General features: G+C 41.2%; 3 protein-coding genes across 3 annotated transcripts; 1 reads left to right on the plus strand and 2 right to left on the minus strand.

Moving 5' to 3' along the window:
• Positions 1–43,537: 43,537 nt before the first annotated feature.
• Positions 43,538–47,440, minus strand: SPMIP10 (sperm microtubule inner protein 10). The gene is made up of 3 exons (XM_014859498.3): positions 47,208–47,440; positions 46,549–46,657; positions 43,538–43,878 (listed from the first exon to the last, which is right to left on the minus strand). The coding sequence occupies exons 1-3, from the start codon at positions 47,291–47,293 to the stop codon at positions 43,669–43,671; spliced, it is 405 nt and encodes a 134-aa protein (XP_014714984.1). The 5' UTR covers positions 47,294–47,440; the 3' UTR covers positions 43,538–43,668.
• Positions 47,441–48,984: 1,544 nt separating this feature from the next.
• PHAX (phosphorylated adaptor for RNA export) lies at positions 48,985–65,509 on the minus strand. The gene is made up of 5 exons (XM_044780637.2): positions 65,355–65,509; positions 63,005–63,618; positions 60,669–60,789; positions 58,607–58,690; positions 48,985–50,248 (listed from the first exon to the last, which is right to left on the minus strand). The coding sequence occupies exons 1-5, from the start codon at positions 65,448–65,450 to the stop codon at positions 49,979–49,981; spliced, it is 1,185 nt and encodes a 394-aa protein (XP_044636572.1). The 5' UTR covers positions 65,451–65,509; the 3' UTR covers positions 48,985–49,978.
• A 5,604-nt stretch (positions 65,510–71,113) lies between these two features.
• ALDH7A1 (aldehyde dehydrogenase 7 family member A1) lies at positions 71,114–111,265 on the plus strand. The gene is made up of 18 exons (XM_014859537.3): positions 71,114–71,373; positions 72,666–72,719; positions 73,551–73,616; positions 79,902–79,982; positions 80,558–80,681; positions 83,903–84,035; positions 85,757–85,801; positions 89,196–89,273; positions 91,090–91,187; positions 95,573–95,614; positions 98,110–98,204; positions 100,380–100,464; positions 101,637–101,743; positions 103,470–103,586; positions 104,666–104,763; positions 104,970–105,043; positions 108,245–108,320; positions 109,661–111,265. Exons 1-18 carry the CDS (start codon positions 71,182–71,184, stop codon positions 109,713–109,715), a joined length of 1,620 nt encoding a protein of 539 aa, XP_014715023.2. The 5' UTR covers positions 71,114–71,181; the 3' UTR covers positions 109,716–111,265.
• Positions 111,266–112,158: the final 893 nt, after the last annotated feature.

A 112,158-nucleotide genomic window follows, 5' to 3' on the forward strand; every position in this document is an offset into this window, starting at 1 on the left:
GAATGTTGCAGTGAAGACTCAGATATCAGATGGGTACTTGGACCAGGTGAATTCATATTTGCAAACTTGAGATTTATTACTGGATGCTTCTGAATCAAGGAACAAGCAAAATCCCAAACTTCAAGGGAACCCTCAATTCCATGATTCTCCATCTGTCTTGTTCTTAAAGACTGAGTTTGATCTTCAGCCTTCCCAGAGATTCCAAGAACAATCAAATATCTTTCCAAAATTTTCTTCCCTTAAGTTACTCAGCTTCTGTTTGGTATGTTTGAAGCAAGAATTTTGACTAGTGCAAGATGAATAGCTTCTTGACCTGATCTTAAAAGTGTATATCTCAAACTAAAAGCCAATATTGTATTTAACGGTGAAACACCAGAACCATTCCCATTAATGCCAGCAATAAGACAAGGTCATCTCTAACATCATCTACCATAGGAGTCTCTAGATTTTTTTAGGGAGAGGGTGGCAGGGAACAACTTTGATTTCACCAAAATCTGTGAACACAAGTGTAGGCGAGGGAAGCTGAGCGGCCAGTAGGATGCCTGAATCAAGTCAAGGAGAGATTACCACAAACCAGACCAAGGAGCTGCAGCAGGAGAACTTGATAGTGTCTTAACATATTTTAAAAGGCTTAACAAATGTTCATACCCTTGTCTCAGCGGTTTACTTCTGGGGATTCGGCCTAAGAAAATAATCAGGGCCGACGACAAAGACTTGTGTGTAAAGGGAAGAAAATTTGCACCTGGACACAACAGACAATAAGCAGTCACTTGGGGCCAGTCTGGTGGTGCATCAGTTAAGTGCACACGTTCCACTTTGGCGGCCTGGGGTTCGCCAGTTCGGATCGCAGGTGGGGACATGGCACCGCCTGGCAAGCCATGTTATGGTAGGCATCCCACATATAAAGTAGAGGAAGATGGGCACGGATGTTAGCTCAGGGCCAGTCTTCCTCAGCAAAAACAAGAGGAGGAGTGGCAGCGGATGTTAGCTCAGGGCTAATCTTCCTCAAAAAATAAAAAAACAAGCAGTCTCTCTTTTAGGTGGAAACTGATTTCTTTTTCTTCTCCTTCTCCGTCCCCTTCTCGCCCTTCTTCCTTCTTATACTTTCGTGTCCTCCACCTTCCTCCTCCTCCTCTCCCTTCTCCTCCTCCTCCTTCTTATTCTTCTCCTCTTTCCTCTTCCTCCTCTCTCTCTCTTTAATTTTGTCATAGCCTAATATGCCTTTTAGTCATAAGACAGAAGATCCTGGCTACTCTGAATGCGATAGGTTGAAAAAAAGTAAGATAAGTTCTTCTGAATATCAAATGGGAAATTTTCAGGTTTGACTTTAGAGCGCCAAGTGGAGGGGCCCTTGAACTAAGAATCAAGAGAAGATTTTGGGGAAAAGTCTCAGGACGAGGAGATGGGCCTTAGTACCCTGGAAGCTACTGAGAGCTTTGGGCAAGAAATGAAAAGTAAGAGGTTCTCTGTGGCTGAGAATGGTTAGTGAACTGGAGGGCCAGCAATGTCTGATCAGCTCGAATTTGTTTATTTTTTGCAAGTAATTAAACTCTAGTTTCGCTAGAATTTCGGTTAAAATCTATAAAACAAAAATATAAGATGGTGGTGTCTTGAGATTGTGTTCATGGGGAGCAAACAGGAGCACATAGAGATGAGCTAGAAATGACCTGAGAATGTGAGCAGAGCGGAGTCAGGACTGAGATGACGGGAAACCTCCAGGAGAATTTAAATACCACCTCTCATCCAGGAGTTCTCACAACTACTGGGAGGGCACTGGGCATCCTGCATTTTTGTGGGATCAAGACACAGTTATTTTCCTTGTATAGGGAAAAAAAGGGTAATCCAGAGGCAAGGGAATTTGGGGACATTCTGATTACATATGTGCAAGATTAGGGCAGCATTGTTTATACCTAGACACATCTACCTTCAGAACAACATGAAACTCTAGATATCAATTAGAATTCTCAAATTTACTGTCTACCCCAGCTTGAGGAGGCAGGAAGAGCTGGTCCAGCCCCAGTTCTGGGCCTCTCATGGCCCATCCACTTTCTCTTCCCACTCCCAGCTCTACTCCGGCCATGAGGGGGCTTGTGTGCACCCGTGGGAACACTTGTCCTCATATCTATGGTCCATCCACATTCTTGCCCACCCCTCGGGACTAGGAGCAAGCAAACGAATGGTGTAGTCCATTCTTGGGATAATGGACCAGGAAAGGGGCCCAGTCAGGTCTCAAAAATGAAGTCCTCAAGGCAGTTTGGGCAGAGAATTCCAGAGTACCCAGAGCACACTTGAAGGAGGAACTGCGACAGGTATGACAGGTCTGGTTCAAGTGCTGGCTCAAATCCAAAAGAGCTTTCAAAGATGATCTTAAGCTTGGTTTACCCTGTGATTTCAGCAATCTTGTTATGGTACAAGGGTATTTGAGGACAGGTATACTGAAGATAAGTATGAGGAAAAAACACAATCATAAAGATGTTAATAAAGAGAAAGGAGATAACTAGATAGCAGAGAAGACTACCCCCTAAATTACTAATGTAGGTGTTTAGCATAAAGCCTTCTGTTCAGATAGTCCCATGTCACACCTGGGAATCTTAGGATTCCCAACACCACCGACCTTCTCGAGAGGCATCTGATCTATAGTCGGAATTTACTTAATTCTATTTTCTAAACCTTGTTTTTATAAGGATAATTTCATTTAATTATCACAACTGCTCAGTGAGGTAGATGCCAATCTAATCTGTAATGCAAGGATGAGGAAGCAGAGGCTTCGAGAAGTAATGTGACTGGGATGTGAACCCGGGCAGACCAGCTCCAGAACCCTCCCTCCTGACACTAAACGGCAATTTCCCAATTGGCTAGTAAATCCAGAATAAACCTGAAAACTAGTCACTGGGTCAAAGTGGCTCCTGTTCTCCTAACTTGGTTTGGTAATGTGATGTGGGAACCCTAGTCCTTTTTACTGGCAACCTTTGTGGAGATGCATCGTCTTTCCACGTTTCCCGATTCTCTCTCTCCTGGCAGCCGGTGTAGAGGAAAGAGATTAAGCCTCGAGGATATGTAGACCAGAACTCAGCTTGCACTCTGGGAACTGGCTGCACGACTGAGTCTAAGGGCTGTCCAACTGGGGGCCAGGCCCTGTGACTGACCAGAGTGAGTATTGCTCCTCTTTGCTCTTTGAAACACCTTGCAGAACTGAGAAGGGTGTGTGTTCGTGACACACAGCTTCAGCCATGTTTCTTTGGACATGAGGTGCAATAGCGTGTGCTGGGAACAGAGATGAGTAGAGAATCTCTTTGGTTATCCAGGTTTCGGCTGGGAGACCAGGCCTCCTCTCTCTGGCTACGGCAATGGCAGCGTGGAAGTTCCCTCTGCTCTGGAGCAACTGTCTTTCGATGTGGACGCCCCTAAGGTGCGAGTGAGGGGGTGGAGAGTGGGCATCTGAGTTTTGGCTCCAGCAGTGAGACACAAGCAAGGAGGACTCCCCTTGAAATGAAGGAGCACCTTGGGAGACTCCTAAACATGTTGGGGTGGGGATGCCAGGGGAGAGAAATTGAACTTGCTGATAATCCGAGGATATATGCAAGTGGGAGGCATTGCCTGCACCCCAAGTTATCATGTGGGATACCTCAGTTACATTTTGAAGAGAAGTGAACATTTATACTGTTGCTCTAAAGTCCTGGGATCTTCACTTTGGACATTGGAGAGGACTTTACAGATTGTCTTATTAACGACGCACTCGATATTTAAATCTCCTTGCCGAGAGTTGTACAGCCTATTTCAACACATCTTTTTCCTTTTTCTTTTTTTTTTTGAGGAAGTTTAGCCCTGAGCTAACTACTGCCAACCCTCCTCTTTTTGGTGAGGAAGACTGGCCCTCGGCTATCATCCGTGCCCATCTTCCTCTACTTTATACATGGGACGCCTGCCACAGCAGGGCTTGCCAAGTGGTGCCATGTCCGCACCCGGGATCCGAACCTGCGAACCCCGGGCTGCTGAGAAGTGGAATGTGAGAACTTAACCGCTGCGCCACCCGGCCGGCCCTCTACACATCTTGAGACTGGGATTCACTGTTTTCCAAAGCACCTCCTTCTATGTTTGGAAACATTAATAAAATGATATTTTGAAAATTAAGCCTAAATTTGTCTCTGTGTAATGTTCACTCTTTGGTCTAGGTTCTATACCCTGAAGCAATATGGGCTAAATCTAATCCATCTTCCACAAAATACCCTTCAAAAATTTAAAGGCAAGGGGCCAGCCTGGTGGAGTAGTGGTTAAGTTCATGCTCTCCGCTTTGGCAGCCCCGGTTCACGGGTTTGGATCCCGAGCTCGGACCTACACACAGCTCATCAGGCCATGCTGTGGCAGCATCCCACATATAAAGTGGAGGAAGACTGGCACAGATGTTAGCATAGGGACAATCTTCCTCCAGCAAAAAGAGGAAGCTTAGCAACAGATGTTAGCTCAGAGCCAATCTTCCTCATCAAAAAAATAATAAAATAAAAAATGTAAAGGCAGCTTGCCAGCCTGAGACATCTCTTTTCAAAGCTAAACATGCTCAGGTTTGGTTGTGCAAACTGCTCCTTGTGTAACATATGGCCCTTCACGCTCCTGATTTCTCTCTATGAGTACTTTGCAGTTGTCGCTTTTCTTTTTAAGACACAACATCCATGAATTGAATGTCACACTTCTGGAGTAGAGAGAGGGAGCAATTGTCATCTATGTTTTTCTATTAATGCAGACCAAGATCATAGTGGCTTTTTTTTTTTTTGGTGGAAGCCACAAAATGGGTGTATCCTGATATAACTGTTGGTCACATTCCCTAAGTCATTTTCACATGAGCTGTTGCCAAACTCTGCTTTTGCTTTGCTCAAGGCAGCTGCTGTGCTCTTGTGAGACTCAAACGCCCTGAGGGGTAAGTTCTAGCAACAGAAGGAGTAGTCCATGCAACATTATTAAATCTGTGTCTCCAGATTCAAGACCATCTAATGTTTGCAGTCACAAGTGGTATCTTTTCATAAAAGAATGATAAAATATCTTTTAAAATCCCAGAGCGGGTACCAGATTCTCCAATGTTTTAGCAATTATGCTTTGCTCTGCAAATGTAGAAACAGTGTCAGGGTTATACATAGGTTTTGGTTTTCACATAAAATTTAAGTTCAATTTAGAAATATCTTTATTATTTCACTTCTGAAAACAATGGGTTCTTGGGCAAATGTAGTCGAGTATTTGTATTAAGCTTAAAGACTAATTTTTGAAAGACAAAGGGAAATAGCTACTTTTATCCACACAAAGTCTAATTCTTAAAATAAAAAATTATAATTCACTTTTTAATCTTTAAGGGTTTGAAAAAAGATTAAAATGAACGTGTTAGCAATGTTTAGGAAAACTTATAGGATTTTTCAAAGCACTCCATTGCTGCCAAATTTAGCTTGGATAAGTACTTAAAAATCTCAGTAATCAATGTTCCACAAGCAGAGTGTCAGTGCTAAACTTACAGGGCTCGGTACTGCCAGCACTTGCGTATCTGTCTATCATAGGAAGTGGAATGTGCCAAGTTTTTACAAGTATGCGAGTTTCTAGGGTTTTTAAAAACATATTTGGGTCATTTAAAAATCTTACAAATAATTCAGCTCAAGCTGGTTTATTAGTTCAAAACAAATTACTTCATGCTTCATCATTCTCTGGAATTCTATGTATTTTAAATCACATTTGGCCTCGAGCTGATTGTAACCTTATCTAACACGTAATGCTGTAAAGGGAAGGGTCCGGAATAATTTTTGGCAAATGTTGGTGTTTATAGACTTGAAATACTTCATTTTTCTAAAAGTAAAGAAAGGCAATGGGTTTCATTTGAAAACTCATTGAAAAAAATACTGCATAGGGGCTGGCCCGGTGGCGTAGTGGTTAAGTTCACACGCTTCACTTCGGTGGCCCAGGGTTCGCAGGTTCAGATCCCAGGTGCGGGCCTACACGCAGCTGATCCAGCCATGCTGAAGCAGTATCCCACATACAAAATAGTGGAGGTTGGCATAGATGTTAGCTCAGCGACAGTCTTCCTCACCAAAAAAAAGCAAAAACAAAACCAAAAACTGAACAATAGAACACAACTATTGATACTAACATAGTCACTCTGCAAAAGACAGCTGTCTTACTCATCAGCATGCAGATGGACAGGGTCATCCAGGACGGGCTGATCCTCTCCACTTTACCCAGAGTCCAGGGTTTGGGGTAGAATTTCTGGAGGTGGAGATTGCAGAGTTAGGTGATGTTCCTTCAAATATGAACTAAGAAGTAAATGCAGGCCCCCTCCATCCTTCTCAGTCCTAAGTTCTGCCTCCTCCTAACGGCCTAACCCAGTCGTGAATGCAATGAAAGGTGTGTTTCCACACTACCCCACTCAGTAGGAGATGGCTCCTGGCTTTTATCAGGTCCAGTCTTGCTCAGATGATGACTATCAAGCCACAGAAAGGTCAGCTGAGCACATGGAGCCTCTGTTGGGAAAGGGGCTTGTCATTCCTGAGCAGTGTGTGGTATGCTGACTGCTCCGGGTGTTGGAGGGGGAGGGAGAGTGACCAGACGAGGATAATTAACGCGGCAGCACAGCAGAGCAGTGAACCATCCTCTCTTGCTTGGAGACTGGATGGCCTCTGAGAGCTGACCTGCCAGTGACGCTCGGCCTCCTTATTCAGGCTGAACACTGACGCCTGTCTCCGCCCACTTCTTCCTGTGTGGTCTCTCCGCCCTTTCTCTCCTTTCCTCCAGTGGAATCTTAATCTGGTCAGAAGGTCAGAAGGAGTGGGTGGGGAGATGGGGCGGGGAACTCTGAATGTGTATCTGAATTTTTCAGTCTTCACCTAGATTAGTGGTTTTATAACTTCAATGTGCCAATAATGGAACCCATCACGTAAAGCAAAGAATGACTCATATCTAGCTCACTGGAGAGGCCCTCAAGGTGCAAATGAAGAATTTCAGCAAGTGCAGGGTGGGCGGGCAGGGCTGGACATTATACATTATTTATCCTTTGAAGTTTACAACCAAATGACTTCAGAGAGAATGGCAACAGATAACCTGTAATTCGTAACAAACTAAAATATTTATATGAGTAGTTCCTCTGGCCTCTATACATAAATAAGACGAGAGGAAACCAATAAAAATGAAAATAACGCTTAATTTAACTATGTGCAATCCTTGGGAAAATTAATGTTGGCTAAGTGTTATTAATACTTTTCACTATCGATTTTTAATTTCTGTTTAGTGGAATGAAATTGTTCTTTTCAAGAGTCGTCAATGGGCCCATGTTGCCAACTGTAATAATCGCTTTTATCCTGTTTTTCTTGGTGGCATTCAACACACTTAACCATACATTCTTACTTGATTTTTACCAAAAATTTATGCACACAGTGTAAAAAGTCAAGTAATTCTGTAAGGTTTATTATTAAAAAAAAAGAATGCCAATTGTTCCCCACCCCCCAACCTGTCACCCCACTTCCATTTCCCATTTTCAAGAGCAGTGCTTTTAACTATTTTTGCTTATTCTTTTGATACTTACCTCCATGTCGCTAAATAATATAATTCCACTGCTTGAATTTCCAATTTTAGGCATTATCTATTGATTTCACACTATAGGAGATGAGGAATTAAAACGAACTCTGTCTGTCTCTTCCTCTCTCTCTCTCTCTGTCTCTCTCTGTCTCTCTCTCTCTCACACACACACACACACACACACACACAGAGGCATATTTCTCATCCCTTTGTCTCTGAATAGAGTTAGATTGTAAGAGTGCTTAGATAAATACTCAGTATTGCATTATTATGACCATGTGAACGTGATTCTCCACTGAGGCAGGCAGTATTCTTGAATGTTCTCCCTTTCCTCATAGCATTCCTCTCTGCCCTACCTCTCTCCACTACCCTAGATTTAAATAATCACTTTTTTCCCTATTTGCTTAATTTTCTCTGAATAGCATTTCTTACCAGTTCAACTTATCTTAATCCATTTGGGTTGCAATAACAAAATACCACAGACTAGGTGGCTCATAAACCACAGAAATTTCTCTCTCACAGTTTTGGAGGCTGGAAGTCAGATCAGGGTGCCAACGCGGTCGGGTGAGTGCCTTCTTCCTGACTGCAGACTTCTCGTTGCATCCTCTCGTAGCCAGCTGAAGGGGCCGAGGGCCTCTGTGCGGTCTCTTTTATAATGGCACTAATCATATTCATGAGGGCTCCCCCCTTACGATCTAAGCACCTCTCAAATGCCCCACCTACTAACACCATCGCCCTTATGGGTTAGGATTTCAACATATGAATTTTGGAGGAACACAAACATTCAGACCATAGCAAACCCCAAACTTTACCCCAGTTTTGAAATTCTCTTCTCAAGAAGGTCAGATCCATGAGGTATTCAGTCAGTTCCTTCTTTGTGAAGAAACCCCTCCTGGAGCTTCCCAGTGAGCTCTGGCCAGGATACGTGGCCCTCCAGGCGTGCTGAGTAGCTCTTGCTCTGCAATCCTCTTTCATCATCTTTCTGGAGAATCCCTTTTTTTTTTTTTTTTTTTTTGAGGAAGATTAGCCCTGAGCTAACATCTGCCCCCAATCTTCCTCTTTTTGCTGAGGAAGACTGGCCCTGAGCTCACATCTGTGCCCATCTTCCTCTACTTTCTATGTGGGACGCCTACCACAGCACGGCTTGCCAAGCCGTGCCATGTTCGCAGCCGGGGTCCGAACCAACGAACCCTGGGCCGCTGAAACGGAACAGGTGCACTTAACTGCACGCCACAGGGCTGGCCTCTGGAGAATCCTTGTGTCTCTCTATTGTGTTGGATCCTTGGTTTCTCAGAATATACACAATATCTTCCTCTATCTTGGTTTACTCCCTTATGGAAGGCCACTTCCTCTGGCAGCCTCCTGAGAAAGGTACGTGAGTGGTTCATCTTTTTTATTCCTCTGTGTTGGTCCATTGTGTGACTATGTCACAGTTGGTTCTTTCATTTTGTTGTTGCTAGGCTTTTGGATTGTTTCCAGTTTGGGGCTATTACAAGTAGTGCCGCCATGAAAATTCTAGTTCACGTCTTCTGGTGATGTATGTAAGAAGTTTTGCTGGGTGTATACTTAGGAGTGAAATTTCTGATGTAGGAGATTAATATGCTCAGATTTAATAGATATTGCCGAAAAATTTTCCAAAGTTGTTGAACTGAGTTACACTCTCACCAGGAATGTTCAAGAATCCCAGTTCCTCTATGGCCTTGTCAACCCTTGGTTTCCTTTCTTGTTAATATTAGCCATTTTTGTGGGTATCTAACTATGATTTAATTTTCATTTCCCTGACTACTAATAAAGTCAGACATCTTTTCAAATGCTTATTGGCTATTTGGATATCCTTTTTTGAGGAGTTACTGTTTAAATCATGTCCCTATTTTTCTGTTAGGATTGTCTGTCTTTTTCTTACTAATTTGTAAGAGTTATTATATATTCCAGATACAAGTCCTCTATCAGCTAGATGTACAATGAACATCTTCTCTCCTTCTGTGAATTGCTTTCATCATCTCTTAATAGTATCTTTTGATGAATAGGAGCTTTAGGAATTAATAGTCTATTTTATAAGTTTTTCTTTTGTGGTTAGTGTATTTTATGTCCTGTTTCAGAGATCTTTCTCTCTTCCAACATCAAGAACATATTCTCCTATGTTTTCTTTTTTTTTTTTTTTTTTGAGGAAGATCAGCCCTGAGCTAACATCTGCTGGCAATCCTCCTCTTTTTGCTGAGGAAGACTGGCCCTGAGTTAACATCCGTGCCCATCTTCCTCTATGTTCTATGTGGGACACCTACCACAGCATGGCCATGCCAAAAGGTGCCATGTCTGCACCTGGGATCGGAAACAGAGAACCCTGGGCCGTGGAAGCAGAACACGCGAACTTAACCGCTGTGCCACCGGGCCGGCCCCCTCCTTTCTTATTAATCTCTCCTACATCTATACTGAAAGGATGTCTCTTTTTTCATTCATAATGTTGTTTATTTGTGTTTTCCTTCTTTTTTCTCTTTATCTATCCTGCAGAGGGTAGCAAATTTTTGCTCTTTTCAAATAATCGTCTTTGAGATTTAATTTTTTAATTTAAAAATTTATTATTTTTTAAAATATGGAGTTAGAATTTATATGTGTTACAGACAGAGATTGTGGGTTTTTTTGGACAGTTTTTGAGTTTTATTTTGTGGCTTAGCACATATAAAAATCTTTAAAATGTTCCGTATGTGCTTGAGAAGAATTTGTCTGGTTTTATGCCCGTTAGATCAGGCTTATTAATTGTGTTACTTAAACCTTTTATACTCCTGCTGAATTTTTCTGCTTTTAGGGTCACTTACTGAGAAAGGTGTATTAAAATCTCTTTCTCAGATGGGTGGATTATCCCGTTTTCCCTCATAGTGCTAATGAATTTCGCTGTATGTATTTGGTGCAACCTTAATAAGTGTATAAAAGTTTAGAACTTGTACGTTTTCTACCTGAATTGAGCCATTTATTAATATGCAGTGATCCTTTTTAAGCCTAGTAATGCGTTTTTCCTTGTAGTCTTTTCTATCTGATATTATTATAGCCCCGTCAGTTTTACGTATTATTTATAATATTTTTCCATGTTTGAAAGTTATAGAAATTTAAATTACGTTTTTCATTAGGAAAAAAAAATCTATTTTCTTTTCTTTTTGGTTTCCAACAGTTTTCTTGAGATATAATTTACATACTATAACGGTCACCCACTTAAAGTATACAATTCAGCGGTTTTCACAGAGCGGTGCCACCATCACCACAATGGAATTTTGGAACATTTCTGTCACTCAGAAAAGACCAAATCCATTAGCAGTCACTCCTTATTTCCCTCTCCCCCACAGCTCCTGGTAACCACTATTTTACTTTCTTTCTCTGAATTTGGCTATTCTAGGTATCTCATGTTAGGAGAATCATACAGTATTTGTCCTTTTGTGTCTGTCTTATTTCACTCAGCATAATGTTTTCACACTTCATCTAGGTTGTAGCACGTACCAGTACTTCATTCCTTTTCAATAATGAATGGTATTTTATTGTCTGGATATACCACATTTTGTTTATCCATTCATCCATTGATGAACATTTGAGTTATTTCCACTTTTTAGCTATTAGGAATAATGCTGCTATGAACATTCATGTACAAGTTTTTGTGTGAACATATATTTTCCACACCTACAATTCCCTTGAGTAGGTGCCTAGGAGTAGAATTGCTGGGTCATATAGGAAGTCTATGTTTAACATTTTGAGGAACTTAAAGGCTGTTTTCTAAAGTGGTTGCATCATTTTGCAGTCCCACCAGCAAGGTTTGAGGGTTTTAATTCTCCACATCTTCAACAACACCCATTATTATGTCTTTTTGATTATAGCTATTCAGGAGTGTATTAGTTCAACTTGCCAAACAAAATACCATAGACCGAATGGCTGCAATAACAGAAAATCTCTCTTAGATCTAGAAGCTGGGCAGTCCAAGCCCAAGATACTAGCGCATTTGTTTCCTGGGAGACTCTCTTCCTGACTTGCAGGCGGCACCATCACTCTGTGTGCTCACATGACCTCTTCTGTGTGTGTGCAGAGAGGGAGCGGTCTGGTCTCTCTTCCTCTTCTTATAAAGACATTAATCCTATCAGATCAGGGCCCTGGCCTTATGACCTCATTTAATCTTAATTACTTCCATAAAGCTTCTATCTCGAAATATAGTCACACAGGAGGTTAGGGTTTCAACACACAAATTTGAGGGGATCATAAACATTCAGTCCATAACATAGGGGCTATAAAGTAGTATCTTATTATGTGTTTCACTTGCATTTCCCTAATACTAATGCTATTGGGCATCTTTTCATGTATTTATTAGCCATTCATGTCTTCTTTGGGGAAATGTCTATTCAAATCCTTTTTCCATTTTGTTGTTGTTGAGGAAGATTCACCCTAAGCCAACATCTGTTGCTAATCTTCCTCTTTTTGCTTGAGGAATATTTGCCCTGAGCTAACATCTGTGCCAGTCTTCCTCGATTTTGCATGTGGGTCACCGCCACAGCATGGCTGATGAGTGGTGTAGGTCTGCGCCTGGGATCGAAACCTGCAAATCCCAGGCCACCAACACAGAGCATGCAAACTTAACCACTGCGCCACCAGGCTGGCCCCAAGTATTTTTGTCTTTTAATGATTGAAATGTAAGAGTCTTTTATATACTCTGGATACAATTCCTTTATTTCATATATAATTTGCAAAATCATATGTTTTCTAAAGTAACCATTTTTTATTATAAAGGTCACAAAAACACAAACTTCTCCAAATATCAGAATTATTGGAAAAGCAAAGAAAACAAGTTACATCAGGCAAGAATTCGAAAATTATAAAAACAGAAAATATAAAAGAAAATGACACAAAAAAGACCAAATATGTCTCTCACATCAAAAAATGAAATGTGCTTATTTATCTTTTAGAAATAAACAGATTTTCAGAGTAGGTCACAAAGTAAAAACCCAAATTCTATAGCATGTAAAAGAAACACACTTAAAAATTGACTCCCAAAGGTTGAAAATAAAAGGAAGGACAAAAGTAAACCAGACAAGTGCAAATAAAAAAAAAGCGAGAGTTGCAATCTTAATATCAAGCAAAAGGAATTTATAGGAAAAAAAGCATGAAATGAGACTAAATAAGCCTACTTATAATATTAAATGATACGGTTTACATTGATGATATAATAGTTACAAATATATATGCACTTAAAGCATGGTAGCAATATTCGAAGAGCAGAAATAACAGGAGATACAAGAGGAAGTAGATGTTAGCAGTAATATTTACTAGATAGAAGTAGTAATGTCTCCTATATTAGAAGACTTTAATTTGCATCTCTGGGTCTAGAACAGATCAAATAAATTTTTTAAAAGGATGTGAAGATAGAGACAACAGAAATCACATAATAAGGTAGAGCTGGACAATATATCACATTTCATTGAATGGAAGATGCAGTCAATCGTAAAACATATCTTTTTTTAAGTAGCACTGAGAAAATAAATGCTATCAGTTAACCTATGACACAATGTCTTAATTATAACCCTGCAAAGTACATGAAGAAGTCTCACTATCCTCTGGTTGTTATTAAATTTATTTCATCTATTTTGAGGGATTTGGCAATTTCTCCTAAATTCAGTTGCTTTGTTTGGTGTACAACAGGTATCCTCTTGAGCATATCTCAGGAAGAAAACATCACACAGATTCATCTGCTCATAGTTATTGTCCTTTATTGTTTTAAGGTTCTCTAAAGTCTTTGGTTGTTTTTTGCAAGAAACTGTGGAATTATAGTAGCTCTTCCATCAACAATATTTGCCTTACTAATATCAAATTTACACCTTTCTGTTTTATTTTCCAAGCCTTTCTGTGTATCCAATAACTTTTAGTTTCAATGCCAAAACATACTGTAATCTTTTCAACCACATTTAAAACGGTAACGAAAGCCAACATGTATAGAACCAGCAATGTAAACACAACAGAGTTGAAGTGTCGATGATATAAACAGCTGTGGCCAAGGTTGTGCGTGTGCCAGCAAAAACAACCGCTCTGTGAATGCCATCTGGCCAAAAGTAATTATAAGAAGCCAGAATCGAAAAATGAATCTCAATCAGGGATTTTAAAATGTAAGAGAAAGAAAATAGTGGCTTAGATTTAATGAAACATGGTATATTGTGTTCCCTTAAAATAGATAACACACCTTCATTTCAAGTGCCCATTGAAAACTGACCATATGTTGGTCAAGAAAAAACCCTGAATATCAGCCACGTTCTTTAATCACACTACACTGAAACTAGACTCTCTAATGTTCTCACAGAATAAAGGCCCTTCTACCCAAATATGTAAAGAAAACAAATCCTCTTACATAACTCTTGGATCAAGAGGGATGTACTAAAACACTAGGCAGCCATAACGTGTAAAGATGGGCGTGCACCCGAATTAGAGTACACCAGAGTTCTCGAATTGTTCAGGAGGAGAACAAAAGCATCCGTTTTTGGCTTTGTCAAATAATATATGAATATTTAAATTTTAGGGATTACCTGTGAGAAAAATAAATCGCATGTATGCTTTCTAAATCAGTAGAAGGGAAAGGAACAATAAGAACCAATGTGAAGGAACTTACCCTCTCTGTTTTCTTCTAGGAGTTTTATGGTTTCAGGTCTTATATTCATGTCTTTAATCCATTTTGAGTTGATTTTTGTGTGTGGTGTAAGATAGGAGTCCAGCTTCATTCTTTTGCTTGTGGCTGTCCAGTTTTCCCAACATCACTTACTGAAGAGACTGTCTTTCCCCATTATATATTCTTGGCTCCTTTGTCATCAATTAACTGACCATATAGGTGTGGGTTTATTTTTGGGCTTTCTGTTCTGTCAGAGTGGATTAAGTCCCTCCCTAAGGGCCTCATTTTAACCTACTCACCTCTGTAAAGGCCATGTTTCCAAATACAGTCACATTCTGAGAGACTAGGGGTCGGAGTTTCAACATGTGAACTTTGAGGGGACACAACTCAGCCCATAACACAATTTATTATAAAATATTATGTAATTTTTCAATATTTCAATGCATGAACCATAGGGCATGGCTACGTTATCACAGTGCCTCTCAAACTTTAGTTGTAGATGTGAATGCTCTGGCAATCTTGTCAAAAATGCAGATCCTGATTCGGTAGTCCTGGAGGGGCAGAGATTCGGCAGTTCTGATAAGCTCACAGAGGGGCGTTTGAGCAGTAGTGAAGCACTGAAACATATGAGGTGCTTGGATCCTTGCAACTCCTTGTAATCGACAGGATTGGATTGAAGAGAAGTAAGAGGATTGGAGATATTTCATGCAAGAAAAACAGCAAGATGAAATATGAACAAATGTGATTCATATTTGTAGATGATAAGAGAAAGAAATTTAAATGAAGTTAGGATAATGTGCCAAGACATACTGTCTTAGTGGAGAAAATGAGGTATAATACTCCTGCAAATGCATAAGTTGGTAATGTTAATAGACCCCATCAAGACAGTCAGAGTTCCAAAACTACAGATTTACAAAACACTTTTTCATGCCACTGCATAATTTCAACACTGTACAAGTGGCACATTGGGATGCCTGCCATGTGTCATCAGTAATAACAAATGCAATGTTTTTAAAAAGGAAATTATTCAATCAGTACTAATAGCTCCCTTTCCAGTTTATTTACATACATATTTTTTAGACTTATAATCATACATCACATAAGAAGGAAGCTGCGAGTTAGTAAATTATTCAAAGTCTATGTCTTTAATCCATTTGTGTTTCCTTCTCCATACCACCTTCTCCGAAACTACAGGGGTTTCTTGTAACTTCTTATAAAAGCAACAAACTCTTCATTGTTAAAGTCTACCAAATTACCACTGACTTATATTTACAGTGGGTGTATTCTGGTGGAACACTGGAAAATTGTGCAAAATGAAGATAATTCTTTGCTGTGTGAGACATTTCCACACACTGCAGGTGGTTTAACATTCCTGGTCCCCATGCATTAAATGCTAGTGTAGCATCCTCCAGTCATTATGAGGGATACAAAGATCCCTACAAATTTCCAAAACACACTTTAGGATGGGGATTTATCCCTTTTGACCATCACTGTATAGATTCATCAACTAGACTAGACTAAACTTTACACCTTGAAGATTTAACGCAACTTCCAAATGTCTGACTTAAACCAGACATTTAATATACCAAAGCAGCAAATGCTTCATAATTGTCTTGTCTGGTAATCCAAAAGTTTCATGCGGAAAGTTCAGGCCCTAGAAAAATCTGAAATATTCCCTTGGCATCTATCACTAAAAACCTCATGTAGCTGGATAGTCGGTGAGTTCTGGAAGGTCTTCTCTTACTAACTGGAAATACAGGAACAACAGCTTCTGTTCTTGTAACCTGTTTTACCCAGCATGGGCCTCTTCCACTCTCTGTTTTAAGCACAATATACCTGAAGACACTTTGTTTAAATCCACTCCTTCCGCAGGATTTTGTAGCATTTCTTATGGAAGACAGGACCATGTTTCGTATCCTAATTTTCAAGCTTAATTACCCTATCCTGAATGAGGTAACTTCAGGGGACCATCTGTTCAGAGAATGACAGGATGAACACTTCAGAGAAAATATATGAAAAGGGTAATTAATGTGGTAAGCTAAACAAGGAGACAAACAAGAACATAGCTGGTTAATTTGGAAGGTCTCATCAGACACTTCTTTTAGCACAGCATCTGTATAAAATTATGTGATCTGTGTATCAGACCCTATAATTTGCAAAGCTACAGACTTGCCAACAAATTGGTAGACTCTGGCTTATTTTTCCATGACAGTGAATTTGACGTTGAGAGCAAAGTTTAGATGGATTAATAGCACCAATAAATTAACTCTTGATAGCCTTAGTAAATTATGAAAAAAAATATTCTGACAGTGAGTTCCTAGATTCATAAGATGGTTTTGTTTTTTCGCTGGGAAAGATTCACCCTGTTGCCAATCTTCCTCTCTCTTTTTCTTTTCCTCTCCCCAAAGCCCCAGTACACATCTGCATGTTCCAGTCACAAGTCCTTCCGGTTCTTCCAGGTGATCTGCCACCACAGCAAGGCCACTGACAGACGAGCAGTGTGGTTCCATGCCCGGGAGCTGAACTCCAGCTGCCGGAGCTGAGCACGCCAAACCCCAAACACAGGCCATGAGGGCTGGCTCAAGATGCTCTTTTAATGTAAGCTACAGCCATGTATTTTTGTAATGTCTGTCACCATCACACCTCAGTTTACTCCAAACATTAAAGCAAAGGGGTTGCATTTTAATTGTTTGCTACAACTGATTCTAAGACACCTATCTGTGTACTGTGATACGCAGAATAAAATCTGGAGGACTAGACCACGAAATATTGACTGTGGTTGTCTCCGGAAGCTGGGATTATATGTAATCTTCATTTTGTTATTTACATTTTTCTGGATGCTTTTTCTTTTTTTTTCCCTAAATTTTTTTCAGTAAGTAGCTTTCACTTTTATAATCGAAGCAAATAAAGCTATTTTTTAAAATATAATGCATTACTAGCAGAATGTTAACCATAGCTTGTTGTTTAAACATCTCTTACTGCGTGGAAATAAATACTACCCATAACAAGCAGTATGCAGAAAATAATGCATCGAGAAAATTAAAACCACAAGCTGTGCCAAGCACTACCTGGGAAAATGAAAGCTTTTAATGTTGGGCAGATAAAATATCTGGCAACAAAAGCCATAATGGAGTCCATAAACAAACATTTTACTATTAAGCATTAAGTTTAAAGCTAATTTCCTTTTCTTTCAGAAAAGTTTGAGTCATGAGAGCACTTTAAATCTGTTTAAAAACCTTCTTAAACTCTGGTTAGAATATTTTTTAGGTAAGGTCCATAGACTGAATGTCTGTGTCCCCCTCAAATTCAGATGTTAAGTGTACATCACCCAAGGTGGAGGGTATGTGGAGGTGGGCCTTTGGGAGGTGGTTAGGTCCTGAGGGTGGAGCCGTCATGAATGACATTACTGCCCTTATAAAAGAGACCCCAGAGAGCTCCTTGCTCCTTCTCCGGTGTGAGGACACAGTGAAAAGACCACAAGTCTGATCTGAACCGGGAAGCGGGCCCTCGCAGACGCCAATCTGCCAGCACCTTGATCTTGGCCTTCCCAGCCTCCAGAACTGTGAGAAATTTCTCACGTTTGTAAACCAGCCAGTCTACAGTAGTCTGTTACAGCAGCCCAAACAGACTACAACAACAAGGGTTTTTCTCTTAAGATTCGTTTCTGAGGAGTTCTTTTCTCGGGAGTTTTAAAAGTTGTGGGTTGTGGTGATGGCCAGTGACCTGAGATCGCTGGGTCTCCATGGGTGTCGGAGTCAGGTGGGTCCACTCTCTAACTTTCACATGTGGGCAAACTTTCCTAAATACACACGCATTATCCAGCAGCTGTTCACAAAGTGTGACCCTGAGGGTTCCTGAGACCTTTAGGGGAGGGTCCATGAGGTCAAATGATCTGCATAGTAATAAGACGTTATTTGCCTTTTTCATTCTCATTTTTACACTAGCGTACAATGGAGTTCTCTGAGGGCTACGTGACAGGTGACACCGCAGTAGAGTGAGTGCAGAAGCAGATCTGAGACTCTGGTGCCCTCAGTTAAAGATGACATTAAAGAGATGTACAAATTCGGTCACTCTTCTCATGAAATTGTTTTTCATTTTGGGAAATATAGTTATTTTCTTAAAAACGTCATGTTAACATGTGAGTTTCTTAATTAATTAATTTTTCATTTTGGTTTTAGTCTCTAATATAATAAATATCAATAGATAGAATCCACATAAATGAAAACTCTTTTGAGGTCCTCAATAATTTTTAAGAATGAAAAGGGTTCCAAAGACCCAAATGCCTGAGAGGCACCATTCAATAGTATAATTAATCTGAACTCTGAAAGCACAGAAAGCTTAATATAGGAGCATAATTATTTTTAGAAATGAACTTCAAGTAAGGTTTTGTTTTATTCATGGAAGAAACAGAAATGTATAGAATGAGCATACATTCCTGCAGCCTCAACTTGCCCAAATTAATTAATAAATTAATAAACTAATTTAGTGGGACAAGTTGATATGCCAGTACATGGGACTCTACTGATTAAAAAATATATGATGTGGCTTCTCTCTGACAAGTACTGGAAAACACTAGAATTCCTTTTGTCTTATTTTTCATAGCTACAATTCTTAGCCTAGACTGTCATCTCTGAAAGTCTCGGGTGTAGAAAATTGCATTGGTAGGATGTCAGGTTATGGAGCAACACAGCCAGTGATGCGTGAGCAATTAGAGGCCTGATCTAATTAGAGGCCTGATTGACCCCACCAATTATATCAAGCCAAAGGAGAATTATCGTTTGAATGGGTGTGGGTTTTCTTTTTTTTAATGATACAATTTAAGGAGGTGACAGAGTTAATATACGTCTTTAGATACGTGAATTTTTGACATTTTCATTATGGAAAATTTCAAATATAACAAAATTAGCTAGTGCAGCAGTTTAAGCCCCATGTGTCTGTCCTCAACTTCAACAATTAGCAACATTTTACCAATATTGTTTCATCTATCCCATCACTCCTCTGCCCCTCTTTTTAGCCACAGTATTTAAAACAGATCAGAGACATATTATTTCACCGATAAATAATTCGACATGAATTGGTAACAAAGACTTTTGAAATCGTATTTAATAAAATGGTCAATAATTTCTTGGTGTAATCTAACACTCAGTCCATGCGCAAATTTCCCTGTCTCAAAACTATTCATTTTCTCTGGTCTTTTTCTTTCTTTTTTTTTTTTGAGGAAGATTAGCCCTGAGCTAACTGCTACCAATCTCCCTCTTTTTGCTGAGGAAGACTGGCCCTGAGCTAACATCTGTGCCCATCTTCCTCTACTTTTTATGTGGGACGCCTACCACAGCATGGCATGCCAAGTGGTACCATGTCCACACTTGAGATCCGAACCGGTGAACCCCAGGCCACCAAAGTGGAACGTGTGCACTTAACTGCTGTGCCACCGGGCTGGCCCCTGGTCTTTTTCCTCTTTTCCTCAGGATGCAAATAAGTTCCACTGATTGTCTTTGTCTCTTAAATCTCTCTTAATCTCATTTGTTTACTGAAGAAGCTAGGTTGAATATGAACATTTTAATTTCATAATCAAGAAAAGAGGCACAAGGAAAAGATAAGAATGCCAAACATTTTAAAATTTAATGGATTCAAATTAGATGTAACCAAGAATCTCTAGCTAAAATTAGACAGGGAGATAAAATATGACATTTTTCATTTGAAATAGAGTACTAAATTGCTTTCTCAAGTCACAATTACTTTGCTTACTTCTCTTTTCCCTTCTGTCACCTGAAGGAAAATAGGGACATTAAAAGAACGTAAGGAGGGGCTGGCCTGGTGACCAAGTGGTTAAGTTCATGTGCTCCGCTTGGGCGGCCCGGGGTTTCACCGGTTTGAATCCTGGGCGCGGACATGGCACCGCTCATCAAGCCATGCTGAGGCGGCGTCCCACATACCACAACTAGAAGGACCCACAACTAAAATATATAACTATGTACCAGGGTGCTTTGGGGAGAAAAAAGGAAAAATAAAATAAAATCTTTAAAAAAAAAAAGAACGTAAGGACTCTGCTGGATGAGACGGGGGCACCAGGAGGTCAAACAGCAATGTCAGAGTAGGCTATCAAAAAAGAGTGCTCCCAGCCTCCAAAGACACATTCAGATGGGGGCTTTGGTCCAAGTCTCTTAAAATTTCAGAGTAGCGTACTAGCTCCTTGCCCGCCCCACCCAAAATATTATATTTAGTCATTTTGGAATAGATTCTAAGGTATTCCGCCTTGATCCCCTCTTTAGGGCTCAGGAAACCATAGCTGCTTTTGGGAACTTTGGTGGGAATGGCATTAGCTCCTGGGAGCTGTCTCCCCCAAGATTACGTCCCTCCCAGAGGGCAGCCCCAGGCCAACGACTGGCTGAGGCAGGGATACAAAGTCCTGGTTTCCTGGCCTCATCTGGGACGATGCTGAAGGACCATCCCAGTTCCGGAGCTCACCACAGGACTGTAGGACAGGCTGAGGCTCAGCTGCATCTACATCATGGGTCAATGTCTCCCTCTACCCACGCTGCCTTCTTCACTCCCTTGCAGGTGCATCTCCTAAGAGCCCTCCCCAGTAAACCGTCTGCACTCCTTTTTGTCTCAGTGTCTGTTTCCAGCAAACTCGATCTAAAACAGCTGATTTCAAAAGTAAGTTTCTTCCCATCCTTATTCTCCAGCCACCCATTTACTTTCCAGAGGCAATCATATTTATCAGTTTGCCACATATGCTCGCAGAGATGGTCCATGCAGGTATAAACATACGTGCATGTATTCTGTCCATCTCTTGTGTTTTTTTTTAAACATGATAGCTTACTACACAAATCATTCTTCACTTGGCTTTTTTCTTTTAATAACATATTTATCTCTTAATAATATGTTTTGCAAAGCTGTCATTATTTTTAATGGATGTTTACAATGGATATACCACAATTTATTTAACCATTACTCTATTATGATTGTATATGTAAGTTGTGTCCAATCTTTTTTTAGTACATACCATGCTGTAATACATAACCTTGTGTGTGTGTGAGTTTTCAGAAATGTGTAACTACATCTCCAGAACACACAGCTAGAAGTCAAATTGTTTGGTCAGAGGGTATGCATTTAAAATATTGATAGATGTTGCTAAATTGCAAATTGATGTATGAGAATGCTTATTTCTCTTTACTCTAGCCAATGTCCTGAGTTATTAACCTTTTTGATCTTGATCAATCTGATAGGGAGGGAATTATCTAATTATAGCTTTAACTTGCTATTATGAATGACGTTGAGTGTCTTGTGTTTAAAAGGCATTCAGAGTGCATTTTTTTCCCATGAACTATCAGTACATGTTCATTGTTTATTTTTTCATTGGGTTGTTGTATCTTATCTATTTGTAGGAGCTCTTTATATATTAGGAAATCTAGTATTTTAATATGAGCTACAAATATTTTTTTCACAATTTGTCATTTGTATTTAGACTTTGCTTTTGGTAGTTTTTGTCATGCTAATTTCTAGAATGTAGTTTAGTTTATCAACCATACTTGGTTTCTAAGATTTGTCTTATAAGAACACTAGGAGAAAAAGACTTTTAGATAAAATCCAGGGTATACTAGAAAAGAATATTTTAATGAGAATTTTGGATGAAACCAGGACTATCAAATTATCGCTGGTAACAATAAAAATCTTAATCTTCCCCCGATCCCACCCACTAAAACTTGCTGCTCCCATCGTCTACCCCATCTCGGTAAGTGCCAACTTTATTCTTCTGCTTGCTCGAGGATAACCTTGGAATGGTCCTTGGCTCTCTCTTTCTCTCACATCCCACATTCAATCCATCAGCAGTTCTTATCAGCTCTACTTTTTAAATATCTCTAGAATCTGACCTCTTTGCATAACCTTCACCACCAGCCTGGTCCAAGTCATCATTGCAGATTATCATAGAAGCTTCAGAATGGTTTCCCTGCTTCTACCCTGGCCTACACAGTTTACTCTCAAGCAGTCAGAGAGATCTTTTAAAAATATAACACAGATCATTGAACGCTCTGCTCAGTGCCCTGCAGAGTCTCCCTATCTGGTTCAGGGAAAAAGTCAAAGTCCTCACAATGGCTTATTGTCCACTGAGACCCTCCCGCCTCATCTCCTACCGTACACTGGCTGGCTCATCCTGCTCTCCTTGCTACTTATTAGTAGAAGATCAAAAGTTCCTGGCTCAGGGCTGTTGCGTGTCTTTTGCCTATCTTTAGAATGCTCTTCCCTCAGTAGCCACAAGTTCATTCCCTTGCCACTGCCAGTATTTTCCTCAAATGGCACTTTCTCAGTGGGACGCCCTGTGATGACCCTTTGAAAATTTCACCCCCATCTCAACCACTTCTGGTACTCCCTGTCCTCCTTGCCACTCTACTTTTCTCTGCAGCTCACATCCCATATGGCATTCTATCTGTCTCTTATTTATTTGTTTAATGTCTTCCTCCCGTACCCCTGCCCCATGAGGGCAAGGATTTATTCCTGGAATGTTCACTTTTGTATCCCTAGCCCAGTGCCTGTCGCATAACTATGATGGAATGGATCTTGAATTGTACCCAAGGGAATTTATTTTCTAATTCAGTTCCACAAAAGTGTACTGAAAACTAGCTATATGAATGGCTCTGCACTTGGACCAGTGGAGGTTGCAAAGAAAAATCAAAACCAGACCCTATTCACGTGGAAAAAGTTTCAAAGGAGAATCAAGGCATAGTATGAAAAAAGGCACAGACGTAAGAAAGCTTCAGCTTTTCCAGATACTTGTATTAGAGTTAGATGTGTGAAATAGGTACTAGGAAATTAATGTTGGAAAATGTAAATTTGAGCTTAGTTTTAAGAGATGTGAGGGCAAGCTTACACTTAATTATGTATGCACTGAGACGAAATGAGCAGAAATTAATATGATGGGAAATGGATTTTAAATGCTTAGTCTACTAGCATGTTGAAGTTGCACTGGGGCTGGAAAGGCAGTTTAGAGTTGAGTGCTGCAGTGTCAGTGGAGGAGCCTGAAGATGGGGACGGTGGCCTTAGAAAGAATTGATATGCAAAACGTTGAATAACATAAATTGGCAAGTGCTTGGTTCGTAAAAGGGAAAAGAGAGGGGGCAGATGGTACTGAGATTTTAAGTCGAGGTGATCCTCAATAGCATGCTGCGGACGCCTTGTGGAACCAGGTCTCAGATCCTTCAACTTGTCCTCTGGTGGTTTGATGTATTTGTATGAAAGGAGATTTTGAGATTATTCCATAGATCCTCAGCAGAGAAAACCAGCAACGCCTTAGCTCTCGGTGCTTAAGCAAAGAGCTGGTCTCTTTATGCAGGAATATAAGGAATAAACAGCCCAACATCGGGGAGCCGGGGCTGTGAGGAGGCGAAAGGAGCCCGATGCTTGGTAAAAAGGCTGAGGAGATTATCTGCCTTTTCTGTCCCTTGAAATGCTTTACAGGATGTCATTGCTAGAATTTGCTGAAGCCCCAGAATTTGACAAAGGTTTTCATGGCTGTTCAGGAAGGCATAATCCAACAGCCTAAACTGAATCCAGCAGCTCCTCCAACCTCTGAGGATTGCTCATCAGCCCAATGAAAATATGCGTATTATACAATGGGTGAGACAAAGGCAGCACAGAAAAAGGACAGAGAGAGCCCAGACACTTTCCAGTTCCTTCCATATTACACTCAGCCTAGGTTTCTCACGCAAATATTGAGATCAAATGCCTGGGCCAGTATAGAAAAAGAAAGTCTATGTGATTCAGAGACATAGAATTTCAGACTTATTTATCAGAGAAACAGATTTGTCTGTAGTAGCTTGTGGAATTTTTTCTTTAATAATTTTGTGCCTTCTAAACGACTCTCTTTAGGTTTGTTAATTTTTAAAAGATAATTACTGAAACCAGTAAACAAAGTTTTATTGGAACATAACCATGCCTATTGACTTATACAGGAAATGAAACTTTAATCAGCCTATAGCTTAATGTTGTATTCATTCTCAGTGTGGGCTGTGTGTCACTGACATGGTCATGGCCAGGTGCCCTGGAGCATTTCTTGGCATTGCAAACACAGCCATTTCCCACTGGACTCACTTGGCACCATTTCCCACTCCTCTGAAACAAATCATCCTCGATTACGGCCTTAATTGAATGGAGTATTTGTGCTGTTTGAGACAACTTGACTACGTCTAGAGCCAAAAGCAACAAACCTAGTGTCTTTGACTCTTCTCCAAATTTTGAAGTCCAATAATAAAAGATACCCTGTGATTAAAGGGTTTGTTATAGGTTAAGTTTAGTGCAACATTTAAGGCACTGAAGTTCTGTGCTCCCATTTCTCCCAGTCTATAAAGACCTGTTGCTGTACATTTTTTTTCTTTTTTTTTAAATGGGAACTTAATTTTATTTTTTTTGAGGAAGATTAGCCCTGAGCTAACATCTGCTGCCAATCCTCCTCTTTTTTCTGAGGAAGACTGGCCTTGAGCTCACATCCATGCACATCTTCCTCAGGTGACCTTTATATGTGGGACGCCTACCACAGCATGGCTTGCCAAGGGGTGCCATGTCTGCACCCGGGATCCAAACTGGCGAACCCTGGGCTGCGGAAGCAGAACACGCAAACCTAACCGCTACACCACCGGGCCGGACTCTGTACATTTCTTGAAGAGATTTTATTTTAATATAACACAGAGAGTCACTAAATACAAGAGCAAAAAAGGACCTTAGAGGCCATGTTGTCCTCTCTCACATTGCATTTCATTTGTGTTTTACGGTTGATGAAACTGAAACTCAGAAAGGTAAAGCTATACTTTACTAGAGTCTATAACAGGCTGGTGGAGGAAGCAGAACTGGGATCCACTTCTTCTAATCCAGTGGTTTTGAACTCTGCTATGTTTACTATAGGATAATAAAGTGACTCTATGTAACAATGCAAACTTCAAGTACAATAACTCGTAAATAATTCAGTCATTTTTCAGAGGAAATGTACCAGAGAATCTGTGTCAGAAGGGACCTTCAGAAGCATCCAGTTCAACTTCCTAGTATGTCAAGAATCCCATGAGAGTTCACAGATAGAGAGTATACTAGTTACGGTAATGTCAGCTGCTGTAACAAAACAACCCACAAACTTCAGCGACTAAACACTATTACAGTTTATTTCTCACTCATTTAACAGTACAAGTGTTCCTGATTGGTAGCAGTCTTCCCCATGGTGACCCAGGAACCCAGGCTCCTTTTATCTAGTGGACTACCTTCCCGGATTTCCACGTCCTCTGCATGCAGGAGAAGGACGGGGAAAGAACAAGTAGAGAAGGCTTCTTAATCTTGGTCTGGAGAGAATACACCTCACCCCTCCCAAACTCTATTGGTGAGAACTATTTACATGGTCCCATTTAGTTGCAAGAGGGGCTGGGAAATGCAGTCTGTGGCTGGACAGTTGCCTCTGTACTCTGTGGAAGGAGAACTACAAATGTTTAGTGAACCCTCCCAGAAGCAAGGGCGCTGGGCCTATACTCCTGCATCAGTCAGTCAGTCACTGACCCCAGCCTATCCCTGGGGTGGGAAGTGCCTTAGCCTCCCAGTTGTCTGTGACTTAGGTACCTCCCTTCAGCCAAATGTAAACCTCTGGGTAAGAGCACAGGTGTGAGCCATTAGCAGCCAGCTCTGGCACACCAGCCTTTAAAGGGGATTTAGGAAGACACTAATATCACCTGCTACAGTCTATCCTTTGTACCGCTCAGAGCCAACTGTTTCTCACGTTAATGTGACTTCATCTGATTGCAGGTCCTCCAGGATTCTGCCTGGTGCAATTTCTGGGTTGTTATACGAGGAAGATTACTAGAACAAACTCCAACCTTGATTGTCGCAGATGGTCCTCAGGTTATGATAAATACAGTCATGTCCAGGATGATCAGTCGTTGCTCTTTCCAGCATGAAGGGAATCTGATATAATCATTTTGCCACCAAGTAGCTGTTGGTTCTCTCAAGGGGTTGCATTGTGAGGAGGACTCAGCGTTGCTCTTCGTTACTGGTGTTTGGATGGGCAGCAGTAGCAGTACCTAGATCAGCTTTGAGGAGAGGAAAGCCACACTATTGAACTCATGCATAACTCCCATTGCTGCCACCAAGGCTATTCTGTTCATAAGCCAACTGTGCAAGGGCTGGTGTGGCTGAGGATAGGAGCTAGTTGGCATCTGCTGGGTGACTCTTCCTGTCCCTTGGTTGGTTGTGCCTGATCTGCAGTAGCTATCCTCTGGTGGACATTAACCAGTGCTTCTTGCCCACTCCTATGGATCTATGCACATGCGTCTTCTCCAGACCTACTTCTTCATGATTTTCTAGTCTTGCTCTTTCCCAGCCAGGCCATTTGCCACTGCCCATGAATCTGTGTATCACTTTGTCTGAGGGCCGTTTTCTCTCCACAAAGAGTAGATAACCAGGAGCACCATCTGAAGCTCTACCCACCAGGAGAATTTTCCTCTATCACCATTTTTCAGCCCAAGTGGGCTGGAGTAAGCAGCAATCTATTTTCAACCTATGTTAACACACCAAGATGAGGATTTTTCCTTCTCCATCAGCTGATCTTAGGGAAACTTCTAGAAGCTATAGATATGAGCTGAAGGGAAAGTGTTGATGTAAGAGTGGCAGCAGATATGTCATCCTGAACTACTTGTTTGTGCAGCTTAGTTACGCTTTTAGGCCCTGCTTGAGCTCAGTTTCAGATGTACTGTTTCCACCTTGTGATGGAATGCTGCTGGTGAACCCAATCCTATGACTTGGTAGGTCTGACCAAACCCAGCTCCTGGTGGGCAGCTCTAGTATCATAATCACTTGATGTGTCATAATCAGATGGTCACTTCTAGGTCTCAATAGTGTGTCAGAAGCTGTTTTTTGAATGGTGTATCGTTCTCTGCTGCAGGTGGCATGGCCTTGCCCAAGAACTCTAGGAGTCCGCCCTACAACTCTCATATTTGGGCTTCCCAAGTATTTCACACAGCATCTTTATTTACCACAGATACATCTAGTATGCTAGAATCTTTTGGGTCACATGGCCTAAGTGGCAGTGTTCCTATACTGCAACCTGGATTCACCACAGAGCCCTTTTCTGCTCTGAGTTCCACTTAAACTGGTAACCTTCCTCATCCCCCAATAAACAGGTCAGAGCCGTCCCCAAATGTGATAAATACTGTCTCCAAAATACCTACCATGCTCTGTGCTTCTTTTCTCAGTGGTAGGAGGCACAAGGTGCAATAACTTGTGCTTTACCAGAAAGGAGATGTCCTGGTATGCCCCAGAACCCTGTGCCTCTAAAAATGTCACCAATGTGGTAGGCTCCTTCATCATTTTAGGATTTACCTTCCACCTTCTGAAGTGCATGTTTCTTACCAGAATCCCAGAGCATTTGCCATTTCCTTCTTATCAGGTTTGATTAACATCATGGTATCAATATTGCTGACCAATATGAGATTCTGTGGGATGTCCATATGATCCAGATCCCCTCAGACTACATTATGACAGAGAGTAGCAGAGTTAAAGCAGCCCTGGGGAGAAGCCGTGAATGTATACTATTATCCATTCTTTGTGAATGCAAGCTGTTTCTGATTCACTTTTCTGATAGGTATAGAAAAGAATCTATTTGCCAGTTACAGCTGCACACCAGATACCAAAGACTATGCTAATCTGTTCTAGTAAAGATACCAAAGTCAGTCAAGCAGCTTCAATTGGGGCTACTGTTTGGCTGAGTTTCTGGTAGTCCTTGTCATCTGCCATAATTCATTTGGTTTTTGTAGAGATTGAGCTATTGAATTAAATGGAGATATGTGGAAACTATTGTCTCTGAATCCCTTAAGTCCTTGAGGATGGTACTAATGTCTACCATTCCACGTAGGATACAATATTGTTTTCACATTAGTGCCATTTATTTGTTTTTATTTTTAACTTTTTATTTTAAAGCAACTGCAGACTCACAAGAAATTGCAAAAATAGCACAAGTTGTCCTGTGTACCAAGCTGCCCCTTGTTTTCCCCATACATGTTAAATGCCAGAGCCATTGCACCATTTAACGCAGGCTCTTCTACCTATATTTCGTCCCAGTTCACTGCAGGTAAAAATCTTAGCAACCGAACCACTACAGCAAGTCAAGGACTAATCAGTTCACCCACCACCAATGACCAGGTTCCCATTGCCATCTAGTGGATGAGTTATCCAATGCCAACATCTAGATCTAGTCAGCTTCCTAGGACCACTTCTGTCACCAGCTGTCTTAGGTCATGTTCTCTGTGAGCAGAGCCTGAGGAGGGAATTCCTGCTTAAGTGATCTTGAGGATAAACCTATCAGGGAGTGAAAAAAGTAGGAGCGAGCAGGGGAGGAAGTTCAGCCAAGATGGCTTTAGAAGAAGTCTAGTCTCAGCCTGATCCCATGGGAAGCCCTGAATTGTGAATGGCACCGCAGAAGTTGTCCCACCCAGAGGTGAGGAGGCAGCTACATCCTTCATCACTTAGTCTCTGTCCAGGGCCCTCCCTTGGGTGGAGGACATGACTTTCAGCCATTATCTCCAGGACCAGTGCCAGGTGAGGAGGCTCCTGTCAGCTAAGGGCAATGTTCCATAAAAGGACAAAGGCCTGAGCCGTGAGCAGCCAACACCCACAGCATCTGGGGATGAATATGCAGCCCGTTAAGGGGAACGTGGGCAGGGCTGCCAGCAGCATCTGCTATACCTCCCTGGGGAGAAGATATTCATTTAAAAAACTGAATGATGAGAAGGAGGCAGCCATGTGAAAATCTCGGAAAGAGCATTCCAGGTAGTTTTGAAATGGGGACTCACTTAGCATGTTTGAAGTGCAGAAAGAAGGCCAATGTGAGTGGAATGTGGCGAAGGAGGCGGGGAAGGGAGACACTGTGCTTGGGAATCTGACAGAGCAGCATGACATCCCCAGTAGCTGGCTTTTACTCTGACTACCGCTTCCTCGTGGCCCTTTATATCCTTAAAGCACGGTGATAAAGTTATTTGTTTTCTAAATAAATAATTCACTCTGAAATTACTTCTTTTTAATTATTGGAGAAACAAGCTATAGTGTTAATTTGATTTGCACTGAGAAATTTGAGTTAGTGACACAATGAGAAATGTTATTCCTGCTTTTGTTAAAAATAAATCATGGCTATGATTTATTACAACAGAAGGACATGGAACAAAATCAACAAAGGGAAAAGGCAGATGGGGTGAAGTCCAGGGGACAGCCGGCTGAGTTCCCCAGAGTCCTCTCCAGCGGAGTCACACAGGACATGCTTAATTCCCCCAAGCAATGAGTTGCGACAACACCCACGCATCAGCTCATAGCTCATTATGAACATATCAGATCTTAGATATGAATGTATCAGATCTTAGATATCATAGCTATCATGGATTTTTATAAGGTAACGAGAAACAGGTCCAATCTTGACCTTGAGTGCCTTATCTAATTCGGCTGTATTTAAATGAACTATCTTTGAAAGGGAAAACAGATTAGTCACCTAAATGGCTTTCTTAAAATACCTCACCACAAAAGAAAGTTCTGCGCCGCTTGCTATTTCCTACACCACACATTGATTCCCACCCCCGCCCCCCCGCAACTGTTTTACCATCTTTCTAGCAGAAAGTGTTTTATAACTTTCCTTGAAGGTTAAAATGGCTCTCCCTAATAGTGCCTCACTGACCTCATTTATAAATCTAACTACCGAGTGGAAGTACCACCACGAATCAAGGATAGGTCGATCCTGCCTCCATGCGCTCAGGCCTCTCCTGTGCACTTCATTCACACCAATAGAAATTGTCATGAGAGCCCCCTATTCTCCATTCACGTAGCTTTGGAGAATCTGGGGATTCTCACCTGGATTGGTTTCTAAACAATTGTTCCTATCTCTTAATCTTCAGTCTATCCTTTGAACTATTGCCAGGTTTATTTTTCTCAAACCCTGTTCTGATCATTAACATAACCTTCCATAGTAATTTATTTCAATTATTCGTTTTGGAGATTCAAAGTCCTCCGCAAGCTGGATCCCTTTTCCTGCCCATGATTACCTTCTTTTATTCCCCACAGAAAACTGCTCTGCCCGGGATATTCTCACCATACTGTATGCACTGTTTTTCTTCCTTCCTCATTGCCTCTGTGCTTTCCCCACATGTAGAAAGTCCTCTCTAGTTCTCACCTCCTCACGTCTTACCCATCATTCAAATCCTGCATCCTCCTGGGATTGGCCCTGACTCCTTTGACTCTCTAAGACTTATCTCTTCTCTGAAAGGTAACACCCGTCCAGGACTGGTCATCCAGTAATCACTTAGAATAAAATGCATGTGCAATTGCTTAAGAAAAGGACAATGCAACCATGATCTTTGTCTTCCAAAGCCACTATAACAATGAACCTTGCCGTACTTGCAAAGAATTCTTTTAATTCTCCAGAAAGAGCAAAGGATGAACAAGTTTATTATCCTGACAAAAGAAAGAACAGAGTTGTCAGGACTGATTGCTAGGGGAATTAAGCATGTCCTGTGTGAATCCGCTGGGAGAGACTCTGGGAAACTCTCCCTGCTGTCTCCTGGACTTCACCCCATCTGCCTTTTCCGTTTGTCGATTTTGTTCTGTGTCCTTTTGTTGCAATAAATCATAGCCATGACCATGACTATATGCTGAGTCTTGTGAGTCCTCCTAGTAAATTATTGAAACTGGAGGTGGTCTTGAGGCCTCTCCAACACACAAGCCAAATGGCCTTCAGTGGCAAATAGATAAGCAAATTGTGGTACATCCAAACAATGAAAGACTACTCAGCAATCAAAAGGAATGAACTACTGATAATAAACTGGGTGGATCTCAAAGGCACTATAATTAGTGAGAAAAGGCAATCTCAAAGAGTTGCATACTGTATGATTCCATTGATACGACATTCATGAAGTGACAAAATTATAGTGATGGGAAACTCATCAGTCGTAGTTGGGGAAAAGATGTGACTATCAAGGGGTGACGTGAGGGAGCTTCTCTTGATTACGAAACAGTTCTGCATGCTGATAGTGGTACTGGTTAGTTGAATCTATACTTGTGATAAAATTTCATAGAATGATATGCCAAAAAAAAAAGAAATCCAAAAGACAACAGTGCATGTAAAAACTAGTGAAATCCAACTAAATTCTTTACCTCTGTACCTGAATTAATACTGTTTTACCAAAATCAATTTCCTGGTTTCGACACTTCACTATGGTTATGTAAGATATCGTCAGTGGGGGAAGCTTGGTAGAGAATACATGGGAGGTCTCTGTACTATTTTTACAACTTCTCATGAGTCTTAAATTATTTCAAAATATAAAGGTATTAAAAGAAATGTGTGTGTGTTTGTGTGTGCGTGTGTACATGCGAGGGGAGAAAGAAAGAGAGAGAAAATTAAAACATTCCAGTAGATTCCTAGTCTACTTATACTGAGCAGAGGACAATGCATTTTTCTCTTTCTGGTGATCTTCAGGAAAAACACTGATTTCAAAGTCTCTGCCAATTCTTCATGCTGCTGATGGGAAAAATTAGGTATAAATCGCTATTTTGTATTGTTTTGTTAAGTAAAGCACCTTAAAGAATTTTCTTGGTGGTGCAAAAGACTAGAGAGCCTAAGTTACTTTCTCTATTGTGGGCAGGAGTCATGTATGATATTATTTTTGCATTTAGAAAAATGTTTGTCTCCCTTAATTTGGATTTAAACTGCATCATCTCTGAGAATTATGGCTTGTCTGTCCTTGGGGCGCGCATTTGCGTGCGTGATTTGCCCGAAACTTGCCCACAGGGGACAAGAAGCACATAGAGAGAAGAAAGAGACCCATTTTCTCCTCACACTGTCAGAGAGCAGAGAGGGCTCTCTTTTGTTTACTATTTGACTGTCTTTTGTCCATCTTAAAAATCGAATTGCTAATGAAGGGTTAAATATATGCCACCCCAAAATACGCTGCTTTGGCATAAGAATTATTTTAAGATGAAGGCAATTGAGAAGAAGCAGATATACGGAAAGCACTCTGCCCTCCCACTATTTGCCTGAAAGCAGGATATAAATTTATAAAGGTGGGGTCCACCCTGTGGCGTAGTGGTTGAGTTCAGTGCGCTCCACTTCGGCAGCCTGCGTTTGGTTCCACTCATCAGTGGCCATGTGGCAGTAGCCCACATACAAAATAGAGGAAGATTGGCATGGATGTTAGTTCAGGGCGAATCTTCCTCAGCAAAAAAAATAAACAATTGTGAAGGTGTCCTCCACTCTACCAGGAAGGACAAAAGTCAATCACCAGGGACAACTCTAGACCCTTATCAGCCCAGAGACAGCACCAGAGGAACCTACATAATAAACTGTGCTAAAACTAGCCCTTATCTGCCATTAGTTTCTCCATATATTTGCCTTCCCACAATTTGCCGCCCCTAGAAGCTCAAAGTCCTTTCATTTATCTTGCCAGTTCTCTACAAAATTATTGTTCTTTTGTTAAGATCTACATAAGCCTAAGTGCTAACTACCATTTTGAGTTACTCGTCACTGGGTACTCCCACTTGTACGCATGATGTGCGTGTTAACAAACTTCTGTTTGCTTTTCTCTTATTAATTCGTCTTTTGTCAGTCTAGTTTACAGGGCCCCATAAGGAGAACCTAGGAGAGTAAATGAAAAACGTTAAAAATCTCCTCCCCTCCGCTCATCTTTTTCTTATTGGTTTGAAAGAGTTCTTTGTGTATTTTGAATGGAAGTCTCTGGATTTACATGTTTCGTGTATCTTCCACCAGCCTGTGGCTCTCTCCTTTTCCACTCTCTTAATGGAAACTTACGATGAAAGTTAATAAGATTAATTTTAATGAAGTCCAAAATTTCAATCTTTTCTTTCTTCTTAGTGCTTTTATACTTAGTTTAAGCAGTCTTTGCCTACCTCAAGTCCTTTATATCAAAGCTGTCTCTATTTGCCCCAGAATATTCTCTCTACAACTAGCCTTTGGTCCAGCCCTGAAGACTCAGCACTCTGCATTTGGGGGTGGAGAGTGGTTTTTCTCGCACAGTTTCTAGTCCATTCTGTTTTCAAAGATAGGTCTGAAAGCTTTCAGGAAGGCATTGTAATCATGATAATTAACACGCTGTGCAGCACTAACGTCCATCCATCAGGATGTACGCTGAGGGTGAACAGTCTGAAATAGTGAAACAGCAACAGCGCGAACGCTGTTTGTGAAATGAAAACCGTTTAGCTGCGATCCAAAAGTCTCCAAATGTGTATCAGCTCTGTGGGCTGTGGCTCTGATGACTTTTGGACAAACTACAATGTTTAAGGACATGCTGTCTGCGGTAGGCTTCTCACATAGCAGCACTTCTTACATAAATGTAGGGCCACTCCGAGTGCCGGCCTCACAGGAACCTCACCTGGAAGCTTATTAAAAAGGCAAATTCTTGGCCCCCATCCTGGACCTAATGAATCAGAATCTGTGGAGGTGGGGCCCGTAAATCAGTGTTTTAATAAAATTTCCAGGTGATTCTGATGTACACTGAATTTTGAGAACTACTGCAGACCAAAATTTCTTTTGTTTTTTTTAAAGATTGGCACCTGAGCTAACATCTGTTGCCAATCTTCTTTTTTTTTCCCCCTTCTTCTTCTTCTTCCCAAAGCCCCCTGTGCATAGTTGTATGTTCTAGTTGTGAGGGCCTCTGGTTGCACTGTGTGGGACGCTGCCTCAGCGTGGCCTGATGAGTCGTGCCATGTCCGCGCCCAGGATCTGAACCAGCGAAACGCTGGGCCACTGAAGAAGAGCGTGCAAACTTAACCACTCGGCCATGGGGCCGGCCCCAGAACAAAATTTCCAATTGAAATAAACAGGAAACTTAATATTAGTCCCTCAAATTAAGCATCTGGCACCCAGCATACTCTCAATAAATTATGATGAGCAAGAATATGAGTGCACGAATGAAGTTGGGAGCACGAATAGACGCCAACCACACCTGGTCCTACTGCCATTCATGTATATTCAGATGCCAACATGTGTCCCATGTCCTCCAGTCATTAAAGTTTAAAGTGAAGGTCTGTGAAAAAAAAGCAAGTTCACTTTCACATAGTCGACCCAATATTTAAAAATGATCCACAGATGTAAAGTGTGATAATTGGTTGGACTGTTACAAGGTCTTTGTGAGAAGACTGCTGTTTCCTGAAATAAAGAATTTACATTTATATTACAGGGGTCCAGTCCTCAGGTCAAAGCTCCTTGTTTTTTTATTTTGTTTTCTTGTTGTTTGAGTTAAAATTTTCTCCAATGTAAAAATGGCCTTCTTTTCCCTCTGGTTAAGAAGTCCAGAGTCCATTGTTAACCCAGACAAATCATTTACAATGAAGTTCCATCTTTATAACGGAGACATTGACACAATATTAACTTCTGGCAATGCTGGAGGCAAACTTACATCACTCTTCTAAGATTGCTTCCCTGGAAGGTAAAATAGTGCTCAGCAACAGTTCGTTCAGAAGATAATGGTGCATAAACATGTACAATTTTATCACGATTAATTCATTATCTTTGAAATTATGCCGTCAGACCATCCAATAGCAAAACGCTCCAAGGGCACCCAGTAAACAGGTGGAATTAGAGATACAGAATATTCCCTTCCTACAGGTTGTTATGGGAATCTAAGGAAGATGGACTGTGAATCTGTTAACTTTTGGTCCCACAATTAACATAAAATTTTATAGTTTGGAATTTAGTGGATAATGAAATGGAGAAAGCCAGAATACTAATATTTCCCCCAAACCAGCAAAATAAAACACACTACATCAAAGCACATAGCACACTTGAAATACTTGTGTGGGTGGGTTGAGGGTTGGGGGTTTGGAGTGAGGTGTGGTGCAAAGCGCCCTGAGGGTCCCAGCTAAGCTTCCCAGCTCCTCCTTCTGTCTTTCACTTCAGCCGTTCATTAGACACTCATGGCAGGTCTGCTCAGCGCAGAGCACCGAAGTAAAAGCCAGGGAAAAGAGCAGGAGGATTATGGCATGGTCTTGGTCCTTCAGAAGATTTGTACAGGCAGAATCATGATATCAAGTGCCATCAAAGCCCAGAGAAAGGAGGATTATTTCCAACATGAGAGAGATAAGTGTGAAAGCTCCATGGACAAAACACAGCTGAGCCAGTCTTTGAACGGCTAGAAGGTTGGCATATGGTTATATCAGACAGGTTGGAAAAATCAAGAAGGCTAAATGTGGGACCAAGCGCAGGCTATGGGCAGCGAATTTGGGAGGAAATGACTACAGAGAAAGGAATGGGAGCCCAAGGACGTGGGGTGGCGATGGCACGTGTGTCATGGGCAGTACTACAACCATTTGTGCATCCTTTCACTGTCCAGTATGCCAGACACTGTGCTAACGAACACTGATTGGGCGTGGGTGGCAATGGTCCTTTTTTTTTTTCTCAAGATTGGCACCTGAGCTAACATCTGTTGCCAATCTTGTTTGTTTCTTCTTCTTCTCCCCAAAGCCCACAGTCCATAGTTGTATATTCTAGTTGTGAGTCCCTCTGGTTGTGACAGTGGTCCTTACATAACAGTATACTCTGGGGGTTTGGATCATTAATGGTTTTTTGTGTCTGTGGTAAAATACACGCAACATAAAATTTACCGTTTTAACCCTTTTTAAGTGTATAGTTCAGCGGCATAAGTACATTCACACTGCTTTGCAACCATCACACCATCCATTTCCAGAACTTTTCAATGATTTTGGAGCAGGAGGGTGAAGGGATCACAGGTGACTTTAGCAAGATTATTCTAGGGGCCGGCCCAGTGGCGCAGCGGTAAAGTGCGCACGTTCTGCTTCCGCAGCCCGGGGTTCACCGGTTGGGATCCCAGGTGCGGACATGGCACCGCTTGGCGTGCCATGCTGTGGTAGGCATCCCACGTATAAAGTAGAGGAAGATGGGCATGGATCTTAACTCAGGGCCAGCCTTTCTCAGCAAAAAGAGGAGGATTGGCAGCAGTTAGCTCAGGGCTAATCTTCCTCAAAAAAAAAAAAAAAAAGATTATTCTAGTAGCACTATGCAGGATTGCCTGAGCTGTCCCCACATTTTCATGGGAAAGGTGAGAGAGGAGGCGGGGAACAAATTAGGAGATTATTGTAAGAAACTTGGCCAACGAGGAGAGTAGCTCCTCAGGGAGAAGGAAAGAAGGGAAAGCTATGGATGCCACCATCCACCTACAAGGAACAGAGGAGATGGAGTTGCTTTGGTGGGGAGAGGGGAGGGGAGCAGAAGGAGTCTAAAGTGATTTCTAAGACCCAGAGAACTGAGAACAGGAGATGCTGTTAGGTGATTGTATTTGTCAATATTAGGTGACTTTTAGGAATAGGTAAGTCAGGACAAAAGAATAGGTCTGAAAAGAAGAAAAGAGTAGGGAAAATGAGGAGATCATCTGAGGAATTTGAGACTTTGGTGAGACAATGATTTGAAACATGTAGCTTGGGCCAGCCGGGTGACACAGTGGTTAAGTTTGCACGTTCTGCTTCGGGGCTGGCCAGTTCAGATCCCTGGGACAGACATGGCACAACTTGGCAAGCCATGCTGCGGTAGGCGTCTCACATATAAAGTGGAGGAAGATGGGCACGGATGTTAGTTCAGGGCCAGTCTTCCTCAGAAAAAAGAGGAGGATTGGCAGTTGATATTAGTTCAGGGCTAATCTTCCTCAAAAAAAAAAAGAAAAAAGAAACATGTAGCTTGGAGTAAAAATTCCAGCCTAGCCCATAAAAGAGATTAGAGATGTGGATTTTTTGGTTTTCTGTTAGTGGTGGTATTTGAAGCCAAGATGGTGGATGCAAAATATTCCTCTTCCCATTTTGGGAGGACTTACCGTTTTCTGCATTCACTATATTCTTCCTCTTGGAAAAAACTACTTTATGACTAAGTCAGCCATGGTATGGCTATAACCTAACTCACAACCCAATCCATTTGCCTATCTACAGACCTAATAATAGGTACATTGTATTTAGTGTCATGCTAAGCACTTTACATATTAGCTAATACACTATTTGCAAGAACTGTGTGCATTAGCTATCAGTAGCCCCATTTTCCAGATGAGAAACTGAGGGGGAGGCATATGGTGTATGTAGCTTACTTGAAGCCACACAGTAAGTAGTGGAGTCAGAATTTGAATCCAGGTCGGTCCAGCTTCAAAGTCCTTGTTCTCTGAAGCATTTTACTGATGGTTATTAATTTGTCCCTAGAAAAGATATGTTTTCCTGTTTAAATGTGTTCTCCCTTGTTTTCTCTTCTCCTACTTTCAAATTTTTATGCATCAGATAAAATTCCTCTGTGGTTCAGTAAAGCACTGGGTACCAATGAGGGTAGTCTAAGAGTTTAAGCTCCCTTTGTTGATAAAATACTCTATTTGAAAATTTCTTACAGAAGCACTGAAGAGTTTTTACCTCTAACGTCTATTATGTTACAATATCTTTAATAAGTAAAGACAGTTTTCCCATAATAAAAAAGAGCAAACAAACAAAACGTTTTACAAAAAAAAAAAAAAACAGAGCAAAAGCTTTGTTTTCCTGGAGTGATGCAACAGAGACCTCTTCTGGTTGAGAACCAGAAGTCTTAGGCAGAGAACCAACTTGGAAAGATTTGGGCTGGAGGGAACTAGTAAAGGAGGAAATCGAAAAGGAAATAGGTTCCACAGAAGAGTTGACATTTGCATTGGATTCAGCACTCTGACAAGCAGAACAGAGAGAGGAGTCTATTCCATTTCTGGGAAGCAGTGTGTGCAAGAGCAGAAGTGTTCCTTCTTTTCTGATGATAAAATAAATGCTTGCTGTAGATAATTTGTAAAGATACAAGGACATAAATAGGAATCCTTCAGAACTCCACTGTCCAGAAATAATACTGTGAACATTTTGATGCACTGGCTTCCTGCATTGTTTTATGGTCATATGCATTCTTTTTTTCCACAAAACTAGGTAAATCCTGACTCTTTTCATTCAGTGTTCTAGCACATGTATTTTTCCACATTTTTTTTTCCTCCCCAAAGTCCCACTGCATGATTGTATATCCTAGTTGTAAGTCATTCTAGTTCTTCTATGTGAGCTGCTGCCACAGCATGGCAACTGATGGACGGGTGGCGTGGTTCCGTGACTGGGAAGCGAACCTGGGCTGCCAAAGCTGTAAGCAGTGAACTTTAATTACTAGACCATCAGGGCTGCCTCTCCACGTTCTTAAAAGAAGAAAAAGATGTTTTCTGATAGCCAAGCTTCTATGGGTAAACCATGTGAAAGCCAGAGAGTTTTCAATGAATACTTTCATATGGTCCCCATGTTGCCAGGCCCCCTGTTAACGCATTGAGATTTACACAGCTTGGTCAGTGAAGTGCTAGCTACTTTCCAGCTACTGCTCACCTTCTCTGCCAGACTCCCCTCTGTGGGGTACACCTATATAGCTACTCTTGGTGGCCCCTCAGCCTGCCAGGAAGCTAATTAGTAATGGTCAATTATGATCACCAATATTCTCAGTATATGAAAAATACATCCATTGGCCTTTTTGGCCTTGGACATCCCAGAGATATCACAATCACTAGGACTAACCCACCTGGGTTAAGATGCAGCGTTGTATTCAGCTCTCTTGCAAGGAAATAGACAGCTTCAAAACAACCCATGTGAGGGAGGGGGGCTCTGAAAGGTGCAGGCCAAATGTACACAGTAATTAGAGTCTGCATTTAGGAGCATGAAGTTAGATGAGGAACAATCTGAAAGAGGATCATTTACTGGGAAGTAACTTGGGGGTCACAGAAACTTGGGGAAAATTAAGTAGGACAGAATAATTGGTATGGTAGGGTGATAAGACTATCACTGAGCCAGACCTCACAGAAGGGTGAATGGGTTGGCACCACTGGATGTGAACAGTATATTCAGAGGTTTTCATGAGGCAAGAACCGAGCACTGTGCACTGTTCACTTTGACAATTCTGTTCAAGACTTTTTTCAGTTTATTCCTAGAGATGCATAAAGATCCTGCTTAAATCAGCTCCTGCAGCTCAAGGCAGCCCTTCCTGGAGGGCTTCGCCTCTTCAGGATGTCCTGCAGCATTCCCATTCCTCCTCCCTGCGAAGTTGGGCCCGAGGTGTCGCCTGGGATTCTAATTCTAGGTGGGTGGTATAAACACAAGGAAGTGTCTCAAATTTTAACTTTAAGACCTTCCTAAAAACGATCCCATTATCAGCCAAATTTGTGTTTGTTTCCAATGAAAGAGGAAAAATAACAAAGAAATACTTAATAGGCACAGAGTCTAGTCAATGCTTACTCTTGAGAATTGGTTAATTAGCTCAGGTCTGTTTTGGAGGTAAGGTAGTATTAGGGGATTAGAGGAAGTAAAAGTCTTCTACTTGTCCTAAATAGCTTTTAGAAATTCAGAACCACCTGCTTTTTGTTTATTAAATTAGATGTATGAAGTAACTCCTTTGTGGGGCACTCCCAGCTATTTCTCAAGTCTGTACTGAATTAGGGGGTACAATGACATGATTATATAAATCATATTTCACTGTTTTTCTCCCTCACATACCTTTACTAGTACTCATTAGATCACGAGATAGAATGATTCTAGTATCTCTTTTAATTCTTCTGACTGGGGTTTATGTTTTCTAGAGATCTTTGATCTAAAAGACCACAGGATTCCTTAGAACTACTTTTAAAAGCAAAAGGCAGGAGTTCCATTTCCAGCATGACAATGTGAAGAGCTCTGCAGATCGGCTCCCCAGTAAAATTAGTGAAAATTATAAAAAGATATTCATTTCAAGTCTCTGGAAATGGTCCTGGGTGCATACAGCAAATGAATAAATATTTGAGAAAATCTACTAAAGCTCAGTGAACAGTGAGGGGTTTGAGCCAGGACCTGCTGCTTCCCTCTCCCCTCCCAGGTCAATGGAAATGGAAACTTTACTCCAGATGGGTGCAGGCAGGGTTCCTCTCCCCAAAGCCTCCAGTTGGAGAGCCATCTTCCCAGGGGGGCAGGACATCAACATTTCTCATCCTTCCCCCAGCTACCTGTTTCTGAAGCTAAATTCCAGAGATGTGTGGTTAAGAGGTGGAGGATCTCTTCTGCCAGCCCCAGTTTGTGGGATGGAAGCTCTACCTTGGGCAAAGAGTCACTGAGAATACTGGGGCCCCAGTTGCCCTTGCCCCAGATCATAGTGGTGGTTCCACGCTGGGAGAGGCAGGCTGAGAAGACCTGAGGCTACTCTTCTCCTCCTCCACTGAGTGCTCAGTTCCTAGAGTGGGGATGTCACTTGGAAAGAAGTGTGCGTTGTTTCACTCACAGTTCCAGAGCCACGGCTTAGAGATTTTGCCTGGGAAGAAAAGCAGGCCATAAAACAGATAGACCCTAATTTCTTCCCAGAGGAACTGACTTCATTTGCAACTATGTATGGAGAAGTTCAAGCCTAACGTTACTCTCAAAAACAAAGGAGGTTGTGGTGAAAGTCAACTGGGATGAGACTGGTAGACTCTCTGGAGATATAAGGTCAAGTGTAGGTTATCTAGTTTACCTGAACCAGGGAAAGGACAGCTCAGAGGAACCTTCCTGAGGCCAGAACAAATCACAGTGACACTGGGGACTATCCCTTCAAAAGAGCTGAAATTTGATGGGATTGGTCTTTGGAGAAATTCATTCCCTAGGGCATTGTTGAAACCAATAGAGCAATCAGTCCTCAATCAGTAGAGCTTAACAGCTGAGTGTGGTCAGGGTAGGAGACAAAGAGAGCCCTGTCCAAACTACCGTCATCAGTGGGTGACTGTAGGCACACTCAGGGCTAAGGCTTCACATTCAGGAGAGTGGCGGGAAGGGGAAAAGGAGAAGAGAGATTTGTCTTCACTAAAATAATCCAGCCAGTCTCTAAACAAATAACCAAGCAAATAGAAACACCCCCCCAGGGGGTGGGAAGAGAGACCAGTATCCAGAGTTGCTACAATATATTTTCCAAAATATCCAATTTCCAACAAAAAATTTATGAGACATGCAAAGAAACAGGAAGCTATGACCCAGACACAAGAAAAAAGCTGGCAACAGAAACTGCCAGATGTTAGTTTTAACAGACAAGGCCTTCAAAATAGCCATTACAAATACATTCAAAGAACTACAGGAAATGACGGTTAAAGAAGTAAGGTAAGGTAAGATGACAACATTGTATCGAATAGAGAATATTAATAAAGAGATAGAAATGATAAAAAAGGAAATTCTGGAGTTGAAAAGTACAATAACTGAAATGGAAAATTCACTAGTGGCCTCAACAGTATATATTGAAACTGGCAGAAGAAAAAACTATTTGAAGAAAAAAGCATTTAAAGAAAGATCAGTAGGCGTTATGGCAGACATAAATCCAACTATATCAAAAACAACGTTAAATATAAATTGATGAAACAATCCAATCAAAAGGCAGAGATTATCAAGCTAGATGAAAAAGCAAGGTCCCATGATATACTCTCTACAGGAGACTTTAGATTTAAAGATACAAAATAGTTTGAAAGTAAAAAGATGGAAAAAGATATATCATGCAAGTGACAACCACAAGAAAGATGGAGTGGCTACACTAATATTAGACAAAATAGACTTTAAAACAAAAAATATTACTACAGATAAAAGGAGACATTTTATAATGACAAAAGGGTCAATCAATCAGGAAGATATAATTGCATATACGCATCTAATAACAGAGCACCAAAATACGTGAAACAAAAACTGACAGAAATAAAAGAAATAGACAAGTCAGCAATAGCTAGTGATGACTTCAATACCTTACTTTCAATAGTAGACCGCTAGTGTTGAAATAAATTTCTAAGCCCAAGATGGAGCCACTCCTGCCCAGGGTGCCACATCAACAAACCAAAACTTAGATTTTCATGTCCCCGTAAACATTCCACTTAACCAGAAAGGCAGTATATCCAGTCAATCCTCAAACGCCAGGCTAGCTCTGGGCTCTCTACTTACTTCCTTGTTTCTTATCCTTTATTCTATAAAAGCTTCCTGCCTTATGCCCCATTTTGCAGTTCTCCAAATGATGGCTGTCCATTTCATTAAGTGTTAGCTTGTATCACCTAAATTGTCTTCTTTAATCATTTTTTAATACCCTGTAAATATGTTATTTTTACTTTATTTACAGATCTTTAAGTTGATGTTAGATGGACCTCTGTATCTTTTTTTGTAATAGTTTCCTTGGTGCTATTATCAGAGAGGAACACAGCTAGATGAAGCATAACTTAGATCTACTATGATCTTTTTTTAAAAATTATGGTAAAATATACATTACATAAAATTTACTATTTTAACCCCTTTTGAGTGTACAATTCAATGAAGTAAATCCCCTTGTTGTGCAACCATCCATTTCCAGAACTTCCTCATCATGTGAAACTGAAACTCTATACCCATTAAACAATAATTCCCCATTCTCCCTCTCCCCGGCAGGCCTTGGTAACTACCATTCTACCTTCTTCTCTAGGAATTAGACTGTTCTAGGTATCTCATATGAGGTATCTAAGTGAAATCATACAATATTTGACCTTTTGAGTCTGACTGACTCACTTAACAATGTTTTCAAGGTCTGTACATGTCGTAGCATGTATCAGAACTTCATTACATTTTATAGCCGAATAATATTCCATTGCATGCGTATATCACATTTTGTTTATCTATTCATCTGTTGATGGACATTTGAGTTGTTCCCACCTTTTGGCTATTGTGAATAATGCTGCTATCAATACTGGTGTACAAATATCTGTTCAAGTCCCTGCTTTGAATTCTTCTGGGCACAGATCTAGAAGTGGATCAGAAGGTGATTCTACATTTAATTGTTTGAGAAACCACCATACTGTCTTCCATAGTGGTGCACCTTTATGCATATGGTCCTTTTTATGTTGTTAAATTATGTGAATCCACTGTTTGCTGTAGGAATTGACACTCGGATACACGGAACCCATACAGAAAGTACAACTCAGCTAAAATTGTATGATGTATCATAGAGTGGCCTGCCAAACACTTCTAATTAGCATGTTGATTAGTTACCAGTGTCCAGAGCTTTAGGGGTATGTGTGTTAGTGGAGTGGGGCAGAAAAACGGGTGTTGGGGCAGTCAGAAAAGTAGCAAAAATAATTCTACATCCTGCAACGCTATTTCAGTTTGGCTCATCTGACGCTGAGTTTTGGAGGCAATGAATAATAAAGATGCAGTGAGGAGGAGAGAAAGGTAGAGGAGTGTGGTAAGGTCAGACACAGGACTCGATCAGTCTGGTTCTTAACTATTTGGTGTAACATTAATTTCAGTGAGACAGTTTTCCTTGTTCCCCCACTTTATCTCACATGTTCTCGGAGCCTCTTTCCTGTCTAAAGTTTTTATAATGTACAACGCATGCAACTGACTTATAGCTTTTAAACAAATTGAACCTGTCGGTGAAATACAAATGTACAATGGACTTAAACATCTCTGGGAGGGTAGAGAGAAAGAGACAGATTGAAGCACTTCATCACTTTATTCTTCCTCCCTCAGACCAGTCGCCTCCGGTAGCCGTGGGAAATCACCGTGCTTTGGTATCTGGAGAGAGGAGAGTGCAAAGGCATGTCTGCAACTTTTGCTTCTGGTGGGCCTTTCTTCAAGACAACTTTACGGTCTTCCCCATGGCAAAGCCTTTCGCTGTGATTCAAAAACAAAGAGTCTTCTAAAGGGCCAGCATAGATCCCACACGCCTCCGCATGCTAAGAGAAAAAAAAAAAGTCTGCTGAATATCACACCAGACATCACTTTATTAGATTAAGATGGAAGTTGGCCAGTAGTTTTCTAACTGTCCCTGTCGAGAAGGAAGGTCTAGTGGACAGAGCAACATCCCTTTTTTAAAGCCACGCTCTCTCGCCGGAGTCTTCCGACCGCCAGGAGGCGCGGCGGTGTGGACCGCAGACTATGAAGATGAACTTGGAGCCAGATCATAGAACGTTAGCTTCACAACTTACGTGACCTTGTACAGGTCATTTACTCCCCCACCCCCGCCCACCAAGAGACTGAGTTTTCTCAAATATAAAATGGGAATTATCAAAGGATTCTTTGAGTGTTGAATAAAACATTATATGTGAATGAAAAACCTTTTGCCAACTACTAGGTATTAAATAGATATAAAGTATGCTGCTGCTGCAGCTGCTGCTGGATAAACAACAGCTACTTGAGGTTACTGCCTTCAGTACACATTCACTTCTGACTGTTCAATAGGGCTGAATAACATTCTGGCCTGGTCTTGGGGCGCAGCCCCATCTCTTCTATGCTGTGTTCTCCTTTTTATCTTGTTAAGTGGTCTGTCATCTCCTACAGGAAAAATGGTGAGAATAAATAGAAGGAAGGAAAGCATAGTTAGCATTTACTCAGTGTACATCCACTCCATTTAATTCTCATTTAATTTTCACTTTTTCTCTGTAAGGTAAAATGTTCCATATACCAGTCACTGATTATATTTTATTTATTTTTGCTGAGGAAGATTAGCCCTGAGCTAACATCTGTTGCCAGTCTTCCTCTTTTTTTACTTGAGGAAGGTTAGCCATGAGCTAATGTCTGTGCCAATCTTTCCTCTATTTTACATGTGGGTTGCTGCCATAGCATGACTGACAAGTCGTGTAGGTCCATGCCCAGGATCTGAACCTGCAAACTGGGGCCACCAAAGCGGAGCATGACGAACTTAAACACTACGCCACAGGGCCAGCCTACTAATTATATTTTAAAAATTGTTAGGAACATTGTCAACTAAATTGCAAAAGTGAAATAGCTTATGAAAAAATTATGCTGAATTATAACTCTAAAGAATAAGGTCAAGAATAAAAGAGACGTTGTGATGCATTCAAAACAGTTTTCATTATTGACTTCAACTCAAAGTTTATACCCTATAGTTCTAGTAAACGAAAAAGATAAAGTCAGTATAATATTGTCACCGTGCTAAAGCTATTTAGGACTTTGAAAATGACTTGATAAGCCACTACATTACATGAAATACAGCCCAATATTAAGATTATAGAAAGTCTTAACAACTATATAAATTTGATATTTAAGTCCGTTAGCTAAGTCTTGATTTCCTTGGTTTTATCTTTGTTTTCAAAATATCAGATAAAAATACATATAAAATAATCATCTCAGGGAAAATGGCAGCTTCATTTATTACATCGCATATGTGTATTTTATAAGAAAATAATTATGCCATATTTTTGTGATTTATTTTACATATAATATTCATATTTTGTAATATCATCTGTCTTGGCAAAGTATATTCTTATTCAACATTAATTGCTTATCCATTATAAATTTGCAAATTAAACACATTTCTTTCTAGGAATTCTAACTTGAAATCTTCTCTTGTAGTCTGATTATTACATTATATTCTATTCTCCTTTAGAGAAACAACTTACCTTTTCACAAGTGAATGGTCAATCTGAATTTGGATAATGTTTTGAAACTACTAACTGAATGGGCAACCAGTCTCATCTGTAAATCTAGCAAAGTGGTCCCATAGCTCTCAGGCTGAATGTGCAATACAACTTTAACAATGCTGTAGGTTTTTGGGTTTTTTTTGGCTGAGGAAGATTCACCCTGAACTAACATTCACTGCTAATCTTCCTCTTTTTGTATGAGCCGCCGCCACAGCATGGCCACTAACAGACAAGTGGTATAGGTCTGCACCTGGGAACTAAACCCAGGCCATCAAAGTGGAATGCACTGATTTAACCACTAGGCCACTGGGGCTGGCCTACTATACTGTAGCTTAACTATTCATGGCACCTACTTCTGATGAGCTTCTTAACAACTATGAGTTAGCATTATGTAGAGGAAAAGGTAGACATATGGTCCTGAAATCTTTCGGTCTACATCTATTTTAAGTTCATAACTGGGTTATTTGAATAGGTATTGCTATTTGACTTTTGCTTGCAAGTTTATGTGAAAGCACATCAAATAGGTTTTTGTCAGAGAACAGAATGGTGGCTGCCAGGCCCTGGGGGGAGGGGACATGGGGAGATACAAGTCAAAGGGTACAAACTTTCAGTCATAAGAAGAATAAGCTCTGAGGATCTAATGTTCAGCATGGTGACTATAGTTAATAATATGGTAATAGATACTTGAAAGTTGCTGAGAGCAGATCTTAAGCATTCTCACCACAAAAAAAGAAAGTTAACCATGTGAGGTGATGAATATGTTAATTATCTTGATCTTGGTAATTATTCCACAATGTATATCACATTATCACATTGTACACTTTAAATATATACGATATTTGTCTATTATTCCTCAATAAAGCTGGAAAAAATTAAAAATAGCTTTTGTACAGTTATATATGTCTATTCATAGATATATTAAATAGTGTAGGCTTTTTATTATGGATGTTTATAGGAAAATACCTTCAGATTCACATTCCTGAATTTCATGTTTTCTTTCCAAGGCATAACGTAACGTCCCGGGATCAGCCTTTGCTTAAATGAAAACCGTGGCAAATGAACCTCACTATACCTGAAGATTAAGAAAGCAAGAAGGGTATCTTGTGAGTTAAATAGAATAATTTTAGCATCCTCTAGGGCATGCAGGCAGTTGTTCTGTGTCCATGAGGTCTGGACCGCCGCAGCTGGACAGTGCTGTGCCATGGTTTGAGGCTCACTTAACGATAATCAACCCACTAAATCCCCAAGTATCACCAAGATCAAGAGTCTGGACTTGGTGCCTGGACCGCCAACTGCATACTGTCCTTTACAATTTGACCCTGATGTTCATTTCAATCTGATTTTAAGGGAGAAGGCAGCGCACCATGATCTGCCTCAGGCCTACCCACTGCCTAAAGGAATCTCTAGCCAGTCAAAAAAACCAGTAATTTATTTAGCTTCTGAATTTAGTACATGCTCTACACTCAGGTCAAACTTGCCTTCCCTGCACATACATTGTTTCCCTCTGGAACATAAAGTTTGCTATATAGATGCCAAGGGGAAGCACAAAATTATTGTCCTCATCTGTGTAGCACCTGGATTGCAAAAAAGACCCCCAAAACCCAGAACCCTTAAGTCCTCACTTAGTAGCAGGCTTATATGAATTTTCATCAGAACAGTTGTTGACAAGTTTAGGTAAGACAGGACAAGTGTCTTTTCCTGAAGCCATCACTGCCAGTAGTCACAGGAATTCTCATTTAGAACTTCACTCACTAGTCTAATGATGACGACATTGCTGCCTCAGATGTAACAATGTTTTGCTAACTTCATAGCAACCCATTGCAGTTACATTAGCATTTTGATTTCAAGAGTGCAGAGCTTAGAGCTATTTTCAGTGGTTTTTTTCTTTTTACCCCTTCTTAACACATCCTTCTTATCATGAACAATTAAAAGGTGAGGATGCTTGCAGTCTTGACATAGCAGAAAATGTAGAGGACTAAACAATTATTCACAAACAATCACTTCATATTAACATCCTGAATTTGCCCTTAGCTGATTTCCCTCTAAATACTCCGTATGGTTGATATATGTCCCATTTATGCTTCACCACTTATTATTTAGACACACACTTTAAGAGTGTAAATCAGGGGCTGGCCCTGTGGCTGAGTGGTTGGGTTTGTATGCTCCACTTTGGTGGCCCAGGGTTTCAGCAGTTCAGATCCTGGGTGCAGGCCTAGCACTGCTCATCAAGCCATGCTGAGGCGGCTTCTCACATAGCAGAGCCAGAAGGACCTACAACTAGAATATACAACTATGTACTGGGGGGCTTTGGGGAGAAGGAAAAAAGAAAAAGAAGATTGGCAACAGATGTTGGCTTAGGTGCCAATCTTTAAAAAAAAAAAGTGTAAATCAAATTTGCTTAAACCCAAACCAATTCAACCCACTTTATCCCCTAAGATTTGAGTCATATTGCAGGTGATTTCAGATTACAAAAATTCATTTTAATAAGGCAAGATTATGAGTGAGGATGAGCACCTGAACTATTTAAGGCCAGAGAGGTGGAGTGTTTTTGTTGTCAATCCTACTAGCCAACTAGTAGGAAAATGTTAGGCTGAGCAGGAATTACTGCAAGATGTACTGGTTTGGTGAGAGTATTAACTGAACACAAGTTTGGATAGGCATTCCTAGATCTGGACAGCCAGAAAGGTTTAGAGCAGAATAATTTTAATAGACAAAATTTTTTTAATTAATTAACTATTTTTTGAGGAAGATCAGCCCTGGGCTAACTACTGCCAATCCTCCATTTTTTTGCTGAAAAAGACTGGCCCTGAGCTAACATCCATTCCCATCTTCCTCTACTTTATACGTAGGATGCCTACCACAGCATGGCTTTTTGCCAAGCGGTGCCATGTCCGCACCCAGGATCCGAACCGGCGAACCCCAGGCTGCCGAGAAGCAGAAGGTGCGAACTTAACTGCTGCGCCACTGGGCCGGCCCCAATAGACAAAATTTTAAAGAACTTTAAAAATTGAAGTGTCAGTTTCTATACACAACATTAGGATGCAGTATGAACCAGAAATATGTGTGGTTTCCAAATGTTAAGGAAGCACTATTGATCAAAATGAACCAGGAAGGTGGGGGATGGTGCAATTCATTTAACGAAAATAAAGTAGCCTCAGGCATTAATACCCTTCAAAACCCATATTTTCACTAGAAAAACAAGCAGTATTTACATGAATACGTGGCATTTATAGTTCTACATGTTGATTATTTTTCGAATGTACTATACCTTTAAAATCACTTCTCATAAATAATGAGGAACAATATTCAGTTAGCTATTTAAAATATTTTTTTTCCTTGGTTATAGCAATTTTTATGAAAGAATATTTGAGATTAAAAGATAAAATCACTTGAAACTCATTAAGGACTGCCAAAATTCTAATTTTATTTTTGTAGTCTTTTATGAATAAAAAGCAACCGATAACCATTTTCCTTTTCTTTTCCCACTTAGATCCTCAGATCCCACTTCAATGACCACTTTAGGGACTATGGAAGATTTCAAGTACACCGTCGGCAAAGAACAGTCTATAATTGCTTCCTACATATTTTTTCTTAATCTTTTTTATAAACTATAGTCAACTCTTGGAACATCGTAAGTAAACTACTTATTTCCTTCAATAAAAATGCATAACTTCAAACTTCATGCAGATGTGACATTTTTAATATCTAACTTCCTTAACATAAGGTCAAACAGTCTTAGGCAGGCTGCCACTGGGAATTTTTTAAATGTCCATGGTAATTACACAGGTACGGATCACATTCAGAATTTAGTATATGACCAAGTTAATTAAGAAGTCAAAAACAAAGTTAAAGTTAAGAATCAATACTTCTTTGAAAAACTTCTGATGTTTATTTACTTCTGGACGTAAGTGGGAAAAGCCATCGGTATAAACCTATTTTAAAATTGCCTAAAAGTGCTTAGAGCACAGAAAACGTAAATTTGAATACACTTGTAATAGCTGAACGATCTATGTCTTCTTAGGATCTTTTAATGGAATGTTTTGAAACCGATCATAACTCACTGCAAAGACAAATCAGAAAAAGAAAACAAACTTTTAAATGGCATGTTATAATGACCTGGACTAAACTGATTATCAACTAGTAATTATTAGCACATGCAACAGAATGAGAAACTAAATCCTCCACTGTATACTTTTCAGTATTTTCTCAGACATAAGACATTTTTACATGTTTCTACCAATCGCATTCACCTCCCCACATATTCGATTTTATTTAAAACAAGAAAATGGTTCTTTTCAGATTTTTATGTTGATCAGTGCAAAGTAAAATGAACCAACCTCAGTAGAAATGGTTTATTACAATGTTATTTTAGAAAGACATTTCTCAAAATGTACTAAAAGATATCCAAATCATGAGAGTGATCAACTTCAATGGCTTCCTCCGCATCCAACTTTGTCTCTCCATGTCCTTCCTGCGATTCGTCAAGAGAGGCCAGGGCCTCATTTGTGTCACTTGCGAAAGTTTCTCGTGATGTATCATCTTCTTCTTGAAAATTTAGACTTTTAATGGCTTGTTTCATCTTTTTCCCCAACACCTGTGTTCTCCTCTTCCTAGCAGCTTTTTTATTTTCATATTCTTTTTGATTTTCAATGTAGAAAATGTCCTACAATAAAGGAATAACTTGGGTAAATAAGAACTATCATTTATTAGAAGTTATAAGTTTGTTTCTTTAAATTCCACTTCTCACAAAAACAAAGTAAATATTATTGTTAGACTCATAATTAGAGACAGAGTCCAAGACATTAAATAAGTCCCCACTGCAAGCAGAGGATGAAGCTATGATTCAAATTCACCGTAGTGTTAGGTCTAGGGCCCATGCTTATTCTACCACTCTGTAGTTAAAATTTTCTAAATGGAAAGATACAGTAGGAAAATCATGTTGTTTAGGATTTAAATAAAATATAATCTATCATTAAAAAACAGAAGTCTTTGGAATAAAGATATACTAACTTTGAAATGTCACCACAATCATACGTGATTGCCCGTGCTGAGAACCTGAGCCATGCCTGAATTGTGACTGAGCATGATCACGTAATCTACACAATGCAAGAAAATTCCACCCCTTAAAAAACATTACTGTCATTAATGTGTGAGAATGTAAATCTTTGTCAAAAACTTTTATCACAAGGCATAAAAATAATATAGCCAGCACTGCAATACATTCCAGAATGCCAGAAATGGGATTTTAAAGCATGAAAGTAAGAGATTCTTCTAATATAGGGTTTCTCAACCTTGGCACTACTGAAATTCCGAGCTCTGTAGTTCTCTGTGGCGGCCGTCTGCTGCGTGCACTGGAGGACACCTGGTCTCTACCCACTAGCACATACCAACCTCACCCCCAAACTGTGAAAGTCAAAAACATCTCCAGACAAGGCCAAACGTCCCGTGAGAGGCAAAACCGCCAGCAAATGAGAACTGTTCAAGTAGAAAATACATTTGCATTGAAATATTAAATGGAAAAACATAAAATAACATCTGGGACCCTGACAGAGCAGATAAATATAGTTTCCGAGGGTACAAAAGAGTAGGTCAGGGATCTAAAGAGAAGGCTAAATGACTCTGCTACGACAGAGAAGGTTCAAAGGTTTAAAAGAGAAGCTAGTATAGGCAGGACACACTTCCGACATCCTATTCTCTCTCTTTTCTTTTTTTTTTTTTAAGGAAGATTAGCCCTGAGCTAACAGCCGTGCCCATCTTCCTCTATTTTTTTTTTTTTTTAAAGATTTTATTTTTTCCCTTTTTCTCCCCAAAGCCCCCCAGTACATAGTTGTATATTCTTCGTTGTGGGTGCTTCTAGTTGTGGCATGTGGGACGCTGCCTCAGCGTGGTTTGATGAGCAGTGCCATGTCCGCGCCCAGGATTCGAACCAACGAAACACTGGGCCGCCTGCAGCGGAGCGTGCGAACTTAACCACTCGGCCACGGGGCCAGCCCCCATCTTCCTCTATTTTATATGTGGGATGCCTACCACAGCATGGCTTGCCAAGTGGTGCCATGTCCACACCCGGGATCTGAACCGGCGAACCCCGGGCCCCCAAAGCGGAATGTGTGCACTTAACCTTTGTGCCACTGGGCCGGCCTCTTGACACCCTATTCTCTTCTGGGAAGGGACTCTTAAAAGCTGAATTAAGCCAGTCCCTATTATATTCTTAATGTGCACCTCTCTTCTTGTTTATAAACAGCACTGTGAAGGATGGTGAGATAAAAGGGGCCCTCTCCTTCTAAAATTCATGCTAAATAGTTATACGCAGCACACAGAATTAGCAGAGGAAGCAGTAAGGACCCCTGAAATTACGGGAATAAGGCAAAGCTTCAGATTTTTTTGGTGAAGAAGAGGAATAAAAGTATTTGCTACAGAAATAAGGAGGGGCTGGGAGTGGAGGAGGAGGGTACATATGTGAGAATAAAGTGCAGGAAGGACAAAAAAGGTGAATTCAGAGGAAAATGAGGCTGGCTACTATCTACTGAACGAGCACTTTTCTGTGCCAGGGATTATGCTAAGAACTTGACACACACGTTAACTCTTTTCATTCTCACAAGGACCTTACGAGGTAAGTATATTACCCTTGTTTTCAGATGAGGAAAGGAAGGCACAAGATTACAGAGCTAACACGAGAGGGTATAAAGTCTAAACTCATTTATGATTTCTCCAAATCCATACTCTTAAACCCTATTATGTTGCCTTCACAAAAGTATAATAATTCACAAGTGTTTCAAGAGCCTACTTACCTTTGAGTGGAAAGATAAAAAGAAGCTGTAAGTAGACAGCAGCATTTTCATTTCATGTGGAAGTACATCCTAGCATCTTGATAAAAACAATCCTATGAAGTACAATGCTTGACAACACTAAGCAAAATTATGAAGTTTCCCCTTTCCTTCCAAATACGGCAAGCCTCATTAAAAAGGAACGTTACTCCCGTGGGTTAAACAGAACAAACTGGGGAACGGCCCAAAGAAATGTTGTAGCATGTTGTTAATGTAGCAACAACAAAAGCAGACAACAGATAATCTGAGAGCAATTCTTTCGCCCCATCCACATCTATGTACAATGAACTCTACAAGTTAAAAAAACTGAACTATAAACTACCTGCAGAGGAAGATCTTGATAGCTGAGCTTTTTAAAAATATAGCAAATTGAGTGATGTCAGGATCATGGCAGAGTGAGTTGTTCCCTCTGTCTCCCCCCTTTAAGTTACAACCGACTGGACACTAATTGACCAACAAAGGATTCCTGGGGTCAGCCCAGTGGCACAGTGGTTAAGTTCCCACGTTCCGCTTCTCGGTGGCCCGGGGTTCACCAGTTCGGATCCCGGGTGTGGACACAGCACCGCCTGGCAAAAGCCATGCTGTGGTAGGCATTCCACGTATAAAGTAGAGGAAGATAGGCAGGGTTGTTAGCTCAGAGCCACTCTTCCTCAGCAAAAAGAGGAGGATTGGCAGTAGTTAATCCAGGGCTAATCTTCCTCAAAAAAAAAAAAAAGAGACACCCTACACAGCACAACAGGGCACATAAGAGATCCACGCATCTATACATCCAGAGGTGGGTGGACTGGCCCCTGGGGAGGCAGTGGACCTAGGGGAGTAGTCCCCTACCCCTTCCCTGGCAGCAGCCATTCAGAGGGTGGATCCTCACACTGATGGGTGCACCTACTAGAGGTTGCTGCAGCTCATGCCACTACAAGGGGACTTGGTAGGAGCAGAAAAAACCGATGCAGCTTGCTTCCCACCTGGTCTCCCAGTGGATCCAGCCCACACATCTGTGAGCAGTCACTGTGCGGGCATAAAAAAGGGGTACAGCTTGCTCCCTGCCCATCTCCCAGTGGATCCAGTGTGTGCACCTCCTCGCCCTCCCCTGGCAGTGGCCAGGTCTTTCCAAAAGTGGGACAGTATACAAAACTTGGCTTTTCCTGGCTGGCGAAGGGTGTCCTGAGCTGAGTTTTCAAAACACACTGGCTAATGCCAGAGACCAGAGGCTGCTGAGTGAGCAGCAACAACAACCTCTCTCTGCCTAGCCCCTGCTCCCCACAGGTGGTGGCAGGGAGAACCTGCAACCAGAGGCTTCAGGAACCACAGTATAACTGGTGACACAACCCCCAGTGGTGGCACCCCCAACACTAGCTCCACCAGCAGCTGGGGCTGCGTACAAATCCCTGGGTCCCTGGGCCACCAGCAGTGACAGCAACACCAGTGAACCCAGCAACCCTGGCAGTGGTGCAACCAGCACCCCTAGACAACCTGGGAGCAGCAGCATCCTAGCCCATGGAAAGCCTGCAGAGAACCAGTGGAGGAACACAAGACCCAGGCAACCCCAGAAGCATCAGAAGTGCTTGCAGCCTAGTGACGCCAGTGGTGACACCTGAAACTGCAGTAATGTTGTAAGCAGCAAGGCACCAGCAACCTCAGAGGCACAAGCGACACAAGGAGGGCAATGATGACACCTCTAGCAAAGGCAGTGGAGGGTGTAAAGTATAAGCTCTCAAATACAACTAGAAGCAGCTCAGAACCAAAGTAATCAAAGCTGTACCAAAATAAGAAAGGTGGTTACTAACACAAATGTGCCAGCAGAGCATCAGCTCATCAAACACCACGAGAACTACAGTAACACAGACCAGAAAGAGAATGATAACTCTCCAGAAACTAAACTTCAAGTCACAGAAGATTACAATCTAACTGACAGAGAATTCAAAATAGCTGTCATAAAGAAACTCAGTGAGTTATAAGGAAACTCAGAAAGACAGTTCAATGAGCTCAGGAATAAAATTAATGAACAGAACGATTTCGTCACCAAAGAGACTGAAACTCTAAAAAAAAAACCAAACAGAAATTCTGGAGATGAAGAATACAATTAATGAGATGAAAAATAATGTAGAAAGCATTAAAAACTGAGCAGACCATATGGAGGAGAGAATTAGTGAGCTCAAAGACAGAGACTTAGAAATGATTCCGGTGGAAGAGAGAATTAAGATTTTAAAAAAACGAAAAAATTCTCCAAGAAAATCCAACTCAATTAGGAAAAGTAAGATAAGCAATATAGGTACCCCAGAAGGAGAAGAGATGGAGAAAGGAGCAGAAAGCCTATTTAAAGAAATAATAACTAAGGACTTCCCAAACCTGGGGACGGAATTGGACATGCAAGTACCTGAAGCTAATAGAACTCCTGATTACATCAATGCAAAAAGACCTCCAAGGCATATACTATTAAAACTGTCAAAAGTCAATGACAAAAGAAAAAATACTAAGACCAGCAAAAGAGAAGAAAATAACCTACAAAGGAACCCCCATCAGGCATTCAGGGGATTTCTTAGCAGACACCCTATGGGCTAGGAGAGAGTGGAATGATAAATTCAAAATACTGAAAGACTGGGGCTGGCCTGGTGGCGCAGCGGTTAAGTTTGCACGTTCCGCTTCTTGGGATTCGCCGGTTCAGATTCCGGGTGCGGATATGGCACCGCTTGGCACGCCATGCTGTGGTAGGCATCCCACATATAAAGTAGAGGAAGATGGGCACGGATGTTAGCTCAGGGCCAGTCTTCCTCAGCAAAAAGAGGAGGACTGGCAGGAGTTAGCTCAGGGCTAATCTTCCTCAAAAAAAAAAAAAAAAATACTGAAAGATAAAAACTATCAGCCAAGAATACTCTATCCAATGAAATTACCCTTCAAATATGATGGAGAAATAAAAGCTTTCCCAGACAAACAAAAGCTAAGGGAGTTCATCACCACAAGACCTGCTTTACAAGAAATGTTGACAGGAGCCCTCCTACCTGAAATGAAAAGGCAAAGGTATACAAAGCTTTGAGAATGGAGATACACAGAATCAGAAAATTGCAGCTCTCTATCAGAATAGGTAAATAAACAATCATAACATAAAGGATAAAGGGAAAGAAAGCATCAAAAATAACTACAACCACTTGAATTTGGTCACAAACTCACAACACAAAAAAGAATAATTTGTGAACACAAAAAATAGATGGGGAGAGGAAAAGGATGGAACCCGCATAGACTAATGAAGATAAGAGGTTATCAGAAAAAGGACTATCTCATCTATGACATCTTTCATACGAAGCTCATGGTAACCACAAAATGAAAAAAATCAGAGCAGAGTCACAAATCATAAAACAGCAAATTAACTTTTTCTATTCATAAACTTTGTATTTTCTAAAACAAAACTTAAATAATTCCCAAGTCATATACCAAAACAAAATCAAATGAAAAAAAGGAAAACAAGCCCACTCAGTTCAGTTCTGGCTTTCAAGTTTTACAGACTGTGATTGCTAGTGATATAGCAATGAAAAGAATACCTATAACATCACCATTTGGATGGCATATAAAATTACCTATAATAAAATCCTATTTGCCTTCAGGTTTTTTCCTCTAACAGTAAAGGTACTCAATCTACGCACATGCAGAAAATTTGGAAACACAGAGAAAAATCTTTAAAGCCAAAACATTTATAACCTCTCACAACAGACCAAATCATTGGCAACATTTTAGTGTTTTACACACCAATCTATTGTCTCATGCCTCTTTTCCTTTATAAATTTGTACTGTCTTTTAAAAAAATTCAGTGTTAACTGCATTTTCTTAAAATTATTTCACAAAAATGGGGGCTACAGGATAGTCCGTTAAAAAATGTCCCTTTAGGGGCTGGCCCCGTGGCCGAGTGGTTAAGTTCACGTGCTCCGCTGCAGGCGGCCCAGTGTTTCGTTGGTTCGAATCCTGGGCGTGGACATGGCACTGCTCATCAAACCATGCTGAGGCAGCATCCCACATGCCACAACTAGAAGGACCCACAACCAAGAATATACAACTATGTACCGGGGGGCTTTGGGGAGAAAAAGGAAAAAATTAAAATCTTAAAAAAAAAAAAAAAATTCTAAACAACAACAACAAAAAATGTCCCATAAGTCAACTTCCCCCTATTATTAGATATTTCAAATGTTTGTTACACTGCAATGTTTCTGGTAGACTAACATAAAAAAAACCCCTACAAACATCAAAATCCCATTCTCCACAACGAATTAGGAGAGCTGAATTTCAAGACATGTGATTCAATGAAAACATGGGTTTGAAGTCAGTGTTCCACGTAATCCCAAGCATATCATTTTTATTTCTCTTCACTGGCATAACAGGCTAACACACACTTTGATAGACTGTGGTAAACATTAAGTCATATAAATATTTGGCCTAGTGCCAGGCACACAGTGACTAAATGTTATTTCCTTCTCTCCTGCTTCTCGAAATTATTTGTCCAAGGCTTAGTTAATTACAAAAAGCTTTTCTAGATACTACTTTATTTAATCTTTTTATAGCTCTATTAAATAGGCAGGGCACATATTAAAACCTCCACTTTATGAGAAAATTGAGGCTGAGGGAGAGTAAGTGATCTGCTCACAGTTATATAATCACTAAACGGCAAAAATAAGATTAAACTCAGATTTTGAATCTTAGAGAATTAGAATTCTTTTCATCACATCATGTTATTTCTCTGAAAAGAGTGACATTTTGCTATCAAACAAAAACCAACAAAGAATGTTCTTTCTAAATATACACTTTTTGTCAGGGTTTACTTTGGAGGGGAGGAGGAATGTTAAGGTATAAGTTCTGTTCTACCACTCAACAGTTGTGTTCCTATGGAAATTTATATTGTTACAGATTTGTGTTATCAAAATAATTGTTCCAATGAGGAATAAAAGCAGTTATGAACTAGAGACTTCAAATGCGCAATAACAGTTACATTTCCTGTAGGAATTTCAATAACAGATTAAAAAAAAAATGACTGGAAGTGCATAGTCAGAAAAGAAACAACATTGAGCAGAACATGATTACATGGAGCATCAGCTCAAGAGAAATGGCTTTCTTGACCTGTCATCATTAGCATTATAGTCAGTACAGCTCACACACGGTCCTATCGCCTTCACCGCCCACTGTTGTTCTCAAGAGAACACAACAGCTTCACACAGGGCAGCTGTGCCGCACGCGCACCCGCTCCTTCCTATGCAAGAAGCTGGCTCTCCATCTCCATCATATCTGCTAAATGCAAATGTTTCTTAATTAAAAAATTAAAACATATCAAATATTGAGTTGAGAAAGACCCACACTGTTGAAAAGTTCCCATACAAGACATCCTAGTAACACAAAAATGATTAAGAATACTGATAAGCCTAGCTTCTAGTTTATAAGAAATATCAGAGATAGAGGAGTGAATGAAATAAATTCTTGAGTAGACACCACAATGTGGTACCTTCTATAAGATAACCATCTTAGACTCTTGAAAAGGTCTAAATCATAAAGGAAAATGTGGGATTAAAAAGATCAAAAGAGATATAACAAATGGAACGTGGAAATCTAGATAGGATCCTGGTTTGGGGGAGAAAAAAGAAATAAAATACATTCTCGGGACAATTCAAGAAATTGGAATAAGGTCAAGATGCTGGATGATACTGTGAAATTGTTTTTATTTCTCTGAGGTGTGGCCGTGTAGGATATTGTCCTTATTATTGGGAGATGCGTGTTGAAGTAACTAAGGCTGAGCATCATGATGTTTGCAACTTATTTCCAAATGGTATGGAAAAAAATTGTACAGATAAAACAGGAATGTCAAAATATTAACAACCCCTGAATGTAGGTGGAGGATATATGGGTATTCGTCCTATTATTCTTTCATCTCTTCTGCATGTTTGAAATTCTTCATTAATAAAAAGTTGTAGGAAGATTAAAAAATAACTACATGCTAAGAGACTAGGAAAAACTGCCATAAAAGAAATCTTATCTTGGCTCTGAATGGGAAGAAAAAGAGGAGGCAGAGCTTTACAAAAGGCACAAGTTTTACTTGAAATGAGACAATGACAAAATTAGTCAATTTAAAGCAGAGCAGGTGACAGATTAATAGAAAATGAAGCTGGAAGCTGAGTAGAAGTCAAATTACGAAGGATCTTAAAAGTTAAGGACATTATCATTTTTACCTTAATTTGTTCCTCGCTGATACTAGGAGTGTTTTTCAGGAGATTCAGAAAAACTCCACCCGGTGTTCTTCTTCGACTACCATTCTACAAAAAAGAACAGAGAAATTATCCTGTATAGACTCTTCCCATGAATGGCCAGAGCATTTTTTAAACAGAGAAGTGCCCAAGGAGATGATACAGTCTACCCTGACCACTGCAGTTTATCTGCAATGTCTTCCTCTCCCCTCCTCTCTATATCTCCATTTGATTTACTTCTTTTCCCAGAGCATTTATCACTTTCTAACATACTTGAAGATATTATATTTATTCTTTTTTTTTTTGGTGAGGAAGATTGGCCCTGAGCAAACCTCTGTGCTAATCTTCCTCTATTTTTTATATGCAGAACACCGCCAGACTATGACTTGATGAGTGGTGTGTAGGTCCATGCCTGGGATCTGAACCCGTGAACCCTGGGCCACCAAAGCAGACTGCATGAACTTAACCACTAAGCCACTGGGCCAGCCCCTATATTTATTCTTTAGAGACTGTCTTCCTCCCACCCCCAACTACAACATAAGCTTCTGTCTAGAGCAGTGCCTGGCACATAGTTAACATTCAGCAGATCTTCATTAGCTCTCTGGAATATCAAGTTTAATTACTACAGTATTAAAACATTGATGAATCCATAACTTTATGCTGAGCTAAACAAAAATCAAAGTACCTCAACAGTGACACAAACAAGGGTGCCCGTACATTCACGATTATTATAATCGTTTTGTTGCTAACTTCTCTTTTGACTTCTGTAATCTACGTTCATAGGCTGTTTCCTCAGCCAATGGTCTCAATCCTAACTGGTTTCTTTTCTCTCCATGTCCACAGCATAATACTGATTTATTCTCTTGTGATGTGACCATTCAGATTCAGGAGGAGCAAATAAGAAGGAAGCCACTCAAACGTCATCCTCACTGTGTGGGGAAACTGAGTTAAATGAGACCTGCAAAACCACTCTGTGGGATCCATTGCCACTGCCTGAGAGCCAGCCCGAGCCAAGACTGCTCTTCCTGCCACTCAGCCAGCAAAGGGTTCTCAACCTTGTTTTTTCATTAGTGCTTCCCCTACCCCAGGAGCCTTTTCAGACAATTTTTCTCCTACTGCCCCCCCCCCCACCACCCATGAAATTTAATACTCACAGATACACTGTGTATCTACCTGTGCTCTATACATAACAATAAGATTCCCGGCCCCCCCCAAGAACCAAATGTCAAGAATGCATGAATAAATCAAAAGCAACACCACTCTGTTCACCATCACTAAGCGCTGGGCATTGTGAGAAGCACTTTACGTGCATCATCTCTGATCCTTATGACATAAGATTAATGCCCATTTTACAGTTGGGAGACTGAGGCTCTGAGAAGCCAAATAATTTAGCCAAATCTCACACCTAATAAGTTGCAGACCCATAATTCAAAACAAGGCACCCCAAATTCCAAAACCCATATTCTCAAATCTGAGCTTCGAGGTTCCCCCTGGACTCTTAAAATTTTAGCCCTTACTCTTAATGAATCCTATAAGAGATGTGTTGTTGACTGCAGATTAACAGGCTACAATTTATGTATGTTTTTTGTAAGGAAAGGATTAATTGCAAAAACCAATTATACTGAATTTTTAAATTCAGTCTTCATTATTAAAGAAGTTTTTAAAAATCTTAAACACACCGAAATATGTTATGATACATAAGAGATCCAATGATCAGAGAGGTTTATTCTGTAAAAAATCACATAAGTGGCTGGCCCGGTGGTGCAGCAGTTAAGTTCAGGTGTTCTGCTTCGGCAGCCCAGGGTTCACTGGTCTGGATCCTGAGCGTGGACCTACGCACCGCTTGTCAAGCCATGCTGTGGCAGGCATCCCACATATAAAGTACAGGAAGATGGGCAAGGATGTTAGCTCATGGCCAGTCTTCCTCAGCAAAAAGAGGATTGGCAGCAGATGTTAACTCAGGGCTAATCTTCCTCAAAAAAAAAAAAAAAAAAAAATCACATGAAACACAACACAAAACCAGAAACAACGAAGCAGTTAGACTTACCATTATAAAAAGGCCACCATTTTGTTCAACTTCAGCAGTTTCCATGAGAAGTTCAATTGCCTTTTTATTCCCAATTATCCTCACCACTCGGGCTATTAGATCTTTCTTTGGTTCCTGCAACCTAATAAGGAAGAAATAAAGTAATATTAACCTCTTTAATTGTTGTATAAAGTTGAAGAAATCTACCTTAGTCTCTAGGTTAGTCCCCAACAAGAATTAAAATCCTATTTTAACATTTGCTTTTCGAAATCTTCAATATTTAACCTTGGAATCACTGACATAGAAACATTCCTATCTTGGATCACTCAAGGAGACAGCAACCACCTCCAGTCCCGTAACTGGCCTCTTCATTTTCCCTTCCTGGATTATGGTGGATTTCAAAATAAATGTGCACATACAGCAAGGGGAATGCAAGGCTAAAAGCAAAAGCAGATAAAACCAGTCCGCTCCTGTCAAAACAAATAACAAACATACACTCTGCTTTCAATTATTATGACTAAAAGTTAGCTCTCCTAACTCCAGAGATGTCTGGGAGCTTTCAAATGAACAGAATATGGGGGCCGGCCCCACGGCTGAGTGGTTAGGCTTGTACACTCTGCTTTGGTGGCCCAGGGTTTCGCTGGTTCAGATCCTGGGAGTGGACGTGGCACCACTCATCAGGTCACACTGAGGTGGCGTCCCACACAGCAGAGCCAGGAGGACCCACAACCAGAATATACAACTATGTACTGGGGGACTTTGGGGAGAAGAAGAAGAAGAAGAAAAAAAGAAGACTGGCAAGAGATGTTAGCTCAGGTGTCAATCTTTAAAAACAAACAAACAAATGGATAGAATCTTTCCCTCACAGGTTCCCTGCCTCAGAACAAAGGATATAGCTAATACCTACTGACAGCTTATTATGGGATATGCACAATCCTAAGAACTCTATATACATCATCTCAGTTAATTCTCTCAACAACCTTATGATGCAGGTACGATTACTTTCATTTCATCATCGAGAGGTAAAAATACAGGGAGCCTAAGTAACACTTCTAACATTGGAGCCCACACTCCACAGAGATGAAGAGGATCAATATTGCTGAAGTCCTACCCGTTCCCTAATGAGACCCGGCTTCCTCTGTTTCTCCTCAAGAGGAGGCAGTACATTACTGTGGAAAGAGCACTAGACCAGGAACAAAGGGACCAGAGTTTGGTTCCAGGCCTGACACTTAAGTTTGTGACCTTGGGCAAGCCACCTAACTATTGGGCCTCAGTTTCCTTATCTGTAAAGTGAAGGCTTTGGTTTACAAAAATCTCTAAGTTCTTATCCAGCACTCAATTCCAAACTCACTCGGTATTTCAAAAAGCCAGTACTAGTGTTGACAGGCTTGCCTGGAAAGTAAATACTTGTTTTCCTACCAGCTATATTACTCTTGAACCATATCTGTTTTCAAATTTGTGTCAGTATTCATTAGTCATTTAGAGCTAACGAAGTTAAAATTTGAACTTGTTAAAAATACATGAAATATAAATTTACAAGATATCAAGTAATTCTACTCCCAGGTAGCTACCCAAGAGAAATTAAAATACATGTCCAAAGACCTGCATGTGAAAGTTTGTAATAGCATTAGTCACTACAGCCAAATGGTGGAATAGCAATTCAATATGGACGTGTGTATATGTGTGCGTGCACACAGAAGTAAATAGTTGATTCCTGCTACAACATGAACCAGTCTCACAAACATTACACTAAGTGAAGGAAGCCAGGCACAAGAGACCACACACTCTAAGATTCCATTAATACGAAACGTCCAGAAAATGAAAATTTATACTAACAAAGTAGATTACCAGTTATCTGGGGACGGGAACAGGATTAACTTTAAATGGGCTTATGGGTAAGAGGAATCTTATTGGGGTTACAGAAATGTTTAAAAAGTGGTTTATGGTAATGGTTGTACAACTGATAAATTTGCTAAAAAAATCAACACTTGAAAAGAGTAAATTTTATCATATGTACAATTTGCCTCAATTAAGCTGTAAAAAAAAAAGTCATGAGTATTTGAAAACTTAAAAAAACACATGATTAAAAAGATGTTTGTATCTAAAGAGCTCTATAGCACTAAATGGAAAGAGCTGCTTAAAAGTTTATAAAAGTCTCCAAAAATTATTCTATCAGGCCTGTCCAAATGTTAGAAAATCCAAATATATTCACATAACCAAGTAAGCCCAGAGTTTGTTCCTTAAATTAAAAAATCTCAAAAAGGATCATCATTAATGTATCTGGAATCTATTTCATTTCCAATAAACAGAAGATAGTTGGTTAAATGCTCATCTGTAGGACAAATTTAAATGCTCACCTGAAAGAAATTTCATCAGCCACTTTCTCTTGAGAATCATCCTCTGTGATCTCATACCGGCCTTTATAGTTCATTTCTACTCTGTCCCCTAGTCTGTCTTTGACAGGTCGTTTCCGTTTGAGATGACCTTGCCCATTTTCCTCTTCCTTTGATCCCGTTTTTTTGCCACCATGCATATATTCATCTAGCTCTTTGTCTAATTCTTTTGTGTGTTCTTGAGATTCCCTCTTCAGTTTCTTAGCAAGCAAATAATTGTAGGTCTCGGATTGCCTGCTTTTGTCAATAGTGCCCTCCATTCCCAAGATCCCAAGTTCAGTGGCCACCGCATCTTGATTCTGTTCTTGCAGCACAGCACCCCATATGTTGTTAACCTTCTTTCCTCCGGCAACAGGGGGTTTCTGGCTGCTCTGGCCAAACTGAAAAGGCTCTGGTTTGGGAGGAGGGTTAAAACATTTCTGTCGCTTGCGTTTCCAAAGAGAGCTATCATCATCTGAATCGGAAAAACTCTCTTCACTCGAATCCACGCTTTTAACAGTCCGGTAATGTGATACTGGTGCACACGCCGTGGCAGGATCCTGGAAGGGCCTTGCTGCACTGTCCCTATCTAGCACTTTCTGCAAGTGAAAGGAAATACAGTCAACTCCACAAAACACATTAACTCCACCTACCAACTGCTATTTAAAAAAAATTACTTAGGGATTCAGCTGGACCATTCTGAAACAGAACTGATCTTCAAAGACATCTCTGAAACCAATCTAGTCTCTACTTTTTCTAAAGTTCCACATGGAATTTGCCAATATTAAAGCCACAAATTCTTTTTTTTTAAATTATCTTATTGAGGTCACATTGGTTTATAACACTGTGTAAATTTCAGATGTACATCATATTACGGATTCTATATCAACTGCATTGTGTTCACCACCAAAAGTCTAGTTTCATCTGTCATTCTACCTTTGTACTCTTTTAACCCTTTCACTCTCTCCCATCCCCTTACCCTCTGGTAATTACCAATCTTTTCTCCGTATCTGTGTGTGTTTATCTTCCGCATTCGAGCAAAACCATATGGCATTTGAATTTGACTTATTTCGCTCAGCATAATACTCTCAAAGTCCAGCCGCATCACAAATAAAGCCACAAATTCTTACTTCTATAGCTAAATGCAGTACTTAATTCTAAGACCTCCTTTTAAAAAATTACCGAAGCTCTTAATTCTCACTTTTAGAAGATTTCAAATCTTTTTGTTATTGTCAGAATGTTTGAAAATGACATACACAATAACTGTTACTAGCAGTTAAAACAATTTGTTTTCTTTCTTTCCAAAGACCCCTGTCTTGCATTTGGACACATCAACTTCACTTGGTTTTGTGATTACACTCCTCTTAGAATCCCTGAAATATTACTTGTAAAACTGGAGAGTCCATGGCATTAAGTTTACCAAGTCATGGGACAATCTAAGTAAAACAGCCTGAAAGAGACCGAAACACAAAACATCTTGGTACCAATTTCCTAAGACATTTATATCTAAAAGGGATCACCTTTGTTTTTTGTATTAAACACTAAACCAAGTATTTATTGAGATCCTATTATGTGCTAGGAATGGGGGCGGGCTGACTTAAGTCAATAAGAAGACAGTCTTCCTATCCTCAAATAATAATGGCAGCTAACGTTTGCCAGGCATTACCGTGTGCTGTATGCTCCAGCGAGTCCTCACAACCGCGCTATCAGTGGCGTACTATTATCATTCCTATTGTACACCTGGCCCACGAGGCTAAATAACCTGCCACAGGTCACAGAGTGGCGGCGCCAGAATTCGAAGGCGGGCAGCCCGGCACCAAAGTCCTCTAAAAGAGCTTGCTACCGAGTACCGCAGTCAAGACAAATTCCCATTCAGAAAACTGGGATGCTAATATAAAACCTAGTGCCACCTTAGCGCGTGACGAAGCTAGGTTCGATGGGAATATGGCAGACCAGGCCCCTGAGCAAGTGATGAACTTCATTCCTGGTCCTCAGTCTCCCTCTCTGCTCTGGGCGAAAATGAACGCCATGGGCCGTTTCGGGGCGATGTTCCCAGGTTCTGTATTTTCGGCAACAGCTGCCCTTCCGGGACAACCCGGCGCCGATGGAGGGGGGACTCAGTTAGGTTCAGAAAACGAACGGCGGCGCATGCGAAGCGGAGAGGAGGCGGCCGCACGCCGGGCTCCCGGAGGCCGCGAGGCCCGCGGGCCCCCCCTCGCCGCGAACGCCGGCCCGGCTGCCTCCCCGCCGCCGCTGCCCCCGCCCGCGCCGCCCGCGCGCCTCGCCCTCCCCGCCGCCTCCCGCGGCCCGGGCTCCGCGCGCCCTCCCCACTCACCGGCACCTGCAGCGGCCTGTCGCTCGGTGCGACCGTCATGTCGGAATCCGAGTCGGAAAGCTGCCCATCTTCCATGTCGCCGGCCTCCTGCGCCATCTTCCCGCGGCGCGGCGCTCGGGAGAGCACTTCCGGCGGGGGGCGGGCACGGCGGGCCGGCGGCGGCTGCGCGGGCGCCCCCGCGAGGGACTGCTCCTGCCCGCCGGCGTGCGGCTCCCCGGCGCCTGGGTCAGGACTGAGCGGGAGGCGCCGTCTTTGCGAACCACTCGTTCGAGCGACGCCGGGAAGACGACTCCGGTTTCCGCAGCACTTGGGCGCGTTTTCTTCCAAACTTGATTTTCGTGCAAAGCCACGTTTGTGCACGGACAGCGGCCACCGGGGACTCCCTTGGCCTCACACGCCTCACCGGGATGCTCCGGGCAGGCCTCCCTGCTTCCATTCTTGCTTCTGCGCACTCCACTCTATACCTAGCCTTTCTGACAGTACCTGAGGGCCCTGCCTTGCTCAGACCTTCCAGGGCCTTCCCTCCACACAATAAGGCCGGAGTTCTCAGCTTGGCGCACAGGGCCCCTGGCTTGTCTGCGCCCCTCTCCTGCTCTCCAGCTGCACGGGTGCTGCTCACGTTGTTGTTCCTCAAGCACCATTTGTTCTTTCGGAGCTCAAGGCCTTGGCAGTTGCTGTTCCCTCTGCTTCACCGACCCTTCCAACACCCTCAGCACCCATTCTTTGCACAGATTGTTCTCTCACATGATTCAGGTTTCTGATTAAATGCCACCATTTCGGAGAGGCCTTCTTGGACCACCCTGATTAAAACAGGATCCTCTACTGTCACTGTCAAACTCTTGTTTTCTTCATGGCATCAATAGTCATGTGTATTCATTTTATTTTTTGTCTTTCTAAACTAAAATGTCTGTTTTATTCACCGTTTCCCCCAGTGTCCAACCCAGTGACTTCTTGTATTATTATAATTATTGACCTAGCATTATATATTCTTGACCTATTATAATAGGTGATCAAGAAATATTTATTAAATTTTTTTACATAAAAGGAATCTTATTGTTTATACCTTTTACTATTCTGTAATCTGCTTTAAAAAAAAAGGATACAGCAATTTATCCTGGACACCTTTGTATACCAAAATATAAAGACCTACCTCCTTCTTTTTAATGACTCCCTAGCATTCTATAGCATGGAGGTACCATTATTTATTTAGTCTCTGATGACATATAGGCTGTAGCCAATTTTGCAATTAGCATGTATTTTTACAAACTTGTTTTATAATTTCCTTAGGAAACGTTTTTAGACTGCATGGAAAAGAAGGAATATACATTTTTTGATATGTGAATTTAAGACCCATAAAGGAATTTAGAAATCACCTTGTCCATTCTCTTATTTTGACAAATGAAAAGAGATGTCACAGCTAAGCTACTGAACAGCTGTCTTAACTCCAGGTCTCCTGACTCTTAGACAACTTTATTGTCTTACCTTTCCTACATAGAATTACAATGCCCCTGGAATTGATTTTTCTGTATGGTGTGAGGTAGGAGTCAAATTTCATGCTATAATTAACATTTTACTATGTTAAAATATAGTAAATGGGATGCAGCTAAATATCATATAATGCATAGACCAGCCCCTCACACTGAAGATTTTCTCCAATGTTTTCCTCTGGAAGTTTTAGAGTTTTAGTTCTTATCTTTAGGTCTATGGTCCATTTTGAGTTAATTATTGCATATAGTGTGAAGTAAAAGTCAAGTTTCATTTTTTTTGCAAGTGAATATCTAATTAATATAGCACCATTTGTTGAAAAGACTATCCTTTCCCCACTGAATTTCCTTTTTTTTTAAAACATTTTATTTTTCCTTTTTCTCCCTAAAGCCCCCCAGTACATAGTTATATATATATACTTTTTAGTTGTGGGTCCTTCTAGGTGTGGCATGTGGGATGCTGCTTCAGCATGGCTTGATGAGTGGTGCCATGTCCAAGCCCAGGAGTCCAACTGGCAAAACCCTGGGCCACCAAAGCCAAGCGTGTGAACTTAACCACTCCACCACGGGGCCAGCCCCCCCACTGAATTTTCTTGACACCTTCATTGAAAATTGACTATATAGAAGAGTCTGTTTCTGGGTTCTCTAGCCTGTTCCATCAATCTTTAGGATATTTATGTCTATCTTTACTCCTATTTTACACTCTTTCTTCATTACTGTAGCTTTATAATAACTGTAAAATTGTTATAATAACTGTCAAAATTAAGTAATGTAACTTTGTTCTCTTTTTTTCCAAAATTGTTTTGGCTATCCTGGATCCTTTGCATTCCTGTTTAAACTTTAGAATTTGCTTGCCAATTCTGGTATTTTGATTGGGATTGCATTGAATCTATAGATTAAATCAGACATTGGGGAGACTTATCTTAGCCCGATGCCATTAAACGCTAGAATGATATATTGTTAATTAGCAACTCTTCTTCTGATTCTGGGCTCATTAAACAACCAGATAGGTAGTTTGCATCCTGGGAAAGAATGCAGTGATTAAAGGATGTAAATGGTTGGTCCTTTCTGAAGATAATTTCCCTATAAAATAATAAGCCAGCATTCTAGTTGTGGCATCATTTTTTGGGAACTTGATTAATGGGTCTGCCCAGAGCAATAGTGTCACTCACCCATGCTTTGACAAATCAGGCTTTGATTTTGCAATAATGAAATTGTATCCTGGGTGGTGGTGATTTCTCCAATTTACTGCTGCCTTGGGGCAAGCATGCACGTTCAGGTCACATCCCTCTGCCTCTTGGCCAGGTATCTTTGAAGAATGAAGACAGCTAGCATTCATGGAGGACATCCTAAGCACAGGTCCTTTCCACCTATGCTGTAACTCCAGAGTCCTTGCTTTAACCATCACCCTATGATGCCTTTGATAAGTCATTTGTTTTTGTTTTTTTTGGTGAGGAAGATTGGCCCTGAGCTGACATCTGTGCCAACCTTCCTCCACTTTGTATGTGGGTTGCCACTACAGTATGGCTTGACCAGTGGTGTAGGTCTGAGCCTGGGATCCGAACCTGCCAACATGGGTAGGGGTGGGAGGGCCAAAGCAGAGTGCACTGAACTTAACCACTACGCCACCAGGCTGGCCCCTGATAAGTCATTTGAAGAGCAGAACTGGCTATTTGCAAACTCTGCCACTTTTAATACAGAATTGGTTCAAGGCGTCCTGAGTTCAGTCAGTACATTTAAATTTCTATAGTGCTGGGCTGGCCCCGTGGCCAAGTGGTTAAGTTCGCGCTCTCCACTGCAGGCGGTCCAGTGTTTCGTTGGTTCGAATCCTGGGCTCGCACATGGCACTGCTCGTCAGACCACGCTGAGGCAGCATCCCACATGCCACAACTGGAAGGACCCACAACGAAGAATATACAACTATGTACTGGGGGGCTTTCGGGAGAAAAAGGAAAAAAATAAAACCTTTAAAAATAATAATAATAAAAAAAAACACACAAACAGGCAGGGCTGGCCCTGTGGCCGAGTGGTTAAGCTCGCGCGCTCCACTGCAGGCGGCCCAGTGTTTCCTTGGTTCGAATCCTGGGTGCGGACATGCCACTGCTCATCAAACCACACTGAGGCAGCGTCCCACATGCCACAACTAGAATATACAACTATGTACCAGGAGGCTTTGGGGAGAAAAAGGAAAAAAATAAAATCTTTAAAAAAAAAAAATTTCTATAGTGCTTTGCAGTTCCTATATATGGTTTTATATGTGATTAATTTAAGTGTCTTTCATATATGAAATGTGATTTCATATAATTCATTTAATTCTATCTTTTCTTGCTCTGCCCCATCAAAATTCATTGTTTATGATTTTTCTGACCTCCTGTTGGACAGGGCTAAGTGAGTTTTTAAAAAAGGAGGTGGAGGGGCTGGCCTGGTGGCTGAGTGGTTAAGTTCACATGCTCCGCTTCAGTGGCCCAGGGTTTCACTGGTTCGATCCTGGGTGCGGACATGGCACTGCTCACAAGGCCACGCTGGAGTGGCGTCCCACATGCCACAACTAGAAGGACGCACAACTAAAATATACAACTATGTACTAGGGGACTTGGGGAGAAAAAGAGAAAAAAAAAAAAAAGAAGATTGGCAACAGTTGTTAGCTCAGATGCCAATCTTTAAAAAAAAGGAGGTGGAGGAGAGACGCAATCCCTGTTTTCAATGTGGGTAGTTGCTGGTGTCCATCGTTGCAGAACTACTTTAGAGAGACAGTCATGAACCTCTCCTTGACTTAATGAAGAGAAGGAAGCTAACATTCCTTGAGGGCATTGTGTGTTGCTCCTAAAATTTGGTGCAACTGTAAATGTCTTTTCATTTTTTGAATCAAACGGAGGAGAAGAGAAGGAAAGGCATGGTGTTGGGATATATGGAATAAAGAATCTTGCTGGCAGCCAGAAAGTGAGGAGAATCAAATTCTCAGTTAAAAAGTCTGAGAATGAGAGGAAGGAAATTAATGCCTCAGTCCTAGGGGTAGACAGAAGACAGTAGCTGGGGTGTTGACAGAGATCACTGATGCTGGACAGGGTGTCCATGCTTATTACTCCTGAGGTGTATTCATAGGTTCGTTTGTTCATTCATTCATGTAAGGGGACATGAGCCCTGTATAATACTGGGAGTTGTGGAGCCATGCAAGGATGAATCAGAGATGGTCCTTGCCTTAACAGGGAAAAACGTAATGTTTACAAATGGAAGCATCATTCATGCATCTCCAACACTTACTACAATTTCTGATAGGTGCTTGATACATGCTGACTATTTGTTGAAATAATTTGTGCCATAAGCGTGGAACAGACAAAGCTCAAGCTTCAATGCAGAGATGGAAGGAAGGGTTTTACAGGTGGAAAGAACAGCGAGGGCAAAGACACAGTGGGAGGAAAAAAACATAAAGTGACTTTGGCTGCAGCGTGGAAGGCCTCAAGGCAAGTAGTGAGACAACTAATACTTTGGAAAAGTAGGTCGGGAATCACTGAGACATCTATTAATTCAATTGATTTGAGGGTGCGTGTATATTTTTAACTGACGTCCAAATCATGCTGATTGAGATGTTAGTATTTCTCTTCTATAGGGTAGGCCTAGTTGTGGACTTACATGGGCGATGGGATGGAAAAGGAGGTTGGGCGGAAAGGATATTGCAGGAACATAGAAGAAACGGAGAATGAAGGAAATTGATCAAAGCTATCTTTGTTCTTCAAAAGCAAGAATATACCCAGGCAGGATATTTAGAAGGAAGTACCATAATTTAACGTTTTTCATTAATTATAAAACTCTGATTTGTAATTTAACAAAGCCATGAAAACAAAATACCCTCTCCCTCCCTCTACCAAAAAACCCCTCCATGGCTACTGCACGGAACAGCAGCGTGACCATCACTTGGGAGTTGGTTAGAAATGCCGACTCTCAGAGTCCAGCGCGGACCCACTGAATCAGAAAGTGCATTTAACATGATGGCCAGGTGATTACATGCACATTATAGTCTGAGAACCCCTGCTCTAACCTACTGTACTTTACAGACAATATTTTGCTGAAAAGAATTTCTAGCTGCTGCCGCGGTTCCCGGCGTTTCTCACCAGATGGCAGCAGCCCTTGCGCTTCCTCATTGGTCCAGGCCAGGGTTAACTAAGCTCCTTGCTCCTCCGGAAGACCCGGGCGGGCGGGGCAGTGGTAGGGGGTGTGCACCGAGGGCAGGGAGGGGCGGGGCGGGGCGGGGCCGGGGCTGCCCAATGGGCTGTCCCGGGCGGTGGGCGGGGCTCTATTTCCGCGGCTCCTCGGGCCGCAGGCGCGTTGTGCGCCCTTGGCTCAGTATGTGGCGCGTTGGTCGCCAGCTGTGTGTGCAAGCTGCGGGAGGCATCCGGCTCTCCGGACTTTGGAACAGGCCTGCCGCCTTCATGTCCACTCTGCTCATCAATCAGCCCCAGTATGCCTGGCTCAAGGAGCTGGAGCTCCGCGAGGAGAACGAGGGCGTGTATAATGGAAGCTGGGGCGGCCGGGGAGAGGTATGCGGGCGTCCCGGGAAATCTCAGCTGCCTCAGTTCGCCCGGGAGCCCGGGCGGGCCCTGCCCGGTCCCACTCCCCGCTGGCGCTCTAGGGGTTATCCTGGATGGGAAGTTTTGAAACTCTACAATAAAACTTCTCTTGGAGGGTGCCTTAAAAAAAACCTCTTAGATTTTAGGCCCTTGTGTGCTGTGGAGAACCGAGGTCATTTTGGAGCTAGTAGGGGTTAAACTAACCACGCGTATGTAAAACATTATGGCAGAGTCCTGCTATCTGGAGAGAGGAATGCTGCAGGCTTAGCAGTGGAAATTACTTTTGAGCTTGACTGGTGGCTCCTGAGATGTGTCATGCACCACAGGGCATGCTCTAAAGTGTAGTTTTATGTTGTCGCCTTTCCTGAAATCCTTTGAAGTTTGCAGCCTCGGACTTGCTGCACTCGTGTCATGTTTTCCTTGGGCTCTGACCGTTCTTGAGGACCGGGTTTTCAGCATTTCTCTATTGCCCGGAGCCTAACACCATGCCTGGCACCCGGTTAATGCTCAATAAGATATTTTACAAAATACAATGGAAAGGTAAGGTTATTATCGCCCAGAGTTTTTGAAAGCTGCAAAAGAAAGCTTTTATAAGAAAATGTTATTGTTCAATATACTGTTCAATAATGTTCAATATATTGTTATATATTGAACCTGGTTTTTTAGAGGAAACACATCTTCCTTTTGGTTCCCTGTGACTGCAGGAGAGGGAGGTGGTTTTACTCATCCGCCAAGTCACTCCCCCACCCCCTTTTCCCCGTTCTGTTTTTCCTGCGGCGTCTAATCATTAGGTTGTGGATAGAACACCCTCCCCTGAAGGCCTTTTTTTTTTTGGCTAGTCCTTGATTTTTTTCTTTCTAATTGATCTCTCCAGGTTGTGTGGACACAGGCCTTTCCCACTTGTCCAGCTTTGGCCATTTCACCCTCTGACCCCGGGGTGGGCAGGGTGAGGGAGAGAAGGAATAAGTAAAACTCAGTTTGGTCTGTTAATGGAAATAGAGGTGAAACAACAGGTTACATTTAGGCTTTTGTTTATATACTTAATATTTAGATGACGCCAGTGAGTTTTGCAGAAATGTGGTTCTGAATACTAGCTTTGTAGAGTGGCTTGTTAGTAACAGAAGTTAAAATAAAGGTTCTGAGTTTAGATATTGTATCTTAGTCCTTTTTTTCCTCCTGTTTTTCTTCCCCCATTTGGTCTGTTCTCACAATTTGGAAGGGGTTACATTTTCTACATATGGTGGTTGTGTTTTTGTTTTAAGGTTATCACGACCTATTGTCCAGCTAACAATGAGCCAATAGCAAGAGTCCGACAGGTAAGTGCTTTGCTTTTTAATGCAAATTGCCCACAGGGAGTTTATGGGACTGATAGAACAATACAGAATTACAAAGTCAAAGACTAGTGTGTTTCTTTTTCACTTGATGTTTAGAATGTCTGGGATAGACTGTCCACTCTTTGAGGGGGAGGGGGTGTGTGCCCTAGAAATGGTGAACCATAGCGAGAACTAGGGAGGGGGTCTGTTTAAGGCCATGCTTCTGAATCACCTGAGAACTTCATTAGAGTGAAAGTTCTGACCTCTTAAATCTGGTTTGGAGCCCAAGGTTCTAAATTTCTAATACAGAATTTCTAACAACATCTCAGGTGTTGTTCCCCATGGAGGCTAACGGATTGTGCTTTGAGAAGCCAAGTTTTAGAAGCACGGTTAGAGGGGCCGACCAGGTGGCATAGTGGTTAAGTTTGCACTCTGCTTCGGTGGCCCGGGGTTCATGGGTTGGGATCCCAGGCACGGACCTACACAGTACCCATGCTGTGGCAATGTCCCACGTACAAAACAGAGGAAGTTTGGCACAGATGTTAGCTCAGGGTCAATCTTCCTCAAGCAAAAAGAGGAAGATTGGCAACAGATGTTAGCTCGGGGCCAAACTTCCTCACCAAAAAAAATATAAAAGCACAGTGAGATTCTAACGTCTTACTGCGTTCTTAAGAGGTTTTGGAAGTGTAGGCTGTGAAAATCATTCTAAACCAAAAATCTTAGGATCACCCAGAGATTTTCCATTTCTTTTCCAAAACTGGTCTGTGTGTTCTTAGGAGGAGATTGTCACTTCCTTCTCCTTTTCCCTTTGTCTCCCCCTAATCCTTAATTTAGGCCAGTGTGGCCGACTATGAAGAGACCGTAAAGAAAGCACAAGAAGCATGGAGAATCTGGGCGGATGTAAGTATGGAGGCCGTGGTAGGATTACCTATTGTAATTGCAATGAGATAATGAAACAGCTGCTGATGAGCGGGTCAGTGCTGCCTTGCCGAGAGGGGAGCTCCTTGGGGGCTGTGATAATCTCTGCTGTAGTCCAAGGATAGTGTTGTCTCCATATTTGGCCTTCGGTAAATGGGTAATTTTAAATGGATTAAAACTCTGTACTGATAGATCATAAATTCAAGCTGTGAACACTCTTTGTTCTCCAATTGAAGTTACCTGCATTTATAGTTGAGCAAAGAGAAAGGAATATCTGTGCTAAAAATACCTGTTTGCTCCTCTCCTCCCTCCCCTGCCGGCTTTATGGTGGGGGAGTACCTCAACAATAGGTCAATATTCCTTGTTCAAAGATCAGCAGCTCTTTCAAAGGGCAGGGTCTTGAGTTCACCTGACTGAGCAGGCTGGGCCGCAGACGCAGCCTCCTCCGTCCTTCTCCACCAGGGGTGATATGAGCAAGGGTAGGACCTGTGCCTGGAGCTGGGCTGGCCACAGTGAGCTGCCACTAGATGAGGGCCAGGCTCTGGGGGATGGGAGAGTACAGAACAGGGGGAGCCTGAATTTCCCCGTCCCCCGTCCCTGAATATCCCTTTTAGTCTCCCAGCAAAGATTCTAGGCCTGAGGCTGTAGGAATATCCTGGATGGTTAATTCAGCTCTATCCCTGGGTAAATTACTTCACCTCGCTGTACTTTGTCTTGTAGAAAGGGGAGACCGGGTGTGCCTACCTCCCATAGTTATCCTGAGGGTTAAATGAGTCAATCATAACGAGTGCCTATGGGCCACGAGGCAAACCTCAGCACCTGCTAGTTCTGGAACCAAGGACAGCTGGGTCTGGGACTGCCAAGCTGCCCTTTTCTCTGAATCAGTGATGGCTAGTGGACTTGGGGAGGGGCAGACTCCTGGAGAGCCCTGGGTTGGATGCAGCTTTCTTGTCAGCCAAGAGACCACCTCTGTGCAAAGCATGAAGAACATCTTTCCTCTACTTTAATTAATTTTGGCTGTAAGACCTCTGCACCTAACATTCTTTCTCATACTTCTCATGCCTTTTAGACCTCTCAGTAGAGTAGGGGTGCTAAATGGGAACAGGTTGCTTTCCTGGGTGATGGTAGAGTCACTTGGGGATCCCACTTATTAGAATTTGAGTTAAGCTATTGAATTCCAGTTTAGAGACGAGGCAGAGCCTTTTCTTAATGTGCCTTTGGGGTTCCTGCCAATGGGGCGATGACTTACGAGCAACTAATGCCTCAACCAAGAACAGACCAAAGCTTGATCCCCTCCTGGTTTACACACTCCCTCCTGAGTCCTCACTCGTCGGGGGCTGCTACTGCTCGGCCCTGATCCTTTTGACTGGCTTGGCCTGTGTGAGGACAAACCAGTGTTTCACTTAGTTCATTTGTGGTAATTCTGGAATTTTTCAAAGGGAACCTTTTTCTTTACGGGAAAGGAAACAGTATAAAAATATGGAAAGGTAGTTTATAAAAACTAATTTCCTCCTCCTCATTAAAACTAACTGCAGAGGGGGCCAGCCCGGTGGCCGAGTGGTTAAGTTTGCACGCTCTGCTTCTGCCGCCCAGGGTTTTGCTGGTTGGGATCCCTGGCGCGGTCACGACACCACTCATCAGGCCATGCTGAGGAGGCGTTCCACATAGCAGAGCCAGAGGCACTCACAACTAGAATATACAACTATGTACTGGGGGACTTTGGGGAGAAGAAGAAAAAAAAGATTGGCAACAGTTGTTAGCTCAGGTGCCAATCTTTAAAAAAAAACCAAACCAAAAACGAACTGCAGAGAACCTGGTGGGGACACTGGCTCTGCTGCTTTCTTCTTTGAACTAGTTTCAGCCCCCCTGCATCCCCTATGTGTCCTCATTTTTCCTCTCCCTCTCTAGTGAGGAAGGCCCAGAGTGTCTTCCCTCTCTTCAGGACGGGAACCGTTAATGGGCTGTCTCTAACTGAATAAAGGAATATGTGATACCGGGTAGCACTTTAACATGAGGATCTTTGTATTATTTCCCCAGAGGCTCATCTAATAGTTCCCTCGATGCTCTAGTTCCCTCCTCATGGCTGTCTTTGATGCTCCTTTGAAATGTGACTTCAAGGGTGAAGTGTGCGGGGACGAGGACTCTCGTTGCCCATCTCAGGAGGGTTTGAGGTTGTTGACACCCTGCAAGCTGGGACCAGTGAGCAAGCACAGGAAATGAGGCTGTCTTCCTTGTTTCCTACTCCTCCCTCATTTCCCTCTCCCCAAACCTAATCCCAGCTTTCTCAGCTTTTGCTGCTCCTAAAAATCATCTGAGAAGCTGGAAAATAATTGAAGATGCCAGATTAGAGTGGTCTGGGATGGAATCGAGCCTAAAAATTTCATAGGTGGCAGTTCTGATGTATAGCCGGGGTTGAGAATCGATCAGTTACCAAGTGTTGAACATTTTAAATTACATTTGTCTCTTCTGCCACTTTTGTTGTCCAGACATCCACCATCTCTCATCTGGCCTAATGGTCTTCCTACCCGAGACTTTTTTCCCTCTGAGCCATTTTCTACGTCACAACTAGAGTGATATCTTAAAATGCACTGTGATTTCCCCCTCATTGTTTAATACCCTCCAGTAATTTCCCCACTGTTTTTTGGATCCTTTACATGGCCTTTAGCAGTGTGGCCCTTACTTTCCTCCCCTGCCTCTTTGAACTTATGATTTTCCAAAACCACCCTATTCTATTCTCTCTTGCCTTTACCTTTACATATGCTGTGTTCTGCGTCTCCCATCATTTTTTTCTACTTTTTGTATCTCTTCACTCGGAGAACACCAATCATGCTTTAGGTCTTGGGTCTTAATCCTCAACTTCTTTAAAAAGCCTCTTTCCTCCCCACTTCCTTACCCCAAGTGACACTAAATTAACACTCCTACGTGCTCCAGTTGGACAGTGTAGCTCCTCCATCATGGCGCCTACCACATGAGATTGTAATCGCATGTTTCTTGTCTCTGTCACCTCCACTGGACTGTTGGCTCTAGTGGGCATGATTTGTAGCTGCCTTGTTTCCCTAGTATCCCCAAGGATTAGCACAGTATCTGGCACACAGAAGGTATGCAATAATTGGTTGAAAGACTGATTGACTAAATATGCACAGAATGGGAGGTAAAAGGCCATGTGTACTGGCCATTCTGAGTTAAAATGAACCAATTTGCTAAACTTATGTGTGGGTTAAGCTCAATTGAAACATTATTAAACCCATTCCATGGGCTAGGAAATGTATAGGATCTGGGCTGATTCATTTAACATGACAATTTTGTTCCCTGTTTCTGAAAGAGTACAGGTGTCGAAGAATGGCAAACGTTGTAGACATAAAATGTGGGGAATGAAAGTCTATTATAATTCCATTCCCCAGAAATTACCACTGTTGACATCGTGTATATTCCTTAAAATTTAAGCAACTTTATGCATTATTTTGCTGTTTTCTATTATCCTGTTTCAGCAAATGTTTTTTGTTATAAATGTACCTTATTCTTTTTAGACAGTGTGAAGTATTCCGTTTTATGGCTGCCCCATAATTAACCAGTCATGTGCTGGTGGACATTTAGATGGTTTCTGTTTTTCTCTACTAGAAACAGCACTGCAATGAATGTTGTACCTATACATTCGTACGCTTATATATACGCTCAATTTCCAGAGGTGGCATTGCCTAGTCAAAGGGTAGGAACGTTTTAAATGTTAACAGAATGCCAAATTATCCTCCAGAAAAGCTGTACTAAGACATGGTGATACATTTGAGAAGAAGAGAGCAAAGAAGAGCCCCAAACTCATGGTCAGGCACTGGGAGGTGGAACATGAGCAGTGCTGTGATGGCCCTCTCTGTGGGGAGGGGGTGGGAAGGTTCCATGGAGGGGAATGGTCCTTTTAGTTGTAATTTACTAATTTAGAGGTAGCATTAATCTGGAAGACCTGGAGGGGAGAGCAGGGTGCTGATCACAGTTGGTGAAAGTATGTCTCCATTCATGAATTACATCTCAGGCTTAATATGGCACAACCCCTTCTCTTCACCTCTAAAAAACCCTGAGACTTCTTCTGAGTCATCTTCATCCCTGTAATTGTACTTCCATCTACCAAACTATTCAAGCCAGAGACGTAGGAGTCATCCTTAGTTCTTCCATTTCCCTTGTTTCACGCACCTATTCTGTTAGTGTGTCTTGCCCACTCTACTTCCAAAGTAGATCCTGAGTCCACTTTTTGTCTCCTGTCAGTCTTAAAACTAAGTCACCATAATCTTTTGCCTTGGCTTCAAGGGTATGTTCTTCGTTGGTCTCCCTGCTTCTCTTTTCTCCACCCCTCTGATAGTGATCTTGATACTGAGCAAGGGCTTGATCTGCTCCCCACAAGATAACAGGCCAAACAGGCAGTGGTGGAGAAGGAACTTTAATAAGCAATAAGCTGGCAAATTGGAAGATGCTGGACTATTGTCCTAAAAAAAACCCATCTTAGATGGAACTGATTTGGAAATGACTTATATAAGGCAAACGGGGTTGGGGAGGGGGCTCAGAAACATCACTTGATGAGTGACCGTAGGACGTTGGGCACGTCTCTGTAGCAGATCTGCTGAACGCAACATTCCTGAGGAATCTAGGAAAACCTCAGTTACTTCCTAATCTGAGACAGAAGGAACAGTTTGGCAGAGGATATAAATTTTTTGCTAATGTGTTATTCTTTCTACTGGTCACAGACTAGCTTGCCTATGTGCAGTTCTAAGCATTTTTCCAAAGCATATTGTGAGAATAAGATGGGTAGGGGGAGCATGTGGCCTGGGGGCTGAAGTTCTAAGAGTCCCCTGCATAGGGACGCTGTCTTTCATTTTTCTTCATGGGCTGCATGTGTACATTCGGGGGGTTCTATGTGTTGTATGCGGTGGATCTTTAGTCTATGGCATGCGAAGCTTACAGTCGGTCATTTTAGCTTCTCAGTGCTTTTGCGAGATGCTTCGGCAGGCAGAGGGCTGTCAGCCAGCTGCTTTGTCGGTCCTCCTGCTGTTCTGCAAGGCAAACTCAGAAACTTTGGTTACTTTGTCTCCCACGTTAACCTTGTGGGTACAAGCACAATTTCATCCTAATCCAGCGACCCTTTAACTCAGTTCTAGGTTTCAATCTTAAAAGGTAAAGCAGCATCTTATTCTGCTCCTTAAAAACCATTAAGGACCTCCCACTGCACCTGGAGTAAGATTCCAACTCCTTAGAATCTTCTAGCTCTAGGGGTGCTGGCCTTTCCCAATCAGACCGTCGAATACAACAAGCTTTTATTTTCCATGGATATCTTACATGTTTTTCTTTTCCCTGGGAAGAATATTCCTGTGGTTGACTTTTCCCAACCTTAGCTTTCAACTTAAATCTCACTTCATTGGAGATTTTGCCTTAGAACATCTTAGGTAAAGTAATTTACCCATTTATGCTCCAAACCTGCTATTTTCTGTCTCAGCATGCTGTTTATTTCCTTTGTCTTTATAGAACTTGCAGCAATTTGTAATTACTGCAATTACATGGGCTCCATGAATGCTGCTAGATACAAATTAGCTCCCTGCGTGCCTCACTTATTTTAGCCCCAGTGCCTAGCATTACTCTTGTCACATAGTAGGTGCTCAGAAAATACTTGATGAGTGAATGGTGTGATTTGAATGGGTTATGGAATACCAGTTTATAAGCCGAATCAAGGGTTTGGGCATGCAATCAGTTTGAGCCATAAGAAAACATCACTGGGACTTGTAAAGGCCTGTAGGTATTTAAGGTATTTTAAGTTTTCTGGAGTCATCCCAAAAGGTTCTGTTCAATCTCTGAATTTCTCTCAATACTTGGCACAGTCCTTTGCTCACCGTGAATCTATCATCTGGATATTTTCTGGTGCTCTGGTATCGCTTTTGGGGCCTGCCATATCACAGTCTTGAGGTGATTAAAGGACAAAGCTGTCTTTGAGGCTAACCTGGTGGTGTAGCGATTAAGTTTGCCTGCTTTGCTTTGGTGGCCTGGGGTTCGACAGTCTGGATCCCGGCTGCGGACTTATGCACCACTTATCAAACTATGCTGTGGTAGGCGTCCCACATAAAAAGTAGAGGAAAATGGGCATGGATGTTAGCTCAGGGCCAGTCTTCCTCAAAAAAAAGTTGCCATTGATGGGCTTATGCTTTGGTATCTTACAGCACATTTATTTAATACTGTCTCATAGACACGTGTTTACACTTTGAATTAGACACTAAAATTCTGTTCTTTTCTTAGGTTCCTGCTCCAAAGCGAGGAGAAGTAGTGAGACAGATTGGTGATGCCCTGCGGGAGAAGATCCAAGTACTAGGAAGCTTGGTAAAGTATTTCCGTAGTAAATATACAATTCTTGGGAGAAAAAGGCCATCATGCATCTCTGTATATAAGATTGTGATTTTTTTTTTTTGAGGATGATTAGCCCTGAGCTAACTGCTGCCAACTGTCCTCTTTTTGCTGAGGAAGACTGGCCCTGAGCTAACATCCGTGCCCATCTTCCTTTACTTTATATGTGGGACTCCTGCCACAGCATGCTCTGCCAAGCAGTGCCATGTCCACACCCAGGATCCGAACTGGCGAACCCCGGGCCGCCAAAGTGGAACCTGCGAACTTAATCGCTGCGCCACTGGGCCTGCCCGAAGATTGTGATTTTAAGAAAAGCAGTTTATACATTTCAAAAGTCTTTTCTTTAGAGGAAAGATGACCAAGATGGACAGGAAAAAGTGAAGGCTATTCTTGGGTTTTAAAATTCTTTAGGAAAATAAGAACAGACTTTCTGAGGTTTATTACCTTCACAAAACAGACACAAAATATTTTGCTTTTTTCCCCCTCATCAATTTAATGTTTAAAACATGAATTCTGTTGGAAAAATGCTACTTGGCTTTTTGTATTTTTAGGTGTCTTTGGAGATGGGGAAGATCTTAGTGGAAGGTGTGGGAGAAGTCCAGGAGTACGTGGATATTTGTGATTATGCTGTTGGCTTATCACGGATGATTGGGGGACCCATCTTGCCTTCGGAAAGTAAGCAATAAGCCTTCTGAAGTCAGTCAAGCTAAGGGTTTTGTCTCTATTACAGAAAGCTCCAAAAAATGCTTCGGCTGTGAACGGTTTGCAAAAGGAATTCTAAGTGGCTTATAAATACATGAGAATATCTTTGATTTCTCTACTAAGAAATGCAGATTAAAACAGGTGAAAACATCAGGTCGAGACACTTTTTAAATTTTTTTATTTTTAAAGGTGAGACTCAGTGTTAGCACATCCATGGATAAGACAAACAGTTTTTATAGGGACTTGTGGCAAAGTGAATTGCCAGTCCACCTGGAAAACATTTTGGAAATAATCCGAAGAGCCTTACATGTAATACCAGCTTCAAGAATTTAAGTAAATAATCTGAAATGTCACAAAGGTTTATGTGTAAAGATACGCATTGCAGCATTAGTAGGAAACATTAGAAATGACCTAGAAGTCAAATTATAAGACAAAGGTTAAGCTAATTTTGGTAGTCTCTTAGCAGATACTAAAAAGAATATTTATGAAGATTGTCTTCCCAACCCCGCACTTTCATGGGAAAGTTGTTTTTACTTATTCTTAAATTGTTTTAGTTTTTTTTTTTAGGAGGTGGTGTATTCATATCACAAAATTAGAAAGGGCCAAGGATGAGAAGCTTCCCTCATTACGCCCCTGGGTAACCCATAGTATCCTCATGGAAGCAGAGAATGTGTCTGGTTTCTTGTGTATCTCTTTAGAGTTTTTACTCACTTTCAGGCAAATATGTGTCTTTTTGGGACAAAAACATTAGCAAACTATACGTTCTGTTCTATACTTTTCTGTACTTAATATGTCCTAGAAATTGTTTCATATTATTACAGCAAGAGACTTCATCTTTTTTTATGGCTGTCTCTTTGCAGTAAAGGTATTATTAATTAATTTAGCCAGTTCCCAAATGATGGATATTTAGGATGTTTTTAGTCTTTCACTATTAGACTATGTTGTGAGGACCAACCTGGTACTCTGAGGAGGTTTCATTGATGAGGCTAAGGGCTTATGTGATTTGTAGTGTTCTCAGTATTAATGGAGCAAACCAGGTGACCTTGTGTATCTGCACTGAAAATTCAAGTGGTGGAGCTGTGCCAAAGTGGTAACAGCGGGTATGTGTGTGTGGCAGAATTATTGGTTGTTGTTACTGTCCTTCTGTTTTTCTATACTTGGCAAGATTTCCTTGATGGGGAATTATGTTACATTTATAATTAGGAAAAGAAAGAACTTTTTTTTGATGTTCATGTTTTTCTATTTTTCTTGGAATGTTGGGCAAATTCCCTACTCATAGGAAGAATTGAGGGGCCCTTTTTAAATATCTAATGTACTTAGATATGTAACAGCAATTCCTGTTATTCAAAATTAATTTTGTATCACTGAACACTTGTAGTAGGTTTTTTCAGTTGAAAAAGTTAGTAAACTGCCCATTTGAGGAAGTATACCTGTGCAAGCAAGTGATTTCTTTGATTTATACCTATATAATGTCTGCCTTACCAATTAAAATGTTTTTCAGTTGTTTATACATTTTTGAAAAAGAGTAGATTATTCATCAATGCAGAGGCTTGGGTGTCACTTTGACTACATTAATGCAATAAATGGTCGTTAAGTGTCTACCAGGTGATCTAATAATGATACATGATCAATAGGGCATAGTCCTTGTTCTCAAGGAATTTTTTTTTTAAAGATTTTATTTTTCCTTTTTTTCCCCAAAGCCCCTTGTTACATAATTGTGCATTTCTAGTTGTGGGTCCTTCAAGTTGTGGCATGTGGGACATTGCCTCAGCATGGCTCGATGAGCGGTGCTATGTCCGTGCCCAGGTTCTGAACTGGCGAAACCCTGGGTCGCTGAAGCGGAGCGTGCGAACTTAACCACTTGGCCACGGGGCCGGCCCCCTCAAGGAATTTATAAGCATATAGATTCCCTACATTTTAGAGTGGGGGACAAGTTAAGGGGTAATTATAGTAGGGTGTAGTGAGCGCTGTGATGGGGTGGAGGATAGGATGGTGAGCCAGCCTTGTGGTGGCAGTCAGGAAAGGCCTCCCAGAGAACGTGATCTAAGTGAAGTCCTCAAGGAAGAATACGGTGGAGTGCTGGGCCATGGCTGGTTTGAAACAGGGAAAAAGCCCATGTGAAAGCTTAAAATGGGAGAATGTGGCTTATTTGGGAAACTATCCCTTCAGGGGGAGGGCACAGTATGAGGTGAGGGATGGGTGGAGCAGGAGCCTCCAGAGGGTCTTTCCTGTCAGGAAGTGTGCACTTTATCCTGAGGGCAGCTGCAGTAGTGGTGCAGACACCAAAGAGTTGTAAGCAAGGGAGTGATGTCATCAGATCTGCCCTGGGCTCCTTGGGGAGAAGGAGAGAGAGGGGAGGGCAGGAGAGGAGGCAGGTGCTGCCAGGTTGGCACATCATCTCAACAGAGATTAGGATACCTAGGCTAAAGGAGGGCCTGGGAATGAGGCACAGCAGTGGGCGGGGTCCCCGTTTCTAGCTTGAGGTGTGAGCATGGCCACAAAGATGGAGGGGTGGGAGAGCTGCCTTTTGGTTGGTCTGTGGTTTTAACCAGGGTTTGTGAACCGTCACAGTCCTTGCTGCATTTGTTCACTGCTCCAGCTGCCTATGATTAAAATAAACCCCTTGTGGGATTGTGAGTGTCTTTAAAGTTTTATTTTCAGTTTTCCTATAGTGAATGTAAAGATTTGTGCAATTCATTCAATATACATGTAATTATTAGAACATATTTTCCCCCCATAAATGAGCCGCCTTGTCTTGCATTTGGAGAAGTTAGCTGAGGGCTTGTCAGGCAATGTCAATAACCTGGGCCTGAGAGTCACAACTGCTGTGTCCTGGATGTTTGGCCCTTTGCAGTCACATCACTGGGGCACCTCTCATCCCCTCTCTGAAGTTTCCTTGTCTCCCAGCTGGGATGAATACTGCCCTGATCCACACAGTTCCTCTGAGGGTCAGAGGCATAAATAGGTATCATTATGGTTTATAAGGTAGTGTAGTAATAACAGCTCTGTGTGCTAATTAATGTACCGATATCCCACAGCTGTGTAGAGTGATCCGCTACAAGGCATCTAAAATCCCCACTTGGTCCAGTGCACCTTTGTTCTGGAAATGGAAGATTTCAGACTTTGTTCTTATTAATTTGACATGCATTAAATTAGCATGCTTAAGCATGTTCCATGCCTCTCCCTGTCCTCAGGACCTGGCCATGCACTCATTGAACAGTGGAATCCTGTAGGCCTGGTTGGAATCATCACTGCGTTCAACTTCCCTGTGGCGGTGTATGGCTGGAACAATGCCATTGCAATGATCTGTGGGAATGTCTGCCTTTGGTAAGACCTGCTCACTTTCTTATCTCTTATCTTATCTCTTATCTCTTTCTTATCTCACTTATCATCTTAGTAAGATGATAAAAGTAGCCATTTTCAGGAACTGCAAAAACTATTTTAAATGTGTTGAATGTTTTCTACTACTCTACTCTTTCATTTAACATATTAAGTCACACTGCTAGTTGTGAAATGCTGATTTTTAATTATTACATAATTTTATCATTGGCAAAATTTTTTTTGACATAGCCTTGTCCCCTGTCCCCCTATTCCTCCCAACTGTTTCCGCCCCAAGCGTGTGTACTGTAATTGAATTCTGATACTACCTGGATTTAGTGTCTGACTCCACATATTTTAGGGCTCAGTTCTCCGTGGGACTTCCTCCACTTTAGATGCAAGCCACAAGTGTCTCCAGGTCCCCAGGACATCTGCACTCTCACCAGCCATCTACAAATTTCAGAGGTTCCCATGATCACTCGGTTTCAACAATTCATTAGAATGACCCACAGAACTCAAGAAAGCACAATACTTAATGATCACAGTTTTATTATAAAGGATGCATGAAGGGCAAGGTCCAGAAGTGTCCCAGAAGCAGAACTGCCATGCCCTCTCCCTGTTAAGTGAGGACGTGACACCTTTCCAGCCAGGAGACTCCACTGAGCTTTGGTGTCCAGAGTTTTTAATGGAGTTTTGTTACATAGGCATGATTGATTAAATCACTGGACCTGTGGTTGACTTAATCTCCATTCCTCTTCCCCTCTCCCTGGTTGGTCTTTCTGGTGACCAGTGACCAGCCCCCATCCTGAAGCTATCTAGGGACCCCCACAGGTCACCTCGTTAGCATAACAAAGACACTTCTATCACTCAGGAAATTCCAAGGGATTTTGAAGCTTTGTGCCAGAAACTAGGGACAAAGACCAGATATATTCTTTGTTATACTACACTCCCCAAATAGCAAACTAAATAAACAACTGAAAGAAAAAAAAAGAACTTGTGATAAGTCACAACCTTCTTTTTAGAGTTTGACTTTTTTTTTTCCTTGAATAAAAATTTGGTAGTGAATTCCCAAGTGATTCTGAGGCACTGGGCCAATGTTCCCATTGATGGATTAAGTTTTACATTTCTCTAAAATATTTGATAGTAAAAGTTAGCTGTGAAAATGTCGCTCTTTTATAGATGACAGAATATTGCTGTTTTTAGGTTTCGTGTTCAGTGAAAGAACTTAGGCCAGGAAAACCAGGAGCTGTCCTTCCCTGTTTTGCACCTGTCCCACTAGTTTTGTAGGGATCTTGATGTTGTGTATGCAATTGAATGTGCTCAAAGACTGTGTACAAAAGCAAGGCTTCGTGGGAGGATGAGGATTTGACACCTTGTTGCCAAAGGCTACCATGTAGGTTTTCTCAGCTCTTGAGCCTGCCAACAAGAGTTCATGTTGATTGATCTCTGTTTCACTCAGTTCTCAAAATTGGCAGCGGTAAGGTAACAGTTCATGTGATCAGTGCAGCAGCAGGTTCAAAACTGCTTGGTGTCATTTTTATATTCATGAGAGTTTTTTCGTCCCTTAGGCCCCAGAGACAGCAAGCTCAAGGACAGATTTCTTGTTTTAGTTATTAGACTCAATTGTCTAATTGGACAGAACTTTGTATCACAACTTTTGCTTCTGCTTGATAATAAAAGGTATTTATGATTTCCAGCAAATTAAGTTGCCTTTTTTCCCCTCTCTCAAGGAAAGGAGCTCCAACAACTTCCCTCATTAGTGTGGCTGTTACAAAGTAAGTATGTGTGGCTTCCTTTTTCCTGGGTATGAAATAATTGTGAAAGGCACTCATAGGCACTGAATTTAATCTGACGTGAAAGTGTCATTTATTTAAGCATGGCATTTGGATAACCTCTTTCTCCTTTGGTTATAATAATATTTTTGTATCATTTTGCAGTTGATAGAGCTCTTTCAGAGCCACATCATTTAACTCTTTGGAAACATGTCAGATATTGATATATGTTGAACTTGAGCTATTATAAACATTTTTGTCACTTGCAAAATAAAAACAAATGCAGTGGAAAGGAAATATCCTTGCAATTTATGTTTTTTTTTCCCTGAGGAAGATTCGGCCTGAGCTAATCTGTGTTGCCAATTCTTCTCTTTTTGCTTGAGAAAGATTCAGCCTGAGCTAACGTCTGTGCCAGTCTTCCTCTATTTTGTATGTGGGTTGCCGCCACATAGGTCTGTGCCTGGGAACTGACCCCAGGCTGCTGACGCGGAGCATGCCAAACTTAACCACTAGGCCACCAGACTATGGGCTATATTTTATAACTATTCAACACGTTAATGGTTTTTGTTCCTACCCAGCTAATACTTTTATTGCTTTTGTTTGATAGGCTGTTAGCAAAACAGAAAGAAATGGTTATACTATTCCACTGATTCTTCTATCTAAAATATATTTCATCTTTTGATTAAGACATTATTGATGTTTTATTTATTCACATTTGAGAACTTGAAAACTCTGATTGTCATAAATTCAGTGTTACTAATTTTTCATTCAGAATTTAGAGAATGTATGGAAGAGGGCACCTTCTCACGTAGGGTGAGGGTGCACCCGTGATGCTCCATTGTTGCCTGGTCTGCATTCTCTTATTTAAGGATTGTCGGTAGAAAGCTGTGGTGGAAACCATATGTAAGAGGGTCCTTAGTGTTGGAAGATCATTTAGGAACACTGGCTTAGGAATTGAAACGGGGGCTAAGAAAGAGAGAGTAGTGTGTGTGAGTGTTTGCTTGAAAGGGATATGTGATATTGAGGAAACGATATTCTCCAAGGCAGGGGTGTTCAAATTAAATATTAAGTAGAACTTTGCTATACAAAACACATAAAATTGAGGAGTTTCTTCAGGAAGTTTTCAAGAATAAAAAACTCTTAAAACAGTTAATGTAAACATAGTGAACTAACTTGCCAATTATTGTTAAGCAGCTGGTTAAAATATTAATTTTAATATTAGTTTCAAATGTTCTCAGTTATTGTGGCTTTGAGCTTTTTTATATTTATTTGCTTTAAGCAGTTTGAAGGGTTTGAAATGTTCATATAGCAACATGGCTGATCTTTTAGATAATTGAGAATATTATCTGATTTTGTAATGGAAGACAATAAGCAAAATGATGCTGAATTTTGCTGGAATTAATCAAGGGTACAACAGTGTCTCCCAGGGGTTCTTAAATTCAGCTAAACATTCAGACTCAGAAGACAAGCATGGGCCACTTCTGGCACATCTGTCTATTCGGAAGGATGTGGGACAGGAACAAAGTTTGCTGAGAGGATAGCATCAGACATTCCTCTTTAGTCAGCGTCTTTGTAGCAGTTTATGCAGGGGTAAGGAGATGAGATCTGCGTTGGGCAGATGAGGGGTGGCCCTGGCTTAAAAGCCTAATGCCCCACAGGAGCCAAACTGGCATGTAAGAAATCTATAGGCGTATCTTTCAGCGCCCACAGGGACATGCAGTTACAGGAGTCACTGCACTCAGGCCAGGCCTAGAAGCATGAGGTTCCCATTTCTAGTTCTCAGGTGGTTATCGCAGTCCAGATGCAGATGGCTAGGAGGGTCATTTTTACCATAAGCCATGTTGTCTGTGTAGCATTGTTGACATTCTGATGTTTATCAGGTAACTTGGGGAACAGAACTAGAGAGTTAACCCAAGGTCAGATTCTCATGCATTAGGGGAAGGGTGTTTGTTAATCTTTACTCACAGGTCCAAAGCAAAATCCCACCCCTTCCAGAGCAGTCAGTCCACTTGTGCAGACAGTAGATGCACCCTAAGTCCCTAGAAGAATTGTACTACCCGACACCAGGTCTCAGATGTGCAACTGCCATGTGTGATCCTTGATCGGATGGAAAAAAGAAAACTGCCTTAGTGGACATTTTTGGTGAACAATTGGAAAATTTACTTACATATGACAATGGTGTCTTTTTTATGGAAGTGAGTGTAGGGTTTGGATCTTTTTAAAATTAAACAAATTTGAAAGTCTCCAGCAAGTTGGGGTGATTGATGAAAAGAACCTGTGCTTATTTAGGTCCATACTCCTCAAGAAGTTCAAAATGAATGGAAGAACTCTGTTTCAGAGAAACCAGACTTACTGGAGGCTTTTTTTTTTTTTTTTTTTGGTGAGGAGGGTTGGCCCTGAGCTAACATCTGTCGCCATTCCTCCTCTTTTTGCTTGTTGCTGAACTAACATCTGTACCAATCCTCCTATTTCGTATGTGGGATGCTGCCACAGTGTGGCTTGGCGAGTGGTAGGTAGGTCCACCCTCAGGATCCGAACCCGTGAACCCTGGGCTGCTGAAGCAGGGGGCACAAATTTAACCACTATGCCACCAGGCTAGACCCACTAGAGCCATTTTATACAACTTGAAATCAGATTTAAGTAGCATTGAACTGTATTTATCATCTTAACTCTAATAGCATAAGTTGTGGGAGACTAATTAACAAAAAACTGTGTTTGTCCACAGTACTTTAGTCTGGAGGGTGCTCATGTTTCCTGACCAGGAGGTTTGGTGTGGAGCCAGTGGATGCGAGTCCTGAACTTCTTGAGGGTTCTGTGGGCAGGTCCAGCTCCCTCTGCTGTATCTCCTCAGCATCTACTCTAGGTTGTGGGGAATCTCTTTTCCTTTTCATTCTTCATCACTTTTCTGGCTGGCTCTGCTTTGCAGAGATGTGTTGAAGGCTCTCGTTTCCTTCTTTTTCTTCATCTTTCTAGATTTTATTCCATATTATTTCTTTTTTTATTTCTTTGCCATCATTTTAATGGATTTGTGGTCTGCAAAAAAAAAAAAATGCCCTGCAGTCAGTCTACCATCTTGAACCGGATATATCTTCATAGTTTGGCAGAAAATACTTGAGAACAATGATCATTTGAGCTGCCTAACCATTGCTTTATGTCTTTTATTCATTTTGTTTGTGTTTTTCTTCTTAAGATTCTTTTAGGAAAAAAAAGAGTTCTCTTTTAAGTGTTTGAAAACCATATCTCTAATATGTCAGGAGAACTTGAGGCCTGGATGTTTGAGGGCTGGGAGAGAGAGTTGAAAAAGGAAAGTCAGGTGGTTGGAATTTATTCCTGGTTTTTCAAAAAATCCTAAGAAATTAAATTATTTCCTTACTTAGTAATTGCTTTTTCTTTCTAGGATAATAGCCAAGGTTCTGGAGGACAACAAGCTGCCTGGTGCGATTTGTTCCTTGACTTGTGGTGGAGCAGATCTTGGGTAGGTTAACAGCCCGAGGGTGTCTTTCTGTAGAAGGATGCTGGATGATTGACTAGATCCATCTTTATTAGAGTAGTGGAATCCAGTACCCCAGAGGAGGTGAGAATGACTTTCTGGAATCATCATTATTATGGACCTCACTGGGCTCTTACTTTATTAATGCATAGCCTCTGATGGAAGATGAGTAAGAATTGGCTTTTTCATTGCCCAGAGCTACTACTAGAAGGTGTTTAAATCCTAAGATAACAAACTGCTCTCCCGGTGGACAGTCCAGGGCTTCCTGACGCTTGATTTATAAAGGTCATAAAGGTGCTTGCTTACAGAGCAAAGCTGTGAGACTGTAGTCTAGGGTTTCACTCCCCGCTGGAAACCTATCCAATTGGCTGGGTTCTTCGGCTGACCAAAAAAGGGAGCTCTGGGAGTATAACTTCTTTTAAAAAATTTACCGTTTTTTGGAAATCACCATATCATTCACATGCCATAAAATTCTCTGTTTAGAAATGTGTAATTCAGTGGTTTTTAGAAGATTCACCATGTTGTGCAACCATCACCATTATCTTATTCCAGAACATTTGTATTACCCTCAAAAGGAGCCTCATACCCATTGGCAGTCACTCCCCATCGCCCCTGCCCCAGCCTCTGGCAACCACTTATCTACTTTCTGTCTCTGGCTTTGCCTATTTTGGACATTTCATGTAAATAGAATCATACAATATGTGCCCTTTTGTATCTGGCTTCTTTTAGCATAATGCCATAGCCTCTTTTTAAGCTGGAACTGATGATAATTGCTCTGAACCATGCTGAGGTTGTTTTATTACTGGCTTAGTCTTTGATTAGGTGAGGTTTTATAGGAGTCAGGTCTCATAAACCCGTACTGGTGTGGTTAAAATGTTAGTTTCCCTCCATTGCTTTGACGGTACTACTGTACTTAATAGGTAATCTCAAAAAGAAGTAATAAATTACTCCTTTTTTCATATAAATGAGAAAATATTAGAAAATACAACTCCCATATATAGAATGCATAGTCAAGTACTATCTAAATGTCATTTAAAACATGATTAGCCTATCCTTTGACCCACTCTGTTCTTGTACTTTGGGCAGCCAGTCCCTCGTGTTGACCTTGGAATAGCTCAAATAATTACAGTAGTGCATGCAGGAGTGCATGAAGCAGCAGCCACCCTGAGTATCAGTGCTCATGTTTGCTGGGCTGAACTTGGGGAAGCCTACATGTTTAATCTCGTCAAGCTGTTCCAGCCCTACATTACCCTGATGCTGTAACTGCCCTGCTTGGCCCAATGCCTTTGAAGCACTAAACTATGAGGAAAGGGGTTCAAATCCTTAGTTTCTCGTCTACATTCCTTAGAAGCAGCTGGAAATCCCAGCACAGCCTTTATAAGTCAGCTTCCGTGAGGGATACTTAGGATGTTTCCTTACAGTCTTTAGACTTTTAATTCTTAAGGGAATTAGTAGTTTAAGAGTCTGCAGAATAACTGGGATGCTCATCAAGGAAGTGCTAAGGTCGCGTTGTCTAGTCACCCACTCAGTACAGGAGGGACTTAATTCCTTAACAACGTCCTCGAGGTGATTTCTGTTTACAGAAAGCTCACAGAGCCGGTTAGCTTGTTCTGTTGTACGGTTGTCCTTGTGAGAATCTAGTTCATTTTCATGAAGACCTTCCCTTGCTCGCCTGGGATAGGCTTCCTTGTGTCTTTGACTGACTTTCGATGACGAGACCCCAGGTCAGAGTTGTCTAGTCTGTCAGGTGCCACCGTTGCTGGGTTTCTCTGCTTGGGTGACCGTGTCTGTTCCCCTGCAGCACAGCAATGGCCAAAGATGAGCGAGTGAACCTGCTGTCCTTCACTGGGAGCACTCAGGTGGGAAAACAGGTGGCCCTTATGGTGCAGGAGAGGTTTGGTAAGTGTTGTCTTTCTAATGAGGATTTTAATTCCCTCTGGTGTGGATGTGAAATCTAAAAGTTGAGGTTTTTTTTCCTTGACCCTTTCCATGGAGACATCAGCCATTTATCTCAAAGTCCAAATGAAAGAAAGAGTATTGTTATTAGTGGGTTGATATTAGAGAGGTCCTGAATTTAATAGCATAATTTGGAAAAGGATGTCATTATCCTCCTAAATGACTATAGTAGAATCGTATCAAATATATTTATCAATGTCTATCAGGCCTGATTAACAAATTAAAAAAAGAGAACTCACAATTTATACAGGACGAGTGGGTGTACAGGACCTGGAGCGAATGTGGAGCAGAAGACGTGCCTGTTCTTCTATCGTTTATACTTCATGTATATATGACTGAAAAGGCTTGTATAGACAGAGCTTTGTACGCTCCACTTTGAGGCTCATTAAAGTGGTTTCCAAGGATAATATCGACTTTCAATTCTTGGCTATTATGCTGAATTTAGACTCTAACCCTAGCATAAGAGGAGACTTGACTAGTTAATCTGCCAGCCATTTTGCTGTATGAGCATTGCTTTTAAAACGCAAGTTTACTAACTATTAGAGCTGATAAACAAGGTCAGCAGGGTTCAATATTCGAAAGTCAATTGTATTTCTTTAAAAAAATTTTTTTTTATTGCAGTAACTGGTTTTTATAACATAAATTGCAGGTGTACCTCGTTATGTATTTCGATTTCTGTGTAGATTACATCATGTCCACCACCCAAAGACTAGTTACAATCCATCACCACACACATGTGAGCCTAATCACCCCTTTCACCCTCCTTCCTCCCCGCTTCCCATTAGGTAACCACCAATTCAGTCTCTTTTTCTATGTGTTTGTGTGTCGTCGTTTTTATCTTCTACTTATGAGTGAGATCATATGGTATTTGACTTTCTCCCTCTGACTTCAATTGTATTTCTATATATTAACAATGAACCATCTGAAAATGAAATTCAGAAAACAATTTCATTTACAGTAGCATCAAAAAGAATAAAATACTTAGGAATAAGTTTAACAAAGGAAGTATAAGTCTTTCACACAGAGTACTACAAAGCACCATTGAAAGAAATTAAAGAAGACCTAAATACATATAAAGATATCCCACTTTCACTTTTTGGAGAACTTAATATTGTTACTGTCCAAGATCAATACAGTCCAAGTGCTCCACAAACTCAGTACAGGCCCTTTCAGAATGTCATCTGGCTTCTTTGTAGAAATTGACAAGCTGATCCTAAAATTCATATGAATTGCAAAGGACCCCAAATAGCCAAAACAACCTTCAAAAAGAAGAACAAAGTCAGAGGACTCATACTTCCCAATTTCAAAACTTACGGTAAAAGTACAGTAATTAAGACTGTGTACTGGCATAAGGATAGATGTAAAGATCAGAGGAATAGACTTCAGATCCCAGAAATACACCTTTACATTTATGGTCAATTGAGTTTTGACAAGGGTCCCAAGACATCTCAATGGGAAACAATGGTCTTTTCAACAAATGGTGCTGGGATAACCAGGTATCCACATAGGTATGTGTGAAGTTGACCCCTACCTCATCATATACACAAAAACTAACTCACAATGTATCAGACCTAAATGTAAGAGCTAGAACTATAAAACTCTTAGAAGAAGGCATAGGAATAGATTTTTGTGACCTTGGATGAGGCAATGGTTTCTTAGATGTGACTCCTAAAGCACAAGCAGCACACGAAAAAACAGATAAATTAGACTTCATCAAAATCCAACATTTTTGTTGTTTCAAAAAACCCCGTCAAAGAAATGAAAAGAACAGTCTACAGAGTGGGAGAAAATATTTGCAAATCCTTTAGGTGATCAAGGATTTGTATCTAAAATATATAAAGACCTCTTACAATTCAACAATATAAAAAACCCAATTAAAAAATGGGACAGCATTCTAATGAATAGGTATTTCTTCAGAGATATACAAATGGCCGATAAGCATGTGCAAATAAAGGTGCTCAAGATGATTAGTCCTGCTTCTTTCACTAGGAGATTTCATCTTCTCCTTCTCCCTTCCCCTTCTTACTCAAAGCAGTGGTTTGTTCTCTCTTAAGTAGTACCATTAGTAGGATTACAATTTTTAAAAAATGTATCTGCCTGTTGTAAGTTACAGCTGCTTTCTTGGAGGGGGTTGGCGGTTCTGAGTGTGGTTAGGGAGCACATAGAGAACTGGAAGGATATAGAAAGTATAAGTCCCTCCTCTTCTGCCGCATATCACTTGAAGCCAGGCAGGAGGAGCCCATGTTAGGTGTAGAATTTTCTGTTTCCTTCCTTTTCTTAGCACCTAGGATAGTGCTCTGCTGCAACCAGCAAGCTGTCGTTAAATTAACTGTTGCAGTGGAGACAAGCTGAGGTAGTGCTCAGTGGCTTTTGGTAGTAACAGCCCTACCCCTTATAATTAATAACCACCTGAGGCTTAATTGTTTCAGAGTGGCAGAGGTGAGAACATAGTCTCCTGCTGTCACGTAAGCTCCTCATATCCAAAATAAATAAAAGTTACTCACGTGGAAGCTGATTTTAAAGTGCATTTAAGGAAAAATAAATTTATGTTTTAAAGATCAGTAGTAAATACAGCTCTAAAATTGAGGCAGGGGCCAGCCCTGTGGCCTAGTGGTGGAGTTCAGTGCACTCCACTTTGGCAGCCCAGGTTCACTCCCCAGGCATGGACCTGTGCCACTCATCACTGGCCATGCTGTGGTGGCAACCCACATACAAAACAGACGAGGCTTGGCACGTAGCTCAGGGCAAATCTTCCTCAAGCAAAAAGGGGAAGATTGGCAATAGATGTTAGCTCAGGGCCAATCTTCCTGAGGGGGAAAAAAAAAATTTGAGGCAAACAAATCTCAAATCTTCATGCTGGGGAGTATAAAGTAAGAATGGCATTCATAGCCTGCTGTATAACTTTCCTAGAATGTAGGTTGGCATTGTATATCAGGAGCTCTCACATTTATACTCTTTGGCCCTGACCTAAGTTGATAACCAAGTTAATAATCAGTACCCAATATATTCAACACTAGAGAAGTAGCTAAATAAAATTTGGTACATCATCATGATGGAATACTATGCAGTGATTTTGTTTTTTAAACAGCTCTTAATAAGTTAGGGAAAAGGTATATTAATTGGAAAATAAAGCAAAATTAATTAGATAGTATGATCTCAACTAAATATAAATGCACAGAAGAGAGCTTGGAAGACACTATACCAAATTATGAAGAGAGATTTTGTGGTGACCTATGGCCCATAGCTTTTTGCCTGCTTGATGCTTGCTTCTTTTTAAAAATAATTTTCTAGAATAAGCATGTTATTCAACTTTTTTGTGTGTGGTAGTAAATATATATATAACATAAAACTTACCTTTTTAATCACTTTGAAGTGTACGGTTCTGTGGCACTAAGTATATTTACATTGTCGTGCAACCATCACCACTGTCCATCTCCAGAACTTTTTTGTTTTCCCAACTCTGTACCCATTAAAACTAACTCCCCATTACTGCCTTCTCCCAACCGTCGGCAACCACCATTTTACTTTCTGTCTCTGTGGATTTGACTACTCTAAGAACCTTATATAAGTAGAATCACACAATATTTGTCTTTTCATGTCTGATTTACTTCACTTAGCATAATGTCTTCAAGGTTGGTCCTTCCTTTTTAAAGCTGTATGTAGACATCACGTTTTGTTTATCCATTCGTCGATAGACACTTGGGTTGCTCCCACCTTTTAGCTATTGTGAATAATGCTGTTATGATCATGAGTGTACAAGTATCTGTTCAAGTCCTTGCTTTCATGTCTTTTGGTTAGGTACCCAGAAGTGGGATTGCTAGATCGTTGGTAATTCTGTGTTTAATTTCTTGGGAAATTGTCGTATGATTTCCCACAGTGACTGTACCACTTTGCACTGTTTGGAGTTTTTGGGGATGTAATTTCAAACTTAGGGAAAAGTTACAAGACTAATGCAAGGAATTCCTGTATACCCTTTAATGAGGTTCACCATTTGCTTACATTTTGCCCCATTTGGTTATCATTTTCTCCCTCTCCAACATACACACACACACATTTTGGGTGCATATTACTTTTGAACCTTTGAGAAAGTTGCAGACATTGTGTTCCTTTACCATTACATATTTTGGTGTATTTCCTAAGAACAAGGACATTCTGTCATATAACCATGGTGCAATTATTAAAATTAGGAAATTGGACATTGATGCAAAATCATGCTATGTTTTAAATAGGAAAATAAAACTTAATTAGGATACGCTATGATTTGACACCATAGCAGTGTGCATTAAATACTAAAATAGGCATTAATTTGCGTTTATATATTTTTAAAGGGAGAAGTTTGTTAGAGCTTGGAGGAAACAATGCCATTATTGGTAAGGCTGCCCTTTATTTTTTGGTTTGCTTGTTTTTCGGTTCAGAATAGCTCCAACAGCCATCCTGAATATATAGAACTTGTTTGTGTAGGAACTCGTCCCTTCTATACTATGTGTGTCTGTGACCTAATTCCCATGTTAGGAGCTTTACTTGTGAGCGGGACGCAATGGTTTGAAGGCAGAGATAACTAGGAAGGAAAGGGGTTCACTTTTGGAAAATGTTACCTGGGGCTTAGAACCTGTGTTTGAGACTTCCTAGTGTGGCATTGTTTCTTGTTTTTCCTTCTCCTATTTTCTGGAAACTGGCCACATGTTTCTCTAGAATAAGTGAGTGACTGTTCTGTCACTTGCTGATTCCTTTTGATTTCAAACATCAATTTGTCTTTAGAAGAATATTAAGTGCTTTTTTATTGGAAAGCAACACTTCCTTAAGGCATCTCATCGCTTACCTATAGGATTGGGTATTCTTTTTTTCAACTGTTTGGCGCGAAAGGAGTCTACCAGCGTAACTTCTGGATACTGTAATGAGCATCAGTATGCTGAGACTTAGTAGAAGCATGGATTTTGTGATAGAAAGCAAAACTTGCTAATTGTTATGTTGCCATCATTATCATCGTGTTTAAATGCCTGGATCTTAGTGGTGTGTACCAGAAGTTTAAAAAGTGCATGCTGAAGGGTTTGTTCTGGATGAACTTCTAACCTAGTTAGAGGGAGAGTTTGTTTCAACATATAGTTAGCAGTTAGTGGGCACTGGGGTTTGCCAGGTACTGTGCTCAGCTGTTTCCTATGCATCATTTTATCTAATGCCCACAATAATCCCATGAGGTAGATACCATTATTAATCTCATTTGGAGGTTACACTCTGAGGCTTCAGATGATTATGTGCCTGAAGTGACAGGCTCACCAGTGACAGAGCCAGCGATTGTATCCTGATAATCAGACCCCAGAGCACAGCTCTTTCCTTAACTCCTTACTATCATGTGTCAGCACCTCAGACATCATTATCCATTTTACGGATGAGGAAACTGAGGCTCAAAAAGGTAAAATAACACAATTAAAAAGTGGTGAAGGGGCTGGCCCCGTGGTGTAGTGGTTAAGTGTGCGTGATATGCTTCGGTGGCCCAGGGTTTGAAGGTTCGGATCCTGGTACAGACCTATTCACCACTTATCAAGCCAGGCTGTGGTGGCATCCCACGTAAAATAGAGGAATATTGCCATAGATGTTAGCTCACGGCGAATCTTCCTCCAGCAAAAAGAGGAAAATTGGCAACAGATATTAGCTCAGGGCCAATATTCCTCACCAAAAAAAAAAAAGTGGAGGAGATAGAAAAGAACCCTGGTCTGTTTGGTTACACAGGCCACCTTCTTAACCATCTGCTATTTGAGAATGCTATTAAATTGGACAGGGAAAAGTTGAAGATATAAGAGGAAATTGTGACTGTAAGTTTCTGGAAGGGATGAGAAGGAAGGAATTACAAATAACATAAAGAGAAGGGTTAACCTTGTAAAGACTATGTAGTTTTTTCTTTTAAGGTGGAAGAGGAAGGAATAGACAAAAGTAGAGAGGAATTTGAAAGTGATTTTGTATTCATTTCTTCAGAGGAAGCTGAAAATGGCCTTTTGTATAAACACTTGGACAGGGGCTGACCCCGTGGCCGAGTGGTTGGGTTTGCCCGCTTTGCTTCGGTTGCCCAGGGTTTTTCTGGTTTGGATCCTTGGCATGGACATGGCACTGCTCATTAGGCCATGCTAAGGCGGTGTCCCACATGGCACAACCAGAGACACTCACAACTAGAATATACAGCTATGTACTGGCAGGCTTTGGGGAGAAGATGAAGAAGAAGAAAAAAAGAAGATTGGCAACAGTTGTTAGCTCAGGTGCCAATATAAAAAACAAACCAAAAACACTTGGATGTTTTCCATGAAGTAGGGGGTGAGGTCCTTTGGTGCAGGAGTAAAAAGCTTGAGGGGTTTCAGAGACTTGGAAAAGCTGTAGAGGGGCAACGAGAGGAATTTAAGGGCATGGACTGCTGCAGGTGAGGGTGTAGATGTTGCTGGAGAGCATGGTTAGATGGCGATGATAATCAGAAGAATCCTCTTGCCCTCTCTGGGCCCAGGGAAACCAGCATCAAGATGGGCCCTAGGCTGGAGACTGGAGGTAAGTCACTGACAAAGAAGAAGGTGGGCTTAGAGAAGAGACCACATAATGAGGGGACAGAGGAGACTTAGTATCAGAAACTTTGCTAGATGAAAGATGAAGAAGTAGGAGCCTCAATTTACATCTGTACTTGGGTGAAGACCATAGAGCTCATTGCTCTATTCTCATATCATCTTCCTTGGAAGAAAAGTTGCCTCTGCAATGTGAACATGCTTATTTTACAGGGAAGTTCTGATGTTCTCTTATTGTGCTTTCTCAAGACATCATTTTATACCAGTTACAAGTACCTTGTCTGCCTACTTCGAGACACTGATGAGTGTGTTTGTGCTTCTCTAAGCTTTTGAGGATGCAGACCTCAGTTTAGTTGTTCCATCAGCTCTCTTTGCGGCCGTGGGGACAGCTGGCCAGAGGTGTACCACCGCAAGGCGCCTGGTGAGTGTGTCTGCATAGGCACGTGAGATTGTCCTATCTTCAAACAGTTTAACAATTTGTACTGTTAGGGAGGTGTCATAGAAGTACTGCTAGAAAAATGTATTCTCTAGACGTGGTTGGCAAACGTGTGGCCCTGCTGTCTTCTGTGCTCATGGCAGATGTTGCTAATCAACGAGAGACTCTGCCTTACCGCCCCCCCCCCCAAGCTAAAGATAGTCTCACGCCAATTGATTGAAGTTGGACTGGGAGATGAGACCTATTTTCAGTCCTACATGTAGAATGATGTGGACAAAGTCCAATGTCACTTGGAGAATCAAACAAGCTAAAAGTTTGAAAAATTCAAAAACTAAGTCTGTAAGTCGAAGTCTTAGATTTGACTTGATGTGACGTGGTTTATTGAAAAGCAAATGACTCTGTGTCTGTGTGTTCTCTTTATATAGTCTGACCACATAGGTATAGGACACGTTAATACTAAGTATATATAACGAGATGTTGTTTAGCTTCAGTGTATGAGGTTTGGGAAGTTTAATGTTCACACTTAGACTTGAGCTTGATTTCAGTCTTATGTGGGATACAACCATGATTTTCATGACTCTTATGATACTGAAAAACTGTATATATTGCAACCAAACAAGTTTTGGTTGGGTACAAAGTTGGGTTACATTTGCCATTTTTTTATTGTTGTTGAGTTTTCCTCGTAATTTAAAAAGAAATTGTTTACAATTAAATTACAGAGGAATTGGTTTTGAGTTTTTAATGTCACCCATCATGAATATGATCAAAATCTTTATAAGGCTGACATAATCTAAATTAATTAGAATAAAAGATATGTGAAAGTTAAGTCTTTACTTTTCCCATGACTTTTCTTTTTTTTTTTTAAAGATTTTTTTTTCAATTTTTCCTTTTTCTCCCAAAGTCTCCTGGTATAGCTGCGTATCCTTAGTTGTGGGTCCTTCTAGTTGTGGCATGTGGGATGCTGCTTCAGCATGGCTTGATGAGCGGTGCCATGTCCGCACCTAGGATTTGAACTGGCGAAACACTGGGCCGCCAAAGCAGAGCGCACAAACTTAACCACTCAGCCATGGGGCTGGCTCCCCTCATGACTTTTCATTTTCATCTTTTCCTGTATTTTACAACAAATGAATATCAATCTTTCCTTTGTTTTTTATTACTCAGTTGAAAGTTCTCAAAAAAGTCTAAGGTACGATATACTTATCTTGTAAGTACTTACTTACAATTTGTTAAATTTGTTCACCTTAATCATTTATTTATTACATTAATGCTAAGAAGGAAGCAGGGATGCTCCAAAAGATGATAACCTTCATTACACGGTCAAACAAGAAATGACATAAAGGCAAGCATTTCTCTATTCAGCCAACTTTCATTTTTCCCTTGTGTCTTAGAGCAAATATACATAGCCATGCTTTATACTTAGTGCTAAATATTAGAAGATGCTATTAGTCATGCCCATATTGATTTCCATAGGGACAATTAGTGGTTTGTAGAAAAAACCATTCTGGTACTACAGACCTCTCCCTGACTAGTTCTCATAATGTTGGTCCATTCATCACATGGAGACCAACCCAGAGAATGGATGGTGTGACAAGTTCACCTCTGCCACTAGGAATGTAGCATGGAGCTCACATCCTACCCAGAAGGAGTCCGAGGGCTGCCCTCACCTGATTAAGGCCTCACTCTGGAGACCTGCTCAGCCTGAGGCTCAAGGCGTGCGGTTACTTAGCAGAGGGAGGCTGACCAGACTGTTGTGGTGTGTGTTCACTAAGACTCGAACGGGTACCCTGGGAGACAGGTGTACTCTGAGGTTCCCTGCTAATTAACACTTCGAATTCTCTGGAACAGAAACAGACAGCATTGATTTGTGAAGCTTGGCCAAGTAAGTCCTTAGAAACTTGATAAAGACATGGTTTTTGATTTTATTCTAACATTCACCTATGGGAAACTATTGTCTTCATGTAGTTAATATTAAAATTAGAAGTTAAAAAATTTGTTAAAATAATGATTATTTTAATATTTAAAAATTATTAAAATAAAAAACATACTTCTATTTTCAGAGATCACAATATTTCAAAAACTATTAATATTAAGAAAAATCGTACATTAATGGATTTGTACATTTATTTTACTATTCCCATGAGTGTTTCTTTTTTCACTTAGTTTTTACATGAAAGCATCCACGACGAAGTTGTAAATAGACTCAAAAAGGCCTATGCACAGGTTCGCGTCGGGAACCCCTGGGACTGTGAGTACTGATTTCAAAGATGCTCCTTTCGGACAGCTGGTGTTATAAGTATTCTCATCTACTTTTTTTTTTTCTTCTCCTTTTCTGAGTTGATGGCATATGAAGCAGGTTCTTTGGCATTTGGAGGGACTTGTCTGCCCCTAGGTTAGGATCCTGAGTGCTTGATGTGGGCTGGTGGGTGAGCCTGGGCGCTGGTGTTTAGATGGGATGAGTTTGATGAGCTTTTCTCCCTTCACCACTGTTACCTTGACTGAGCCACCACCATCCTCTCATGGAAGAATGCAAGAGTCGCTAAACTGACTTGCCTGCTTCCCCTTCTGCCTTCCACAGTAACCAGAGTGATTTTTAAAAATGTAATTAGATAATTCACTCTCCTGCTTAAAACTCTCCAGGGACTTCTCATTGCTTTTACACTAAAACCTAAATTCCTCCTGAGTCCCTCCTGTGCAGGCTTACAGTCTTTGGTGATCTGACCCTGCCTCATCCCCTGTGTACCATTCGACCCCTTGTCCCTGAGCCCCAGCTTCTCCTAGTGCTTCAGGAATTCCAGGGTCTGTCTTACTACTGCTCTCTGCTGGAAATGTTCTTCCCGTGACTGGCTCTGCTCAAATGCCACCTCCTCACTGAGGCCTCTCTAAATCTTCCTTCTCCCTCTGTGCCCGGGGTCATCTCTAATGCTCTGGTTTCCGGCAGCCATACCTAGGGCAGCATCAGTCTCTCCCCCTTGAGTTGCACACCACCTGCCGAGCCTGAGTTGATCCCATTGAGAGTGATCACACTGGAATGAATAAACAAGTCCTGTATTTTTAATGCAGTGCTTTGATTTAGCTGATAACCAGTACTCTAAACCAGGGGTTGACAGACAGATTTGCCCTACCACCCATTTTTGTAAAGAAAGTTTATCAGGACACAACCACACTCACTCGTTTACATATCTTCCATGCCTGTTTTCACAGTATAGTGGCAGAGTTGAGTAGTTGTGGCAGAGACCACATAGGTCATGCAAAGCGTTAAATATTTACTATCTGACCCTTGATAGGAAAAGGTTGCTGACTCCTGCTATAAACTGAGAGGATGTGTGAAGCGATTGGTCTGTTTATTGGGAAAGCTGTTACAATAATAAAATGATGCCATTTAGGGTGAAATGAAGAGCATTCCTTTTTTCTCTCCAGCTAATGTGCTCTATGGGCCACTCCATACCAAGCAGGCAGTGAGCATGTTTCTTGGAGCAGTGGAAGAAGCAAAGAAAGAAGGTGGCACCGTGGTCTATGGTGGCAAGGTAATGAAAACTGAGATCGCTAGTGACAAACTTTTACTTCCTTTCCCTTAGGCACAAGCAGGGCTCTGGGCAAATTGTTGAAGGGTCCCCGATGGCCATCTTTCTTTTTTCCATCCCTTTTGTAAGGAGGAAATATATGTCTTAAAGAATGACAGCATAAAATGCATAGAATATTTCTGGAAGGACATCAAAGAAACTCAGAGCCATGGTTGCCTTTGAATTGAGTCCCTGGGAATTTGTATGGAAAGGAGACCTCGTTTTCATGGTACGGTAGAAGACTTTGTATGCAGAGCAATTAGAATCCATATTTACTGGTTATTTCTAAAAGTCAGGTAAAGCAGGGAATCAAAAATACATACCAAAAACATTTTATTTTAATTTAACATATATAATTACATTTGTTTGATTCTTATGTAGAACTAAGGTGTTTTCTTCATGTGTCGTAGGAATTTGTCTTCATCCTTACATAAGCTATGCCGATAATTTATTATCTATAATTTAGTTTCACTTTCTTTAAAATTTACTGAGAAACTGAGTCTCTTGCAAAGCAATCTGAGAGCAGAATCCTTTCCCTCAGTCATCTTATCAGTGACACACCCATATCTTATCGGACAGAGGTGTGTATGGATATTTGTGTATTTTTTTGGTTACTCACTAATATTGAGTTTTTTCTGAATCATTCAACTTAATCTTTAGAAATAGCTCTTTTTTTCCTTAGTGTAATATTTAAGTTATGTAATGTAATATGGCATTACAATAACAAATACAGCTGCCATGCACAGGATTGGGAGTAAACGCAGCTGACTCTTGGTAAATACACAGCTCAGGGTGAAAGCAGAAAAACACAGGCCGCTGGAGAGTTAACCACCAGCCGAGCAGCTCGCTGTGGGCATCAGGATATTTTATAGATGGAAAAGAGAGCGTTAGTTGAATGGATGTGAACTAGTAATTTGGTTACATGGGGGTTGGTTAAAAGAGTGCCTGCAGTATCCCCTTTGGGAGTGTCTGACTTCTGTACAATGTGTATTAGTTTGCTAGGGCTGCCATCACAAAATACTGCAGACTGGGTGGCTTAAACAACGGAAGTGTTTCTCACAGTTCTGGCGGTTGAGTCTAAAAGCAGGGTGCTGGCAGGGTTGGTTTCTGGTGACGCCTCTGTTCCTGGCGTGCAGACGACCACCTTCTCGCAGTGTCCTCACATGGCCTTTCCTCCGTGCCTGGAGAGAGGAGGTCTCTGGCGTGTCTTCTTCCCCTTAGCAGGGCATCAGTTCTATTAGATTAGGGCCCCACCCATATGACCTCATTTACCTTTAATTACCTCCTTAAAGGTCCTGTCTGCAAATTCAGTCACACTAGGGGGTTAAGGCTTCAGCAGAGAAATTTGGAGGTGGGAGGCACGATATAGTCCATAACGCAGTGGGTATAGATTACCTATTTTTAAGTGATAGAAATTTTAAAATAACCACCTGTAACCGTGTTTTCTGTGTAACTTGGTCATGACACATGCACAGCTCTCTATCCTTGCCTCCTATTTTCTATTTTTCTCTGATCAACTAAGTTAGAACCAATGGAAGGCAGAGAAAATTCTCATTCATGATGTGAAGTTATTTTGGAGAAATAATTCACTTATAAAGGGTATTTATTTTTTTCTTGTAAGTATAGGCAAAGATTGTATCCTCTGACAACAAAATGCTTTTATTCTTTTTACTTCATTCCTCTACTGAAGGTTATGGATCGCCCTGGAAATTACGTAGAACCGACGATTGTGACAGGTCTTGCCCACAACGCGTCCATTGCACACACAGAGACTTTTGCTCCGATTCTTTATGTCTTTAAATTCAAGGTAAAATGAGTTCTGTCTCTCTTTTCTCTAATTTTGAAACAAATGTGAAGACTAGGAGAAAATGAAGGTGTATTAAATTTCACTCAATTCGTAATTAGGGAGATTTTAGAAAGTCATTCTGGTTGGTAGAAATTTGAAGGTTAAGGATAAACTATGATGAGATGAACACTTTAAGCCGTAGAGCCTGTCACGCCAGCTACCAGGGAAACCAGGACGAGCAGAGGACCAATGTGGGACCCTATGGAGAATGGGGCCCTCATCTCATGTCACCAGATTCTGAACTGTGTGGGCTGTCAAGTCAGCTTCTACATAGATGGGACCAGATAGTTTGATAGGCTGAGTGCTAACACTCGGTAGACAAAATGAGAAGAAGCAGGCGCAACGTAAAGACCTCCAGTTACCGCCTGGATCAGAGGACAGGCTGTGGAATTTTTAGCAGATGAAGATAACCAGAGCTGTCCTTCCCCAGCATGAGACAGGCCCTAGGCACGCTAGCAAATATTTAGAGACTGATTCAAGGTTTGAATATGCCATGATTAATAGAATAATGAGAATTGCACCTTGTTGTAATTATATGATTGCATTTTTTAAAATCTTGCTTTGAATTGTCTATCATTGTTGCACATAACGTGACTGGACAGTATAATTTCATGTTTTGTAGTGTGTGTGTGTTTGACTATGAGTTCTTGAGCAAATTATTTAGCCTCTCTTGCCTAATCTGTAAATTGAGGGTAATATAAAACCGTGTCATAGGGTGAGTTAAGTAACTCAGTGCATGCTAAGTGCTTAGGTCAGTGTGTTGCGCACAATAAGAGCTCAATGAATATTAGCTATTATGTATATGTAGTAGCTTGGTTGGAAGAACGTACTCATCTGTGTGTTTCTCAAAGTACAATGAAGAGGAAAACCCCACAAAGCACTGTATAAGAGAAACATAAAATTAGTAAGATGCTGATTCTTGAGTTTCCTTTTGTGCACTAAAATTACACTGGTACATGTCATGAAATGAGTGTACCATCAGTGAACTTTGACCTGAACACTGCATGTCATCTAACAGCTGCCAACACCTGTCTTTTTAGAATGAAGAAGAGGTCTTTGCATGGAATAATGAAGTAAAACAGGGGCTTTCAAGTAGCATCTTCACCAAGGATTTGGGCAGAATCTTCCGCTGGCTTGGGTATAACTTTGTCTATTTTCAAAATGTATCTAAGTCTGATTTGTGTGGCGAATGGACTTTAAAAAAAAGAAAATGAAATCATCGTAGTTGACAATCCGTTTTTCATCATTGAGAGTCTTAGAGGTTTTGTTTGGATTTTTTATTTATTACTTTGTTTTTTACTTTCCTATCCATTGCTCTCACCGTGCCTCCCTTTTTACACACAGACCGAAAGGATCAGACTGCGGCATTGTAAACGTCAATATTCCAACGAGTGGGGCTGAGATTGGAGGTGCATTTGGTATGTAGAGAGTCGTTTCTCCTTTTCCGTGTTGGGCAGTGTATTAGTTCGCTGGAGCTGCCATAGCAAAATTCCACAGACTAGGCGACTTAAACGGCAGAAGTTGGTTTCTCACAGTTCTGGAGGCTGGGAGTCGGAAGTCAAGGTGTTTTTAGGTTTGGTTTCTCCCGAGGCCTCTCTTCCTGGCTTACAGACACCCACCTTCTTCTGCTGTCCTTACATGGCATTGTCTCTGTGCACACGCATCCCTGGTGTCCCTCCGTCTTCTTAGAAGGATACTGGGCCTGTTGGTTTAGGGCTCCATCCTTATGACTTCATTTAGCTTTACCTCCTTAAAAGCCCTGTTGCCACGTACAGCCACATTCTAAGGTATTGGAGGTTAGGGCTTCAACAAATAAATTTTGAGAGGGGACACAACTCAGTCCATAGCAGGTGGCAAAGCAAAAGCAATAGTAGCTTTTAAAAAACTTTGACCAAGAAACTGAAATAATAATCTTATCTGGTCTAACATGCTTGAGAGAGCTTATGTTCCATATTTGGACTTATTGTCCAAGGTCCTGCGTTTTATTCTGAGATGCAGCATCACGTTAGGGTAGGGGCCCTTAACACGAGATATGTGGAGCCCTGAAATGGTGGCATCTGTTTTGTGGGGAGAGGATCCTAACCCAAAAAAGAGTAAGAACCCCTGCTTTAGAGCCAGAAAATTTTACACAAAACACTCTGGTGTTTATTTGCAAAGTGGGCATAGTAAATGTTAAACGTTATTTTTTATCTTAGATAAAATACTAAGTTATTTCTTTTCACTGGGCCCTGCCCCTATTTTCTCTTAATAAGCCTTGAGTTCTTAGTGCTTTAAACTTATTAATCCTAATAGTTAAAAAAAAAAAAAAACCCTCCCAACAATCATATATTAAGTTTACTTATTAAAAATGATACAAAGTATAGTAAAAACAGATTGCCTTGGATTTTTTTAAATATATGTAGAAGCAAAACAAACATGCGTTAATACCTGTAAAAGTTTAAATAATTCGTGGCATTCTTTTGTCTATTTTTGACCAAACACATAATTATTATTTAATGTGCAGACTTTGGAAAAAGGTTCCCATTTTCGTTTCAGCCCTTCACCCCTGCCCTCCACTATTTAGTGGCCTGAATATGTGTCTGCGTGCCCCTTCTCTGGGCCTTTAATCCCTGTTTCCAGCCGTGCCTTCTCTCTCCAGTTGACTCTTCTTCATTTGAGCTTTCACTGTCAATTTTTAAAGTTTTTTAAAAGTCTTAAAATGGAAAAAGCTGTTCTGCCCACACTTTTCTCTTCCTCCTTCTGTCCCAGAGGCAACTACTTTGAGATACTTACTAAAAGAAAAAAGTAAATTTACCTTTGAACGAACTTCAGCTTTTCTAAGTAGTGTGCTTTCACTCCTCTCTTTCACAGCTTTAGATGTTATGGACTGACCCTCTGTTATGATAGATTAATCTTCTTAAACCCTCCCTCTTTTTCCCTGTGCATGATATGACATTATTGCATGGGATGAGGTGAAGAGGAAACCAGGTACAAGCTCCTGAGAGTCTTCTCCCGGTGGAGTCACATAAGATGTGCTTAATTCTACCAGCAATGGATTGTGACAAGATACGTGAAATGTTGTCTACCAGGAGAGCTCACGAGAGACTCGGCGCCCAAGGCTTTTATTGGGGGCTGGTCATATAGGCGCCTACTGCCAAGCACACACCAAAATTCCAGACTCCAGAAGGAAAGCAGGGGTTTATAGACCACACTGTTTGTACAAAAACAGTTTAAGCCCAGTGTGATGCCCTTGTCATTTGGGGAAAGTTTTATATCAGCGTAGGGACCTGTTTTCCAGCCAAGTTCCCAGATGCCAGCAACACTGCAAGCAGACCTGCTATGCCTTTTATGCTATTTCTGCACAATTTGTGGTAATTTTTTCCTCAGAATTTTAAATATATTGCTCATTTGTCATCTCATTTCCAGTATTGCAGTTGAAAAGCCCGATCTACTTTGATTTCTGATTTCTTTTTTCCCTATTTCAAAATCTTTTAGGTTTGCCATTTCTGTCTGATATTCTGAAATTTCACAGCAATACGCCCCAGTGTAGATCTTTGTAAAAATTTCTGTTGGACAGTCAGTGAGCCAGTGATTGGCCTTAGAATATTGGGGCTCATAATTTTCAGTTCTAAGAAGTTTTTGCTAGTTTTCTTTTATTTTCATAGTATTTCTTCGACAACTTTTTCCTGTCTATTTTAATTTCTAGAGCTCTATTATTTGAATGTTATCTCTTGAAGAATTGATTGTCTAATTTTATCTTTTCCCTCCTGTATTCCATCTCTTTATTCTTTTTTGCTTTTCATATGGGAGAGTTCCTCAATTTTTTCTTCTAATCCTTCTATTAAGTTTTTTCTCCTCTGCTGTTTTTAAAATGACACTAGGTGCAGGCCCAGTGATGTAGCGGTTAAGTTCACGTGCCCCGCTTCAGCAGGCCGGGGTTCACAGTTTCAGATCCCCAGCGTGGACATGCACACCACTCACCAAGCCACGCTGGGCAGCATCCCATATGAAAAATAGAGGAAGATTGGCACAGAAATTAGCTCAGCAACAATCCTCCTCAAGCAAAAAGAGGAGGATTGGCAATGGATGTTAGCTCAGGGCCACTCTTCCTCACCAAAAAAACAACCACCAAAATAACCTAACACCAAGAACTTATTTTCTTATGCTTTGATGGCATACTTTTAAATAGTATCCTTTTCTTGTTTTATGGAATCATTATCTTCTTGTAATCTAAGGATATCAGTATAACTTTTAAAAATATTTTATTATAAAAGCAGATTATGTTGTACAAAATTATGTATAGATAAGCATAAATGAGAAAATAAAATTATATTTCCACCTTCAGGAGGTTTCCACTCTTAACAACTTGGTCTAATGGTAAAGTTTTTTTAAAGGTTTTTTTTGCTGTTTCCCGAAGCATTTGTTTCTCTTAATTCCTTTTATTTTATTTCCCTCTTGGTTCTGTTTGCCTGTTTGTTTTGGTCTGTCTTGTATTGACGTGTTTGCAGAGGAGACAGTCTGGGCTTCATGTGAAGTCACTGGTCGGGTAGCTCTGGTCTCCTTGTGGTCTCCTCATCTCAGTGAGACTGAGGGGGCGTCTGCACAGAGAGAGACTGTGACCTGCTTTTGTGTTTCTCTAGGAGGAGAAAAGCACACCGGTGGTGGCAGGGAGTCCGGTAGCGATGCCTGGAAGCAGTACATGCGAAGATCTACTTGGTGAGGACAGGCTGTGGGGAGACGGGTTTGGGCTTCAAGAGACTGGAATGTGCTTTTACTTCTCCTTTCTGCTCTTTGTGCAGTTTCACTTGAGTTCATTTGTCTAACCTCCCACAGCTCTCCCCTCCTCCAGGAGCATCCATTTTGTACCGTTATCTTTCTACTGTTCTTCTCCAGCTTCAGCTGGTGCCCAACCCCCGACTGTGAAACTGTCTCCTTGGTGGTTTCTATCTAGAGAGAGCGTAGGAGCCAGACACGGGGTCAACCAGCAGCAGAAGCTGTCTGTTTAGCTCTCCCTGAGTGCAGTTTCCACCCTTGCAGATTGTAAAAGCAGTGGGAAATGGAGGTGGGTGGGGGCTGTGGGCCTGGCTGGCAAGCTGGGGGACGCCAGCTCTCGGAATAGAGAGCATGACCCTTGAAAAGTGGATTAGCTTGTTCGCCCAGCCTGTAGGCAGCTGGCGAGGGAGCCTGCTTCTGGGGGCTTTTGACTAGGAGTTATTTCTTTTACTTGTGTTCTGTTTTCCTCCCCCTTGGGTAGAAATAGCTTCTTCCAAGTGCAATAAAGCAGAGTATGTGGGGTCAGGCCCATGTGGTGTTACATTGTGGGAAGCACGGGGTGAGGCACCAAGGACACTCATCTTGGTCCCATTTACTGCCTCTCACTAGCTCTGTGACCTCGCCTGGGCGCCCCAACCTTGGCTCCTTAGCGCCTCAGCGACTTAGTCTGTCAGGAATTCCTGAGGTGCCTTTGGCTGTGGCTGGTTAAGTCTCACACACGCACACTCTACCTGATTCCCATTCTTTGAAGTCAGTCGTGTTCCTTTTAACTTTTCTTGTGCAGCTGAGATCCAGAATGGCAAACGTTGAGCTACAGCCTTTTTGGAACTGATTTAATGGGGGTACCATTCCTCTCAGGAGAAAAACCAGGTGATTAGTTAACAGGGAAGCTTTTATTTTCTGAATTATTATAGTTTCCTATTTTATTTATTTATTATTTATTCCCTTCAGAATGAGAATATCTATGTTTTTCCTGCTAATTCAATGCAAGTTACTGAGAGAGATTAAGAAGAAAGTCACAATCCCCATATTCTTGTGCCCTGAAAACTAAATAACGTGTATGATAGGCATCTTTCTAGACTTTTGTGTTTTTCTCCTCTTTTTTCTTTATTTTATAAAACTGAATCTATCTTAACATTGTTTCGTATCCTAATTTTTTTCTTCACCAGCTTGTAACTTGGACATTTCACCCTGGTGCTAGATGTTTTTTCATTAATGGCATAAGTATATTCTATATTAGGTATGTACTATCATTCATATAACTTGTTCGTTTTTTCCCCCAGTACCATCAACTACAGTAAGGACCTTCCTCTGGCTCAAGGAATCAAGTTTCAGTAAAGGTGACAGTAAACTGATTACTTCAATCTTTTAGCCGTTCTTGCAGCTCGTGCTTCTGAAGAAGACACAGTTAAGATTTGCCCTCAATAAATGCATCATTTTGAATATGACAGTGGCTAATCCTTTAGCTCCCGAGGCCCTGATTAAATCAAGAGACTCATTTTTTTTTTTAAAACTAAAATTGTCACAACATAGCCATATTTAGTAAAAGATTAGATGGACTTTTATGTCATTTGTAGTTCTTGATTTTTTAAAAGTTTATGATGATGATTATAATTTAGAAAAAATAGTACATGCCATAGTAGGATTTTGCAAAACACAGAACAGAATGGAGAAGACAGTAGATGCAGGAACACCTCCTGAGGAAGTCCAGAATTCTGCAGCGAGTATTCATTCCCGTGACCCTCCTCTAGCGTGTATCGGAAAGGGTGTGATTGCAAGGGAGTTGTACCCCTTACGTGTAGAGGACCGGAGCATGACATCCGTGTGGAGTGACTCGCTCTGTTTAAGATGACTAAGGGTATTCATCACCATTACACCTTCTCTTACTCATGATGGCTTTTGTCACCATGGAAGAGATTTGCTGGGTGGACATATGTTTTGCTCCTGCCCCAGAGCCTGCACCTGCCAAGGACGCCACCTGTGCATAATTCTGTTGAAAGCACATCTGGATTTCTTAGGCAACCTTAGACCATTTTCTTTTCTTTTCTTTTCTTTTTTTTTTTTAAAGATTGGCACCTGGGCTGACAACTGTTGCCAATCTTTTTTTTTTTTTTTCCTGCTTTATCTCCCCAAACCCCCCCTGTACACAGTTGTATATCTTAGTTGCAGGTCCTTCTAGTTGTGGGTTTTACCATTTTCTTTAGCTGTTAGGCTTCTGCAGTTGCCCTTGGATTTGTTTGTGGGGAATAGCCAGTATTTGTGTGGCCGCGTGTATTAGCGGTGAACTGGGGAAAGTGCACTGTCTTTGCTGAGACTCTGCCTCCTTCTCTTGAGAAGCTGCGCAGGAGCTTTAGGAAGTAGTTCTGCCCGGGGCTTCTGTGGAGCCCACACTGGCTCCTGCAGTTCTCTCGTCTTCCTGGCAGTCTGCACTCCCACACTGGGTAGCAGCCGCCACTCCCTTGACTCCTGCCAGCTGGGCCCCGGGCAGAAGCCTTTTGAAGAAGGTGACATTTGTAGATGACCTGATGCACTAGGATGTGTGGAGAGATTGGACGACTGGCAAAGAGTATGGGATTGACTTAGGACACAGAAATAAGCAAATGAGAAAACTAAGCGATTGTAAATTTATCAGGGAAGGAAAGGCATTCCCGATAGCTCCACCGCCCACCTAAGTATGCCGTTGTCAACCCTGAATATAAATCAAGGCAAATACCGACAATGTGCCTATTTGAGAGCATGTTGGCAGAAAGAAGGGGTGGGTAGGTCAGAAGGCAGATTGCTCTTCACGGTCTGTAGCGGAAAATCAAGAATGCTGAAATCACAAAAGCAAGAAATAGGAACAGAGGCTTGTGAAGATGGGGAGGTAAATTCTGAAAAAGCATCGCCTCGAGGGAAGGCAGATTGGTGGGCACGGGGACAGGAGGGATTGCTCTTTTTCATAACAAGCTTTGAGAGATTGGACTCTAAATCAAGAGAATGTATAATTCTGATAAAAATTAAAGGCAGCAGAAATGACCATGATGTTGAAGAATCAGATGCTTGGAGTCCTGCATTTCCAGCCTCCTCTCCTCCACCCCCCTCCCCAGCACACACGTGCACACTTGTCTGCTCCCCATTATTGACCTAGGGGCCCTCTAAGTATCTCATGAAACGATCCTACCAAAAGCCAAAATTTGCTCCCTATTTGAAAGTTCAAAATAGACTAGATTAGATTGTATTTGAGATACATATACTTTTTAAAATAGGTGGTTGCTTAAGAGAATCATGCAATTTGGGCATTAACTTTAAAAGTCTTGCTATGGTTTTTCTTTTTAGGTCACAGTCTTATTTAGTGACTATAATACTGTCTGAGGAAAGTAAAGCACAGTTTAAAACATTTTTAGGAATCATGTAATAATAGGCCATTTCCATTTTGTGAAATTGTGCAAGATTGTTTTTTGATTGAAATATTTTCTTATATCCTGTTTTGTTCCAGCATATTATTTTGAAACAAATGTTCAAAAATACAGGCTGTATCAGTGTTTAATTTTAAAATTATTGCATTTATATTTTCTCTCCAATTAGATATTTAAGGAGGCTCTCCATCTCCCTATTGTCTGTCTGCTAAAACCATGACGTTGTGGCCAATTTGGAATAATAGTTTCTAGTATGCTGGTTAGAGGGTTGACCAGCAGCTCTAGTATTAGGTATAGAGTTGCGTAAAACTGAGTCTGAAAGCTGTTTTTTGAAACTAATTCATAATTTTTCTATAATTTCTAGCAACAACAAAATTGTAACCTTT

The sequence above is a fragment of the Equus asinus genome, chromosome 9 (assembly GCF_041296235.1).
Source record: "Equus asinus isolate D_3611 breed Donkey chromosome 9, EquAss-T2T_v2, whole genome shotgun sequence".
NCBI classification, from domain to species: Eukaryota; Metazoa; Chordata; class Mammalia; order Perissodactyla; family Equidae; genus Equus; species Equus asinus.

Excerpts from the sequence above, each read along its gene's own strand:
- SPMIP10 (XM_014859498.3), bottom strand. The coding sequence starts at position 47,293 with ATGGCTTCAGGAAAAGACACTTGTCCTGTCTTACCTAAACTTGTCAAC. Across the intron at positions 46,658-47,207 it reads TCATATAAGCCTGCTACTAA|GTATAGTGAGGTTCATTTGC; the intron begins GTGAGGACTTAA and ends CTTAATCTTCAG. Across the intron at positions 43,879-46,548 it reads TCAGGAATGTGAATCTGAAG|CATGCGGAGGCGTGTGGGAT; the intron begins GTATTTTCCTAT and ends TTTTTCTCTTAG.
- PHAX (XM_044780637.2), bottom strand. The coding sequence starts at position 65,450 with ATGGCGCAGGAGGCCGGCGACATGGAAGATGGGCAGCTTTCCGACTCG. Across the intron at positions 60,790-63,004 it reads GCTGATGAAATTTCTTTCAG|GTTGCAGGAACCAAAGAAAG; the intron begins GTGAGCATTTAA and ends CTTCCTTATTAG. Across the intron at positions 50,249-58,606 it reads TCAGCGAGGAACAAATTAAG|GACATTTTCTACATTGAAAA; the intron begins GTAAAAATGATA and ends CCTTTATTGTAG.
- ALDH7A1 (XM_014859537.3), top strand. The coding sequence starts at position 71,182 with ATGTGGCGCGTTGGTCGCCAGCTGTGTGTGCAAGCTGCGGGAGGCATC. Across the intron at positions 79,983-80,557 it reads TCCAAGTACTAGGAAGCTTG|GTGTCTTTGGAGATGGGGAA; the intron begins GTAAAGTATTTC and ends TTGTATTTTTAG. Across the intron at positions 80,682-83,902 it reads ACCCATCTTGCCTTCGGAAA|GACCTGGCCATGCACTCATT; the intron begins GTAAGCAATAAG and ends CCCTGTCCTCAG.